This window comes from Natator depressus, chromosome 28 (genome assembly GCF_965152275.1).
Source record: "Natator depressus isolate rNatDep1 chromosome 28, rNatDep2.hap1, whole genome shotgun sequence".
NCBI classification, from domain to species: Eukaryota; Metazoa; Chordata; order Testudines; family Cheloniidae; genus Natator; species Natator depressus.
In genome coordinates, this window is record NC_134261.1 from 13,524,711 (window position 1) to 13,646,606 (window position 121,896).

The 121,896-nt window shown below is 49.7% G+C and overlaps 4 protein-coding genes and 5 non-coding genes across 12 annotated transcripts; 6 read left to right on the forward strand and 3 right to left on the reverse strand.

Annotated features, from left to right (window-relative positions):
* The first annotated feature begins 1,068 nt into the window (after positions 1-1,068).
* On the forward strand, positions 1,069-5,938 carry LOC141978907 (uncharacterized). Its single transcript, XM_074941272.1, has 4 exons — positions 1,069-1,235; positions 1,437-1,553; positions 2,090-2,203; positions 3,690-5,938. Exons 1-4 carry the CDS (start codon positions 1,163-1,165, stop codon positions 5,141-5,143), a joined length of 1,758 nt encoding a protein of 585 aa, XP_074797373.1. The 5' UTR covers positions 1,069-1,162; the 3' UTR covers positions 5,144-5,938.
* A 17,220-nt stretch (positions 5,939-23,158) lies between these two features.
* LOC141978932 (E3 ubiquitin-protein ligase TRIM11-like) lies at positions 23,159-79,830 on the forward strand. Its single transcript, XM_074941328.1, has 6 exons — positions 23,159-23,415; positions 31,047-31,162; positions 33,304-33,363; positions 34,300-34,481; positions 66,916-67,046; positions 79,180-79,830. The coding sequence occupies exons 2-5, from the start codon at positions 31,138-31,140 to the stop codon at positions 66,991-66,993; spliced, it is 345 nt and encodes a 114-aa protein (XP_074797429.1). The 5' UTR covers positions 23,159-23,415; positions 31,047-31,137; the 3' UTR covers positions 66,994-67,046; positions 79,180-79,830.
* On the reverse strand, positions 36,195-64,264 carry LOC141978916 (uncharacterized). Of its 4 annotated transcripts, none has more exons than XM_074941296.1 (7): positions 64,096-64,264; positions 56,687-56,744; positions 54,689-54,815; positions 44,798-44,911; positions 43,357-44,457; positions 38,539-38,756; positions 36,195-37,018 (listed from the first exon to the last, which is right to left on the reverse strand). In XM_074941296.1, exons 2-6 carry the CDS (start codon positions 56,708-56,710, stop codon positions 38,545-38,547), a joined length of 1,578 nt encoding a protein of 525 aa, XP_074797397.1. In that variant the 5' UTR covers positions 56,711-56,744; positions 64,096-64,264; the 3' UTR covers positions 36,195-37,018; positions 38,539-38,544. The 4 variants fall into 4 exon arrangements, with proteins under 4 accessions (XP_074797397.1, XP_074797398.1, XP_074797395.1 ...); XM_074941294.1 differs by having other exon boundaries at positions 36,197-37,018; positions 43,357-44,460; positions 64,096-64,263; XM_074941297.1 differs by lacking the exon at positions 64,096-64,264 and having other exon boundaries at positions 36,196-37,018; positions 43,357-44,460; positions 56,687-56,741.
* TRNAG-UCC (transfer RNA glycine (anticodon UCC)) lies at positions 67,483-67,554 on the forward strand. The gene has a single exon. It is a non-coding gene; the product is annotated as a tRNA-Gly (tRNA).
* On the forward strand, positions 69,259-69,330 carry TRNAG-UCC (transfer RNA glycine (anticodon UCC)). The gene has a single exon. It is a non-coding gene; the product is annotated as a tRNA-Gly (tRNA).
* Positions 71,989-72,070, forward strand: TRNAS-GCU (transfer RNA serine (anticodon GCU)). Its single transcript has one exon. It is a non-coding gene; the product is annotated as a tRNA-Ser (tRNA).
* A 4,144-nt stretch (positions 79,831-83,974) lies between the features above and the next one.
* TRNAG-UCC (transfer RNA glycine (anticodon UCC)) lies at positions 83,975-84,046 on the reverse strand. The gene has a single exon. It is a non-coding gene; the product is annotated as a tRNA-Gly (tRNA).
* Positions 84,047-93,912: 9,866 nt separating this feature from the next.
* TRNAC-GCA (transfer RNA cysteine (anticodon GCA)) lies at positions 93,913-93,984 on the forward strand. Its single transcript has one exon. It is a non-coding gene; the product is annotated as a tRNA-Cys (tRNA).
* Positions 93,985-101,743: 7,759 nt separating this feature from the next.
* LOC141978900 (uncharacterized) lies at positions 101,744-120,041 on the reverse strand. The gene is made up of 5 exons (XM_074941251.1): positions 119,992-120,041; positions 118,647-118,729; positions 116,811-116,937; positions 107,331-107,444; positions 101,744-106,933 (listed from the first exon to the last, which is right to left on the reverse strand). Exons 2-5 carry the CDS (start codon positions 118,710-118,712, stop codon positions 105,288-105,290), a joined length of 1,953 nt encoding a protein of 650 aa, XP_074797352.1. The 5' UTR covers positions 118,713-118,729; positions 119,992-120,041; the 3' UTR covers positions 101,744-105,287.
* Positions 120,042-121,896: the final 1,855 nt, after the last annotated feature.

Consider the following 121,896-nt stretch of genomic DNA (forward strand, 5'->3'; position numbering starts at 1 on the left):
TATCCGCCATGAATTTATCTAGTTCTTTTTTGTACCCTGTTATAGTCTTGGCTTTCACAACATCCTCTGGCAAGGAGTTCCCCAGGTTGACTGTGCAGTGTGTGAAGAAATACTTCCTTCTGTTTGTTTTAAAGCTGCTGTCTATTAATTTCATTTGGTGAGCCCTAGTTCTTGTGTTATGAGAAGGAGTAAACACCACTTCCTTATCTACTTTCTCTACACCAGCCATGATTTTATAGACCTCTATCATATCTCCCCTTAGCCATCTCTTTTCCAAGCTGAAAAGTCCCAGTCTTATTAATCTCTCCTTATACGGAAGCCGTTCCATACACCTCATCATTTGTGTTGCCCTTTTCTGAACTTTTCCCAGTTCCAATATATCAGTGTCAGGGGGAATCCTCCAAAGTGGCTCCTTTGATTCTGCTCTTTTCTAGCATTTGTCTCAGAGCCTCTGTCCCTGGGAGGGTTTAAAAGTGCCTCGGTGGGTCCAGTCCTGGCGGGAGGGGCCGGGTCTGTCTTGTAATGAAGGGCTAGAGGCTACAGGAGAAGCGTTTCAGTGGCTGCTGTCGGCATAAGATCCCCACCCCGGCGAAAGGCAGTGGCTGTGTCGGTGGGAGAAGCTCTCCTGAGCAACGTCAATTATACCCGGAGCGTAGGCCAAGCCAAAGTGACTGAGGGTTTTCCCAGTGTGGCAGAGTCTAGAGCGTCCTTCTGCAGGGAAAGACCCTGGAGGGGAATCGGGGTGTCACATGGACTAACGCCCCTTCTGGAACCTCCCCAATTGTCCTTCTCACCCCGACAGGCTGAAGAATCACGTCCACTTTTCGCTTCAGGTCGTCCCGTCTTCCAGGAGACGAGGAAGAGAACGGGCTGTGGTGTAGCCCGCTCAGGTAGGGGATTTTCAGGGAGCTGTGTGTGTGTGTGTGTGGTTTGTAGAGGGGAGGGGCAGGAAATATACAGGGTGAGGCAGGGAGGGGACAGGATGTGATAAATCTGCTGGGACATGTTCACCTTGGGCCTCGTTTTCTGAACAGGCCCATTGGGAGGGGGTGACCATCCACCCATTTCTGAAAGAGGAAAGGCCCCATGGACAGGGCTGGGAAAACTGACCAGATTCTCGGTGCTGGAGCCTGGACCCACTAGCCAGAGGCTACCGTGGAATATGAAGGTGCTGGGATTCCTGTCCCTGTCCCCTGCTTGGAGCTCTGCTTCCCGTATCAGCCTGTGGCTCGCAGGTGTGTGGTAAATGAGAAGACCCTGCTCTCCTCCGTCTGCTGGGAGGGACAAGGCGCTCTCACCTTCTTTACTCCGGAAGCCACCTGGCTCCTCTGAGCAGGGTGGGAGTGGGATTCTGCTTCTCTGGCCCTCCTCCATTGTGACTAGTGGGATTGTGGCCAGGCAGCTGGCACTGAGTGGAGGAACTGATGTTGTTTCAGATACCGGTGACTTTTTGTGTGTATTTCGCCGAGGGGAGGGGGCTCTGCTGGACCCCGCTCAGAGAGCCCTCTACAGGGACGTCATGCAGGAGAACTATGAGACCGTGACCTCGCTGGGTAAGGATTCCTGTCCCCTCATTTATTAAAAGCCGTTGGGTCAGCATTTCTGAATCCGGTCAGGTTTTTCCCTGCTTGGTTAGATTGTAGGAGGGTCACAATGTCCACAGCTCTAGTGCGAGTGCATCTCCATTCCCCTTTCAAGGGAACAGGGGAGTCAGAAACCTAATGGACATGCTAATTCAACCCCATCTCCAGCTTTCAAGGGGCCAGAAGCACGGTATTGTCCTGCCTGTATAATTTCTCCTTTACCTTCCTTCTTGGGACTAGCTCCATCTGTGACGAGGGCTCTAGGTTCTGCAGGCTTGGAAATAGGTGGGAACTTAACACCCGAGCCATGTGTGTTGTGTGTCCATAAGTCCCCCAGAGCACACAGATCTGGAGAACTCCTAGTGAGGTCATAACAACACCCCTGCAGACCCCAAGGGGTCTGAGTTATTCTAATCCCATGTAAGGTCAGGCTAAACTCCGGGAATGTCCCTCGTGACAAATAGTCCACCAAGACTCCATGCAGCTTGATTTCCCTCGCTGCGCAGGATTTCCCATTCCCAAACCTGACCTGATCGCCCGGCTGGAAGGAGGGGAAGAGCCATGGGTCCCAGGTTTCCAGGACTCCAAGAAGAGAGAGCTCCTGAGAGGCACCCACACAGGTGAGGGGTCAGGGAAACTGACACAGAAAGCATCTGGGACTCCCCAAAACGTGCCACGGGCGAGCGCCCTCAGTTCTGCCCCATCTCACCCAGGTCAGGGCTGCAGTCAGAGGTGGCGTATCGTCACGGCAAATATCAGTCTCGGCTTCCCATCCACCCTGTTAGCTATCAGGAATCTTCTCTCTGACTTTACTTCCCTGGAAGTGTTACACCCACATAATCGCCGGTGTTGACAGCGGGAGAGTTTCTCCTATCGACTTAGCTACCGCCGCCCACCGTGGCTGGAGTAAGACCTCGTCTACACTACAGGGTTTTGTTGGCACAAGTGATTCCGACATACAGCCGCCGCTGTAATTAAACCCCTGCGGCAGGTCCACACTCTGATCCTTGTGTCGGCAGAGCGCGTCCACGCTAGCCGCTCTTGCACCGACACAGAGAGCAGTGCACTGTGGGTCGCTATCCCACTGTGCGACTGGCCGCAGGGTGCTTTGGGAAGGGCTTGCAATGGCTCATGGGACAGGTAGCGTGTCACACGATGAAGGTTTCATCCTACTACACTAGAACCTCAGAGTCATGGAGACCTCGGGAACGGGGGTTGTCCCTAACTCTGAAATGTTTGTCACCCTGAACAAGATGTTATGGGATGCTCCTCAGGGCAGACGGCTCGGAGCAGGGGCTCACAGCTGTGCCTGTGAACCTCAGCGTCTTCACCTCCTACCTGTAAGTGGCTGCCCCATGTGTGGTGAATAGGGGGTAGGGGTGGGGACAGGCAGCCCAGATGTGCCTACCTTTAAGATGCAATGCAGGCAAAGTACTGGATTTTCTGGGCTGTTTTTTTGTTTTTTGTTTTGTCTCCGCTGCTGCCTGATTGCGGACTTCCAGTTCCACATGGTGTCCGGCTGACTGGTCAGTCTGTAACTCCGGTGTTCGTATCTACTGTAGATTTTGCCAGCCGCTTTTCAACTGAAGTGTGGGTGTGGGGGGCAGGGGAGCAGTGGAGAGTGTGTGACAGGGAGTGTGTGTGTGGGAGGAGAGACAGAGACACTCTGTGTGTGTGTCTGTGTGTGTCGGGGAAGTGTGTGTGTTCCTCCCCTCCCGCCGCAACCCTTCCGGGAGCTTTGAAAGGGGCGGGGACGCATGTCTGCGTAGCTGGATGCCGGGCAGCGGAGTTCAAACCAGTGAGCCGAGCGGTCACAGCGGGCATCACGGGAGACTTCCTGAAGGCCCGTTACGGCGACATAACGAACGTACTGTCTGCACTGATGCTGTGTCTCTCTATCTTTGCCGCAAAAAGCCCTATGCCTCTCGTCGAGGTGTGTGTGTGTGTGCGGGGCGGTTTGTCACCAAAACGGGAGAGTTTGGCTGCCAGAAGTAGCGTTGTAGTGTGTACCCCTCCATTGTTTTGTCAACAAGAGCTGCCTTTTGCCGGCAAAACTGGAGAGCACAGACAATGACTCCTGTCTGGATTGTCTCTCTCTCCCGGCAGGTGATGAGCGTGGGAGGGAGAACAAGGAGGAGAATCAACAGCAGAAAGATCCTGGGAAAGTGCAACCACAGGGGACGTTTTTGAGAAGAGCTGCAGGGAGTTTTTCCCAGTGCTTGAAACAGGGAAAAGCCTGGGGAAATCAGGGCAGGGCAGGGAGGCAGCTGGAAAACCATCCAAGGAAGAAGCCAGATGAATGCATTCCATGTGAGGGAGGATGCGTGGATCCCAAGGAAACCACAGCTCAGCAGACAAATCACAAAGAAGAAAAACCCTACAAATGTCTTGACTGCGGGAAAAGATTCAGTGTGAGAACAAGCCTCACTACGCATTGGAAAATCCATACAGGAGATAAACCCTACAAATGTTTGGACTGTGGGAAAAGTTTCCATCAGAGCTCACACCTTATTACACATCAAAGACTGCACATGGGAGAAAGACCCTATAGATGCCTTGAGTGTGGGAAAAGTTTTAATGAAAGTTCATCTCTTACTAAACATGGGAGAATCCACACAGGAGAAAGACCCTACAAATGCCTTGAGTGTGGGAAAAGATTCAGTTTCAAATCAGCCCTTAATGCGCACCAGAGAACCCACACGGGAGAGAAACCCTATAAATGTTTGGTCTGTGGGAAAACCTTCAGTGAGAGCTCACATCTTATTAACCATGGAAGAATGCACACGGGAGAGAAACCCCATAAATGCTTGGAATGTGGGAAAAGCTTTCGTAAGAGGTCGTCCCTTATTACACATCAGAGACTGCACACAGGAGAGAGACCATATAAATGCCTGGAGTGTGGGAAAGATTTTAGTGAGCGATCAGTCCTTCTTACACACAAGAGAACCCACACAGGAGAGAAACCCTATAAATGCTTGGACTGTGGGAAAAGCTTCAGTCAAAGGTCACATCTTATTAACCATGGGAGAATCCACACTGGAGAGAAACCCTTTAAATGCTTGGAATGCGAGAAAAGCTTTAGTCAGAAATCATCCCTTATTACACATCAGAGACTGCACACAGGAGAGAGACCATATAGATGCCTTGAGTGTGGGAAAGGATTCAATGAGCGATCATCCCTTCTTACACACAAGAGAACCCACATGGGAGAGAATCCCTATAAATGCCTTGAGTGTGGGAAAAGTTTCATTCAGCCATCCAACCTTATTACGCATCAGAGAATGCACACAGGTGACAAACCCCATAAATGCTTGGAGTGTGGGAAAAGCTTCAGTCACAACTCATACCTTACTAGACACCAGAAAATCCATACAGGAGAAAGACCATATAAATGCTTGGACTGTGGAAGAAGTTTTGCTCACAATTCAGGCCTTATTGTGCATCAGAGAATCCACACTGCAGAGAAGCCCTATCTATGCTTGGAGTGTGGGAAAAACTTCAGCCACAAATCAAACCTTACTAGACATCAGACAATCCACCTGGGAGGAACGACCATATAAATGCCTAGACTGTGGGAAACGTTTCATTTAGACATCAACCCTTGTTACACGCCAGAGAATACTCACTGGAGAGAGACCCCACAAGTGCTTGGACTGTGGGAAAAGTTTCATTCAGATCTCACACCTTATTAGACACCAGAGAATTCAGGGCCGTCCTTAGGCATACGTAGGGAACCTGAAAATTTGGGGCACCCCTGGGTCTTAGTGTCCACCCATCTGCCTCTTCCTATCCCTGTTCTGACCCTCCCTGCAGGCACCCACCACAGCTGGCTGCTGCAGCCTGGTGAGTCTTCCTCCGGAGGGGATCTAGTAACTTAAAAGTGAAAAAGCCTCCAGCTGCCAGACCTATTAGCACAACACTGAAACTGTTAAAGACCCACTCAAGGGGTAATGAAGCCATTTAACAGGCATTTGCCAACCCCCAGGTATATACTGTCAGTTTCTGAATTTACTGACCAAAACAGTTGTGCATGACTGTAATATTTACTCAGAACATGTCAGTCTACAGGACCTTAGTTTAAAATTTGCCTTAAAAATATTTCATTAGTGTGTTGGTGAAGTTTATAAAATCACATCTCTAAAAAATCCTTGCATAGATTTTGAGATGCACAATCTGAGTATTCATCTTTAGCCTTAAATGCTTGGATCTTCAGACATACAGTTTTTTAAATAAATCCTTCAAAAGACCCCCCTTATCTAAAATATGCATGCGAGTCCGGGCTGCCGTTGGGCATAGGGCATAACTGCATAGGGCATAGCTGCAGGGCCCCATAAATCCTAAGAAGAAAAGGAGTACTTGTGGCACCTTAGAGACTAACCAATTTATAGGTTGGGCATATGGCATAAAATAGGGCATAACTGCATAGGGCCCCATAATAGGGCATAGGGCATAAAAATAGGGCATAACTGCATAGGGCCCCATAAATCCTAAGAAGAAAAGGAGGACTTGTGGCACCTTAGAGACTAACCAATTTATTTGAGCATAAGCTTTCGTGAGCTACAGCTCACTTCATCAGATGCATAAAGTGGAAGTGAGCTGTAGCTCACGAAAGCTTATGCTCAAATAAATTGGTTAGTCTCTAAGGTGCCACAAGTCCTCCTTTTCTTTTTGCGATTACAGACTAACACGGCTGTTACTCTGAAACCTGTCATAAATCCTAAGGGCAGCCCTGAGAGAATTCATACTGGAGATAAACCTGATAAATCCTCCACTGTAGGAAAAGTTTCATTGAGAGAACAAACCTTATTAGACGTCACAGAGTCCACAAAGGCTATAAACTTCGTAAATGCCTCAACTGTGGGAAAAGCTTCAGTAAGAGCTCAGAGCTTACCAAACATCAGAGAATCCTCAAGGGTGAGAGACCCTAGGAACACCTTGACTAGATTCAGTCTGAGTTCACACATCAGTGATCCACACAACAGAGAGACCGTGAATGGGCAAAGCTTCTAGGCTGCTCCCGTAGTACCGGGCATCAGCAAATCCACACGGGGAAGAAAGCTCTCAGATGTCCTCAGGGTGGAAAATGGTCCAAGTGGAGCTAACACGGAATTGGACATCGGAGACTCCTCCACACAGTAGGGAGGTTCTCTCAGTGCCTTACTAGGGCTGGCCATAGTAATAAATCCATTTCCTACTTCCCCCACACACCAGGGGCATTTGGCTCCCAAGGATCCAGCTGCCCATCTCTGGGGTGAGGATACAGCTGTCGCTGAGCAGTGACCCTCTGGCTCTGCCTGGTTTCAGCAAGCCCCAGGCAGAGGAGGGGAAGCCCCGATCAGGCCCTCCTCCCTGCACCAGCCCTGGCTGCTGAGCTGATGGGCCACAGGTGGGGTAAGGGAGAGAGAGAAACTCCTCCATATGCTCCCTCTGCCTTGCTGAACTTCCCACCCCTCTCCCTGCCCTTCCCAGACAGGCTCCCCCTTCCATGGAAATTAGGAGAAGGACACTTGGGCCAGGCCTGACCTTCACTCTATAGACACCTGTCTCACTCCCCTCCCTGTCTTCCACCAGTCCCTGGGCTGGGCTCCCCCATGTACCTGGAGCTATTTCATGCAGATTAAGTGTCCCTGGGGGCTGGCAACTCCTCCCCTCCCCAAATCGCCCAGGGTGCTGGGTTCTGGGGGATCAGATACTGAGGGACCAGGAGGATGGGTTTTGTGGAGGAAACTGGGGATTGAAGAGTTGGGGCGGCTAGAACTAGGAAGCAGGGGGAACTGGGTGCTGGGGCTATCGAGTGTTTGGGGACTGTGGGATAAGAAGAGAGGGAGAGCACGGGGTATAGAGAAGTACCGCTTCTTAACATTCATTCCCTCGGTACCTTTGTGATGGGTTTCCCCAGGGTACAGCCTGGAACTGGGGTCCCGCTGAGCCCTCTGGCATACCAGTCTGGGCTCCCTTACTCCCTAAGAAAGAGAGATTTTAAATCATTATAAGTAGTGAGCGTATAGATCAAAGCAGATTACCGTAAGAAATAAAACAAAACACAACCTAAGCCCTATAAACTCGGCAGGATTTGAATCACGCAGTGTCTCGCCCTGTTAGCAGACAGAGGCAGGAATTCTGTCCTGCCTGGGACCCCCTTCCCCAGTTCAGTCTTTGTTCCTGACGTGTTTTCCGGTGTCGAGTTGTAGGGGGAGAGAGGCCCAGTGGTGATGTCACTTCCCCCTTTTATAGCTTCTTGCAGGTGGCGCGAACTTCTTTGTTTCAAGCCAAGCCCCCAGCAGGAGTCTGTGGAAAAGTACAAGCAACAAGATGGAGGCCAGTATCCCATGATCTAGTCACATGCCCTTGCAAGCTTCCATGAGTTCTAGCAGCCATTACTCATACCCTGACTGAAGTGTCCACAGGAAAGATCATCAGGTCAGGATAAGCTTTTCCCATGGCCCGTTGTTTTTGCCGATGGGCCATTCCACTAGAATAGGCCTTTCACAATGTGCTGGCTAGACGGGAGGTAGAGTATTCTGTGTTACCCAGGAGCAAACACATTTGAAATACAGATGCATAGTCAGCATTTATAACTCCAGATACAACAATGATACAAGTATGCTCAAATAAATTGGTTAGTCTCTAAGGTGCCACAAGTCCTCCTTTTCTTTTTACGACCTTCTCCCTGGCCCCTCCGCAATCAGAAAGCGCCGCTGAGTGGGACTGACTCCCACAGGACCTTTTGTGGGAGGCCCAGAGATCCCACCTCTGTCTCCTCAGCATCAGCCTCGGAAGTTCTCTCTCTGGTAGGAAATGTGGTCGGGATTAGCCAGCGCATCCTTGTGACCCTCCAGCAGATTTCCTCGTGTAAACTGACCCTGACAGTATCTTATCTGTCCTGATCCCCCCATTAGCAGAGTGATTGCTAGTCCCTGAGTTCCCCTTTGGGGCCAGATTGTCTCATTCCCAGATATTCTCACATTGCTCCAGGCCATTTATTGTTTGTACATTTTCTGCCTTATAGGCCAGAATTAACTAGATGCTAAAATAGCGGGAGCTGGGCCAGTAAAAAGTGGCGTTTTACCTCCTGTGCTCTTTGAAGGTGATGGGGTGAGTCTGAGGGATGCTTAGGAACCACAGTTTGATTTCTCTGATCCTTAGTCAGACTCCTGAAGGTTGGAGAAGAAAGTGTCACAGATCTGGGAGCGGGCAGGGGAATCCTAATAGACCTCAAGGCACAGTGTGACCTGTCCGACCTTATAGCCCCTGTTTCCCTCTATTGGCAAAATGGTTTCTGGGCTTCTTCCAGGCGAGTCCAGATATACTTATTTTTTGTCTTTCTTTCTCTTTCTTTTATTATAATGATGCAAAAACTTTTGTAACTAATACAACCAAATAATGAGGCCAGAAGTAAAGCAGGTTTAGCCACTTCAGAAGAAAATGGGTACATTTATTTTCCTGATTTTGAATCTTAAAAGACTCTCTGAGATTTCCCTTTATGAATGTGAAAGTGTTTTATAGCCCACCCTGCATTGTGGGTTTTCTCTCTTTGTGAAGGCCGTTTGGTCACATACTTCGATATTCACTTAGTGTGACAGGAGGTAGCTCAGACTTAGTGAGGACCTCACGAGACAAGTGATCATTTGCCACAATAGCCTGTTTAAATTTTATTTTAACCTTTGTCTAACCCTTTGTCGTGAGATTTTTTGTGTTGTTTGAACACTGACAATGATCAATATCTCTCAGCACAAACTCTCAGGGTGAGACACTCCGAGAGGCCGAGACTGAAACAGGGAAGGAGGTTACTGCCCGAATGATCCCTGCAGTGATGTGAGATACCCTCAGGAGAGGGAGAGGGCGGGAGATGGGGGAACAGAGCTGGGAAGCTCCTGCGTTTGCGATCAGACTGAGCCGAGGCTGAGAACTGTGAACTTCCTGCATCAGAGCCAGAGACAGACAGGAACTGGCCTGTGAGTGTCGTGTGAAGCTGCCCCTGAGCTCCAAAGGGCCATGAACGACACCCCAAGAAGAATGATGCGGGGAGGGGGCAGCGTCTCCCTATTATGAGATGACAAGTTTGGGCACAGGCAGGACGGGAGCCGGGGATGTCAGCAGACCTGGCCAGCCTTCAACCCAGGCTGACCCCCATCATTGAGGCCAGAGGGAGAGAAGGAGACTGACAGCTCAGCTGGTCACCCCTTCCCCATCTATCACAGTGTCCTGTGTGGGGACGACAGAGACTGTCTCTGCCCCACTCACCCCACAGTCATCCCTCCAACCAGAGCTCTTTGGGTTCCCTGCTCTCGGGGTGTTTGCTTTTGTGCCTGGCTCCCAGTGTCTCTCATGGCTCCTCGGCCCTTCTCTACCCATTTACAAACGTTGCTGGTTCATGCAGGCGTTGGGCGCGGCCAGGTGCTGGACTGGGGGTGAAAAGTCCCGTGTTGGGCTGGGCTGGGGCTGGGGAAAGGAGTCTGCCTTTGTTCGGCCTTTGAAATAATAAAGTAGAATTTAGTTTCTCCCACTCCCAGTGTCCTGTGTTTTGCATTACATGCCTACCCACTCCAGAGCTAAGGTTAAAGGTAAAAGCAATGCAAACATGGTCTGGGATGGAAATACACAGCGAGGTCACCCAAACAACCGCATCCCTGCATGCATCTGATGAAGTGGGCTTTAGCCCACAAAAGCTTAGGCTCAAATAAGTTTGTTAGTCTCTAAGGGGCCACAAGCAGTTCTCGTTCTTTTTGCTGATCCCTGTCATAGGCTCCTCAAACTTCCCATAGAGATAAAACTCACTCAACTTTTGTGCCCCCTGCCCTGAGCCCAGTCCAAACCAGGAAGAGTCTGACTGGGTTCACAGGGTCATTCACCTCTCCCTCACCCTGGTGCAAACCAGATGTAATCCCACTGGAACCCCTTGTTCTGTCTACACCCGTGCGAAGTTGTAGGGAGAGGAGAATCAGACCTGTTAGCGGGAAATATACTCACACACATAGAGAGAGACTCTGACCCCGAGCTCAAGACCCCTGTCCTCACAACCTTACCGTCTGCCTGATTGCAGGTCGGGCACGTTGAAATCAATGGGGCCATTCGCAGTAGTATGAGGAAAGGCGTGTACAATTTGGCAGGGTTGGGAATTGAGAGCGCTAGGCTGGGGAGTTTCTCTCTGATGATCTTCGGCCTGTTCCTCCGACCACAGCTTTCCCCGTTTAATTCTTGTCTGACTACACAGGAATTGTTTCTATTGATCCCGGGATTATTTTTAATACCGTAGCGGCTAGAGGCTGCTCCCATGCTCGGGGCAGGGTGTCGTGTTATACATACCCAGCGTGAGAGACAGCTCCTAAGGGAACGAGCGTCAAGGCTGAATCTACAAAACAAACCAAGTCAGGATTCTGCAGGCGTCGGGAACATCTCTGCGCACTTTTAAACCAGGGTTTCAACTTCCGATGTGTGTGAAAAAAACAGATTTTTCTTTCCCCAAATTACAGCCCTTCCAAGAGTGCAGAACACAGCCCGCGGGAGTGACAAAATTGGCCTCTCCAGCGAGGGTGACCGGATGTCCCGATTTTATAGGGACAGTCCCCGTAATTGGGGCTTTTTCTTACATAGAGGCCTATTACCCCCCAGCCCCTGTCTGGATTTTTCACACTTGCTATCTGCTCACCCTGTCTCTAGCCGCAGTCACCTGAGGATCGGAGAGCTTGGAGGATTCCCCTCTGCACAGTCCCCTGGTTCATCTCTCTGACCCTGGAGGACTCCCATCGACACCATCTCCTGGTTCCTCTCTGATGCTGGAGGACTCCCATCTACACAGCTTTCCTCCTGGGTCATCTCTATGAGGGTGGAGAACTCCCATCTGCCCAGCCTCCTGGCCCCCCACATCTAGGACCCCTGGAAGCTCCTTCCCCCTCTTCTCCATATGCTCTGTGGCTATTAAAGTTCCTTTTAACTCCTACATATGTCAGTGCGGCGTTCAAAAGAATTCTTCATCTTCCTTCCTTTTCAATTTCCCAGCTGCCCTTGTTGAGGGCAGAGTCCTGGGATTTGCTGCCCCACTTGGTGGGGTCACCCCAGCACCTGCGGGGACCTCACCAGCTTGGGGTTTTGGGGTTTACTAGGAGGAGCCTGTGGGCTCTCTCGGGTGCTGCACGGGACCCTGGGCACCCGGGATTCCCCAGTGAGCTCTGCAGCGTGAGACACCCCGCACCGGGACTAGGGGGGGTTTCTCTGCCTCATTGTAGGATCCTAGTGTAGACAAGGCTCAGGGTAGTTTCACCCGCGACAGCCACACGATCGCCGGGATGGCCGCGAGCCAGGGCCCCAAAAACAACGAGGAGTCCGGTGGCACCTTAAAGACGAACAGATTTATTTGGGCCTGAGCTTTCGTGGGTAAACCCCCCCCCCCCCCGCCACTTCTTCAGCTGCAACAAAGCCACCCACACCCTATTTTGGGGACCACGGCAGGTGTCTCCTCACCCCATTTGTGGGAACTTTGACCCCCCCCGTCCCTCCTGGGGGTTCCCCCCCTCCCAGTGCCTCCCCCTTTCTGACCCCCAGCTCCTGCACCCCCTCCCGGAGCCTGCCCTTTGCCCCGTGTTTTACCCCCCTCGGGACACGCTTTGGCCCCTGCACAACCCCCCCACCCGGGGATTGCAAGGAGCTGATCCGGGGCTGAGCCTGCTCCGGGAGTCCGTGCAAAGGAGCCAATCCGGAGGGGAACCGGATTGCGTCTGATCTCACGTGGGTCAGCTCAGCGGCTTCCTCCTCCGCCCTCCGACGACCAGCCAGCCCGGCCCCCCACCGCACCCGGCTGGGAGGGGAGCCGGGGACCCCCCCCTGCAGCCCCCCAGGTCTGGGGGCGGGGAGAGCACCCCAGGAGCGGCCGGAGGGGCAGTGGTGAGGCTGGGAGGAGGGACTGATGGGGGGCAAATGGCCGGGGGGGGGGCCCGGTCACAGTTCTGCCTCCAGATCTGATGGGGCGGGGGGGGGGGGGCAGATAAATATCTGGGCAGGGGGCCGCGCAGGTGGGAGCTTGTGCAGAGGGACCAAAATCTCTTTACTCCGGTGGTTTGCAAAGTTTTGTCCTGGTGACCAGCCTCTGAGTGCGCCCCCCCCCTTATAAATTAAAATATAAAACACTTTTTTATATGTTTAACACCATTATAAATGCTGGAGGCAAAGGGGGGCTTGGTGTGGAAGCTGACAGCTTGGGACCCCCCCTCCCCCCCCGCTCCCCATGTCATAATCTAATGACCCCCTGAGGGGTCCTGCCCCCCAGTTTGAGAACCCCTGATTTACTCGCTATATGTGGGTGAGGGGCTGCTAATTCTCACCCACCCCCTGGGAGGTTCAGACACCAAAAGGCACCAAACCCACAACAGAATCTTTTAAAAAATCCACATCATTTTTGGGATTATTTTCCTGATTTTTGGCGGCTGACTCAGGAGTTTTGACCCCTCCAGGCTGCTACGTTTTCCCCAAAGACTCTGGGGCTGTGACTCTCCCAGGCCCCCCCTGAGCTCGGGAAAGCCAGATTTACCCTGTGCAGGGAACCCAGGGAGAAGTCTCCAGGGTGAAGCTCCTTGCAGGGTAAAGACCCTGTCCCTCCAGGCGGTGGGTGCAATTTCTGCCTAGCCCGAACTACCCAGTGTTGGGGAGGGGGGGTCGGATACACGCGTCTCCTGCCCTCAGTGCAGACAGGCTGCGCCACAGAGAAACCTCAGGCCGGCCAGAGAGCTGGGAACTTCCCGGGGAGCCCCAGCTCCAGTGGAAGTCAAATTGAGAAGCCCCTTCTGTTTACAGGACGACATTTCTTCGTGCTTGAACGTCTGCACCGAGACTGGGATTGCCCTGAAATCCGCTGTGCCTCATGGCGGCAAGGGATGGGGCCGTGACCACATTAGAGGTCATTTGACAAAGGGGTTCCTAAAATCTAGCTCCCCCCCCCAAAAAAAGTTTTTCTTAAAGTTGAGGGATTATCTGACAGATTTTTGCGCGCACTTGGAGCATCAAGTCATGGCTCCGATCAGACCCCGAAGGGTCTGGCTGCTCCTCACCCCCACTCCGGCCTGACGCCCATTAGCATGTAGGAGAAACAGTATTTAAAATGTTCTATTCCATAAAGAGTTAAGCTCTCCAGAGCAGCTGGAGCCTGGTGCTCCTGCGCTGAATGGATGACGCTGTGCAGAGTATCCCAGTGGCTTGCTACCCCCCCAGCTTTCCTGCGACCTGGGTGGCTGACGGGAATGTGCTGTGGCCTGTAAACCAGAGCAGCACCGTGGCGCTGTACGTCGAGAACCTGCTCTCGGCAGAATTCCGGAAGGCCAGAATTTTCGGCCTGTTGCCGCGACCTGCCTCTGTCCAAGGGGGCTTTTCATGTTGGAGAAAGAGGATACAAACTTACTCAAAATCGTTCAGTCCAAAACTGACTGGGAAGAGTTAAAGGGATCTCCCAGAGCTGGACGACTGGGCGACACAGTGGCAGATGATACCCAGTGTTAATAAGTGTAAAGTAATGCACGTTGGAGAAAATAATCCCAACTATACATACAAAATGATGGGGTCTAAATGAGCTGTTACCACCCAAGAAAGAGATCTTCGGCTGTCTCTTCATTACCACTTTTGTAGGTCAAGGCTGTGAAAAAACACCCCCCCCCCCCCCCGTTAGGATATAGATATTCAGGCCTGTCTGTAAAGGCCTATATTTTAAGTATTTAGGTGTATGTTTATCATTTAGCGAGTTATAGAGGTATAAAAGAATCAAAATCGCTGTCTGCTGGTGTAAGGGCCTTCTCTCACTGTGACAGTCTGAGGCCCTGTTCTTGGGCTAAGGCCTTTGGCTAAGCAGCAGGGGCAGCCATAAGCTGGGAAGCAAATGGTCACATCCTCACATCCCAAACCAGTCACATTGAAATAAGGTGCTATTGGGCTGTTAGGAATACAGTCCTGTCCTGATAATGCCTATCGCCTCCAGAGAAAGATGGTTAAAGAAAATTTAGTTTAATAGCATCCTTTCTGGCAAAAAATCACTTCTCAATAGTTGTGGTTATAAAACCCTAATTTCTGTATGTTTTATCTGTATGGCCCCCACTTTTCTATTGTTAATCTGTCTGGTTCTCTAATTGTTTCTGTCTGCTGTATAATTAATTTTGCGAGGTGTAAGTTAATTAGGGTAGTGGAATATAATTGGTTAAGGTATAGCTAAAAATATTACTATATAAATTAGGGGCAAACAGAAAGTAAGTTATAATTCAAAAATAAAAAAAACCCTTAAATTTAAGCTTGCTAAAAGTTCACCCCAATAAATGTCAGATTGTTTGCACCTTCAAACTTTGGGTATTGTTGCTCTCTGTTCATGCAAAAAGAACCAAAAAAAGTAAAAGGGTAAAAAAATAAGCCCTCTAACACCCCCGTGACCGACATAAGTTTCAGCAGCAAAAGTGCCAGTGTGGACAGCCCTCTGTCGGCAGGAGAGGCTCTTCTGATGGCAAAGAGCAGCTACACGGGAGATCTTGCTGCGGTACAGCTGGGCCAGCGTACGGTCCGCAGTGCCTTAGGGTCATCCTGGATAGTTCTCCGAAAACATCTGCTCGAGGTGCAGAGACAATCAAAAAAGTGAACAGAATGTTGGGAATCCTTAGGAAAGGGATAGATAACAAGACGGAAACTATCCTATCGCCTCTCTATAAATCCATGGCACGCCCACATCCTGAATACTGCGTGCAGTTCTGGTCACCCCATCTCAAAAAGATATATTGGAATTGGAAAAGGTACAGAGAAGAGCAACAGACATGATAAGGGGTATGGAACAGCTTCTGTGTGAACACAGGTTTAAAAAACAGGGACCGGGGAGTATAGAAAAGAGACGACTAAGGGGGATGTGATAGAAGTCTATGAAATCCTGCGTGGTATGGAGAAAGTGAATAGGGAAGTGTTATTTACCCCTTCACATAACACAAGAAGGGGAGGGGGGGTTTCACCCAATGAAATAAATAGGCGGCAGGTTGAAAACAAACGAAAGGAAGTATTTCTTCAGAGAATGCACAGTCAACCCATGCTACTTCTCGGGAAGGCCGAAAGTATAACTGGGTCCAAAACAGAATTAGATAATTTCATGGAGGATAGATCCATCAGTGGCTATGAGCCAAGATGGTCAGGGATACAGCCCCATGCTCTGGGTGTCCCTAAACCTCCAGAAGCCAAAAGCATCTGACACGGGCCGCTGTCAGAAGACAGGACACTGGGCTATTGGTCTGACCCAATGTGGTTGTTCTTATGCTCTTCTACAAATAATATTTCTCAAGCTGGTTGTGACGTTTGGTGGCTGTTGGTTCAGCAGCTTTGAGAGGCCTGAATGAAAGAGGAAATACAAGTGCAAGGCGTCCCATTAATTTGTATCTGGCCTCTTTAGAAAGACCGTGTGTGTGTTCCTCTGTCATAATAAAAACATTATGCTGTCAGATAATAGTGGCAATGCCATTGTAAATGTGACGGAATGAAATCTCATCTCGAGTATCCTTTTATTCCCTCCAGACACTCCGCCATCGGAAATGGAGAGGGACTGTTGGAAGAGGCTGTTGTCGTATACAAAGGGTGAGGGTTCAGGTGGTGTTATATTTAAATTAAGAGAAAATTCACCCCATGAAAACATCTTTGTTAAAGTAGCGTGAACACACAACTCAAACACACACTGATCATCAGAAACGTTGTCACTGACCAGCCCCCAAACACCTCCTCTCAGCCCATATGATTCCCCGATTAAGTTTTATTAAAGATCTCTGTGTGTATGTTTTAATTAAAACCCAGTTATGTCAGTAAAGTATTCCAGGATAGTTAAAGCCGAACCCAATAATCATCCCCAGCAGCACTGGTTCGGTTTTGGTGGCTTTCTAGGGAGGGGTCTATTATTAGGCTGGAATATGAAGGAATTCCAAAGTGTGTCCCCCACAGACACGGCCAGTGATCACATGGGCACCAAAAGTTTCAGTGGCATGTTGGAGCGCTTTCCCTTCACCCCCCCTCTCCTGGTTCTTGCCACACAGACAGAAAGCAGAAGTCCAAAGTGCAGGCAATGTGATGTTTATTGGGGTTAGTTCCAATGAAGCATATCCACACATAAGAACGGCCATACTGGGTCAGACCAAAGGTCCATCGAGCCCAGTATCCTGTCCTCTGACAGTGGCCAATGGCAGGTGCCCCAAAGGGAATGAACAGACAGGTTATCATCAAGTGATCCATCCCCTGTCACCCAATCCCAGCTTCTGGTAAACAGAGGCTAGGGACACCATCCCTGCCCATCCTGGCTAATAGCCATTGATGGACCTATCTTCCATGAATCTATCTAGCTCCCTTTTGAACCCCGTTATAGTCTTGGCCTTCACAACACCCTCTGGCAAGGAGTTCCGGAGGTTGACAGTGCATTGCATGAAAAAATACTTTCTTGTGTTTGTTTTAAACCTGCTACCTATTGATTTCATTTGGTGGCCCCTTGTTTTTGTATTATGAGAAGGAGTAAATAACGCTTCCTTATTTACTTTCTCCACACCAGTCATGATTTTATAGACCTCTATCATTATCCCCCCTCTTTTCCAAGCTGAAAAGTACCAGTCTTATTAATCTCTCCTCATACGGAAGCCGTTCTATAACCCTGATCATTTTTGTTGCCCGTTTCTGAAGCTTTCACTTCACCCCCCTCCTCTGGTTCTTGTGACACAGAGAGAAAGCAGAAGTCCAAAGTGCAGGCAATGTGATGTTTATTGCGGTTAGTCCCAAGCAAGCATATCCATGGCTCTACACGCCGGCCGAGCTTTTTCCCCGGTGTTCCCTTCCCAGCTCTGGGACGCCGCAGAGCCTTTGTCTATGTCCCTATTCCCACCTCCTCCTCCTTAGCAGGCCCAAATATACCTGCGGTGCACGCCCCAGTCTCACCCCTTACAACTTATGGTCATGTTCCATTCTGGGGGGGTCATGAGTCTGGGGTCTTCATCCCACCTCTTTTGTACCCCATGGGAGGGGTAAGGAGTGAGGTTGTGTTCTGGCCAAGGCCAGGTTTTTCTTTGTGGCTTTTAGTGTTTCTTATGCCTCCCCCCCCCCAACCCCCCTCGTCCCCCTCCAAATTCAAATTCTCACAGAAACATCTTCCCGAACATGTCGATAAAGTAACAAGTCAGACACACCCTGTCTAACAATAAACACGTCCTGCCTTGAGGAGATCCCAAGCTGAAGTCAGACAAACAATCCTGACACCAGCCTCATTGCTCGGTGCATGCTCACGACAAGGAACAGAAATGTTCTTACTCTCCAGCTTCCAGACACCCTTAACTCTGCCCTGGGGTTCTGGGAGGCTTTCACGGGCCTGTTGTGTATTAAATCAAGAGGACGGAGTGGAGTGAGGGTTCTTCTCCAGCATCCTCCCTTCCTCTTGGGCTAGGCTCTTTCCCTTCATGCGGCTCACTTCTCTCGGGCCGGGCGAGGGGCTACCTCACAGAATATTGACCTTACTCTCTGCTCTGGAGCGGCTCCTCCCCAGTGCCGTGTCTTCCCCTCTTCTCCCAGGACAAGGAAGGAAGGACCAGCTGGGGGAGGGAGATCCCTAGGGGGTTTAAATCGGTGACCAGCCGCCTCCTCAACTCCCCTACCTGCAGATTCAGTCTCTTTCCTCCATGTCTCTACTGTTCTGTGTCTGGGTGTGAAACAGAGGAATCAGTCAGGTGCCCGGGAGCTCCCCGGGATCCAGGAGTGTCCCGGCCAGAACAGGGCTGCTGGGGAGTGTGAGAAATGGTCCCAGCCTCCCCCAGGGCTGGGCTCTGCCCCTAACACTCAGCTTTTCTCTCCCCTCCAGCGAACGTGACTCTGGATCCAGACACGGCCCATCCCATCCTCGTCGTGTCTGAGGATGGGAAAAGTGTGAGACGAGCAGACGCGTTGCAGGACCTGCCGGACACGCCGGAGAGATTCGACACATGTCACTGCGTGCTGGGCTCGGAGGGGTTCACCTCGGGGCGACGTTACTGGGAGGTGGAGGTGGGGAATGGGAAATACTGGGCTGTGGGGGTGGCCAGAGAGTCTGTGAGGAGGAAGGGACGGATCAGCCCTAGCCCTGAGGAGGGGATCTGGGCTATGGGGATAAACGGGGTTAAGGGGCATTGTAAAGTGTACCATTTTTTCTCCTCCCCTGGCACCCGTTTGATCTCGTGGGATAACATAAAGAGGATAGGGGTTTCTCTAGATTACGAAGCGGGGCAGGTGGCATTTCTGGATGCTGATTGGAAGTTCCTCTTGTTCTCTTTCCCTCCGGCCTCTTACAATGGGGAGAGGATCCACCCTTTCTTCTGGGTGCGGGGATCCCAGCTCGGACTGTGTCCTTGAGACAAGGGGCTGGGGAGATGGGGAGTGTCCCCCTGGGAATGATAAAATGGGCTTCTCTAGCCTCCAAGATCCCAACCCCTGCGTCCCTGGAGGACTCCCATCTCTCCGAGCCCCTGGACCGCTCCTCTCCCCGAAGCGGCAGAGTCTCAGCGTGCCCATAAAGAGCCAGCTGGGGCCTGGCCAGAGAATCTCCTTGCAGCAGGTGTCCCCCGGCCCATGTCTCACTGCGCTGGGTGGCTCTGGAGGGCTCTAGCGGGGCTGCCCAGGCTTGGAACCAGCACCCCAGTAGGTCCAGTGCCGCCCAGGAGCGGTCAGACCCGGCACGGGGACCCCCTTAATTCTTTGGGCCACGGAGCCCCTGGCTGGGTGACTTCTGCGGGGGGAGGATTTTGGGGGTAGGAGGCTGAGTTTTGTCGGGGGCTGCCGGTGGGGCAGCTGCTGGGTTTCTGTGATGGGGTTTTCTGAGGAGCTGAAGGGAATTAGGCACCCAGATCCCTTTGTAATTCCCTCCCTGCGGCTCTGTTGGAAATCCCAGCTGTGCAGTGTAAGCTCTTCTCCGAGTTCAGAGCAATCTGGGTAAAGATAAAGATCCCAGCTGTGCAGTGTAAGCTCTTCTCCGAGTTCAGAGCAATCTGGGTAAAGATAAAGATCGCTCCATAAGACGTCCGTGGGTTTTATGTCGTTGGCGGCTGGCTCTTTAAACTCCCGCTCGCTCACGTAACCCTCCTTGCCAAAGCGGGTAGGCTTCATGGGGCTGGATGGCCACGGTTTAATGGATACCTTTTCAGTGGCAACGGGCCCTTGTGCCTACCTACTAACCGCCCAGCGGGATCTCCAGAGGGAAGAGTGGGCCTGATTCTTAGTTACACAAACGCCTCTGACGCCACTCGGGCAGCGCAAAGGGGCCTTTACTACATTACTAGGTGTGTCACCGTAGCATGTCGGAGTCCAAGTTACGGACCGGGACCCGCTGTACAAACGCAGAAAGAAAAGATGTCCCTGCACCTGGCAGCTTCCAGTGCAAGGCAAGCGACCAGAGCTGGAGACAGACAGACAGACAGAGGGGGAAGTGCAAGGGGACAAGGAGACGGCACTGCTCAGCCGGACAGGCTGGGATCTCAGAACACCATCGGCCTTTCTGCCGGCCAGTTTCCTGTGGCGAAGAAGAGGATTAGGAGTGAGGAGGGAGCTTTGTGCATCTCTGGGAAGCTGCTCCCAAGCATGAGGGGCCGTGTGGGGGAAAGCAGGAACGTGCTTGTTTGAAAATGCGGCAAGTGGGTGATGGAGGCTGGGATCGTGGGCTGATAGCCGGTGGGGGCTGACCTTTTGGTAACGAATGGGGATAGTAGGTGGCGGGAGGCACCATTCATGCCGGGCCTTGGAAGTGAAGAGAAGCGGCGTACGTTTGATGTGCCCTGCCTTACTCCGCTCTTTTTTCTCCACCCGAGGGGTCTTCCACGCGACTCCTCCGAGCTGCCGGTCTTCCACCAGGACCTCCTCTGGACCTGGAAGCTGCTCTTGGCGACCAGGTCCATGGCGGCTGCTGAGGGGCAGACCGAGTGGTGCCCCTGCTCCGCAGTCCCCAGCTTGGTGTGCATGTGATGGAGTTATCCCTCAGTGCACCGGGGGCTGGTCCTGGGAGGTACCGCCAGGATCGCAGACCTAGGTGATGACTGGGGGGGTGCCTTGATGCTCGGCCGGTGCATGGGGCTCTTCACCCTTCGTGTGCCCTGGAGGTGAGGTCAGCTTTATCACCCACCTCTCAGACCTTTCCTGAGTGGGTCCTATGGGAGGGATGCTCCCTGCCAGCCCCGGCCCTCTGGACCATGCCATCGGGCCCCTGTTCCCCGGTTCCCCCCATCAGCTTCTGGCTCTGCATAACCCAGCTGGCTGCATGACCTGCCGCCGTTCCACTTCTGAAACATTGCCTAGGAAACCGCTGTACACACTCGCGCTGCATCCCCCTTCACTTCCTCACCTCGTGTCCCGGCCTGACACCAAGTGACGGAGCCTGCTGCCAACTGTGCAGGGCGAGGAGCCCCGGTGGGCCAGTCTGTCTTCCACTCGGGTCCTGCGGCCTGCCTGGGATAGTCCTTGGCATCGCCTTCATGAAGCCGTGAGCACGGACATGTACCTGGTGTGGTTCACCCCCCTCCCCGAAAACTTGGGGCGTAAGGAAGACCCTGATGCACATCTGTCTGGAGTGCGCCCGGCTGCAGCCCCCTGGACGCCTTTAAGGGTTCTCTGCTTGGTGTCCCCCTCTGGATCCCTGCTTTTGACCCTCTGACCCTCACTCCTATCCCTGTTTTCTCCGTTTGTTGCCCTCCGAATTCTTTTGATGCGTGGGTCCAGTGGCTCTTCCCCTTAGGCCAGGGAAAAGGGGGGAGCTTTTGATGTGGGTGGGCTTGTGCCTGCCCATCCCTGGCAATTCAATACAACTGTATGTCTAACAAAATGGGCTTAAATAGTGATATTGGGCCAGGCTTTCGCCTGCTTTAAGTCGGCAAAGCTTCATTGGGTCTAGGCTAATTTACCCCTCCCTGAAAATCAGGCCTCTCTAACTGGCACAGAGACAAGATTTGAACAGGGAGTCTCCAGCCTTCAGGGGGTGTGCGTTGGCCACTGTACTAGAGGAGATCCTTGCTGGGGTTTCTCTCAATCTCTCTTGTAGAAGTGATTCCACTGCATTTCAATAAATATTAATTGGGCCAGAGAACAAGCAAGAATCATTGTGTAGTCCAGAATACTCCCCTCTCCCCCCCCCGGACCAGTGGTCAGGGTGTTTTAAGGATGGGGAAACTGAGGTAAGCAGCTTGCTCTCAATATATACAGTAGCAGACCCAGGAATCGAACCCAGCAGCTCGCACTCCACGTGCCCGGGTCTCTCTGCTAGATAGTTCTGGAGACAGCATGCTGTCCGTCACTGCTGAAAAGATTTACACACACACTGGACAGAAAGGGTCTTGTTTACTATGGTGTAAACGGGAAGTAAAGCCGCTGAAGTTAGCCTCCTTGTTCCAGACTCTGAGAGCGGAAGCCAACCCAGCGTTTCTCAAATGCGGCCGCATGCGACCACCAGGGCCTCTTCTTGCGGCCGCAGCCTCCTGGGCTGCGTTTGGGGGCTGGGGGTGTTGGCAAAGCAGGGGCTGCCTGCAGGGGTTGGTCGCTACCCCCTTCCAAAGCCACAGACCCCGTAGGAGCAGACAACCAGTGGCCTCGCTCAGCAACTGGCTGTGCGGCGGTGGGCTCCGTCCCTCAGCCGCAGGGTTTTGGGCGCCATCCCTGGACTCATCACCTCCATCTCCCCTGCCTCCTTACCCACCTCCTCATCCAGGGCCTGACTTGTCCCCCAGCAGGCCAGGGCTGAGCAAGTCTGCTGTGAAACGTGATATTAACAAATACGTTCACAGGAGCAGACTTACTAACGAGCAATCAAAATAAAATAAAATAAAAATCACACCATCTTAGTTTTGTTTCTATTCTGTTTCGGTCCAATAAAGAATAGAGACCCCTGTACATTGTTATTATGGAGTCTGCAAAAAAACCCAACCCTACATAAATAAATTACAGTGACATGGACATGTATATATGTGCGTATTTATTTGTTTTTCCTAAAGTTAATGATGTATTTTAGGACAAACTCTCAGCCCGGCCACCAGCAAGAGCGGCCGCCAAAAATTATGCTGTGAGACCCCCATGACCCACGAAAGGGAGCGAGAGCGAGACCTTGCCCCGCAGAGAGTAGCCCCTATAAGGGCTTGGGCTGGCCAGAGCTCCTAGCCATGGGGCAGACCCAGGCGGCAGAGACAAAGAAGCATTACAGAGGGCTAAAGGAAGAGAGAAATCCCAGCTGGCCTTGGCCTGCCGTCGCCCGAGGGGAGTTGCCCTCCGGTTCCCACAGCCAGAGACTCCGAATCACACGCCACCGCCTTTAAGGAAAGACGAATCCTCAATTCCGGGAGACTCCCGGCCAGTCCTGGAGGGCTGGCAACCCCAGCAGGCGTGGGGGCCTGGGGGGGCAGCGTGAGGGGGGGGCTGCTGGGATGGACCCCAGCCAGGACCCCCAAAGCTCCTCACCCCATTTGTGGGAATTTTGACCCCCCCACTGCCCCGCCCCCTTCCGGGGTGGGGGGGCCCCCAGCGCCTCCCCCTTTCTGACCCCCGCACCCTTTGCCCCGCTCCGCCCCGTGTTTCACCCCCCCCCCCGCTCGGGACAGGCTTAGGCCCCTGCACAAACACTCCGCCCCCGGGAAGTGCAGGGCGCGGCTGCGGGGGGGTCAGCAGCTGGGGACTGAGCCTGCTCCCTGGCGCAGATCGGGAGCAGAGACGTTGTTTGCTCCACGGTCATCGCCCCTGCGAGCAGCCAGCCCTGCCCCAGCCCCAGCCCCAGCCCCACAGCTCCCGGCGGGGAGGGGAGCTGCGGACCGCCCTGCAGCCCCCCGGCGCTGGGGCGGGGAGGGGGAGAACCCCAGGAGCAGAGGTGAGGCGGGGAGGTGCCTGTGGGGAGGGTCAGATTGGGGGGGGGGGTTGGCGTGGGCGATGGGGAGGAGCAGATGTGGGGGGCGGGCAGGGGCAGGACTTGGGTCTCCAGCAGATCTGCAGGCAGAACTGATGCGGTGGGGGCGAGGATTGATTTGAGGGTTGGGGCCGGATAAGTGGCTGGGCAGGGGGCCCAGCAGATGTGGGGTGGGGGGCGGGAGCTTGTGCAGAGAGACCAAAATCACTTTACTGGCTACATGTGGGTGAGGGGCTCTGCTAGTTCTCACCCACCCCCTGGGGGTGGCGGGGGAGGGGAGGGTCAGGTATCAAAAGACACCAAACCCACAAGAGCATCTTTAAAGAATATTTTTGTGGTTAATGTCCCTGCTTTGAGGGATCGTTTCCCTGATTTTTGGCAGCTGACTCAGGAGTTTTGACCCCTCCAGGTGGCTACATTTTCCCCAAAGACTCTGGGGCTGTGACTCTCCCAGGCCCCCCCCCCGAGCTCGGGAAAGCCAGATTTACCCTGTGCAGGGAACCCGGGGAGAAGTCTCCAGGGTGAAGCTCCTTGCACCCTGGGTCTGGTGTATTTCACAGACCCTGTCCCTCTAGACAGTGGGCGCAATTTCTGCCTAGCCCGAACCACCCAGTGCTGGGGAGGGGGGGTCGGATACACGCGTCTCCTGCCCTCAGTGCAGACAGGCTGCGCCACAGAGAAACCTCAGGCCGGCCAGAGAGCTGGGAACTTCCCGGGGAGCCCCAGCTCCAGTGGAAGTCAGATTGAGAAGCCCCTTCTGTTTACAGGACGACATTTCTTCGTGCTTGAACGTCTGCACCGAGACTGGGATTGCCCTGAAATCCGCTGTGCCTCCTTTGACAAAGGGGTTCTTAAAATATGGCCCCTCCCCCTGAAAAGTTTTTCTTAAAGTTGAGGGCTTTTCTGACAAATTTTTGCACACGCTTGGGGAATCAAGTCCTGGCTCTGATTGGCCCCCAAAGGATCTCGCTGGCATTCGTCCCCACTCGTGCTGACTCTGTGCACGTGGGAGCGGGAGCTAGCCTCTGGCGGCCAGGGGGTGCAGCTGGCATACAGGGGCTGCTCCGAGCCCTGCTGCTCAACGCTGGGGCGCTGCCCAGGCCAGAGAGGGTCGCTGCTGCTGAGGGCATTAGGGTCCTGGAGCAGAGATTGGATGCTTTTAAAAGTGAGGGGGCCCTGGCTTCCAGCCCCCGCTCGTTCCAGCACCTCTGCTCAGGCCAAACTGGCTGCTGTTCATAGAATCATAGAATCATAGAATATCAGGGTTGGAAGGGACCTCAGGAGGTCATCTAGTCCAACCCCCTGCCCAGAGCAGGACCAATCCCCAATCAAACCATCCCAGCCAGGGCTTTGTCACGCCTGACCTTAAAAACTTCTAAGGAAGGAGATTCCACCACCTCCCTAGGGAACCCATTCCAGTGTTTCACCACCCTCCTAGGGAAATAGTTTTTCCTAATATCCAACCTAAACCTCCCCCACTGCAACTTGAGACCATTACTCCTTGTTCTGTCATCTGCCACCACTGAGAACAGTCTAGATCCAGCCTCTTTGGAACCCCCTTTCAGGTAGTTGAAAGCAGCTATCAAATCCCCCCTCATTCTTCTCTTCCGCAGACTAAACAATCCCAGTTCCCTCAGCCTCTCCTCATAGCTCACGTGTTCCAGTCCCCTAATCATTTTTGTTGCCCTCCGCTGGACTCTCTCCAATTTATCCACATCCTTCTTGTCGTGTGGGGCCCAAAACTGGACACAGTACTCCAGATGAGGCCTCACCAATGTCGAATAGAGGGGAACGATCACGTCCCTCGATCTGCTGGCAATGCCCCTACATATACATCCCAAAATGCCATTCGCGTTCTTGGCAACAAGGGCACACTGCTGACTCATATCCAGCTTCTCGTCCACTGTAACCCCTAGGTCCTTTTCTGCAGAACGGCTGCCGAGCCATTCGGTCCCTAGTCTGTAGCGGTGCATGGGATTCTTCCATCCTAAGTGCAGGACTCTGCACTTGTCCTTGTTGAACCTCATCAGATTTCTTTTGGCCCAATCCTCTAATTTGTCTAGGGCCCTCTGTATCCTATCCCTACCCTACCTCTCCTCCCAGTTTAGTGTCATCTGCAAAAGTAGTCAAAAGGCTGAGTTTGCAGGCAACACAGGGATCAGGTGGGGAGAGGGTGTGTGGGAAACACCAGGAGTCTCTGAAACTGTTCTGTGAAGAGCATCAAAGTTCTGTCTGTCTGGTTTGCAGTCTGTCTCGGGCTCACAGAGCTCACACAGTGGTTCCCATAGAGAAGGCTGCCTGGGAGTGTACAAAGTAGGGAATTGCTGTCAAGTTCAACGAGTTGTAAGTCTGGATTTTAAATACAGTGTAATTTCGCCTGGCACAGCAGTAACTGCATCATTCAGCTCAGTAAAGCCTGTGTTGTAGGGGAGAGGTGATAAAACGTAAATGATCTGGCAGTGTGGCGTGCAAGACAAAAAATGAAATCTTTCCAGATACCTGAGGTGGGAAACTTATCTGAGGAGCTGAATCCTTTTCAAAACCAGCTCCCGCTGGTGAAATATGGGAACTGGTTACAGAACAGAAGCTGTTAAAGGATCAGTGAGGTTTAAGTTATGAGAGCTGCAGGCCGGAAGATGTGGGAGCGTTGCCTTCAGACTGGAGAAGGGGGAGTTACAACGCTGTTATTTACACAATACATGAAAAGGCCGCTTTTACAGATCCAGACTAACCCGGCGACCCCTCTGATGCTTTCTAGCCCTTGTGGCTTTCACTGTGGTTGTGTCATTTCTTGCATTGTTGGATCATTTGATTCTATTTTTCCCCCCTCTGGCATCTCTGTCAGTGTAATGCGGAGTCCTGCGGCTCTGGATCTCCCTTCCCAGAGGCCACTGATAACACAACATCCTAACCATGTCCGACATGGAAACATCCCTCGTCAGAGATATTGGGGGTAAAGGACAAAGGTGGGACAGGATCCTCTCCCAAGTAACCACAGGGTACAGTTGAGTGTCAGAAATCTCAGGGTTTGCAAAGAAGTTCTCCCTCCTACACAGGAAGAAACCCCAGGCTGCCTTCATGTTCCCGACCAGCTCTTTTCCTATAAAAGGAGGGGCAGAAAATTGTCTGAATTTCAGTTCCTGGAGGAATAAGAGTGACTCCTGCTGGAAAAGCTGGACAAGGAGATTGGGGATATTTTTGTTCCGTATCTTCACAAACTCAGTGAGTTGATCAGTGAGATAGAAGGGAAGTATCTGGGGGGAGCCGGGGCCGTTATAGTGGGGACATAGGAGAGATGAGAGAGAACATGGGGGGAAATCAAATCGGTATCTTAGATGTCTGTACACGAATGCAGGAAGTATGGGGAATAAGCAGAACTAGAAATGCTAGTAAATAAACACAACTATGACCTAGTTGGCATCACAGAGACCTGGTGGGATAATACACGTGACTGGAATATTGGTATAGAAGGGTACAGCTTGCTCAGAAAGGACAGGCAGGGAAAAAAGGGAGGAGGTTTTGCCTTATATATCGAAGACGTATACACTTGGACTGAGGTTGAGATGGAACTAGGAGATAGACTTGTGAAAGTTTCTGGCTAAAGATAAAAGGGGTAAAAAACAAGGGTGATGTCATGGTAGGGGTCTACTACAGACCACCTAACCAGGAAGAGGAGGTGGACGAGGCTCTTTTTAAATAACTAACAAAATCATCCAAAGCACAGGACTTGGTGGTGATGGGGGACTTCAACTACCCAGATGTCTGTTGGGAAAATAACACAGGAGGGCACAGATTATCCAATAAATTCTTGGAATGTATTGGCAAAAAAAAATTATTTCAGAACGTGGAGAAAGCTACTAGGGGAGAGGCTGTTCTAGATTTTATTTTGACAAATAGGGAGGAACTGGTTGAGAATTTGAAAGTGGAAGGCAGCTTGGGTGGAAGTGATCATGAAATGGTCGAGTTCATGATTCTAAAGAATGGTAGGAGGGGACAAGAGAACAATAAAGACAACAAGGAGTCCTTGTGGCACCTCAGAGTGAAAATACAGGAGCAGGTATAAATACATGAAAGGATGGGGGGTTGCTTTACCAAGTGTGAGGTCAGTCTCACAAGTTAAATCAATTAACAGCAGGATACCCAGGGAGGAAAAATAACTTTTGAAGTGGTAAGAGAGTGGCCCATTACAGACAGTTGACAAGAAGGTGTGAGTAATAGTAGGGAGAAATTAGTATTGGGGAAATTAAGTTTAGGTTTTGTAATGACGCAACCATTGAGTTTACTAATACTAATTTACTCTTAAAAAGAGTCCTACAAAAAGTGCAAACTAGGTCAAATTACAAAAGATGAATATAAACAACTAACACAAGTTTGTAGGGACAAAATTCGAAAGGCCAAGGCACAAAACAAGATTAAACTAGCTAGAGACATAAAGGGTAACAAGAAAACATTCTGCAAATACATTAGAAGCAAGAGGAAGACCAAGGACAGGGTAGGCCCGTTATTCAATGAAGTGGGAGGGAAACAATAACAGAAAATGTGGAAATGGCAGAGGTGCTTAATGACTTCTTTGTTTCAGTTTTTACCAAAAAGATTAGTAGCAATTGGATGTCTAACATAGTGAATGCCAGTGAAAATGAGGTAGGATTAGAGGCTAAAATAGGGAAAGAACAAATTAAAAATTACTTAGACAAGTTTGATGTCTTCAAGTCACCAGGGCCCAATGAAATACATCCAACAATACTCAATGAGCTGACTAAGGAGGTATCTAAGCCAAAGTCTTGGAAAAGTCAAAGACGGGAGAGATTCCAGAGGACTGGAAAAGGGCAAATCTAGTGCCAAGCTATAAGGGAAATAAGGACAACCCAGGACAGTCAGCTTAATGTCTTTATCTGACTCCACCTCGAGGCCTAATATTCCCCAAATGGCGAAGTACAAGTATCCATAAGGGGGAAAACACATCTTCTCTCTTCCTGGGCTTCTTAACGCAGGCCTCTCAGTGATTGTTGCTCACGTTTTCTACCACATGTGGCAGGGAGGGTGTCCCCGTCCAGTGCGGGGTGAGTTCACCCTGTCCCTCAAGCGGTCCTTTCCCTTGAGGTGGTGAGGCCTAAGGACTAAAATCAACAGGGTAACCCTGGTATGCAGGGGAGTGAGGCCTAGCGGCCAGAGTCAACGGGCTTGACCCTGATTCACGGGGCAGCCCGGCCAGAGTCAATGAAGTTGCCCTCAGTCGCAGTAAGGCCTACTGGCGAGAGTCAATGGGTCCCCACTTGTGGGAAGGGTGGCGGATAGGCTAGGGGGGCCTGGCCCAGTGCCTAACAGTGACGACGTGTCCCGCCACTGAGTCAGCGAGGCTCCCACCGAAACACTTCCTACTGGACTATAGCTAGTCCCCCATCAGGGCCACTTCCTACCTTATCTTTTGGAGCTGTAGTTGAGGTGTTGTCAGGGTCTCCGGGCTTTTCGGTGCATGTGTTTCCTGGTGACTTTGATCCCTCTTGGACATCCACCGGCACTTGGGCATCAGTCTGGGTCTCCGACTTTCACGGTCAGGAGTTTCAGCTGCTCTTGGGCTGGAGCCAGCAATGAGCATCCTTCCTCCTTGGTGGCCAGCCCAGACTGAGTTGGGCTGCTTCCTTTTATACGAGTGCTACATCTGGAGTATGCCCAGCCCACAGTGAGGGGTTAACCCTTCCCCGACGAGTGCAGGGTGAGTTCACCCTGTCATACCAACCTAATAGCTTTCTTTGACAGGGTAACAAGCCTTGTGTATAGGGGGAAAGCAGTAGGTGTGGTATATCTTGACTCTAGTAAGGCTTTTGATCCTGTCTCGCGTGACCTTCTCATAAACAAACTAGGGAAACACAACCTGGCTGGCACTACTATAAGGTGGGTGCATAACCGGTTGGAAAACCATTCCTAGAGAGTCGTTATCAGTGGTTCACAGTCAGGCTGGAAGGGCATAATGAGTGGGGTCCCTCAGGGATCAGTTCTGGGTCCGGTTCTGTTCAATATCTTCATCAATTATTTAGATAATCACATAGAGAGTACACTTATAAAGTTTGCGGACGATACCAAGCTGGGAGGGGTTGCAAGTGCTTTGGAGGAGAGGATTAAAATACAAAATGATCTGGACAAACTGTAGAAATGGTCTGAAGTAAATAGGATGAAATTCAATAAGGACAAATGCAAAGTACTCCATTTAGGAAGGAACAATCAGTTGCACACATACAAAATGAGCAATGACTGCCTAGGAAGGAGTACTGCGGAAAGGAATCTGGAGGTCATAGTGGATCACAAGCTAAATATGAGTCAACACTGTAACAGTGTTGCAATATTGCAAAAAAAAGCAAATACCATTCTGGGATGTATTAGCAGGAGTGTTGCAAGCAAGACATGAGGAGTAATTCTTCCGCTTTACTCTGCGCTGATTAGGCCTCAACTGGAGTATTGTGTCCAGTTCTGGGCACCACATTTCAGGAATGATGTGGACAAATTGGAGAAAGTCCAGAGAAGAGCAACAAAAATTATTAAAGGTCTAGAAAACATGACCTATGAGGGAAGAATGAAAAAACTGGGTTTGTTTAGTCTGGAGAAGAGAAGACTGACAGGGGACATAACAGATTTCAAGCACATAAAAGATTGTTACAAGGAGGAGGGAGGTAAATTATTCTCCTTAACCTCTGAGAATAGGACAAGAAGCAATGGGCTTAACATTGCAGCAAGGGCGGTTTAGGTTGGACATTAGGAAAAACTTCCCAACTGTCAGGGTGGTTAAGGACTGGAATAAATCGCCTAGGGAGGTTGTGGAATCTCCATCATTGGAGATTTTTAAGAGCAGGTTAGAAAACACCTGTTGGGGATGGTCTAGATAATACTTAGTCCTACCATGAGTGCAGGGGACTGGCCTAGATGACCTCTCGAGGTCCCTTCCAGTCCTATGATTCTATATTTGCAATATCTCTTCCCTGGAATATGAAATGTGTGTCAGGTAGGGCTGAAATTCTCTCTCTCTCCTCTAGGATGTTAGATGCACCCCGAGCAGATACATGGGTCTCCCTCACACCCCCTCACATTTCACAATGCTAGGGAAGAGCTTGGAGAGGATGTTAGCACCACATCTCTCCGGGGCTCTACAGCCAAATATGTGGGGAAGGTCACATTTTTGATACATATCCTGAAGTTCTCACCTTTTATGGACGACTCTGGAATTATCCATTCAGTGGGAAAGATCGACCTAAAGTATTTCCTAGAGATATTACATCCCTGCGGTCTTTAGTGAGCAGATTTTTACAACACTTAACATGGGAACCTCCTGTCCCTGAGAGCCTGGAGGTCAAGGAGTGAATTAGCTATGGAGACTCAATTCCCCTTTTATCCCCAGAGCTGGTCTCTCCAGGCCAGAGTTGAAGAATATGATTGGGATCTCTGGGGCGGAAGGTTGCACTGCCCTGGCCTTTGTTTCACCTGCTCTGAAGCTGGGAGAAGGAGAGGAATTCTAACTCCAGGCCCATTACAGCAGCAACTTGCTAGCAAGAACTTATAATGAGTCACTAAATGAAATATAACTATGTGAAATTGTTTCTGTACAGTTGTGAGAGGGGGAAGTTCCAGCAGCCAGTGGAGATTTCTCCTGAACTGGAAGTGAGACTCGGTGATTTCTCCCTGAAAACTGATGCTCTAATGGAGACTCTGAGGAAATTCGAAGGTATCTAGGAGGGAAAATTGGGATAAACCTGTGAGACTGTGGAAGGAGAATGGCTCTGGCCACTTGGTTCATAATTAGATGATGCATCTATTTAATTGTTGGGTGAGAATGCCACACACTTGGGGACCAAAACACTCAGCTTTATGAATTCAAACCTTTATATGTCCCAAAAGCATGCCTTGCAATTACAATTACTATTAAAATAAGGAATGACAAAGAAGTACTGGCCAGTTACCATCTCCTGGGGCATAGGCGGATTTCTCCAATGATGCTCTGACTACCCCTTACAATGTCCAACATATTATACACATGAAAATTATATATGTATTAGTTCTTTTCCAATCACCTTTGAGTGTTCGGAATATTAAATATATATTATGTAACTCATACAATACACATGCATGAACTTTTTAAGGCCAAGGCTTTTGCTTTCCAACATATTTTCATGTTGTTGTTCTCTTTTCTGATTGGTTGATTATCACTGATTATGCATAGGCCAATTTGACCCTTTTCTGTACAGGGGGGTTGTTGTGACTTTGCTAACTGCTCCTGGGCAGTACATTTTGGGGGTCTGTTGTCTTTCAGCACATTGTGTGGTCAAAACATCTCTTTGGGCCACATAGCAATTTATGAACACATCACTTAATAACAAGGTAATTTAAAGCAACAGTTCCTTATGTCAAGCAAACTCCTAAGTAGGCCAAAGCCAAGCAAGTCAGCATAATCACACAGTCTCGGTCTGTCCAAACGGGAGCAGAAGAAATGACCCTTGTACCACTTCCCAATACTTAATGTAATAAATAGTGGAAAGCAGAGAACGAGGTAGCTGGGGCCCAGGCACCAAGATGTCTCGCATCAATTCATGACTTACCAAAGATCACAACATTCAGGCCCAAATTTCGCAAAATGGCCTAGTTTTGGCCACTGGAGTTTCTTTCCCAACTTGAGAACTCCAGGGCCCATGCTCCAGAGCTGTGTAGCGTCCTCAGCTGCAGGTGAAGTCAGTGGGAGCTGCAGGTGCCCATCCCCTCTGAGAACCAGACCACAGGGTCCTCAAGGTTGGCACCCAAAATTAAAGGCCACGCGTTCCATCTGGATCCAGTCCATCGCTATGATCCAGTCCCTGCATTGCAGGTGGGGTGGAAGAGGGAGGGGGTGGACGATGGATAGAGGGAGGTGGGCAGCGTCAAGCTGGGCCTCTGGTACGCGCACGCTGGCCCAGGCAGACGGGGGTCACTGTAATAGGGATGTAACTCTGGCTGGCTTCTGCACGTCCTTAGCCCGTGCCGATCTCTGCACCGGGCCGTGCAGCCACTGAAGAGCGGAGGCATGAATGGGATCCCCTCTCTCCTGTAGCTGGTACAAGCCCAGTGAGCCAGCCTGCCCCCTGCCTCAGTTTCCCCATGGATAAAATGATTCTATTATTGTTCATATTTCTGCCTATGGTGGATGAGGGCCCCGTCATGCCGCTCTCTGTAGAGACGCTGAGTAAACAGAGCCAACAGCTCACAATCAGAGCCAGGATTTCGCAAGCTCTGAACAGCCCGTTAGTGTCAAAGGGCCCTAAGTGGGTAAAGTTCCTGTTATGACAAAAAATCTTTGCATGATCTGGGTCTAGTTTATGACAAAAGGCAGCAAGTGAAAAAAACAAACCAGCTGGAGTCTGAAGGGGCGGGGGCGGAGGAGGGAAAAGTAACTCTCTCTCTCTTGCAGATTGTATATCCTGCGATGGTCGTGAGGCTTCGTGGCTCTTGATTGCATGGGAGATGCCTGAATGGTCCCTCAATGGCTATTAGCCAGGATGGGCAGGGATGGTGTCCCTGGCCTCTATTTGCCGGAAGCTGGGAGTGGGTGACAGGGGATGGATCACTTGGTGATTCCCTGTTCTGTTCATTCCCTCTGGGGCACCTGGCATTGGCCACTGTCAGAAGACAGGACACTGGGCTTTGGTCTGACCCAGTATGGCCATCCTTATGAGAGGGAAGAGAAGGCTTCAGATTAATTTATATTAAATACCTGAGTGTGTCTCTGTGTCTGTTTCTCTGTCATGATTAACGCACAGTTCTATGAGTTCAGAGTGGGGATGCTGTTATAAATAGGACAGCCTGAAATCCCCCCTCTTTTCTCCTTTCCCCCTCCAGACATTCTGCCGCCTAAACTGGAGACAAAAAGAGGGGAACCCCCAGGAGCACACAGACAAGGTGAGTTTGCCGGTGGAGATTGTCTTTCAGCCATGAGAAAACTCCAGCGAAAACGTCTTCATGAGCGGGTAGCTGAAGTTACCAACTAAGCCGATGCCGACCGTCACACACAGCCCGGAATAGAAATACAGTGAGGAGATTCCCCACGCTCAAGTCACAGGCGCGGGCAATCCCGACGCCAGCCTGGGTGCTCAGCCATGCCCGTGCTGATGGACAGAAACGCTCTTTCCGGCCCAGCACTCAAGCACCCCCTCCTTTACCCCAGCGGACTGGCTGTCCCCCATGGCTCTTCTCCAACATCCGGCCTTTCCTCCAGGCAGGGCTCCGCCTCAGGGCCCCGGACAGAGGCAGCTGCCCGGATCCAGGACTGTCCCAGACAGAGCAGGGCTGCTGGGGACTGTGAGAAATGGTCCCAACCTCCTTCCGCCCCCACCCCACCCCTGGGCTGCGCTCTGCCCAGGGGTGCCAGAACGGGGGGGCGTCCAAGGGGCCGTGACCCTCCCGCCTTTGAAAGTGGATGGGCCTGGCTTTCCAGCCCCCCTGCCGGCCCCTCCTCAGGCTGGAAGCGGGAGCCTGGCCCGGGGAAGAGCCGCCCCGGCAGCTGTGGGGGGCCATGGGCTCTCCACCTGCCTGGAGTGGGGGGGCCTGAGAGCAGCCCCCCCGCCCCACCCAGGTCCCCCTCCCAGGGCAGGTGGAGACCCACAGCTCCCCACAGCTGCCCGGGTGGCTCTTATCATGGTGGCTCCCTGGATCCAACTTCTGGCTTGGCCGGGGTGGGGCAGGGCCTTAGGAGGAAGATGAGGAGTGGGGGTGGGGCCACTTAGGGGGCGGGGCCACTTAGGGGGGCGGGGCCTCTTCCTCTCCCCCACATTTTTAGGAAGAACCCGTTGCCTCCGGCTCTGCCCCTAACCCTCTGGTTCTCTCTCCCCCCCCCAGTGAATGTGACCCTGGATCCAGACACGGCTCATCCCGAACTCGTCCTCTCCACGGACAGGAGAAGCGTGAGATGGGGGCGCACACGGCAGGCCCTGCCCGACAGCCCGGAGAGATTTGACTCTGAGCTCTGTGTGCTGGGCCGCGAGGGCTTCACCTCGGGGCGACATTGCTGGGAGGTGGAGGTGAGGGTGCAGGAGGGGGGACACTGGGCGGTGGGGGTGGCCAGAGAGTCTGTGAGGAGGAAGGGATGGCTCAACCTCGACCCCGAGGAGGGGATCTGGGCGGTGGAGCGGGGCTGGTGGGGTCAGTTCCGGGCTCTCACCTCCCCGGCCACCCGCCTGCCCCTGGGCTGGGTCCCCAGCAGGATCCGGGTTTGTCTGGACTGCGAACGGGGCCAGCTGACGTTTTTCGATGCTGTTAGCGAGGCCCCGATCTTCACTTTCCCGCCGGGCTCCGTGCTGGGGGAGAGAATCCGCCCCTGGCTCTGGGTGTGGAGAGCCTGGCTCCGGCTGTGCCCCGTGGGGGACCCAAAAGCCAGCCTGCCCAGCCTCCGGTGCCCTAGTCTCTATGCCTGCGGAGGCCTGCTCTCTCCCTGTGGTCTCTGCGACCCTGCAGGCTCCCTGGAGTCGCTGGACTTTGAAACCAGGGAAAGCAGGGAGTGACGCAGGTAGAGCAGCCACTCGCATTGCCCCACGGTTTTCTGTCGCCTCTTTTCTCACTATTCTCCGTGGTCCAGGATGACTCTGACCCTGGGCTTCTCTCGCTAGCTATCATCCCAGTCTCTGGGACCCTGGAGGGCTCCCATCTACCCAGCCCCCCCGGCACTTCATCCCTGTGACCCCTGAAAGCTCCTGCCCCTTCCCTCCCTGCAGCACCAGGGATTGGAAGAGCGGGGAGAACCCCCGGAGCTGCCCTGAGAGACAGACACATCGGTGCTGGAACGAGGGGGGCTGGGGGTGCGGCAGCATCCCCTGGCTTGAAATGGTTTCCATCATATACAGGGTTGACTGTTCTGTTCAATGGCTTTTTCCGCCCCTCCCTCCCCTATACAAAGTGTTCCCGCACCCCTGGGAAGATGTGGGGGCTGGCCAGGGACACAGGATTAATTAATTAGTATTTGGAGGGTTGGCGGGGGGGAAGCTGGAAGCTCTGCAGCAGCTGGGAGTGTCTTGTGCAAATCTGTGTCATTAGATCTCACGCAGGGGGTCTCCCAGCCAGAACCTCTCCTGCAGGGGCCAAAGTCACCTTCCCCTGTCACTCCGGGACAGCTGGCCACACTGTGAAATTGTCACACACAAACACACACACACACGTGGGATGGGCAGGGGTGCAGAGAGACCAAAAACCATCATATAATCTTTTAGAAAAAAATCATCATTCTGGGTCAGTCTCTTTTTTTTGCAAACTCCTGAGGTTTGCAGGGACAGGGCGGGTTTAACCAGAGGGCCTAGGAGAAGCGAGACGAAAATGTGAATTAAAATAAAACAAGAAGAAAGGGAGAGCCTGGGAGAGATGGTGGCAAATTAGAAATGAAAAGCGTGAAAGGAAAATATGTCTGGCAGGGGAACCAGCCTGGGAGCAGAAAGAGGGGAGGAGATAAAATCGGGAAAGAATGGAGAAGCCAATGATCTGTGTCAGGGAGGAGAGAGGCCAGTGGGAGAGACCTAGAAAAATAAACAGGGATGGGAAGTGAGGGCTAGGAAAACACCGAGAAGAAAAGAGAACATGAGAGAGGGAGAGATTTATGAAATGTTCCTGAAAGTGAGACTGTCACGCAGTAATTCCCTCTGTTATTCCTGCACGTCTGTGCTACTGTGATGCCATTAAGAGGACTGTCCTCAGTGGCTGGGGATCTCCTTTCCCCTACGCTTTTTACTCTCCAGCTTTCCAGTTACTTACTGTCAATAAAACATTACAAACAATTCTCCTCGTCTCTTCCCATTTCATGTCCCAGCTGCGCTTGCTGGGGGCAGAGGCCTGGGCTTGGCTGCCTGACTTGGTTGGGTTCTTTGCAACCTCAGAGTTGAAGCAGCGTAGACATAATTGTTCTTTTAACCAGGATTTTTATTCCCTCCCCCCGCACCCCCCCAGAGTTCAAGCCGATGGGGTGAGTTCTCCTCTTCCTGGCTGTGGGGGGAGAATCAACAAGTCTTTTGTCCACTGAGGCTTGTCTGGTGTCTATGGGCTGCCTTTTGATGGAGAGGAGATGACACCTCTGGTGATACACCAGTATGTCACACTTAATGATGCCTCCCTCCTGATGGGTTTACAGTTGCAAAACAAATATTTGTACAGGTTTCAGAGTAACAGCCGTGTTAGTCTGTATCAGCAAAAAGAAAAGGAGGACTTGTGGCACCTTAGAGACTAACCAATTTATTTGAGCGTAAGCTTTCGTGAGCTACAGCTCACTTCAGGATAGGTTGTAGAGCCCCTCCTCCTACTGTTGCAATGGTCCTCGGTGAAGCATGCATCATGGCTGCTGGGCTACGGTAGCTCCCGAAGGCAGGGTTGGGAGCAGCCGGGGTTGCATTCCAGGGTGACGCCGCTTGCAAAGCACCAAGTGGTGGAGATTTCAGGCAGCCATCGTTACAAGGGCAAGGCAGAGTACCGTCTCTTGGTGCCTCTCAGGCTGCAGCCTTCTGCTCGCTCCCACAACTTCTGGTCTTGACAACAGGTGAGGCACCTCTCTCACAGCAGGGACTGCCCAGGTGGTGAGGAACTAAAATACACATTATTTTTGCAGTTCCCAGCATGCAGTGACTAGGAGTCAGGTCTCAAAAGTCCTGAGGATGCCTTAAAAATCATGAATCATTTAAGAAATGCTACATACTATTTCTTTCCTACTTTTTGAGCCTTTCAGATCATGTTTCCTTCATGACCTAGAAGGCTAAAATCTGATATTTAACACACACAAAAAAGACATGCAAGATTCTAGTATGGTCTAGAATTTCAGATCCTAGGCTGAGATTTCCAGCCTGACAATTATGAAAAAAATGTTTTATCTTTGTTTCTAACCTGAGTACATTTAATCTGGAATCACGGCAAGATAATAAACATAGAGCCGCACTTTATTCTCCCCTGTTTATGAACTCATCTTTGGTGTCTTGGCCGCTGAGCCTTGCCATTGGCCAAATGAAAGGAATGCAGGGACTAGGCTGTTGTGTAGACTGAACTAGCCTGGTCCACGCTACCCTGGGTTCAGGTCTGGCTCCTATTGGGAGGTTCTATGGGGTATAACGGGGTGGACCTAACATAGCTCTCCAAGTCCACTGATTATACTCATCCCCAGGGTATCACTGGTCCAGCACTGGATGTGAAATCTCTGACCCACACCCCTAGCCTACAGAGTTCACAGCTGCTCTGAGTTCTGTATTTCACCAATCAAGGGAGTTACGAAGAGACAACGGAGTTTATAATTCCCATGAAGCCTGAACTGTTTGCTGTACGGCAGGTCCAGCTCCTTTAGCCTGGTGAGCACCAGGGTTATCGTCTGAGCGAGCACGGCACATTTACAAGCTCCACCAGCCCAGCCAGCCCCTTTGAGGGAGCCCTAATCCCCACCAGCCCATCCAGGAATTTCATAATAGTAGTGAAAAGAAAAGGAGGACTTGTGGCACCTTAGAGACTAACCAATTTATTTGAGCATGAGCTTTCGTGAGCTACAGCTCACTTCATCGGATGCGTACTGCGGAAGTGAAGAAACAGATTGATAGAGCCAGAAGAGTTCCCAGAAGGCACCCACCACAGTAGTAGTGATCCCTACCAGCCCAGCCCGGCTTTTCATGGGAGCCGTGATACCCCAGCAAGTCATTTCTTTGTGAGCTGGGATTCCCACAAGCAAAGCCAGGCCTTTCGCAGGAGCCGTGATCCCCACCAGACCAGCCAGGTACTTTGTGGGAGCTCTGATTTCCAAGAGCCAAGGAGGTCATCTAGTGCAACCCCCTGCTCAAAGCAGGACCAATCCCCAATTTTTGCCCCAGATCCCTAAATGGCCCCCCTCCAGGATTGAACCCTGGGTTTAGTAGGCCAATGCTCAAACCACTGAGCTCTCCCTGCCCCCTGTTATCCCACCACTGAAGCCAGGCTTTGTGCGAGCTGGGGATCCGCAACAGCCCTGCCACAGATGTCACAAGAGCCGTGATCCTCACCGCCCCAGCCAGGCATTTCATGGAAGCTACCATCCCCAGCGTCTTCTGCAGCATGGGGTGTGAGTCACTTGCCACGATTATCTGGGCATACCTCTCATCAGCATTTCCCTGCTGCTGCACGGGCATCAGCCCCTGGTGCCCCTGGGTCCCTCCTGTTCTCTGGCTGGGGCACAGAATGGCTCAGGCTCCCGGGGTATCCCTGTGGTTGATGGGTTACCGTGCGGTGCTGGGTGATGTCGGTGGCCTGTGCTACACCTGAGGTCAGACCCAGATGATCTGCTGCTCCCTTGTGGCCGGAAACCCCGACGACTGTAAGGGAAGAGGAGGGAGAAGCAAGAGGCTGGCAGCTTGAGAGGTGATGGGGAGGGAAGGGAGACCAGCAGGGTGGTTCGGGGGAGCAGGGGAGGGGAAGGGAAGGAATCAGCTGGGAAGGGGAGAGGAGAGAAGGGATAATGGTGGGTCCCCAAAAAGTCAAACTTCAGGTGGGTTGGCGGCTTGCCCTCGGGAAAAGTTTGGGGCTGACTGCTCTGCCCATGAGGCTGACCGTGATACGGTAGGTGCCCTGCCTGCCTTCTCCTCTGGGTGCTGGGGGTGGAGTGAGGCCGGTGCCTCCCTCATTCTCAGCAGAAATGACTTTGGCACCTAAGCCGGCTAGTTCCCAGTCTGTGGATCAGAAGCAGAGATCCACTGCTCTCTGGCAGGGGGTTGGGCTTAGTATTTCCCGGTCGCATGACAGGTTTTGTGGATCCCATTCCAAGGTGCCAATTTCTCCCCAGTCGCGGTATAGGAGCCTCAGGGCCGATCTCTCTGGGGGCACAGTTCTCTGTTCGCAACCAGACACAGACCTGAATCAGAATCTCTGTCAGCTACATGAGGCAGAGTTTCTGGTAAAAAAAAAAATAGCTATTTTTCTCCAGCTATCTGGTGTTCAGCACGGGTTTCATTGTATGCTCCTTTGCAGCACCTACTAAGGGTTAGTTCAACAAAAACACTGCTTCTATTTCCTCCATATTTGCATAGTTAGGGACAACATTTCACCAATCAAAATATTAGCTAGGAGATATCTTCAGGCGTAACCTCCAGTGGGGCCTGGCTTATAACTTCAATGGGAACCAAATGCATGAGCATATTACAAAACTCCAAGCCACATCTGGTGGTACTTTCTTCTCAGGTCACCTGAGATAATATAGGCCTAATGAACTGAACAATGCTGTGACCGCATGCAGTTCCTTCAGTAAGTTGTAGAATTTGGAGTGGGTTGTTCAGCATTTCATAGCGGAGAATTAAAAACACAAATAGAAAAGGAGGACTTGTGGCACCTTAGAGACTAACCAATTTATTTGAGCATAAGCTTTCGTGAGCTACAGCTCACTTCATCGGATGCATACTGTGGAAATTGCAGAAGACATTATATACACAGAGACCATGAAACAATACCTCCTCCCACCCCACTCTCCTGCTGGTAATAGCTTATCTAAAGTGATCACTCTCCTTACAATGTGCATGATAATCAAGTTGAGCCATTTCCAGCACAAATCCAGGTTTTCTCACCCTCCGCCCCGCCCCCCCCGCCCCCCCCCCAAACTCACTCTCCTGCTGGTAATAGCTTATCCAAAGTGACCACTCTCCTTACAATGTGTATGATAATCAAGGTGGGCCATTTCCAGCACAAATCCAGGTTTTTTCACCACCCCCCCAAAAAAAACCCCCCCAACACACACAAACTCACTCTCCAACAACGCTTCCTCAGCTCTCGTCCCCTAACGCCCCTACTCTACTTGCACTATATTGATGACATCTTCAGCATCTGGACCCATGGAAAAGAAGCCCTTGAGGAATTCCACCATGATTTCAACAATTTCCATCCCACCATCAACCTCAGCCTGGTCCAGTCCACACAAGAGATCCACTTCCTGGACACTACGGTGCTAATAAACAATGGTCACATAAACACCACCCTATACCGGAAACCTACTGACCGCCATTCCTACCTACATGCCTCCAGCTTTCACCCTGACCACACCACAGGATCCATCGTCTACAGCCAAGCTCTGCGATACAACCGCATTTGCTCCAACCCCTCAGACAGAGACAAACACCTACAAGATCTCTATCAAGCATTCTTACAACTACACTACCCACCTGCGGAAGTGAAGAAACAGATTGACAGAGCCAGAAGAGTTCCCAGAAGTCACCTACTACAGGACAGGCCTAACAAAGAAAATAACAGAACGCCACTAGCCGTCACCTTCAGCCCCCAACTAAAACCCCTCCAACGCATTATTAAGGATCTACAACCTATCCTGAAGGATGACCCAACACTCTCACAAATCTTGGGAGAAAGGCCAGTCCTTGCCTACAGACAGCCCCCCAACCTGAAGCAAATACTCACCAGCAACCACACACCACACACCAGAACCACTAACCCAGGAACCTATCCTTGCAACAAAGCCCGTTGCCAACTGTGCCCACATATCTATTCAGGGGACACCATCACAGGGCCTAATAACATCAGCCACACTATCAGAGGCTCGTTCACCTGCACATCCACCAATGTGATATATGCCATCATGTGCCAGCAATGCCCCTCTGCCATGTACATTGGTCAAACTGGACAGTCGCTACATAGAAGAATAAATGGACACAAATCAGATGTCAAGAATTATAACATTCATAAACCAGTCGGAGAACACTTCAATCTCTCTGGTCACGCAATTACAGACATGAAGGTCGCTATCTTACAACAAAAAAACTTCAAATCCAGACTCCAGCGAGAAACTGCTGAATTGGAATTCATTTGCAAATTGGATACTATTAATTTAGGCTTAAATAGAGACTGGGAGTGGCTAAGTCATCATGCAAGGTAGCCTATTCCCCCTTGTTTTTTCCTAACCCCCCCCCCCCCCGACGTTCTGGTTAAACTTGGATTTATGCTGGAAATGGCCCACCTTGATTATCATACACATTGTAAGGAGAGTGGTCACTTTGGATAAGCTATTACCAGCAGGAGAGTGAGTTTGGGGGCGGGGGGGCGGAGGGTGAGAAAACCTGGATTTGTGCTGGAAATGGCCCAACTTGATTATCATCCACATCGTAAGGAGAGTGATCACTTTAGATAAGCTATTACCAGCAGGAGAGTGGGGTGGGAGGAGGTATTGTTTCATGGTCTCTGTGTATATAATGTCTTCTGCAGTTTCCACAGTATGCATCTGATGAAGTGAGCTGTAGCTCACGAAAGCTCATGCTCAAATAAATTGGTTAGTCTCTAAGGTGCCACAAGTCCTCCTGTCCTTTTTGTGGATACAGACTAACACGGCTGCTACTCTGAAAAACACAAATGTTTCCTTGGTAGCATGTCCTATTGGAGTATTCTCCTGTGTTGACCGAACTGCATTAGAATTCCCTCCATGTCATCATGGAGGGGTGGTGGAAAAGCAAGAATAAAATAAATGACTATTTTTACCAGATAGCCATTTGTCTCAAAGTCCCCAATAAATCTGAGCTGCATTCCCTCAAACAAAAGTAAACTAGTGTCCCATTATGTAACCAAATGGTCTTTAGGAAAGCGAGAAAAATCCACAACACTGAGAGGAATAAGACACTTTCAGTTTTATATAAAATAAAATTCCAGAGCAGATTATATCTGATGGCTCACAATCAGGACAATGGGTTCACAGTGTTCTTCTCTGATATGTTCAAATGTGCTTTGTTCAGTACTCTTTCCATATTGTCGAGTCATGTTATTTAGTAAAATTTTAGCATTATCATAGTGTGTGTGTGTGGGGGAACAGCCAAATTTCTAATCTGCAAACAATCCATACTCAGCAGGAAAAAGCCCAGAAGCTGCTTTGCAAAAGGATGGAGACTGGCATTTAAACTCATTATGATCAATCTATGTTTTGGATACATTCAGATTCCTCTCCCGGGTCTGGGACACTTTCCTCTCCAGTTCTGATGAGTCTGATTTAGGATCAAGGAAATCAAAGAGTGACTCCCAGGCAAAGTGAGCTGAGAACACTTCATCACGTGACCCTTTGGGAGGTGGAGAGTGTGAAGGTGGAAAAGATAAATTCTACATGGCTCGGACAGAGAGTAACTCTGATGGGATGAAGGGGAATCAGAGAATCCCCCCCGACTCACCCCATCTCCTTCAGCATCACAGAAGCTGAATTAACACTTTTCCCCACCCAGGCTCCTTGTTATAGTTACATATATTTTAAATGAGGATAAGAGTACCAGACATAACTGCTATTCATCCCAACTCAGAGCAATGTGAGAACAACTGGGAACGAGACGATTGGTCCCCAAAGAGGGGACTCGGTGACTTTAACAATTGCTTTGCAGTGGGAGGAGTATAAAGGTGATGCTTAAAGTTTGTTGAGATTAGTAAAATGACAGAGGTTAGGTCAGGTCATGAGGAAATGTTTCCTATAACCTGGGCATCTAGACATGGGTCAAGTCTTTCCTGCAAGAATAGTTGAGCTAGCTAATGCCTCTAAAATCACGGTGGAAATGAATATTTTACCTCAGTGTGGCTAGCTGAGATAACCCCAGTTTCCCCCATCTGTGTCTGAAGGACATTCCTGACAGGCAGGACATACAATCCCTTCATTGGTAGAAAGGACCTTGGGCTTCACCCAAAAGAAGGCCTAGCTGCAAAAAGCAGAAGTTGGCAACTCCCCTGGGGGACCTACAGGACCACGGTGAAGCAAATGGTGCAAACAGCCTTGAAGGTGACTATATGGGAATTAGCAAAAGTATTAAAGAAACAAACAAAAAAAAATCTTTTGAGAGCCATAGACAAGGTCTTAATTATGCTTATTGCACTGGCAGATTCTCTGGTGATAAGTAAGGGCTGAGCTCTGAGGGAAGCTTTTCCCGCACTCACAGCATTCATAGGGTCTCTCACCTGTGTGGATCCTCTGATGCGTAATCAGGGCTGAGTTACGTGCGAAGTTTTTCCCACACTCACGGCATTCATAGGGTCTCTCTCCGCTGTGGATTCTCTGATGTTGAATCAGGGCTGAGCTGTCAGTGAAGGTTTTCCCGCACTCACGGCATTCATAAGGTCTCTCCCCTCTGTGGATTCTCCGATGTGCAATAAGCGCTGAGCTCTGAGTAAAGCTTTTCCCGCACTCACCGCATTCGTAGGGTCTCTCCCCTGTGTGGATCCTCTGATGCGTAACAAGGACTGATCTCTTAGTGAAGCTTTTTCCACACTCACTGCATTTATAGGGTCTTTCTCCTGTGTGGACTCTCTGGTGTATAAGAAGGTCTGAGCTTTCAGTGAAGGTTTTCCCACATTCACCGCATTCGTACGGTCTCTCCCCCGCGTGGATTCTTTGATGTCTTATAAGGGCTGAGCTCCGAGGGAAGTTTTTCCCGCATTCACAGCATTCATAGGGTCTCTCTCCCCTGTGAATTCTCTCGTGTATAGTAAGGTTTGAGCTCTGAGTGAAGCTTTTCCCGCACTCACTGCATTCATACGGTCTCTCCCCTGTGTGGATTCTCTGATGCGTAATAAGGGCTGAGCTGTTAGTGAAGTTTTTTCCGCACTCACAGCATCCGTAGGGTCTCTCCCCTGTGTGGATTCTCTGATGTATCATAAGAGCTGAACTCTGAGCAAAGCGTTTCCCACACTCACAGCATTCATAGGGTCTTTCTCCCATGTGAATTCTCTCATGGTTAATAAGGTCTGAGCATCGTCTGAAGTTTTCCCCACACTCCGTGCCTGTGTTTTTTCTCTCTCCTTTGAGGATCTTCTGCCGGGCTGTGGTTTCCTTGATGTGTTTATGTGTTCCCCGGCAATTAATCGATTTACCCACTTTCTCCCCTGGCTGGTTTCCCTGCTGCCTCTCTGGCCTCTGCTGATGCTCATAAGCTTTTCCCCGCTCAGAACTCCTGGGCACTTTCCCTTTGGATCTTCGTGATAATACCCTGTGCAGTTCCTTTTGTTCAGTATCTTCCTCTTCAGGATTCTGCTCCACACTCCCACTCACCGTCCCCTCACCTGCTGGGAGAGAGAAGGAAACCTCAGAAACAGGAACGGAAAAGAGAGAGCAAACCAAAGTCTGTGCTGGAGAGACAGGAAACATCAGGACCTGAATTTCCCCAAACTCTCCCCCACAGGGAGTCAGGAGACGATCAATTCTGCCTCCACATCCCACCCAAAAACTCACGGGAGAAGGGAGGTCAGGGAGGGAGCTACTGCCAGGTGTCAGTCACGAGTGGTATTGGCTGTGAGCATATGACACCTGCTGAACCCGGAGAGCTCACAAGGACTTTGTAGGGAATCCCAGCTGTTTCCTTCAGGCACAGGCCGTTTTTGAGTTTGTTTAATGATTGCTCACCAGGGTAGGTGCATCTCAGGATCTCTCTTTCCTCCGAGCCCTGGAGGTCCGGGACCCACGGCTCTTCCACTCGTTCCAGCTGGGAGCTCACATCAGGTCTGGACACTGGAAACCCTGCTCAGGAAGATCAGGTGAATTCATTTGTCACCAAAAACAAAACAAAAAAAGTTTCATTATTTTAATCCCAGCCCATTTTAAAGCAGTAAAATCCAGGGCAGCCCCCCCCAGGTGCTCAGAGGCACCAACGTCCCTTGCTCCCAGGGGGTGCTTGACCCCCCACTCCATCCCTTCCCACCCCCTCCCCTGCCTCTTCCTGTCCCTGCTCCTCCCTCTCCTGCCCAGCGCCTCCTGCACGCCGCTGAATAGAGTCGGCACCTATGGTCACACACTTTTTATGGGGGATTTAACTACCTCCACCTCTGTCAGGAACACACAACAGACAGACACTCAACATCAAAGGGGCTCCTAGAACACAGAGACGGTAACTCCATGTCCTGGAAAGCGAAGGCTCTGGCCAGAATTGAAGGTCCCCTGCAAATGCTTCTTGCTGACCTTAGAGGCCCAGAGAGAAGGCGAGAGATAGGGAAGCCGGGACTGGAGGAATAGGAGGGAGCAGGGATGACACTGAATGCAGGCTGTCAGGAGCAGTAGATGTCAGGAGAGCACATTTTGAGGCATTAGCGAATCTAGCAAGTCAGGTGTGATGGGGGTGGGGGGTTATGAACATCCCCCAGTGTGGGGAAGCCTGAGAAATTTAGGACCAACAGACTCTAATTCCTCTAGGAAAGGAGAATGTGAAAAATAAGAATTGGCCCATGTGACTTCAGGAGGGATGGACTCAAAGATCCAAGGAGCCTGCTGGGAGGAGAGTTTGTGGCTGCTGCAGATGGGAAGGGACTCTCTGTGTCTCAAGAAGTCTCACTACCAACCTATGACATCGCCCGGGACACACACTCACTTGGGCCAGGGAAGGGGTCGTGTTGTGGCTGGGAGGAACACAGGGACTCAGAGATGGTGGCTGGGGTCACAGTGGGTGGGGGAGAGGTGTTTGCATGTGGTGGGGACGGGGGCAGGCACTGAGTCACGGAGAGAGAAGAGGAGTGAAAATAATAATTTTTGGGGAAAATCTGTACAACCAAGTGAAAATGGAATGTAATACGGATGGAGTGCCGGCTCCAAATTAATAGGGCCTCAGCAGGGATAGTACGTAAACTCACTGGGATTACCCCACCACTCCTGATCCCCCAACGCTCCCCTCCCCTATGTCTCATCCCCTCCCACTTCTATGTAGTCCCATTTCTCCAGACCCCCTTTAATGAGATGGTGCAGCTCTGTAATATTGGTGAACACGGGGATATTGGGGTGTTTACTGTCGGAATAATGTGGTTTAGTTTAATGGGGCTGTGACAAAGTGGGGATTTTTTGTAATATTTTTATGAATCCTGCTTGTGCCTCATTTCCCCCTATGTGCTGCATTGCTCCCTAGTGGTTAGAAAAGGGCTGTTTGCTCTCAGGGCAGGTGAAGAGACATAGACATGGGTGTTGCCAAGCTGTCTGTTCCTTAGGTTCCATATCAATGGAGCTTTTAAGAATACACTGGCAGATCCAATTGCCCAGACACTGACACAGAGCAAACCAAGAGCAAGAAGGATATGGATTTCCCCCTCTTAGCAGGGAGGCTGTTACCTAACACACTCCTGGATTCACACCTGACACACTAGTGTAAAAATCTTTGTACAAAGTACGCCTTGGGAAGTATCATTTTGAAAATCATAATCTGCTGGTTTTTATTGGCCTGATAAAAGGTGTGTGGCAACTTTATATGTGAAGTTGTCAGATTTCCCTGTAGGAAAGTTATTACCACACGGTCCAAAAGCCACAGCCCTGCCCAAACTGAGGTTGGCAAACTGGTCTTTCCTAAACAAAGGAATGTGTGCCCTGCTTCGTTTGCATTTAAGCAGTAAACAGAGTCATCAAGCAGGAAGGGATACAAAGGAAGCTCAGATAGGTGAGGAAAAAGCAAGGGGAGCATCCTTCCACAGAGGCTTTTTGTCTTCTGGTAGCCAGCTGGAAACATTTTTCAAGTGGCGGGACTGAAACAAGAACCTGAGTTCTTCCTGCACTTAGGACGGAAGAATCCCATGCACGACTACAGGCTGGGGACCGACTGGCTCGGCAGCAGTTCTGCAGAAAAGGACCTGGGGATTACAGTGGACGAGAAGCTGGATAGAAGTCAGCAGTGTGCCCTTGTTGCCAAGAAGGCCAATGGCATTTTGGGCTGTATAAGTAGGGGCATTGCCAGCAGATCGAGGGACGTGATCATTCCCCTCTATTCGACATCGGTGAGGCCTCATCTGGAGTACTGTGTCCAGTTTTCGTCCCGTCCCCCCCCCCACTACAGAAGGGATGTGGACAAATTGGAGAGAGTCCAGCGGAGGGCAACGAAACTGATTAGGGGGCTGGGGCACATGACTTACGAGGAGAGGCTGAGGGAGCTGGGATTGTTTAGTCTGCAGAAGAGAAGAGTGAGGGGGGATTTGATAGCTGCTTTCAACTACCTGAGAGGTGGTTCCAGAGAGGATGGTTCTAGACTATTCTCAGTGGTAGAAGAGGACAGGACAAGGAGTAATGGTCTCAAGTTGCAGTGGGGGAGATTTAGGTTGGATATTAGGAAACACTATTTCACTAGGAGGGTGGTGAAATACTGGAATGGGTTCCCTAGGGAGGTGGTGGAATCTCCTTCCTTAGAAGTTTTTAAGGTGAGGCTTGACAAAGCTCTGGCTGGGATGATTAGTCGGGGATTGGTCCTGCTTTGAGCAGGGGGTTGGACTAGATGACCTCCTGAGGTCCCTTCCAACCCTGATATTCTATGATTCTGTGAACCGTTCTTGGTAACCTATTCCAGTACTTAATGACTCTTACAGTTGGAAAGCTTTTCCTACTAGCCAACCCAACCCTCCCTTACTGCAGATCAAGCCAATTACTCCTTGTCCTAACCCAGTGGACGTGGAGACGAATTGATCACTCTCCCCCTTTATAACAGTTTTTAACATAGTTGAGAACCATTATCAGGTCTTTTTTCAAGATTAAACATGCCCAGTACTTTCAACCTTTCCTCATAGGTCACATATGCGGTAGCTTTGTAGGTGTTTGCTTCTGAATGGATATGAGCAGGGCAAGACTGCGTTGGTCAAGGTCGGAGAAACCGATGTTGCAGTAACTGAGGCAGGAGATGATAAGTGCCCTGAAGAAGATTTTCAGCTCTGTGGATGGGTAGGACAGGCCATAGTTTAGGAACATTCAGCAGAAAGAAAATCCAAGATGTGGACCAGGAGTAGGCAACCTACACGTGCTAAAGGTGGCAGGCGAGCTGATTTCAGTGGCACTCACACTGCCCGGCTCCTGGACACCGGTCTGGGGCGGGGGGGGCTCTGCATTTTAGTTTAATTTTAAATGAAGCTTCTTAAACATTTTAAAAACCGTATTTACTTTACATACAGCAATAGTTTAGTTATACATTATAGACTTATAGAAAGAGACCTTCTAAAAACGTTAACATGTATGACTGGCACGCGAAACCTTAAATTAGAGTGACCGTCACAGAACCTGGCAAGAACAGGAGGCAGGGCCGTCCTTAGGCATATGCAGCATACGCAGCTGCCGGCAGCCGAAAATTTGGGGCACCCCTCGGTCTTAGTGTCCACCCATCTGCCTCTTCCTATCCCTGTTCTGACCCTCCCTGCAGGCACCCACCACAGCTGGCTGCTGCAGCCTGGTGAGCCTTCCTCTGGAGGGGATCTAGTAACTTAAAAGTGAAAAGAAAAGGAGGACTTGTGGCACCTTAGAGACTAACCAATTTATTTGAGCATAAGCTTTCGTGAGCTAAAACCCACTTCATCGGATGCATACTGTGGAAAATACAGAAGATGTTTTTATACACACAAACCATGAAAAACTGGGTGCTTATCACTACAAAGGGTTTTCTCTCTCCCCACCCCACTCTCCTGCTGGTAATAGCTTATTTAAAGTGATCACTCTCCTCAGACCTTCTTGTTAAACCCTGGATTTGTGCTGGAAATAGCCCACCTTGATTATCATACACATTGTAAGGAGAGTGATCACTTTAAATAAGCTATTACCAGCATGAGAGTGGGGTGGGGAAAGAGAAAACCCTTTGTAGTGATAAACACCCATTTTTTCATGGTCTGTGTGTATAAAAACATCTTCTGTATTTTCCACAGTATGCATCCGATGAAGTGAGCTGTAGCTCACGAAAGCTTATGCTCAAATAAATTGGTTAGTCTCTAAGGTGCCACAAGTCCTCCTTTTCTTTTTGCGAATACAGACTAACACGGCTGTTACTCTGAAACCTGTTAAAAATGAAAAAGCCTCCAGCCTGCCAGACCTATTAGCACAACATTGAAACTGTTAAAGAGCCATTCAAGTGGTAAAGAAGGCATTTGCCAACCCCCAGGTATATACTGTCAGTTTCTGAATTTACTGTCCAAAACAATTGTACATGACTGTAATATTTACTCAGAACATGTTAGTCTACAGGACCTTAGTTTAAAATTTGCTTTAAAAATATTTCATTAGTGTGTTGGTGAAGATTATAAAATCACATCTCTAAAAAATCCTTGCATAGATATTTAGATGCACAAGCTGAGTATTCATCTTTAGCCTAAAATGCTTGAATCTTCAGCCATATAGTTTTTTAAATAAATCCTTCAAAAGACCCCCTCCTATCTAAAATACGCATGCAAGCCCGGGTTACCATCAGGAATAGGGGCACCAGTTTAATAATACTGCATTGCGCCCCATAAATCCTAAGGACAGCCCTGAGAACAGGGCTGGTATTGCAAAAACTCACACATTCCTGACCAGTGCTAGGCACAGACACTGGAGCGAACACATTCCCCGAAGGTAGTGAGTGACCGCTCCTACAGATAAGGTCGGGGTAACAGTGTGATGGATAGAGATGCTTTGATTGACCCAACATGTACAAGGTACGGGGTGGTAGCTAACCGCGTCAGAGGGGCAATGCGTAACTTGTTTGTATTGATGTATAAAATGAAAGCTCAAAGGGAGTATCTCTGTCTAGCCTAAGGAGGAACAGAAAGTCCCACCGTTCACTGAGCTGGTCCATTGTTACGGGGATACATGAATTAATGGTCCGGTAGAGTCTGCGGGATACTGGTACCATGCTTCGTTGACAATAAACCTGGCTGAACGCCTTCGCTACAAACCGGGTCTGTGGTCATTGGGCAGTTCATTGCACAGAGCTGGGATGGCTCACAGCCAGAACACACAATCAGCCAATATCTGACAACAGACAGAGCCTGGTAGATCCCGCAGAAAGTTGGAGGGGTGTATAAGGGATGCTCCTAAGGGCACACTGAAGGAGAGTTTAGACAGGTGGGGGGGGACCGGGAGGAGACAAGAGACAACAACATTTCAATGGTCAGAGGTGTCAGAGGAGGCTGACAGGCCAAAGAGGATGAGGATGGAGGGCGGGTTCTGAGCTGTGCCTAGGGAGAGGGCATTAGAGAGTTTGGCAAAGGCAGCCTCAGTAGCGTGCCCCAAATCCCTGCCCTCGTGCATCTGTCCCTTCCCAACTCCACCAGACCCTCCCTGCTCCCTAAAGCAACCCCTCACCAACCCCTTCCCTCTCCCCTCCTCACAATCCCGTGTTCCCCACTCCCCAGTAACCCAGATCTTCTACGCAATCCTCCCCCACCAACAGCACCACTGCTGGGCCCTCATTTTCCTCATTCCCAGTCTCCTGCTCCCCCAGCCCAACCCATCCCATTGCCAGTTCCCAGATGCACCTGTCCCCGACTCCCTCCCTCCTCCTTCCTTCCTCCCACTGCTCTCAGCCCTCCCCGCTTTGCGGCACCCTACGAGCACCAGCTCCCCATCATCTTCCCCCTGCTCCCTGCTCTCCCTTCTCCCCAGGACTCTTGGAGAGGAACCTCACATGGTCTCCTGTCAGCAGATGGTCCCACCTGGCTGTCACACCCTCCCCACCTCTGGGAAGTTAATACAGTGGCAGGCCAGCTCTACTGGAGTTAAGGTTCAGTATTACTTTCTCTTTACAGGTCGACTATTTTAATTTCTCTAAAATTCACATGATTACTCCGATAGTCTTGAGATATACCCAACATCATGGGGGTTGGGGGCAGGGTTATTGGTCCAAAAAAAGGGGTTGATTGCATCAAGAGGTTCCTGAGAGACAGCCCCCCTCAAAGCAGCCGGTTACAAAAAAATCATTTCCCTCTTATAACATCTTCTTGCACCTGCCTGGGGCTCAGATTATGGTTCTAATGGTCTCCTGACTAATCTCCAAAAACAACGAGGACTCCTTGTGGCACCTTAGAGACTAAATTTATTTGGGCATAAGCTTTCGTGGGCTAAAACCCACTTCATCAGATGCATGGAGTGGAAAATACAATAGAGAGGTATAAATACACAGCATATGAAAAGATGGGAGTTGCCTTACCAAGTGGGGGGTCAGTGCTAATGAGCCAATTCAATTAAGGTGGAAGTGGGCTATTCTCAACAGTTGACAAGAAGGAGTGGCAATCACCTTTGTAGTGCTAATGAGGCCAATGTAATCAAGGTGGCCCATATCAAACAGTTAACAAGAAGGTGTGAGTATCAGCAAGGGGAAATTTGTTTTTGTAGTCATCCACTCCCAGTCTTTATTCAGGCCTAATTTGATGGTGTCCAGTTTGCAAATTAATTCCAGTTCTGCAGTTTCTCGTGGGAGTCTGTTTTTGAAGTTTTTTTGTTGAAGAATTGCCTCTTTTAAGTCTGTTATTGAGTGACCAGGGAGATTGAAGTGCTCTCCTACCGGTTTTTGAATGTTATAATTCCTTATGTCAGATTTGTGTCCATTTATTCTTTTGCGTAGAGACTATCCGGTTTGGCCAATGTACATGGCAGAGGGGCATTGCTGGCACATAAGGGGATATATCTGCCACGTACATTGGCCAAACCGGACAGTCTCTACACAAAAGAATAAATGGACACAAAGTGCTGGTCTCAGGCTAAAGGGATTTCTAGCCGGTGTATGGAAGCTTGATGAACTGCTGGTACTATCTAACAGGGTGAGACACTGTTTGATTCAAATCCTGTGTTGTCTATTAGGCTTAGCTTGTGTTTTGCTAAGTAACCTACTTTGATCTAAAAAAGAACAGGAGGACTTGTGGCACCTTAGAGACTAACCAATTTATTTGAGCATAAGCTTTCGTGAGCTACAGCTCACTTCATCGGATGCATACTGTGGAAAGTACAGAAGATCTTTTTATATACACATAAAGCATGAAAAAATACCTCCTCCCACCCCACTCTCCTGCTGGTAATAGCTTATCTAAAGTGATCACACTGCATTTAGCCGTATGGAGTGGAAATCTAGATCACTTTAGATAAGCTATTACCAGCAGGAGAGTGGGGTGGGAGGAGGTATTTTTTCATGCTTTATGTGTATATAAAAAGATCTTCTACACTTTCCACAGTATGCATCCGATGAAGTGAGCTGTAGCTCACGAAAGCTCATGCTCAAATAAATTGGTTAGTCTCTAAGGTGCCACAAGTCCTCCTTTTCTTTTTGCGAATACAGACTAACACGGCTGCTACTCTGAAACCTACTTTGATCTGTTTGCTATCAGTTATAATCACTTAAAATCTACCTTTCTGTAGTTAATAAATGTATTGTATATTTTACCTAAAACACTGTGTGTTGTCTGAAGTGCAAAGGGAAAAATCTCAGCTCAGGAAAAAGAGCCGGTGCACGTCCACTTTCCTTTGTAGAAGTGGAGGACTGGGTAATAAATTCATACTGGTCAGGTTTTTGACCAGGGCAGGACAGTATAGCTCCGGGGTCCTAGGCTGGGGAGCTGAGTATATTTTGGCTGGAGCCTCTCGGTGGTTGGTTCGTGCAGTGGCTGACAGAGCATTCAGTGAACACAGGTGGTCCCTGCCTGTGGATATTGGTGTAAGTGCAAGCTTGGAGGGCTTTGCAGTTTGTCACAACCTCACAGGGCAAGAGGGAACCCAGATTGGTGTGACAGAGGGCTCAGCTGTACCCCAGTTCTAGGCAGCACTCCGGGGGTATTGATTCTGTGTGTGTTGCTAATAAATAGATGTTTAGAGCATAATTGTCTAAGGTTCTTTCAAGGGGAAAAGGTTCTGCAGACCCGTAGAGCCCCAAACCCCCTGGGTACTTAAATTGACCAGGTTTTCCCTGAGCCCCATGGGTAAAGGTAGGTGCTTTATACCTCGAGCCCTCAGTAGGGAAAGGATGGGAGTACCTAAATTGACCGGGTCATGCCTTGAGCCCTCGATAGGGTATAGGCTACTTTTTTTTTGCGGGTAACGAGAAGGTTCCCAACAGTCTGCTCTCACAGTAATTGGTTGCCTCAGGAGGACAAGCTGTGGCCACTGGACTTGAGCCCTACCACTGTTAACTTTCACACAGTGTGTGTTGCGGATTTTTCTTGCATCCTGCATTCTTGGAAGCTTTGCCCTGATACCAAACATTTCTGAGCTAAGAGCAATATTTTGAACTGTTCTAACATTCACACGTAGAGTTTGGCCTGCTCGCTACTGAAAAGTTTTGCCAACATTGCTCTGGTCAGTTAGTTGTGTGAAAAAAAAAAAAAGAAAAATCACATCCCTACTGGACATAGCAATGCCATCAAAGCTCGAGTGTACAGACATTATACAGCGAAAAAAGTCCATTAAAAACCAAGGAAATGAAATGCCCACAAATGACATTAAAGCAAAGTTATGGTGGCCCAGTGCTGCCTCGTGCCCTTCCAGCACGTGGATGGTAGCTAAACTTAACATGAGGAAATGAAGGACTGAAATGAAGAGTTTATGTACCTGCCACCCCTACAAAGCGCTTTTAATTTTGTCCTCGCCCCCTAGCTCTGGAGGTGGCAATACCCCCTGGAAATAGATCTGGAAGGGTGGCGCAAAGACTAACAAAATACCAATGGAAGTGGCCAACTTTCCATCTGTTGAAGTCTTCAAATCAAGACTGGATGCCTTTTGGGAAGATGACTTAGTCCAACACAAGATACTCATCTCCGTACTGCAGTAACTGGATGAATTTCTATGGCCTGCGTTATGCAGGATGTAAAACTAGTGGCCTGATAGTCCCTCCTGGCCTTAAAGTCTTTGAAACTATAATAGATACGAGGAAGGACTATGAGAACATGCTGTGGTTTGTGTTTTCCACAGACTGGAATCCCAGCATTTCTCCGCATGCCCTCCGGCTGTGTGCACTGGGTCAGGTGTAGCTGTAATCGGACGGTGGAGGGATTAGTTGGAGCAGCTTGGCAGAGCTGTGACAGTGATATGCGGAGAGGTGCATGTGAACCCTAAGGGACTGAGTCTGCCCCATTTCAGTGCTCAGTGTGGTAGGTTGTGACAGTGAGGGTGCACAAGGATGAGTTCTTGCCACAGGGATCAGCAGCAGCCTGGTGACGTCCATGCTAGTGATCTCCAGGCTCAGTGAAGGTGATGTCCCACAAGGAATTCTCAGCCCCAGGGTCCTGGGGTGGTAACATTTTATACGTCTCAGATGGTTTGTGTGGCTCGGTGTTTGAGTGTTGGCCAGGTGCAGGCAGCTTCTGTTCTTTATGCCAGACGTGAATCCAAGTTTTCCCTCAGCAAAGAGAAAACGTTGGACTCAGTGCTGTTCTGCTCCTGGGCTCTGTTCCCAGAGTGTTCTGGGGCAGGGCAGGGCACAGCGCTGGGGTGTCTGTCACTGGCATGTTGGGGTGATGCTGAAACAGGGCAGAGTTAAGGTTGCATTGTAGGGGTGGGGTGAAACTTAACTCTTCATTTCCCCCTTCTAAGAACTGAGGGGACGGGAACCCTTACCCAGTGAGGTCACAGTCTCATAGTTCTCCTGCATGACGTCTCTGTAGAGGGCTCTCTGAGCGGGGTCCAGCAGAGCCCACTCTTCTCTGGTGAAATACACAGCCACCTCCTCGAAGGTCACCGGCCCCTGAAAGAGCAAGAGTCCAACACTCAGAACCTGCTGCCCCACTGACAACCCCATGACTCACCGGGGAGGAAGGTCAATCACACGGGAGCTCAGGGAGACAGGCAGGCAGCAGAATCCCACTGTAACCCTGTACCCCATATTCTTCATAGGGATATTAGTATGATATAATTATATCATAGTTATGATGCATTTTATGCAAGCCCCTGTCCCAGGCTCAGCCCAGAGCCCTCTCCCACACTCCAAACCCCTCGGCCCCACCCCCCAGCCCAGAGCCCACACCCCAGTGCCCTGCCTCAGCCCGGTGAAAGTGAGTTAAGGGTGGGGGAGAGCGAGCGACGGGGGGAGGGGGAGGTGTCTCGGAAAAGGGGCAGGGCATGGCCTTGGGGAAAGGGGAGGGGAAAGAGTGTTTGGGTTTGTGTGATTAGACAGTCAGCAACCCTAGCTGTTGCTCCTTGAATATTTTCTCTTTGAGGAACTGTCGCCTCTCCTAAACACCTTTTTCCCTCCGATTTTCTACACATGGGGCCTTACCTACCAGATCTCTCTGTGCATTGAACTCTGCTTTTTGGAAGTCCATTGGCCTTATTCTCCTGCTTTCACTCAGGTCCTTTCCTTACAGTCATGACGTCTACCATTTCATGCTCACTTTCACCCAAATTGCCTTCCACCTTCAGATTCCTGCCTAGGGCCCGACCAAAGTCACCGTCCATTTTGGTCAATTTCGCCGTCATAGGATTTTAAAAATCGTCAGTGTCATGATTTCAGATATTTAAATCTGAAGTGTCACGGTGGTGTAACTGTCAGGGTCCTGACCCCAAAAGAGTTGGGGGGGGGTCACAATGTTATTGTAGGGGGGTCATGGAATTGCCACCCTGATTTCTACGCTGCTGCTGACGGCGACGCTGCCTTCAGAGCTGGGTGGCCGGAGAGCGGTGGCTGCTGGCCGGGAGCCCGGCTCTGAAGGCAGCTGCCAGCCGCAGCGCAGAAGTAAGGACGGCGTGGGATGGTTTTGCCACCCTTCGTTCCGCCCTGCTGCCCTCAGAACTGGGCCCTCTCTGAAGGCAGCGGCGCGGAAGTGAGGGTGGCGTGGCGAGGTGGGGAGAAAGCCTGCCTGCACGTAACTGCACCGGGGTGTGTCCTTACCTGTGTGTATGCTGGAGAAAGTTCAGCCCTGAGCGGGCTTTGCAGCGTGTCTCAGCAGTCCAGTGTAAAAGGGAGCCCAGGCTGGTGGGTCAGGGGAGCTCAGTGGTACCCCAGGTCCACGTGGCACCCCCGGGGGGGAACCCGTCACACTCACTCACCCCCACCTTGCTCAGAGCACCCAGGAGGCATCGGGGTGAGGGGAGAAAGAGAGAGACCCTCACCCCTCCCAGCAGAGAGAGGGGGCAGGGGTCTTCACATTCATCACTCCCCTAATAGCCAGAGGCTGATATACAGGAGATGGAGACCCCCAGCCATGGGAAGGGACAGCCCCCAGTAGGAATCCCAACACTTCCCCCAATACCAGCAGCTGGCTATGTGGGGGGGTGTGGTGGCATCTCCCCCAGGCCGCACTGGTGGGTGCCCCCTTCATATGTCATAGCAGCCTCTGACTAGCAGGGTCATGCTCCAGCATGGGATTGTCATACAGGTTTCTAGCCCTGCCCAGGAGCTTTGCTTCCTGTTCCATGATAGTGCCATTTCCTCCCTCAATGCCCCTGGGTCTGCCCCTAGAATCTAGACCCCCAAGTCCCAGAAGGTTTGCCACACCCTGTCCCCCTCCCTCTCTCTCCCACCTCCAGACCAAACCCGCAGAAGCTCCCACCTCCGAGCTGGTTGCTGCCCCTCTCCCTCCAGCAGGGACCCACCAGCAACTGCCCCATAATCCCTACCTGAACGGGCTCCATGGCAGCCATTGCCCTTCCCTGTCCCACGGGAGGCTGGGATGAACTGAAAGAAAACATGGATGTTATTCTGCAGCCTGCCCGGGCAATAAGGGCAACTGGAGAGATTTCAGAACAGGCTTTAATTCATTTAGTTCAATCTCATGAGGTTCAACAAGGACAAGGGCAGAGTCCTGCACTTAGGACGGAAGTATCCCATGCACCGCTACAGACTAGGGACCGAATGGCTCGGCGGCAGTTCTGCAGAAAAGGACCTAGGGATTACAGTGGACGAGAAGCTGGATATGAGTCAACAGTGTGCCCTTGTTGCCAAGAAGGCCAATGGCATATTGGGCTGTATTAGTAAGACCGTTGCCAGCAGATCGAGGGATGTGATTATTCCCCTCTATTCGGCACTGGTGAGGACACACCTGGAGTATTGCGTCCAGTTTTGGTCCCCCCACTACAGAAGGGATTGTGGACAAATTGGAGAGAGTCCAGCGGCGGGCAACAAAAATGATTAGGGAGCTGGGGCACATGACTTATGAGGAGAGGCTGAGGGAACTGGGATTGTTTAGTCTGCAGAAGAGAAGAATGAGTGGGGATTTGATAGCAGCTTTCAACTACCTGAAGGGGGATCCCAAAGAGGATGGAGCTCAGCTGTTCTCAGTGGTGGCAGATGACAGAATGAGGAGTAATGGTCTCAAGTTGCAGTGGGGGAGGTCTAGGTTGGGAAACACTATTTCACTAGGAGGGTGGTGAAGCACTGGAATGGGTTCCCTAGGGAGGTGGTGGAATCTCCTTCCTTAGAGGTTTTTAAGGCCCGGCTTGACAAAGCCCTGGCTGGGATGATTTAGTTGGTGTTGGTTCTGCTTTGAGCAGGGGGTGGGACTAGATGACCTCCTGAGGTCCCTTCCAACCATGACCTTCTATGATTTCATAGCACGATTCCCCCCAGGTTCTTTCCCCGAAGACAGACGTTCTAGACTCTGCCACACAAACAACTGAAATATCCAAAACACACGTAGAAATGAGGGAGGGGGGAACTAATTACCCAAACATCTGTTGGGAAACGTAATATGAACAAACACAAAATATTCAGTGAGTCTGTGGAATGTACTGGTGACAAATTTGTTTCAGAAGATGGAAGTCGTAACAAGGGGGACAGCTACTTTAGACTGGATTCTGTCGAGCAAGGGGAAATTGGTTATGAATAGGGGCCTACCAAATTCATGGCCGTGAAAAACACATCACAGACCGTGACATCTAGTCTCCCCCGTGAAATCTGGGGTTTTGTGAGCTTTTACCCTGTACTATACAGATTTCACCAGCATTTCTCAAATGTGGGGAGTCACAAGGTTATTGTAGGGGGGTCGCAGGATTGCCACCCTTACTTCTGCGCTGCCTTCAGAGCTGGGCGGCCGGAGAGTGGCAGCTGCTGAGCCAGAGAGGGCCCAGTTCTGAGGGCAGCAGGGTGCAACGAAGGGTGGCAAAACCATCCCACGCCGTCCTTACTTCTGCGCTGCGGCTGGCAGCTGCCTTCAGAGCCGGGCGCCCGGCCAGCAGCCACCGCTCTCTGGCTGACCAGCTCTGAAGGCAGCGTCGCCGTCAGCAGCAGCGCAGAAATCAGGGTGGCCATTCCATGACCCCCCTACAATAACATTGTGACCCCCCCCCCCAAACTCTTTTGGGGTCAGGACCCTGACAGTTACACCACCGTGACACTTCAGATTTAAATATCTGAAATCATGACACTGACGATTTTTAAAATCCTATGACGGCGAAATTGACCAAAATGGACGGTGACTTTGGTCGGGCCCTAGGCAGGAATCTGAAGGTGGAAGGCAATTTGGGTGAAAGTGAGCATGAAATGGTAGACGTCATGACTGTAAGGAAAGGACCTGAGTGAAAGCAGGAGAATAAGGCCAATGGACTTCCAAAAAGCAGAGTTCAATGCACAGAGAGATCTGGTAGGTAAGGCCCCATGTGTAGAAAATCGGAGGGAAAAAGGTGTTTAGGAGAGGCGACAGTTCCTCAAAGAGAAAATATTCAAGGAGCAACAGCTAGGGTTGCTGACTGTCTAATCACACAAACCCAAACACCCTTGCCCTGCCCCCTTCCCCAAGGCCATGCCCTGCCCCTTTTCCGAGACACCTCCCCCGCCACTCCAGACCCCCCTCCCTCTGTCGCTCGCTCTCCCCCACCCTTAACTCACTTTCACCAGGCTGAGGCAGGGCACTGGGGTGCGGGCTCTGGACTGGGGGGTGGTTTGGAGTGTGGGAGAGAGCTCCAGGCTGAACCTGGGGCAGTGGGTTGGGGTGCAGGAGGGGGTTCAGGGTGTGGGCTCTGGGAGGGAGTTTGGGTGCATGAGGGGGCTAGGGCAGGGGGTGGGGGTGCAGGAGGGAGTTCTGGGTGCAGGCTCTGGCCTGGTGGCACTTACCTCAGGCAGCTCCCGGAAGTGGCGGCATGTCCGGCAGCGGCTCCTAGGCAGCTCTGCGCACTTCCCCTGCCTGCAAGCACTGGCCCCACAGCTCCCATTGGCCGCGGTTCCCTGTTCCCGGCCAATGGGAGCTGCGGAGTCGGCACTCGGAGCGGGGTCAGCGCGCAGAGACCCCCTGGCCATGCCTCCTCCTAGGAGCTGCTGGTGGACATGCTGGCCGCTTCCGGGAGCGGCGTGGAGCCAGGGCAGGTAGGGAGCCTGCCTTAGCCCCGCTGGACTTTTATCAGCTTAAAATGTCCCACATTGGCTTCAGTAGCCTCTGGGAGATAAAGCCCGATGCTGGGAGGCTCCCGGCCAAACTGGGAGAGTTGGCAACCCTAGCAACAGCAAACTATCCTGATGTGAAGGAAAGATAGGCAGAATAGTGAGAGGCCTATGTAGATCCATGAAGAAATGAAAAGCAGAAGCAGGCAGGGACAAAATCAGAAAGAGTTACACCGAGAATTTTCCCCATCGACCTAGCTACCCCCTCTCAGGGAGGTGGAGAACCAATGCTCGCAGGTGCCGGCTTCCAGCTTTCCCCAGGAGTGCTCAACCCCCACTCAGCCTCAGGCCCTGACCTCACCCCACCCCTTCCCCCAAACCCCCACCCCTGCCCTGCATCTTCCCATCCCCACCCCGCCTCTTCCCCACCCAGTTCCACTCCCTCCCCCGAGCATACCCCATGCCCCGCTCTCCCTCCCAGTGCCTCCTGCATGCTGCCGAACAGCTGACTTGAGGCAGGCGGAGATGCTGGGAGGGAGGGGGAGGAGCTGATGGGCAGGGCCGCCGGCGGGTGGGAGGCAGTGGGACTGCCCGTGGGTGCTAAGCACCCGTTAATTTTTTTTCATGGGTGCCCCGAGCACCCACAGATTCGGTGCCTATGCCAGTGGAAGAATCCCTCCCATCATCATAGATAGCGTCTTCACTGAAACATTATAGCCGTCCTGCTGTCAGGGTGTAGCAGTGTCGCCGTAACTTAAGAACATAAGAACGGCCAGACTGGGTCAGACCAAAGGTCCATCTTTCCCAGTGTCCTGTGAACAGAACAGGGAACCATCCGGTGACCCATCCCCTGTCGCTCATTCCCAGCTTCTGGCAAACCGAGGCGAGGGACACCTTCCCTGCTCATCCCAGCTAGTAACCATTGATGGATCGATCCTCCATGAATTTATCTAGCTCTTTTTTTTAACCCTGTTATAGTCTTGGGCTTCACAATATCCTCTAACAGTTCGTATGTAGACATACCGCTAGAAAGGGACATAAAAGGCAATAAGATAAGGGTTCTCAGAGCAAGAGAACAGTAAAAGAAAGTTGAGGTCCTCTACTTAGTAGGGAAGGAGAGCGAATAATAGAGGGCATCAAGGAGACTGAGGTGTTTAATGCCAATTGTTTAGCCTTCACTAAAAAGATGAATTATAACCAGACACTTTAAACAATTATAAACAATGAGGGCGAGGGAACAGAAACCAGACTAGAGAAAGAACTGATTGAAAAATATTTAGGGAAGTTAGATGTATTTCAAGCCAGCAGGGCCTGATGAAATTCATCCTAGGGTATTTAAGGAACTAGCTGAAGCAATCTCAAAACCATGAGCAATTATCTTCAGGAACTTATGGAGGACAGGTGAGGTCCCAAAGGACCTATGTATCTATCTTCAAAAAGGGGAAGAAAGAGGCTGTGGAGAAATAAAGACCATCAAGCCTTACTTCAATACCTGGAATGATACTGGAACAAATCAATTTGTAAGCACTTAAATGACAGTCGGATAACAAATTATAATCAGCATAATGACAGGTTTCAGAGTAGCAGCCGTGTTAGTCTGTATCCACAAAAAGAAAAGGAGTATTTGTGGCACCTTAGAGACTCACAAGTACTCCTTTTCTATAATCAGCATGTATTTGTCAAGAGCAAATCATGCCAAAGCAACCATTTTTCCTTCTCTGACAGGTTGATTGATCTCATGGATGAGAGGGAAGCTGCAGATGTGATATATCTTGATTTTAGTAAAGTCTTCTGATAGAGTCCCACATGACATTCTAATAAGTATACTAGGAAAATGTGGTCTAGAATGAAATTACGATAAGATAGATAAGATAAGAAGTATTTCTTCACACAAGGCACAGTCAACCTGTGGAACTCCTTGCCAGAGGATGGTGTGAAGACCAAGACCACAACAGGGTTCAAAAAAGAACTAAATAAGTTCATGGAGGATGGTCCAGCAATGGCTATTAGCCAAGGTGGACAGGGATGGTGTCCCTAGCCTCTGTTTGCCAGACGCTGGGAACAAGCGACAGGGGATGGATCACTGGATGATTCCCTGTTCTGTTCATTCCCTCTGGGGCACCTGGCACTGGCCACTGTCGGAAGACAGGATACTGGGCTAGATGGACCATTGGTCTGACCCAGTGTGGCCGTTCTTATGTTCAGGTGGGTGCACCATTTGTTGGAAGACCATACTCACAGAGTAATTATTGATGGTTCACTGTCAAACCAGGAGGTCAAATCTAGTGGGGCTCCACACGGGTCAGTGCTGGGTCTAGTACCATTCAAAATTTTCATGAATGACTTGGACAATGGACCGGATGCTTATACAACTTGGGGCTAACACCAAGCTGGGAGGGGTTGGGAGTTCTTTGGGAGACAGGATTAGAATTCAAAACGATGCTGACACATTGGAGAACTGGTCTGAAATCAACATGATGCAATGCAGTAAAGAGAAGTGGAAACTGCTACAAACACACAACTACATAAGGGGGAACAACTGACGAGGCTGAAAAGGCTCTGGGGGTTAATTTGTGGATCACAGATTAACTCTAAGTCGAACATGTGACTGTTGCAAAAAAGGCTACTTCAGTACTGGAATAGGTTACCAAGGGAGGCCATGAAATCCTCACCATTGGAAGTTTTTAAGAGCAGGTTGGACACACGCATGCAGGGATGATCTAGGTTTCCTTGATCCTGCCTCAGGGCTGGACTAGATGACCTCTCGAGGCTCATGCCAGCCCTACATTTCTATGATTCTACCCTGGGAAAATGCTTGGTCACTTTATTACAGAACAGATCCAACCCTTCTCACCAGGACTGTAAACTTGAGGGTTGTATCCTATGACTGGAGAATTGCTAATATAGTCCCTATTTTAAAGAAAGGGGTGAGGGGGAGGGAAAGTGATCCAGGACAATTCAGGCCTGTGAGTTTGACCTCAACTGTATGCAAGGCCTTGGAACAAATTTTGAGAGAGAAAGTAGATAAGGACATAGAGTAAGTGGGATAAAATACAACATGGTTTTACGAAAGATCGATCGTGCCAGACCAAACTGATCTCCTTCTTGGAGAAGATAACTGATCTTTTAGACAAAGGAAATGCAGTTGAACTAATCTACCTGGATATCAGAAGGCATTTGCGGCAGTTCCACATGGGAAAGCATTCGTTGAATTGTAGATGTGGATTAATATGAGCATTGAAAGGTGGATAAGGACCTGCTTAAAGGGGAGATTATAAGGGGTCACAGTGAACGGTGAGTTGTCAGGCCAGAGGGAGGTTACTGGTGGAGTTCCTCAGGGAATCGGTCTTGGGACCCGTCTTATTTAACATTTTTATTAATGACCTTGGCCAGAAGTGCCAACTTACTGAGTTCCCGGCGGGGTGCTCGACTCTTGCTCCATCCCAGGCCCAGGCCCCACTCCACCCCTTCCCACAAGGCCCCATTTCACCTGCCTCTTCCTGCCCCAGCTGACGGGGGGGGGGGGGCAGGCCAGCCCCAGAGCATCCACGGAGTCAGAGCCTATGACCTTGGCACAAAAAGTGGGAGTGCGTTAACAGAACTTGCAGATGACACAAAGCTGGGAGATTGCCAAGACAGAGGAGGACTGGAATATCATGCAAGAAGACCTGGATGACCTTGAAAACTAGAAATGAGATGAAATTTAATAGTGAAAAGTGCAAGGTCACGCGCGTAGGGACTAACAACAAGAGCTTTTTGTTATAAGCCGGGGACTTTTCAGAGGGAAGCAACAGAGGAGGAGAAAGACCTGATTGTACGGGTTGATCACAGGGTGACTATGAGCCACCAATGTGAGGCAGGCAGGAAAAAGGCTAATGCAGTCGTAGGATTCATCAGGCGAGGAATTGCCAGTAAAGACAGGGACGCGTTAGTACCATTATTAAGGCTACGATTTTGTCGTGAATATTTTTAGTAAACATCATGACCAAGTCACAAGCAATTAACAAAAATTCACTCAAGCTGTGACCTGTCCCGTCCCCCCCACCTGCAATGGCTGGGAGCTGAGGGGACCCACCACCCTGCGGGGCTGGGAACTGGGGTGGGGGGCCGCCACCCTGCAGGCTGGGAGAGGTCCCCCCCAGCACCCATGGCGGCTGGGATGCTGCAGGGGTCCCCCACTGCTGGCAGTGGCTGGTCAGATGTGGGGCCCCCCAATGTCACCGAGGTCTCAGGGATGGAGAGCCACTTGCGGGGAACCCGCCCCCCCACGAGCCTCAACATTTGTACCGCGGACACCTGCGTCCCTGTGCGGACACGTTGCTGACCCCTGAATAGGGGAGAAAAAGCCCCCCCGGATCTGAAGGGATTTTATCTCCACATTAAATCAGGGCGCGAAGGGCTTGCCTAGGAATGGTCCATACACACCCAGGCCCGAAGCCCAGCTCTGTGTCCAGCTTGTCTCTCCCCCCAAAAGAAGCTGGTCCAATAAAAGGGGTCCCCTCCCGTACCCTCCCTCTCCAACCAGCAGCACTGGTTCCTCCACCACCTCCGGCTTATTTGTCATCCCTTCCCTTCCTGCCACCTCCCTCCGTTTTGCTCCTGACCGGAGCTGGACCCCCGGGGGCTGTGAGGTCTGAGGACCCCCCCAGCTCTTTGCAAAGAGAGACACTTCCCTGCCTGTCACCAGCATTTCCCCCAGGTCCCTCTCACTCACCTGCAGTCTCTGGCTCAGGGGCTGGTCCCAGCTGGAGAAAGTCGCCCCCTCACCCCCCGGCTGGGCAGGGAGGGGTTAATGGCTCCCCCCCGCACAGACCCCCGCGGGAGCAGCGTCTTGCATTGCACAGCCCGGGAGCTGCCCCCGGGTTTCTGTTCTTTGTTCCCCCGGCTTCCGCCCTGGCTGGTTCCTGCCAGCCCCGGCTGCTCCAGCCCCTTCCTGGGCAGAGCCCCGCGACTCCACCCCGGGCGGCGGCCGCGCTCCGTGTGGACGGGACCGAGCCCCGTTCTCCGCCCCTGCCAGCCCCGCGGCCGCCGCCGCACTGGAGACTCGGTGAGGGGGTGGGGCTGGGCAGGGGAGGGCTATGGGGGTGTCACTGTGAAGGGAGGGGCTGTGAGGAGACAGTTCTGGGGTGACGCTGTGAGGGGGAGGGTTCTGGGGTGTCTCTGTGGGGGGAGGGGCTAGGAGGGGGAGGGTTCTGGGGTGTCTCTATGGGGGGAGGGGCTGTTGGGAGGAGGGTCCATGGGGGTGTCAGTGTGAGGTGAGGGGAGGGGAGGGGAGGGGCTGTGAGGGGGAGAGTTATGGGGTGTCTCTGTGAAGGGGTGGGGCTGTGGAGGGGAGGGTTATGGGGGTGTCATTGTGAAGGGAGGGGCTGTGAGGAGACAGTTATGGGGTGATGCTGTGAGGGGGAGGGTTATGGGCTGTCTCTGTGAGGGAGAGGGGCTGTGAGGGGGAGGCTTATGTGGTGTCAGTGTGAGGGGAGGGGCTGTGTGGGGGCAGGGTCCATGAGGGTATGACTGTGAAGGGAGGGGCTGTGAGGGGGAGGCTCCATGGGGTGTCTCTGTGAGGGGGAGGATTATGGGGTGTCTCTGTGGGGGGAGGGGCTGTTGGGAGGAGGGTCCATGGGGGTGTCAGTGTGAGGGGAGGGGCTGTGAGGGGGAGAGTTATGGGGTGTCTTTGTGGAGGGGAGGGCTATGGGGGTGTCACTGTGAAGGGAGGGGCTGTGAGGAGACAGTTATGGGGTGACGCTGTGAGGGGGAGGGTTATGGGCTGTCTCTGTGAGGGGGAGGGGCTGTGAAGGGGAGGGTTCTGGGGTGTCTCTGTGAGGGGGAGGCTTATGTGGTGTCAGTGTGGGAGGAGGGGCTGTGTGGGGGCAGGGTCCATGAGGGTATGACTGTGAAGGGAGGGGCTGTGAGGGGGAGGCTCCATGGGGTGTCTCTGTGAGGGGGAGGGGCTGTGAGGAGCAGGGTTATGGGCTTTTAGGGCACTGCAGAGCCCAGCATGGAGCTGCCACCCCTACAGGGTCCCCCGTAGTCACAAAGGGGTGTTGTGAGGTCACTGCCCCGTCCGGCCTGGGGTGGGGCAGGGCCCCCGGAACAGCCCTGTGGCGAGACTCAGCCCTTGTGGGGACTCACTGGCTGTGGAAAAGCACTTCCAGGAACTGGGATTCCCAGCTGCAGGCAAGTGTCCGGCAGAAGAAGGAGTAGATGCTTTAGGAAAGTCTGGGTGCATTGGATCGGGGGTGGGGGGAGGGTTTTCAGCAATCAGTCTGCAGTATGGCCAACCCCAAACGTTCAAAACTCACAAGATTGGCTTTAAAATCATGAGATGACATCAAAATAATCGCTTTGGGGGGGTCTTTTTATTTGTCTTCTGCTTGCTGAGCTGTTAGCGTGCCCTGGGGTCCTGTTTGGTAGCTTTCTCCACAGCCAGGAGGGCTCGAAACTTACTTTTTCTTGGAGACTGAATGCTGAAATCATCACAGAGCCAGGTGACTCTAGGAGCTGGGGCTTTACGGAAAACAATCATTCTCCTGAAACTCGTGGCAAACTCCTGAGAGTTGGCAGTGCTGAGTCTTTATTCTCGGGGATTCCCCAGAGCACTGCTCAGACAAGGCTGAAGTAGGGAGCAAAACCGCTGCCTTTCCCAAGGGTTGGCTCGGTGGCTCGGTGAGCAGCAGGGTGTCCCCAGGACCAGTCCAAGCCTGCAGGCCCCAGGAGGCAGGGAAGTCGCCTGGCTCAGGCTGGGAACGCTGGCCCCCAGAGGACTGGCCTGGCTCCCTTCTCAGCAGCAAAGAAGTCAATTCCCCCCACCCCGATAAGTCAGCCTGGAGCTAAGGGCAGAGCTGGGGGTGTCTCCTTTCACTCCCGCTGGGGAGTGCGGGGTCCCGGGGGCCTTTTGGAACTGAATTGGGGACACCAGCCTGACAGAACTGAGAGCTCAGGTTCCGACTAATCTTTTTAATAATACGATCAAATCCTTCCATCCCAGTGTCACCATCAATAGAACTGTGTCCGCCTTGTAGCTTACCAAGGGTGAAACCTAACAGCTCTTGGAATCCAGGAGAGGGGAGATGAAGCACTTGTCAGAGTCACTGCACATAGAGGAATCCTGTTGTGTTACAATCCTTGTGTCCTGGAAAAAACAAAGTGGAGTCCTTGTGGCACCTTAGAGACTAACAAATGTATTTGGGCATAAGCTTTCGTGGGCTAAAACCCACTTCTTGAACCCACCACGAAAGCTTATGCCCAAATACATTTGTTAGTCTCTAAGGTGCCACAGGGACTCCTCGTTGTTCTTGCTGATACAGACTAACACGGCTGCCCCTCTGAAACTTGTGCCCTGGCGCCGTGTGGCCATTTCCTTTCCCTCCCTTCGGAGAAAAGTTTTGTTATTTTGCACAGAAACTTTATTTCCTCAGGAGAGACCCAGGAGCGGGAGCTGCCTGCATGTACCACACACCCACTAGCAAGTGATGGATGAACACGTGTCATGGAGATGAGGTGGCCGTCCCTGTTAAAAATCATCTCTCTTCTTCAGCTCAGTGACAGCCTGCATCGTCCCCGATCCCGGCAGAGCCCCAGGCCTGGAATCAGCAACACACCCCTCTGGAGGTAGCAGGAACGAACACAAACATTTGCTTTAAAAGGCGCTGGCTCCTTCCTTCTCAGGTAAGATTTGTCATGATGGGAATTTATCTCCACGCCCAGGTCCCTTCTCCCAGACGAGGGATGGGCGTGGGGCCCCCGCCCCATCTTTCAGTCACTGTGGGAACCTGTCTGCTCAGAACTGACAGGTGGCTGCCTGTCCATCCATCCTGCTCAGTAATGACAGGTTTCAGAGTAACAGCCGTGTTACTCTGTATTCGCAAAAAGAAAAGGAGGACTTGTGGCACCTTAGAGACTAACCAATTTATTTGAGCATAAGCTTTCGTGAGTTACAGCATCCGATGAAGTGAGCTGTAGCTCACGAAAGCTTATGCTCAAATAAATTGGTGAGTCTCTAAGGTGCCACAAGTCCTCCTTTTCTTCCTGCTCATTAAATTTGCAGGAGTGAGTCATTTTGCTGGGACATGTGACACCTGGGAGAACACTTTTTTTGTCAGAGGCATTGGTGGTATAGTGGTGAGCATAGCTGCCTTCCAAGCAGTTGACCCGGGTTTGATTCCCGGCCAATGCAGGGGTGTGTTTTTGCCTTCTCTGGGATTGCTTTAATGTCCGTCACATTGTGTGATAATCATATTGTCAGTGGAATGAGAGAATTCCTGTCCCAGATCCCAGCAGGTCACTGAACACACAGCGGGGGAGGCAGGGGATGGGACTATGTAGTGAGCTGCAGGAGTCACCCTTGTGTCATTGAGAAAGTCAGAAACCAGAGGAACGTGCATCTGTAGCTCCTTGTCTTGGGCAACCAAAAGTGCAAATATAAAGTTTAGTGACAGTTTTTGCTGCTACAGATTCTTTTGTGTTCCCGTAATAATACCACAAACCAAAGTTCAGCAGCAATGTGGACACAGGCCCTTCCCTCAGCCTGAATCATCCCTTGTCGCCGCAGAGCCCGAGGACCGGAATGAGCAACATCAAACCCTGCTGTACATAGCGGGCATAAACACAAACATTTACTTTAAAAGGAGCTGTCTCCGCTAAGGGTTGTCATTCTGGTCATTTAACTTTGTTTCCCTTCTCTGAGGGGAGGGGTGGGGTTGGCGACACTGTTATGCTTATAAGAAGCACACGGGATCTTTTTCAGGGGAAAAGGCAATATGCCGTGTTTATTGAAGATCCAACAATCAGCATATGCATTTAATTACACCCCCCCACACACACACACACTGTCCCACCAGTCAATGTTATAGTTACCAGTACAGAGTTGGGATCAATCCAGTGGCCAGCTAGGTTGATCACGGGTAGGGAGGAGTCGGGTTCTGTCGGTCGTGATACGATGCTCCGGGGAAGTCTTGGCAGGATGAACCCAAAGTTTCATGGCAAGGCACCCTGTTTATATAGTGATTTTCCTTCACTGGGGCCGATGAGTTTTGCATCGTCATGCTGTAATTAATTGTTGTTTGACGAGTGCTTGTTTTTTTAAATTGAACTTTTCATTCTTTATTTTGTTCTTTTATCAAGTCTCTCAGGGAGTTATCCCATGCTGGTTTTGATCACTGCTATCTTGTCCCCATTGATAGGTGCCTGTCTCATCTTTAGAGTCGTTAATCTGCCCTCTTCTGACATCTCAGGAGGGGGTGTGTTGTAGCCTCCTGGCGCTCTTGGGGTCTGGCTCCGGTTCCTCCCTCGTACATCTGGTTCAGCTGTGGCCTTCACACTTACCTCGTAACACACATTCCTCATTCACACACACAACAGAATTGATTTACACAGAACATTTTGAACAGGAACATCAAATTGCAGTGCAAAGGAAAACCAATCACTGCATTCTTTTACTTATTTTAAAATGCTAAACCTACAGCAAAGTGGTGACCTTAAAAGGTCTGTTACTGCCTTGAAATCAGCCCAGACACAGATTCCCGCGGATGTACCTTTACCAAATGGCCCATTAGGCCATTCCTTACTGCTATTCAAAAAGGGTGGCTGGCAGGATATGATTAAATCATACACCAATACATTTCATACATGCTACATTATTATTTTTGTTATTTTTTATTTTTTTAAGCTTTATTTTAAATTATGCAGAATACCAACATAAAATCCCACTCCTACAACACCTCACCCCGGGACGTAGCACACCTCTCCCCATCTTTCAGTCACTGTGGGAACCTGTCTCTGCTCAGAACTGACAGGTTGCTGCGTGTCCACCCATCTGCTGTGCAGGAATGAATCATTTTAGGAGTACATGTGACACCTGGGACAGCTGCTTTTTGCAGTTGCATTGGTGGTATAGTGGTGAGCATAGCTGCCTTCCAAGCAGTTGACCCGGGTTCGATTCCCGGCCAATGCAGGGATGTGTTTTTGCCTTCCCTGGAATTGGTTTAATGCCAGTCACGTTCCCTATGTCCCAGATCCCAGCAGGTCTCTGAACACACAGCAGGGGATGAGACTGTGCAGTGAGCTGCAGGAGTCATCCTTGTGTCACTGGAGAAAGTCAGAAACCGCAGGAACATGCATCTAGAGCTCCTTGTCTTGGTTGCACCGTACTCAGGGGACAAAGTGCAAATGTAAAGTTTTGTGACAGGTTTTGCTGCTACCGATTCTTTTGTTTTCCAGTAACGATATCATACTGGAAGACAGGATACTGGGCTAGATGGACCTTCGTCTGACCCATTAGGGCCATTCTTATGTTCTTAAAAATGGTACAAATAATCGTATCCTTCTAGAATGTAACTTTAGCTTGTACTCACCTTAGCAGTGCCACTTAAAAAAAATTACCTAAACACAAAACTTTAGACACTCTGCAGATGAAGGTCGCTTATTTTCAAATTCTATTTTTAGTTATAGCTGTAAAGTAACTTAAAATTCGTATGAAAGTAAATGCAGTTCCAAGTATGATACTAATACCAATGATGGGGTGAATGGTTAGTGAGTCACGTACAGGATTGTGATCGGTAAACCTAAGTGCCAAAATAATTAGAAAACTAAATTCCCTTTCTTAATAAAGTAGAAAAAACCTTAATCGCATATGTTAGAATTAAGTAAATATGTTTTTTAGTGGAGTGAAAAACAATTGACTAAAATAGAGGTGTTAATGGCAGAAACACTGAGTGTTTCCATTAGAGAAAGTAAGCAGATTTTATTTATTTTTATTTATCTCTACTAAAAATAGCATACAACGTATCAAACGTGTGTTTCTGAGATCTACGGTAAAGCTCCAGGACTGATACTTCAAGGTTTGGGATTGGGAATATCTTGCTGTATTAGCTCCTGATTGCTCTAAATTGACATAGAAATTTAAAATGTGGCTTTAACTGGAGTTTGTATAGATTGTTCTTTCTTTATATAACAATTAGATACAGTGCTTCTGTCAGCTAATTCCTAAGTAGTTATCTGCAACAAAACCCTAGAGTTTTCAGGTGCCTAAGTAGCCCCTGGAATCACAGTTAAAGTCGCCCCCCCACGCTCCAAAATCGGAAACGGTGCCCCGTGAGCCAGGAGTGGCCAGAGGGCTGTGGGAGGCCGTGGGCTCTGGCAAGATGCAGCCCCGTGTGACAGAACAAAGCTCGCCCGGAGCCACAGGCCAAGTGCCAGGCGTTGCAAGCCACAGAGGTCAGGGTGGCAATGCACCATAGACCAGGCCACCTTTACTTCCACGCGGCTGTGGGCGGTGGCGTTGCCTTCAGAGCTGGGCACCCAGCCAGCCCCGGCTGCGATCGGGCTGCCTGCCAGGGCTTAGTTTGTGCCGAGGCTGAACTCTGGCACCTCTTTCAATACAAATGAAGCACTGAGGGGGAGGCAGTGGGGTCTGGAGGTGCTGGGGGTGGGGCACTGATAGGGGTCAGGGGTGAGGTCAGTGTAACTTCCCTTACTCAGAGTGTGGCTCATTCCCACCCCAGAGCGAAGTCAGTTATACTGACGTACCCAGGAGCATTGACAAGGTCTTGGTCAGTGTATAACAAAAGAGAGCTTTTCATAAACGGGAAAGGGAACGACGCATTAGTTTGGGAAAATGCGACAGTCACATTCAAAAGCTTGCAACCGTAGGCAAAAACCCCACCCCACAGGGCATTGGGCAGTGTCCTTTGCCTCAGTTTCCCACCTGGCAGTGGGAAAGTCTGACAAACGCCCATTTAACACACCTCACCCCTGTCCCTCCATGGCACCCCACTGGCAATTGGCTGTACTTTGTCCGTGCAGACCCAGCGTTCAGAGGTGTGTTCGCAGGGCTTCACCTCCCACCTCAGAAGTCTCTGGGGTTGCTGTGCAGACCTGCCGTGCTCTGAGGTTCCCCTGCTTAACCCAGGTGTTCAGTGATTTCAGCTCTTCGCGATTGCACTGGGCAGCCGGGAACCTCGCTGCCAGTACAGCTGCTGCCTGGGCTTTCCTCGCACCCCTGTCCTGACGCCAGGTCTGGGACAGAACCCCGAGAGGCGCGTATCAGTAATTCCGCTCTGCTAATCACTGAACAGAAACAACAACTCTCTCTGGAGGGTAATTAGCTTTGCCTTCAAACCCTGAACAGGGAAAGGTCAGAGCATATCTTCAGGCACAAGCCACCTCAGCAAACAGAAACACCTGCCATCCCCCCACCTTTTCCCTGGCATTTAGCATCCCTCTCCCCCTGTTCAGCGAGTCAGGCTCAGTTAGGGCGACCCCCTCAATCAGTTGTCTGCAGTCCAGTAAAAGAGAGAACCTCACCCCCCTAGCCCCTCCATCAGGGCAGGGTAAGGAATCTCTGCCGCCCTTTACTCATGCAATAAGGATAACAACATCTCAGTGATTTGTAACCCAGCGCCAGACAAAACTGGCCCTTTTGGCAAAGCAGCTCCACCGTGCTGCGTAGCTGCGGGTCTGTGCAAACATGGTTTGTTCCTGATGTCTTTCCCCCAGCTCCTCACTGGATGGGAGAGGGGAGCTCATTCAGATCCTGCTTCCACTAACAGATTTAAAAACTCCTTATTGTCCCTACCTCCCCTGGAGTTTCTGTTTGCTACTGAGCAGCTCAGATGAGGTGGCCGAGTGGTTAAGGTGATGAACTGCTAATCCATTGTGCTCTGCATGCATGGGTTTGAATCCCATCCTCCTTAGATGCATTTATTCTTCTCCCTTCCCGTCCAAACACCATCTCCTATTTGGTACAAGGACAGACCATGTTGCTTCTTGCAAACAAAAATCTTCCCAAGGTGTCAGACTGGCCTGCTGGATCCCTGCTTGAAATAAAACCAATTGAAACACAAGATTTCTAAAAGAGGTCGGGAGTCTACTTTTTATCTCAAAAGGTAACATACTCAGAACTTCCCCCAAACATCCTGGGACTTCCCCTAAAATTATTAAAATGCCCCAGTCCACAGTGAGCCCATGACAGTGAAACACAGCCAGAGTGTCTCGGCCAAACTATTCTAAAGCAGGCAAGTGAAACGTTTGTCTCTGCATTTCCCCTTGGAGAGGTTTGTTTGCCTGGGAAAACAAAATCCCCCAAATGGAAAATTCTCTGCTGTTCTGTTCTGGCCCTTTGATTTGAATGTATCATTGTTCTTCTCTTCTGGTTTCTGAATTAGTTCAGGTTTTGGTTGGCAAAAAAAAAAAAAATCAGTTTTCAATTTCTAAGCCCAAAGGGGGAAATATGATGTTGAAAATATCTGTATTATACACATACATCTCACCCCTCGGGAATTAAGAAATGAAATGCTTCAGCTCCAGTTATGGAGAGAAAAGAGAAGGTGTGTGTGTGGGGGGGGGGAAGGTGAGCAGAGCTTCCTATTTAATATGGAAATTTCCAACATGCTGTAAAATCCACAAGGCGATTCACACACAAAAACCTAGCAAGAAAAGCTCCCCGAAGGAATCAGAATCACCTGCTGCTGGGGGGGGACGACGTGGGGGCTGTGGGTCGGGATTGAGGGGCAGTGTACAGAGGAGGGGGCTGTGGGTTGGGACTGAGGGGCACTGGGAATAGGGGGGTTCTGGGTGTATGTGTTTTCCCTCTGTGCCACCCCAGCCATGCCCAGACAGCTGGCACAGCAAACCTTGAGCTAACCGCCCAATGACCACAAAATCCGTTAAGGAATGAAGGCACCCAGCCAGGTTTATTGTCAACAAAGCACGGTACTAGGATCCCACAGACTCTACCAGACCACTAAGACATATATACCCATAACAATGGACCAGCTCAGCGAACGGCGGGACTTTCTGTTCCTCCCTCGGCCAGACAGAGACAATCCCTCTGAGATACATCTTTACACCCTGATACAAACAAGTTGGAGACCCATGCTAGATCTCAGAGCTCTCAAGTTTGTTAAGGCTCAAAAGTTCAAGATGGTCACCTTATGGCTGATCATTCCAGCATTGGAACAGGGAGGCTGGTTTTCAGCCTTCGACCTCCGGGATGCCAATTTTCACATCTCAACCCTACCGGCTCACAGACAATTTCTCGGATTCACTCTGGGACCAGACCACTACCAATACAGAGTGCTCACCTTCGGGCTAGCAGCAGCCCTGAGAGTATTTTCCAAGGTTCTCTCAGGGGTAGCTGCTCATTTACACTCTCAAGGGACAATGATTTACCCATACCTGGACGATTGTCCCCTCAGAGCCCGATCTCTCCGGGAGGCTCACCAAGTCACTGGCACGATGATACATTTGTTTATGGAACTGGGTCTACCCTTCCTAGCAGGATGCGATTAATGGCCCTGCACACTTGCGTTAACCCAGCCCCAACAGTTCACTTCCCGACTCCAAACTGATTCGCAACCGCCCGGCAGACATCTGGAGTCACCAGCTTCCACACTGCTCCACAGAGAGGACAGCTCTCATTTGGCTGTCCTTGCGCCTCAGTGCTGGGGCAAGCTCCGCACACAGTTCCAGGAAGGTGGATTTCCTCATCCAAAAGTTCTGTAGCCAATACTCTTCATCCCAGACCTGCATGACGATACGATCCCACCACTCAGTGCTTGTTTCACTAGCCCAGAAGCCATGGTCCACCATGTGCAGCTCTTCCAGGAATGCCAAAAGTAATCTAACGTTGCTCCTATCCACAGCAGACAGCACGTCCGGCATGAGTTAGGAACTTCACAATTAACTGCACTGCCATTCAGGATGTCTTAATGACAGTTCGCAGAGCACTGGAGAGCATTGCGGGATCCGGCCTTTCACACAGAGATGACAGGGCCAACAGCAAACAAGGGCCATTGAAAAATCCCGTGAAACAAAGTTCTGGGGGGAAGCCAGTTGTCATGGTACATATAGGTACCAATGACATACGCAGGGATAGGAGAGAGGTCCTAGCCAAATTTAGGCTTTTAAGTAAGACCAGGACCCCCATGGTTGCATTCTCTGAAATATTCGTTGAGGTGACGCAGGTCCAGGATGGGCCGCAGTCCCCCTTTGGCTTTCGGGATTAGGAAATATCAGGAGCAAAACCCCTTCCCTCTCAAATCCTGAGGGACCTCCTCCACTGCCTCCACACGCAGAAGGGCTTCCACCCCCTGGACAAGAAGTTGCTCATGAGAAGGGTCCCTGAAGAGGGATGGGGTTGTGGGGGGGTGGAACAAAAACTGCAAGTGTACCCCGACAGTCACAGTGCTGCGTACCCAGAGGTCCAATGTTATGTGGGACCACGCAGTGTGTAAAGAAAACAGGTGGTCCAAAAACAAAAGGAGGGAAGGATCCTGGATAAAGTCTGGCACATCCTCAAAAGGCCCATCTGGACCGTCCAGGGTATCTACTCGAGCTCGACTGACAGGCTGAGGTAGAAAACAGGGGTTGGTGATGCTTATAGCCCTTCCCTGCCTCTGGGCCCCCCAAAAACCTTTGAGGCTGAGGTGATCTAAAATGATTCCTGGAGTCTGGAGGTGTGCTGGCTGCTGAGAGCTGCCGGGAGGGAGGCCTTAGCCACTGTCTTGCCCTCCTCCAGAGAACTCCTGCCTCCATTCCTGCAGCAGGGAGTCTCTGAATTGGACCAAGTTGCACAAATTAAAGTCAGACCTCCCGAGCAAGGCCTGCTGGTTCGAGATACAGAGTTGGAGGCTGCCCATAGAATAAACTTTCCTCCGGAGCGAATCCAGTCTCTTGGCCTCCTTATTTTTCGGGGTGGCGCTGGGCTGTCCCTGCCTATCCCTCTCATTGGCCACCAACACCACCCTTGACCCGGGAGGGGGAGGGGGTCTGCCAAAGGGCCTTCAGTGGCCCCAGCACAGCCTCATTAACCAGGAGGAGCACTCTGGAGGGAGCCATGCTACTGATTAGGCTGCGGGTGGACTCCTTTAGTTCCTCCACCTGCAGCCCCAGGTTCCTGGCAACCCACTGCAGGAGCTGCTGATGAACCCTGAAATTCTCTGGTGGGAGTGGGTTCGAGTGACCTGCCACGACCTCATCTGGGGACGACGATGCTGAGGAAGCCAGCACCATTGGAGGGACTGGTACTTCCTCCTCAGTCTGACCCGCCTCCATCTGGCCCATTTCGGCACCCTCGATGCTGGGGTCAGTGCCGTAATCAGTATCCGGGGCCGGGCGGGGTAGGGCCATGGACCACATCTCGGACACGACCGAGTACGATCGCTGGGAAGGGGCCCCTGGTGCATGGGGAAACCCCCATAGGTTCCAATACTGCCAATGCACAGGCCAGTAACCCAGTGGCCAAGGAGAGGCTGCAACACCAGTGCCGAAGTCTGGTGCATGCATCAGGTACTGATACCTTTTCTGTAGCACAAAGAATTCCACCTCAGACTCCTCACCTGCATACCATGGGGGAGCTGTGCCCATCTCTGCCTCCAGACCGACCTGGGGGCTTGGTGACCAATGCCAGATCAGGGACCAATGCAGCTGGGCCATGCAGCGTTTATCCTGGAAAGGTGCCAGTCTGGCGGTTCCTCCCCCACTCTGAACGCTAGGGTACAGATGTGGGGACCTGCATGAAAACCTCCTAAGCTTATCTTTACCAGCTTAGGTCAAAACTTCCCCAAGGTACAAAATATTCCACCCTTTGTCCTTGGATTGGCTGCTACCACCACCAAACAAATACTGGTTACTGAGGAAGAGCTGTTTGGAAACATCTTTCCCCCCGAATACTTCCCAAAACCTTGCACCCCACTTCCTGGACAAGGTTTGGTAAAAAGCCTCACCAATTTGCCTAGGTAACTACAGTCCCAGACCCTTGGATCTTAAGAACAATGAACAATCCTCCCAACACTTGCACCCCCCCCCCTTTTCTGGGAAATGTGGGATAAAAAGCCTCACCAATTTGCATCGGTGACCACAGACCCAAACCCTTGGATCTGAGAACAATGAAAAAGCATTCAGTTTTCTTACAAGAAGACTTTTAATAGAAATAGGAGTAAATAGAAGTAAAGAAATCCCCTCTGTAAAATCAGGATGGTAGATACCTTACAGGGTAATTAGATTCAAAACATAGAGAATCCCTCTAGGCAAAACCTTAAGTTACAAAAAAGATACACAGACAGATATAGTTATTCTATTCAGCACAATTCTTTTCTCAGCCATTTAAAGAAATCATAATCTAACACATACCTAGCTAGATTACTTACTAAAAGTTCTAAGACTCCATTCCTGGTCTATCCCCGGCAAAAACAGCATATAGACAGACGGAGACCCTTTGTTTCTCTCCCTCCTCCCAGCTTTTGAAAATATCTTGTCTCCTCATTGGTCATTTTGGTCAGGTGCCAGCGAGGTTACCTTTAGCTTCTTAACCCTTTACAGGTGAGAGGAGTTTTCCTCTGGCCAGGAGGGATTTTAAAGGGGTTTACCCTTCCCTTTATATTTATGACACGCCCCCCAAATCTCAGCTAGGGTGAAACACTGGCTGGGATTTCTTCCTGGAGCTCTAGGAAAAACAGAGTTAATAAGACACATGCCTCTCTAAATATACTACCAAGTACATAAAGACTAACAATATTTTCCACATCTCAAGGACGATTTTAACCAGTTGATTCTGGGAAACTTTCACGGGAGAGTGCATCAGCCACTTTGTTAGAAGCTCCTGAGATGTGTTGGATGTCGAAATCAAAATCTTGGAGAGCTAAACTCCACCGAAGAAGTTTTTTGTTATTTTTTTTGACGGTGTGAAGCCACTTCAGTGCAGCATGGTCGGTTTGCAGGTGGAAACGCCGTCCCCAAACATAGGGGCGTAGCTTTTCCAGAGCGTAGACAATGGTGTAACATTCTTTTTCACCAACTGACCAGTTGCTTTCCCTCTCAGACAGTTTTTTGCTGAGAAACACTACAGGGTGGAATTCTTGATCAGGTCCTTTCTGCATTAAAACTGCTCCCACACCACGCTCGGGCGCATCTCTCCATTCTTTGCACACTTCTGTCCCCAGTAGCCATGGCCAGTCTGGCCCCTTGGGGAGTGGGTGATATCGGGAGGGACATCAGGTCCTTTTCAGCCTAGAAGACTTCCAGAGTCAAGGGGGCCATCAGATGCAAGACACCATAACCGCTCCTGGGAGTCGGAGGTGGGTCCTGGATTAGGCTCAGTGTCCTTGTCGCAGACGCTGGAGGCCAACCATGGCTCCGAGGAGGACGAGTGGCTAGGCATGGATTTCACCAGGTCAGATACTCCCCGTGTGTCCTGCTCTGGCACCAAAGAGCACCCTTTTCCAGCGCCAACATCTTGTGCCTCTTCCTCGGCACCGGGGATGTAAAACGATGATGGGAAGAACAGGATGTCAGAGACACGCTATGCACTGCGGCCGAAGTGCTCGATGCTGATTCGGAGTGGGACGGCTCCGAGGACTGCCTCCATCAGTAGAGCCTTCACGCAAATGTCTCTCTCTTTCTGAGTCCTTGGTTTAAAGCCTCTGCAGATCTTCCACTTCTCCTTAACTTCAGCCTCCCCAAGGCATTTCAGACAGGCCGAATGTGGGTCGCTCACTGGCATAGGAGAAGCACGGTTTAAAACCTGGATCCCAAGGCAGGCCCAGTCCTTGGGATGACATCCCTCTAAGCTCCGGACAGCTATTTACACTCTATACGCTAAACTGGGAACTAAATGCACTAATTACAACTATCTATAACAAAACAGAGTCCAAACCATTAGTCTGGGAAACCCTTGCAAGAGCAAGAAGACATCCCAGCAACCATCACAGGTGATAAGAAGGTACTGAGGGGGGGCGCGGGGCCAGCGGCACCCCATATATTGGTGTATATGTATGAGGCTCCAGGGGGTGCTAGGGCTGACCCTATGGACACTACTAAGGGAAAAATCTCTGTGCACATGGCATGCACATGCCTAGCATGGAATCAACATGAGCAGGCACTTGAAGAAGACCTGGTTAATATCTAGAGGGAAGCCATGGCCTCTCCTCCTAGTATTAATAAAACTGGGGTGGGAGGACCTTCATTAACACAAACTTAAGATTGGCTGGTGGGATGTCACCCTTTTGCAGAATCTTAACGTCAGCAAAACTCCGACTTCTGAAACCTAGGAACTGCACTGTTCAGTTTGCTTATTTTCAGCAATGCCCCAGGATGTCATTTACACACACAGTGGCGGTGTAGCTGTGGTGGTCTCAGGATATTAGAGAGACAAGATGGGCAAGGTAATATCAAGTTGGTTCACCTTGTCTCTCTGTTAACACCCATACATTTACTCTGCCAGCCCCACAATGTCTGAGACGTGCAAGCTTTTCACCTCCATTTACAACCCTTCAAACCAGACCCCCCAGCCTCAGCTTGGCCTGACCTGGCACAACTCCTGGGCTAAGTTCCCTCTAAGCTGCCGTGGCTGGGGAGAGGACCATCACACCTGGCCCCAGCCCCGGAGCAGCCACAACCGGGGAGAGGCGCTTCTCCCCCAGCCCCAGAGCTGCCATGTGTGGGGAGAGGTGCTCTCCCCCAGCCCCAGGCTGCTACAGCGAGAGAGGACTGGGGGGGGGTCCTCTCTTCCTGCCGCAGCCCTGGGGTAGCCTGCACCCCCAAAGCCCTCATCCCCGGGCCCACCCCAGAGCCCACATCCCCAGCCAGGGCCCTCACACTGTAGGCCAAAAGCGTAATGGGGAGAAATTGTCTCGAGTAAACTGTGCTCCATTTTTCTTAATTTGTTAGCTTTGAATTAGTAAGAAGAAATTGTTTGGGTTTTATTCTTTGCTTTACATGTTAATGATTGTTTTTAGAAGGATAGATATGTTATGGCTGCAATTCTTGCTTCTGAAATTATTTACTGTTGTGTGTGTGAGTGAAGAATGTCTGGCATGCTAACAGAGAAGAGACAAGAGGTGCCAGCACTGATGGGCCAGATGGTCGAGAGGGGAGTGGAGAAGTCGAGAGGCACTAACCTTATTGTCAGAATCACCCGCATGGCAGATTGATGACCCTAAAGCAAAGGCATACACCCCAAGGACAAGATAAAAAGTGGAGCCAGAGGGACGAGATAAGAAACACCTGCGGATACTCCCAGTAGCAACCCAAAATAATGCTGATTGGGAGCAACCTTGGCTATCTTATGATTAACAGCTCTGGTGTGACACAGCAAGGTCTATAGACTTGTATGGGAACTTACTACTATAAAAGGAGGATGTATTTGCCCTAGGACTTTGGGTTTGTTCCTCATCAACATCAGAGCTTCAGACACGTCTGACAGAGATCCAGCTCCAGCTCCTCCCCTCCCTCGTGTGCAATTTCAGCTGGCCAATGGAACTGACGGAGAAATGCTATGGACTGGTAACTATAAGATCCAGCTGCAGAACCTTTTGTTGTGTGTGTATAAATGGAACCATATGCTGATTTTAATGCTTAAACTGTCCTCTCAATAAATGCGGTGTATTGACTAATCCCCTTGAAAAAGATTGCGTGTGCTCCTTATAAGCATAACACCACCCTCATACCCCAACCCTCTACCCTAGCCCTGAGCCCCATCCCACACTCTGAACCCCTTGGCCCCACCCCTGCCACACACCACTTCCATATTGGGGCACATAACAAAATTAATTCCGCACATGGATGTAAACAATTAGAGGGAACACTGCTCCTGGGCAAACCAGACAGGGGCCCAGACTGGGCCTCACCAGAACAGTGACTGCAGAGCAAGAACCCAAACACCTCCATTTCAGTGACTTCTCCCTACTTAGCCACACATCTCTCATACACACTCCCAAAAGCCTGGGTAGGGGGGATTTATTTTCCCTTGTGAAGCTCTGAGCCCCCGCCTCCCCCTGATGTAGCTGGAGCTGAGAGAGGTGGCACCCTGTGAAAACCAAAGGGTCAATTTGGAGGGAAATGATGAAGTTATGAGGTGGACTGGCTCCAACCAGAATCTCTATGGTTCCAGCCCATATTGCTTATTAAAAGAAATATGACTCAATATCTCATTTATACACTTTATTAAAAAGAACTAATCAAATCAAGAATACACATCGCAGGCTAATCTACTACAAACCCAACTCAACTAAATAAGGGTTAAACCATACAAGTAGAAAGTTGAGGTCAAATCAGTCCATCAATGAATTAATTGCATTGGAATCAACTCATCAATTTGCCAAATCATCAGATTAATACAACAGAAAACCAACCCTTATAAATCTTAAAACAGAAATGCAAAGAGGTGGTGTGACACATGACTGGAAAGAGTTAAGCATCCTGCAGGATAAATGACCCAAATTCAACCTTTAGGGACGTATTGGTAGATAATATTTGTTTTTGTGTGTTTACATTTATATTCTTAAAGGTTAGAGTTCCTGTCTATGCTGTATTCTGCTAATTCAGAGATCGAAAGGACAACTTAACATTTAAATGATCTGTAAATATTGTGATATCACTGTATTGATCTCTCTTTGACGTATGTAGCAAATCATCTGTGAATGGTGGAAAACAGGCAATTTCAATGTCCCCAAGGGTGCGTTTGCAGTATGGAAAGAAAGTCCCTGCTCGCAGCTTTCTGAACAGATCTTTGTTCTTACAGATGTGCGCGTCATACATCATCCCAGACCATCCCATGTTTATGTCAATAAAATGCCTCCGGTGATCCACCAGCTCTTGCAACACCATAGAAAAGTTTCCCTTTCTGTTTACGTACTTTGTGGCAACGTGTTCTGGTGCCAAGAGAGGGATATGCAGGCCATCTATCGCCCCACCACAGTTAGGGAACCCCATTGCGGCAAAGCAATTCAGTATGTCTTGCACATTGCCCAGAGTCACTATTCCTCCTAGCAGAAGGCGATTAATGGCCCTGCCTACTTGGATCGCAGCAACCTCCATGGTGGATTTACCCACTCCAAACTGATTCCCCAGTGATTAGCAGCAGTCTGGAGTTGCAAGCTTCCACACAGCAATCGCCACTCGCTTCTCCATTATCAGAGCAGGTCTCATTTTCATGCACTTCAGAGCCGGGGAGAGCTCCACACAGAGTTCCTGGAAAGTGGCCTTGAGCATACGAAAGTCCTGCAGTCACTGCTCGTAATCCCATACCTGCATAATGACGTGATCCCACCCGTCAGTGCTTGTTTCTCGGGACCGGAACAGCAATAGGCCATGTTCCGCTGCTGGGCAACTGCCGACAGCAACTGGGAATTGTTTCGTTCCATGGTTTCCAGCGGTGCTGCTTGAAGGACATTGTCATGTCCTTCGCGGCAGTTCCTCTCACAGCTCTGGAAACATCCTGCAGGATACAGCACGTGTGGTGTTTGCAACGCTCACCACAATAGTGCACAGGTGAGTGGAGTCCATGCTTCTCTGGAGATGGCCTACCCAAGGCTATGCCAGCCTTTTGGGAAAAAAAGGCGCAAAATACCGTGGGCTGCAGATGAAATCAGGGGCGGGAGCAAACTGCATCATGGGATGTTGAAGCCATGTTCCCAGTCACCCCGTGAGAATGTTTTGGTCCCATGAAGAAAAGGCGGACTTGTGGCACCTTCGCGACGAACCAATTTATTTGCGCGTGAGCTTTCGGGAGCTACGGCTCAGGTCAGCGGGTGCACCCCCTGGGAAGCACAGACGATGTTTGTTTCTGTGCGGCATCGCAAGCCCCCCCCCCCCCCGCCGCCGCCCCTGGGGCGGGCTGCGCCGCTCCCTGCGGGCGCTGCGCGTGAGGACGCGCTCCACCGACACGACAACCAGCCTCCCAGCTGCGGCGGTCGGATGGCGCGTTACGTCTCTCGTAAGGCCGCGGCTCTGCCAAGGGGCGGGGGACTCAAGCCCGCACCACGGGGCGCCGCCAGCCCCAGACCGCGGGGCCGCAGACAGCGCGCGGGAGGCCCCCGCTGCCGGAGACACGCGGGCGCGGCCGTTAACGGATATAATGGGGGGGGGCGGGGCCGTTAACGGATGTAACGGTCGAGGGCGGAACGCGGCGCTGTGAATGGGGGCGGGGACTGCCATACGCGGTACCGGGGGGGAGGGGAAGGGAGGGTCCGCGGGGGGGCAGGGGCGGGTCAGGCTCCGCGGGGGGGTCCCCGGGCCCGGCTCTCTCCACTGACGCAGGACGAGAGGCGGGGAAACGGCCCCCCCCACCCCGGCGCCAGCTGCGCATGCCCGGAAACTGTGGCGCGCCGGGCCTGCTGGGAGATGGAGTCTCCGCCGGCTCGCGGCGGGCGCGGCGCATGCGCAGCGCTCAGCGACGGCTGGCGCGGGGCGGCCGGGGAGGGGCGGGTTCGGCCCCTCCCCCTAGTGACGCTGCTGAGGCCGCGAACCCCCGGAGCAACGGCCCCTCCGCTCCGCCCCCTGCTCCACCCCTGTCCCCAGGGCCCCGCCCCCCGCCCCTCCCCTCCGCCAAGGCCCCGCCCCCCACTCCTTCCCTGGCCCCGCCCCCTGCTCCTTCCCTGGCCCCGCCCCCTGCTCCTCCCCTCCACCAAGGCCCCGCCCCCCGCTCCTTCCCTGGCCCCCCGCTCCACCCCTTTCCCCATGGCCCCGCCCCTCCTCCTCCCCTTTCCCCGTGCCCTGCCCCCTGCTCCACCCCTTTCCTCAGGGCCCCGCCCCCTGCTCCTCCCCTCTGCCAAAGCCTGCTCCGTCCCTAGCCCCGCCCTCTGTTTTTCCCTGTGGCCCCGCCCCATGCTCCGCCCCTTTCCCCAGGGCCCCGCCCCCTGCTCCACCCCTTTCCCTGTGGCCCCGCCCCCCGGCCAGAAGCTGGGAGCTGGGCTCTGGTAAGAGCCGCCCCGGGAGTCTGGGCCACTCTGGGGCGCCCCGGACCCTGCACCTGCCCCGGGCGCTGCGCCCTGGGGGGCGGGACACGGGCCGGGGGCTGCTGGGACCCGGGGTGGTCAGGGAGGCAACCCCCGGGCAGCTTAGTTTGCGTAAGAGCCTTTGGGGAGGGACCTTGTCCAAGGGTTTCTGAAAATCTGAGTCCCCTGGGTCCCCTCGGTCCCCAGCTTGTCGACCCCCCCTCCCCAGAGAATTCCAGCCGCCTGGTGAGGCTGATTTCCCCTTCCTAAAGCCACGCTGACGGTTCCCAACAAATTCTGTTCATCTCTGTGTCTGGCCATATTGTTCTTTATGAGAGTTTCAGACAGTTTGCCCGGCCCGGAAGTCAGGCTTACAGGCTTGTCATGGCCGGGGTCACCTCTGGAGCCCTTCTTAAAAATGGGCGTCACATTAGCTCTCCTCCAGTCATCTGGTGCAGAAGCGGGTTTAAATGATAGGTTACAGACTACCGTTAGTAGTTCTGCAATTTCACGGCTGGTCCTGGTGGCTTATTGCTGTTTAATTTATCAATTTGTTCCAAAATCTCTAAAGATACCTCAGTCTGGGACAGTTCCTCAGATCTGTCACCCAAAACGAATGGCTCAGGTTTGGGACTCTCCCTCACATCCTCAGCCGTGAAGACCAATGCAAAGAATTCACTTAGTTTCTCCGCAATGGCCTTGTCGTCCTTGAGTGCTCCTTTAGCTTCTCGATCGGCCCGTGGCCCCACTGGTTGTCCCTTACGTAGGAGTAACTGCTACCAGTAGCAAATTCCTACAAGGAAGGAATAATGTAAAATAATGTGGTTATAACACAGTGTGACTGAAATGAAGCCAATTTCAAACAAGGGGGACAAAATGCAGTACTGCATTGGCTGGGAATCGAACCCAGGTCAACTGCTTGGAAGGCAGCTATGCTCACCACTATACCACCAATGCACTTCAAAAGAGTGTGTCACAAAGGTGTCAACTGTGCAAGCAAAGCAGTGACACAGCCACAGAGCGAATGAGGAGGGTGGGGTTGAGTGGGGGGCAGCATCTCAGGTCTGGGCAGAGACGGGGTCCCCCACTGACTGAACAAGGGGGAGAGGGGAGCTATATCCCAGCAGGAGTTGGACCCAGCTCCACTCCTCCCCTAAGACATGGGAAATGAAGATTAATTTATCTGACTCAAGAAGGAAGGTGGCTGCTCCTTTTAAGAGCAAATCTTTGTGTTCCTTCCTGCTCGGCACAGAGGGGTTTGATCATGCGGCTGCCAATCTTGGGGAGAACGAACAGTAGCGGCCACTGAACCGAAGGAGGGAGATGATTGTTTCACAAGGACGGACGCCTCATTCTATGGGTGTTTGGTACATGCAGGCAGCCCCTGTTCCTGCATCTTTCCTGGCGAAATAAAGTTTCCCTGCCAACTCCCAAAACTTGTTACAGAAAGGTGGGGAAAGGAGATGGCCACACGATGGCGCCAGGACACAAGGAATGAAACACAACACTTGTCTTCTGTACACAGTCACTCTTGAAAAGTGACTGATCTCCACTCACTTGTATGTGAAGCGATGTTCAGTTTCGCCCTGGGCAAACTACAAGGCTGAAGCAATTTCATGGATTGTGACACTGGGATTGAAGGATTATTTAGTGTTAGAAGAAATTGTAAACAAACAAAACAAAACAAAAAACAGTTCATCTACACTTGAGCTGCCTGTTATGAAAGGCCGGTTTCCCCAATTCAGTTCCAGATGCTCTTTGAGGATTGCCCCGGGGTTCCCTGCATGCCCCAGCAGGAGTGAAAGCAGAAACCCCTGCTCTGCCCTTAGCTCCATGCTGATTTTTCACAGTGGGTGGAATTGGCTTTTTTGTGGCCTGTTCTCTGAGCACCAGAACTACCATCCTCTTCCCAGCCCAACCCAGGCTGCTTCCCTGCCCCAGCCTCTGCCCCGCTGGGGGCACTGCATGCTTCAGGTACATAAGGAACCAGCGGAAGCAATCTTGGACCCATGAGTGGTTATCTTCGAGAACTCATGGTAGAGCACAGGTAAGTCTCAAAGGACTGGAGAATGGGAAACATTGTTCCCTTTTTTAAAGAGTGACAGATACTAAGAGGACCGTGGGAATTAAAGACCCGTCAAGCTAATCATTGACACTGGCAAAGAGAATGGAAGAAATGGTTAAACTATCCATTGAGACTTGTAGGGTTATAAATTAAAGCTAGCAAAGATTTGTCAAGAAGAAATCATGCCAAACCAACCTAATTTCCTCCCTTGACAAGGTTACCAGCCTAGTGGGCAGGCAGGAAGCAGTAGACGTGATATATCTTGATTTTGGGGAGGGTTTTTGCAGTCCCACCTGATGGTCCATAAGCAAAGTTGGAAAATGTGGTCTAGATGAAATGACAGCAGGGAGGGTGCACAACGGCTTGAAAGGCTGCACTCAAAGAGCAACTAGCAATGGTTCACTGTCAAACTGGAAGGACACTTCCAGGAGGGTCCAGTGGGTCCTGCAGTGCTGGGGGTGGGAGGGGAGGGAGGGGAGCGTGGCTGCTGGTGGAGTCGGCACCTACCCCCCTGTCTCTTCCCGACAGTGTCCATGTGAAACATTCCAGCCCTGGCTGGTGACAAGGGGCGGAGGGGAGCTCCAGCCGCAGGTCGGTACGTTTGAATGAGCTGGGAAATCAGACACTTGTGTGAACTGAATAGGAAATGGAATTGGAACCCCAAGCTAGTAAATAATCATACAATTAGCTGGTCGTCTTCTCCTCGTGAAATGCTGTTGCAAATCAGCTGCAGCCTGGCATGGGGCATTGCATTCAATATGCCAGACCATTCGCGTTCGCTCCGGGTTAGGGCATTGGAATTCTGATGTCAGGCCATGTTGATTCTGAACTTTCACCAATTTTATTATTGATGCCTTGAAAAGGAAACTTTCCTGAGGTGTCTCCTGCCCCGGGGACTCCGCAGAAGGAGCAGAAATGCCAGTCTTGGGAAGACGCTTTTCCCCCTTTTGCTGAAGGTTCTCCCCACACACGCACACTCTCCCCTGACCTACACTGCAGGGTTATGTCAAGTGTTATGGGTTAAGGCCTAGTGGCCAGAGTCTATAGAATTGCCCTGATCCACAGAGCAATAGGGCCCCATGGACCAAGTCAATGGGGACACCCTTCTCTGCAGGGCAGCAAGGCCAAGCAGCCAGAGTGGATAAGGCTACTCTGATTTGATGGGCAGCAAGGCCTAGTGGCCTGAAGGGGGGGGCCACCACCCCGGGGTGGGGTGGCCAGTGTAGGGGGTCCCAGCCCAGGGCCCTGGTGGCCCCGAGTGAGTTCACCACCGAGTCAGCGGGCATCCAAGTGCAAGACACCGACTATGCTTGGGACTATGGGTAGTCCCTCCCTTGGGCTACTTCCTACCCTGGCTCCTGTCTCTTCGGTCTGGGTGACTTCGGGGTTCCCAGGTTCCACTGCCTGGACTGGTGCCGGTGGCTCCGAAGTCCCTGAGGTGTTCGCAGGTATCCAGGCATCTGCCGGGGTCTCAGCACCGCTGGCTTTCGTGGGGCTCCTGCTGCTCCGAGAGAGACAGGCACCAGCAGCAGACATCCTTCCTCACTGGTGGTCAGCCCAGACTGAGCTGGGCTGCTCCCTTTTCTGCTTGTACTGCACTTGGTGCATGCCCAGTGGGGGCGTGGGGGCGTGGCTTCCTCAGCCCACAATGAGGAGTTAACCCCTTCCTGTCCAGGGCGGGGTGAGGGCACCCCATCAGACTCCCACTGACATCAGCGTCCCATTACGCAGACTTAATAACACTACCTCCCCGAGCAGCATAGACCCAAGGCCAATGTACTTAGCTTAATCCAGTGTTAGTGTAAACACTGCATTACTTAGGTTGAGCGATATTGTCCTCCAGCACTTGTCCAACAGTGTCCCACACTGACCACTCTGGGCACCATTGTGATTTCCACAGCCCAGGGGTCACGTAGACCAGAAAACCCCTCCTACACACACACACACACACGGCGAGACGCAGAACCAGCAGCATGGACAGCAAGGAGGAGAAGGAGAAAGGGGGACAGGCAACCAGCTTCACAGTGAGCCAGGAGCTATTTCTGACTCCAGTGCATTCCAGCCAGTTGCAGAATCATGCAACCAGGCTATTCCCCCTCCTCGTTTCTCCAACCCCGGGAGGGCTATACTCACCATGGCTGGTGCTGTGACTGGCACCCTGTACAAGCAACCCCAAGCAGAAGAGAGAATGTAGTGCTTAAAAATTCAGGGGAGAAAGGGGAGTAAGTTCAGCCTCTGAAATTTTGCTTTCTGCAGTGAATACACCGACAATGAAACCTCTGCGTGTTTTATCTGCAGTTGCTGCCATTGCAGCCTTTGGGGTCTCCCCCCTCCACACCCATGCAACGCCTGAGCCAGAGAAGGAGGAGAAAAAAGAGGACTTGGGATGACGTTCCAGGAGATCCTGCAAGTCAGTGCTCCATGAGACAGTGCACACAGGGTGAACATCATAGCCAGCCTGCAAAAGGATAGAGTGGAGAGGAGCCAGGTGCAGGAAAAGGAGAGGGAGCTGCACCAGGACATAATGGGGCTTCTCAGGCCTCTAACACAGATTCTGAAGACCCTGGTGGATCTGCAGGTTCATAGCTCACCTCCCTTTGCAGCCCATTCAAACTCAGGATCAGGACCTCAACTTTCCACATGGACATTAAAGAGAATCACAGCTTCACATAGGCTGACCTGTGAAAGCCACAGGTGGTGTATGTGTAGATGAAATAGACATGAATGTTCCTTCCCCTTCATAAGTTCTGTTCTCTTAATTTATTATGTTTTTAATGTATTCGTTTTAAAATCCCACAGGTTTTTTGAACTCATTTTGTTACAGAATAAAATTCTATTATTTTGAACATAATTCATCTTTATTACTTCGCAACATATGCTGGCTGGTGATCAGGAGTTTGTAAGCGACCAATTGTCGGTTATCGCTCAGTTTCACACAACTTGATGTTAATGCGGCTATTTGGCTATCAATGTCATATTGCCACATATAAAGCAATCACCACATGATTCATACCGGGCTGCAAAAGAGCAGTGCCGGGTAAAGCACACGACAACAACACACACTACTTTGGCTCACTATTAAAATGGTCTTGCAAAGCCTCCCTGAGCTGTACAGCTCTGCCTGGAGCACTTGTATCTGGCTGCTCAGATTCAGCAAACTGCCACTCCATTTCTGTCCTCCACCCCATGGAGACTTTTCCTCCTTTGCTTCGGAGATGTTATGCAGGACACGGCAGGCAGCTATAGCCGCTGGGATACTTTTCTCACTGAGGTCCAATCTTGTGAGTCAGCAACGCCAGTGCCCCTTCGAATGACCAAATTCACATTCAGCTGTCATTCTGCACCTGCTGAGCCAGCAGTGGAAGTGTTCCTTGGTGCTGTCGAGGTGGCCGGTTTATGGCTTCCTGAGCCGTGGGAGCAAGGGGTAGGCTGGCTCACTCAGGATCGCTACTGGCATTTCAACTTCGACAGTGGTAATCCACCGAGTGGTATAGTCACAGCTCATGGCTTTCTGAAGAGTTCTGTTTTCTTAAAGATGTGAGCGTCAAGGACTTCCCCTGACCAGGCCACACTGAGGTCAAAGAAACTTTCACCAGGAAAAAGAGAGAGAGAGAGAGAGAGAGAGAGAGAGCTGGGGCTGCTGGTCTCGCTGTTCACATGGAATTCCTTATTCCAGACTAAGAGGGGATTTTTGATCATTTAATCCCCTCCCAAAGCAATATAATCTAAACAGAAAACAGGCCATTCTTCTCCAGGAAAGAGTGTCTCCATGGGGAGCCCTACTGGGGTAAATACAGCAGGGGAAATGTATCTGGTATAGAGAAGTCCTTTGAGAGGTGGAAAGGCAGAGGCAAGGAGGAAAGACACCTGGGGTGTGGGAGTAGATAGTGAGAGGTGAAGAGAAATAATAATTTAAACATGATACTGTCTTTCTCAGTGCAGCTCACCTCATGTATGCAGAGGTGAGGCTAGATGCTGGCTCCGTGGTGGAATGATCAGTGCTCCGGACTCTGAATCCAACAATGTGCGTTCAAACGGTGGTAGGACCTCGATGTGCTTTGCTTCTCTCCCCCGCCTTCCCCCCTTAGGCCTCATTTCATTGTATTAATACTTTTGCGACCAGGGTCTCAGGAGGGCTACGCTGAGGTGGCTCAATTGGAGCAAACTGCAAAGAATGGGGCAGACAATCCCCAAAGCTGGTGGTTATTCTGATACTCAGATTTACCAAGACACGAACAAAACAACTTCCATAATGTCTTACTGGTTACCCAGAAGCCAAAACACAGTTCCCTTAAAGCAACCCAGCCTTGGGCTTTCTCCCAGACAGCTAAGTGAGGACGACTGAAAATCTTGTTCATCATATAAAAAGTTCTACCAATCCCAAAGGATCGGACACATTACCCACCAGGTTAATGAATATTTCAGATCTTACCCAAATATACACTTACAGCCAATTCTTAATAACTAAACTAAGATTTATTACAAAAAGAAAAGAGTGTATTCGCTGAAAGATCATTATACAGACAGACAGAAATAGAGTCCTTAGGTCAGTTTCACAGTAGAGCTGGTCAGCTTCAGAATTTCAAAGAGTCCTTTCCAGAATCAGTTCTTCAGGTTATAGTCCAATGTCCAAATATTCAATATCAGGGCAATCCAGATGAGGCTGGAGACCTCAGTCTTATGATTCAAACTTCCCCTGAATAAAGCTTAAGCAGATCTGAGATGAAAGGATCAGGTCCCAAGAGTATAGAGATTTTTGGCCGCTTCTTGACAGCACCGGTCCTTGAGTGAACAATAGGGTTTTGAAGTAGACCTATTTCCTAAACATCATAGGTAATTAGCTACATGGATTAACATAAGGCAATTGACTATCTCTGCCATTTGCAGGTGGTTTACCACAAACTTAAAAGAGAAATTAAGACAGTGACATTAGTACATTTAAATGTTAAGATCTTCTTTTGATCTCTGAATTAACAGAATACAGCATAGACAGGAACTCTAAGACAAAAAACCACAATCATTAACTGCTGATATGTCTCTAAAGGTTGAATCTGCGTCAATTAGCCTGCAAGTTGCTTATCCCTTTCTGGCCCACCGTCACAACATTGTTTTCTCTTTTAGTTGTCTTTCAGTCCCTTCACTCCCCCGCTGGTTAATTCCATTATTCTTGTAACATAAAAGGAACATGAAGAGAAGCGCAAACTGACCCCAACTCGTATTCCCTCCCTCCCCACCATGTAGGCATATAGCACATGGAGGGGGGTTAATGGCTAAAGTGGAGTCTTTTGCTGGAGTGAAGGGAGAGTATTTTGCAGTTTAATTTTAATCAAGTGATAAACCCCCCCATCCTACCCCCCTGACTCAGATCTTCCTGCTGCTCAGCCCTGAGCCAGGTCTCAGTGTTGCAAATTATTGAACATCTGGAAAAGAAAACACAGTAGCCCACAACTCCAGCTCTTGTGACTATTTTCTCTCACAGGGATTTCATGAACAAAGGCAGTCCCTGTACAGCAGGTGATGACTATCTCTCTGTTTTCTCTGCTGTTCATGGTGGGGAGTTTCCCCATTTCTAACATTTCTTGAAGGGAGAGGAAGGGCAGAGAGAAGGGGTGTGTTCTCTCTGTTTCTTTCCTCTCTGTTCTTTCCTTCCCTTCCAGGCTCCCGCCGGGCATTGCAGGTTGTGCTATGGGTTGGGCTCCCTGCCCTAGGGTTAGGGTTCCTATGGGTAGGCCACTTGGAGTTTGGGTTAGGGTTTCTATGGACCCCAGGACTCTGGAGCCTTTGGAGCAGAAGGACCCCATGAGCTCAGCATGAGTCCAGGGACTGAGTAGGCAGGGAGGAGTCTGAGCAGCTGTTCTGGGAATGCAGGTGAGAAATGACTCCCCCCTCTCTAGATTCTCCCTGTGGGGCTCTGGGGAGCAGGGAGGGTTGTGTGATAAATTCCATCCAACATCCCTCTTTGATCTAAGACAAGGGACGTCTCCAGCGGGACCTTTCCCACCACCCAGGAGACCCCAGCCTGGGACTAAAGGCAGCTCTGGGCTTTGCCTCTCGCCCTTTCGGGGAATCATGTTCAGGTTTTAAAAAGAGCTAAAGAAGCCATAACACCGTTCACACCCCCTCCCCAGGTCTGAATGAATGCCATATTCCCCTTCTCGAAATAAAAACATGTTCTTTCAAACCCAGGTGAGTGGAGTTAATTCAGTTCTCAGCCTCAGTCCTTCACCCACATTCCTTAGGGCATTGCACCACCATGTGGGTGTTTCGTTTCCCACCTCAATTTCACACAGAGGAATAATTTCCTTTGCACAGATCCATGAACAGCAAAACCTCCCTGTGTCTCTTGTCTGAGCCCGGATATTGAATTCTATTGAAACCTTCACTCCTGCAATGGCAGTGCTCAGACAGAGGGGACGTGGCCACCTGCATACCCGACAGTGAGATATTGGCTCGGCTCTTTCTTCATGCTGCTGCTGTCATTCCATGGAATGTCAGGGATGGAATAAAACTAATTCATTCTTGCTACAAGAGAGGAAAAAACTGGGGGGCCTTAATTGTTACGGTTTGATTAAATAAAGTTTAGGGTTTAATTAATATAGAAAAAATAATTACTGATTCCTCTAAATAATACTATAAACTTGAAATTAGAACAGAGATAAATCTTGTCAGTAACGGCTAATTTCCCAAGTGATCCTCACATTATTAATTTCCACTCCACCCTCATAGGAGGTCTGGGCATCGCCAGTTTTACTGCTCTGCATCCACCTTCCCATTAGAAATGTTATGTTGGTTATTCCCAGTTTTGAAAAATTGTAAACTGCAGAATTTGAATAGCGAACCTGCTCTCCTTGCTGCACCTGCTAAACATTGCTCGTCAGCAGCTTCTCCACTTGCAGAGTGACCACAGTCTGAGGAGCCCAATTAGAGTCAACTAAATTACCTGCATGTCAAACTGAACCCCCTGCACTCAATCTGCTCTGTGGGATCTTTTCTCCCAGCATGGAGCAGAGTGTGTGGGTGGGCAGTTTGTGGGTGAATGGTTCCTATTTTCTCTCTACATTCACACAGATCTGAGACTGTGTGCTCCTGGGCATGACTTGGAAATGTCTTGTTCTGGAAACTTCAAAGTGAAAACCCCTTCCCAAAATCAATCCCTCTCAGTGAGCTGTGAGGACAGGAACCTTTAGGGTGAAAAAAACTCTGGGAATGAGGAGGAGAATATCACACTTCATTAAAGATTTGACTATGTTAAAATTAATAGGGAATATTTTGGGGGGGGAGGGGGACAAATTCAAGACAAACTCAGCCACTGCTTGTCAGAAATAGAATTCAAACCCACTTCTGCACAGGAAGTCTCTAATTTAGATACACTACCACGTGCTGCTCAACCATCTTAAAAGCTAGGAGAAATGAGGGCAGTGTGGCACCTAACCAATGTGGAATCTGATTCCTCCATGGGGTGAAGGCTATCCTTCTTCTATCCTTGCTAAACAGCCCTCTTCCTTGGATTACCCTTGCTGGGGATCAGGATAGGGGAAAACTAGTGTCTGCGGACTAATTTAAGACTGTATTTTGATTTTAGAGGCAGATGAGATCTCTATGGACATCTGGTCTGACCAGCTGCATAACAAAGTCCAGGGAATTTGACCCAGCGAGTCCTACCTCCACCCCAACATCTGAAGGTTGAACTAGGACAGATCATTCAGAAAGTCATTGTGTTTGGATATAAAGACTTTACAGGTTAGGAGGGGAAACTGGCCCTTATTTCAAGTTTCATCCCGTAATTTCTACATCTAAGCATAGAACCACAGCGTTACCAGGGCCTGCAAGGGTCATCTAGTCTAACCCCCAGCCAAGATGCAGGATTTTTTGTGGTTTAACCATCCAAGACTGATGGCTCTCCAGCCTCCTTTTAAAACATGCTGATGAAGGAGCTTCCATGAACTAGACAGTCAGTTCCATTGTCCTACTGTTCTTACACTTAGGAAGTCTTTCCTGACATTTAATCTAAATCTGCTATGCTGTCGTTTGAACCCATTGCCACTTGTCCTGCCCTCGGTGGCAAGAGAGAACAACTTTTCTCCATCTTTTTTATAGCAGCCTTTCAAGTATTTAAAGACCACTATCATATCCTCCCTGAATCTCCTCTTTTGCAAACTAAACATACCCCGTTCCTTCAGCCTTTGCTCGGAAAACTCAGCTCGGCATTGGCTGTGAATTAAGCCCAGGCCTGCTGGATGGGAGACAAGAATTGGCCCACTGAACCAGAATTGTGCAAAATATAAAAAAGGGACCTGTGCGTTATGGGCCCTGCTCACTGCCCGTGCCTCAGTCTGCTGCAGGGCACAGGGGTGTGGCTGACACTCCCGGGAGCTCTGTGTTTCTCAACCAGAGTCTGGGAGCTCTGTGTTTCAGGTCAGAATGCCAGTATCTGGGAGTTCCTTATTTAATGCTATGGGGAGTAATGGGTCCTATTTACATGTGCCCTGTGCCTTTAAGGGTTTGGAGCAATGCTGGAGAGGTTAAATTGCCCAGAGCTGGAGAGCAGGGTGTGGTCCCAGAGAAGTAGTAATTGTGGTCTGGTGAGACCGAGCAGGTGTGGGGGTTGTGCGAGGTGTGGTGTTTACATGCACGTATAATGTTTAATAAACCCCCATTTTTAAACCACCCATGGCTGGGAATATAAGAGGAACTCTTTGAACTAGGGTGTGTCCTTCATAATCCTCAAGATGACTGGCTCCAATATGATGCTGTCACAGGGAGTATAGCTCAGTGGTAGAGCATTTGACTGCAGATCAAGAGGTCCCTGGTTCAAATCCAGGTGCTCCCTGAGGAGTTGTTTTTTATTTTTAATATAAATATATTTATATTGCGTTACCTAGGGAGGTGGTAGAATCTCCTTCCTTAGAGGTTTTTAAGGTCAGGCTTGACAAAGCCCTGGCTGGGATGATTTAACTGGGAATTGGTCCTGCTTCGAGCAGGGGGTTGGACTAGATGACCTTCTGGGGTCCCTTCCAACCCTGATATTCTATGATTCTATGATATTTTCATATCCATCTCTAGTATGTTCAGCAGTTCCACTGAATGGCGCGGGGACTGGGGCTTGTATAATGTCTAAAAGCCTAGCAAACCTGTCGATCAGCTGAAATCAGATCCAATCCTCTAAGTGTGACACACTGTACCCCCAAGTAACAGCCTGAGGGACCTGGCTCTCTCTGGAAGGTCTATGGTGATTCTTAAAAGAGCCTTTGGGAGGCAGGAGTTATCCCCATGGAAATCTCTTCACTTCTTTCTCAGGACCACCTTCTTGGGCCTGGCTTTAGCCTGGCTCTCGCCTGACTTGGTTTTAGGTGGGATGTTGACCACCTTCTGGGTTTGGCAGCTTTGACCTTTTGGGGGCTTTTCTCTGCCATTTTGGTCCCTGCTGCAGCCACCACTTTCTTAGGGCTATTCCTGGCCCGGGGCATGGTGGCCTTTCTGGGGATCCTGGCAGCTCTGACCAGCTTCCTGGTGGCTATTTTCCTGCTCAAAGCCACTGGATTCTTCTCATGCCTTGTCCTTGGGGCCCAGATGCTGCTGGCTGAGCATGAAGGAGCCAAGATTCTTATTAAAATAAATATGGCTCAATATCTCTTTTATACACTTTATTAAAATGAACTAATCCAATCAAGAATACACATCAAAGGCTAATCTACTACAAACCCAACTCAACTAAATTAGTATTAAACCATACAACTAGAAAGTTGACGTCAAATCAGTCAATCAATGAATTAATTGCATTGGAATCAACTCATCAATTTGTCAAATCATCAGATTAATACAGCAGAAAACCAACCCTTATAAATTTTAAAACAGAAATGCAAAGAGGTGGTGTGACACATGGCTGGAAAGGGTTAAGCATCCTGCAGGATAAATGATCCAAATTCAACCTTTAGGGACATACTGGTATATAATGTTTCTGTTTTTGTGTGTTTACATATATATTCTTAGAGGTTAGAGTTCCTATCTATGCTGTATTCTGCTAATTCAGAGATCAAAAGGAGAACTTAAGATTTAAATGAACTGTAAATATCGTGATATCCCCGTATTAATCTCTCTTTGATGTATGTAGCAAATCACCTGTGAATGGTGAAAACAGGTGTCATAAATATAAAGGGGAGGGTAACCACCTTTCTGTATACAGTGCTATAAAATCCCTCCTGGCCAGAGGCAAAACCCTTTCACCTGTAAAGGGTTAAGAAGCTAAGGTAACCTCGCTGGCACCCGACCAAAATGACTAATGAGGAGACAAGATACTTTCAAATCTGGAGGGGGGGGGGAACAAAGGGTTCGTCTGTCTGTGTGATGCTTTTGCTGGGAACAGATCAGGAATGCAGCCTTACAACTGTTAGTTAGTAAGTAATCTAGCTAGAAATGCGTTAGATTTCCTTTTGTTTAATGGCTGGTAAAATAAGCTGTGCTGGATGGAATGTATATTCCTGCTTTTGTGTCTTTTTGTAACTTAAGGTTTTGCCTAGAGGGATTCTCTAAGTTTTGAATCTGATTTCCCTGTAAGGTATTTACCATCCTGATTTTACAGATGTGATTCTTTTACCTTTTCTTTAATTAAAATTCTTCTTTTAAGAACCTGATTGATTTTTCATTGTTCTTAAGATCCAAGGGTTTGGGTCTGTGTTCACCTGTACAAATTGGTGAGGATTTTTATCAAGCCTTCCCCAGGAAAGGGGGTGTAGGTTTTGGGGGGATATTTTGGGGGACGACGTCTCCAAGTGGGGTCTTTCCCTGTTCTTTGTTAAAACGCTTGGTGGTGGCAGCATATGGTTCAAGGACAAGGCAAAGTTTGTACCTTGGGGAAATTTTTAACCTAAGCTGGTAAGAATAAGCTTAGGGGGTCTTTCATGCAGGTCCCCACAGCTGTACCCTTGAGTTCAGAATGGGGAAGGAACCTTGACATGGTGGCAGAGTGGTGGGATCATTTTGAGATCATTGTGAACCAGAAGCACAGCAGGATTTTAAAGGGTTTTGTAAAAGGTGATTGCAGCTGTAGATTCTGTCTCTCTGCCTGGGGGACAGAGCAGCAGGTATAACAAAAGGATTTTTCTGTAGGCTCAGAATAGCTATCAGAGAAACATAGGTATCAGGTTACAGTACAGCAAAATTTTACCCATCCTGGTTTAGGGTTTTCACCATTTGAACTTGTATACAGCCACGAGGTTAACAGGCCATTACAGTTGGTGAAGCAGCAATGGGAGGGGTTTACACCTTCTCCAGGAACTAACATTCTAGACTTTGTAACCAACCTACAAAACACCCTCCAAACCTCTTTAGACCTTGGTAAAGAAAACCTAAAGGATGCCCCAAAAGAGCAAAAAGCCTAGTATGATAAACATGCCAGAGAGCGTTCCTTCAAAGTAGGGGACCAGGTCATGGTCTTAAAGGCGCTCCAGGCCCATAAAATGGAAGCATCATGGGAAGGGCCATTCACGGTCCAGGAGCGCCTGGGAGCTGTTAATTATCTCATAGCATTCCCCACCTCCAACCAAAAGCCTAAAGTATACCATATTAATTCTCTAAAGCCCTTTTATTCCAGAGAATTAAAGGTTTGTCAGCTTACAGCCCAGGGAGGAGATGACGCTGAGTGGTCTGAAAGTGTCTATTATGAAGGGAAAAGTGATGGTGGCATGGAAGAGGTGAACCTCTCCATGACCCTTTGGCGTATGCAGTGACAGCAGATCCAGGAGTTGTGCACTAGCTACGCGCTGACGTTCTCAGCCACCCCAGGACTGACTGAACAGGCATACCACTCCATTGACACAGGTAATGCTCACCCAATTAAAGTCCAACCTTACCGGGTGTCTCCTCAAGCTAAAACTGCTATAGAACGGGAGATCCAGGATATGCTACAGATGGGGGTAATCCGGCCCTCTGGCAGTGCATGGCCATCTCCAGTGGTTCTAGTTCCCAAACCAGATGGGGAGATACGTGTTTGCGTGGACTACCGTCAGCTAAATGCTGTAACTCGCCCCGACAACTATCCAATGCCACGCACAGATGAACTATTGGAGAAACTGGGATGGGCCCAGTTCGTCTCTACCTTGGATTTAACTAAGGGGTACTGGCAGGTACCGCTAGATGAATCTGTCAAGGAAAGGTCAGCTTCACCACACATCTCGGGCTGTATGAATTTAATGTGCTCCCTTTCGGGCTGAGGAATGCACCTGCCACCTTCCAAAAACTTGTAGATGGTCTCCTAGCGGGATTGGGAGAATATGCAGTTGCCTACCTAGACGATGTGGCCATATTTTTGGATTCCTGGGCAGAACACCTGGAACATCTACAAAAAGACTTCGAGTGCATAAGGGAGGGAAGACTAACTGTTAAGGCTCAGAAGTGTCAAATAGGCCTAAACAGAGTGACTTACCTTGGACACCAGGTGGGTCAAGGAACTATCAACCCCCTACAGGCCAAAGTGGATGCTATCCAAAAGTGGCCTGTCCCAAAGTCAAAGAAACAGGTCCAATCCTTCTTAGGCTTGGCCGGATATTACAGGCGATTTGGACCGCAATACAGCCAAATCGCTGCCCCACTGACAGACCTAACCAAAAAGAAACAGCCAAATGCAGTTCAGTGGACTGAAGAGTGTCAGAAGGCCTTTAACCAGCTTAAAGTGACGCTTATGTCTGACCCTGTGCTAAGGGCCTCAGACTTTGACAAACCGTTCCTAGTAACGACAGATGTGTCCGAGCGTGGTGTGGAAGCAGTCTTAATGCAGGAAGGACCAGATCAAGAATTCCACCCTGTAGTGTTTCTCAGCAAGAAGCTGTCTGAGAGGGAAAGCCACTGGTCAATCAGTGAAAAGGAATGTTATGCCATTGTCTATGCTCTGGAAAGGCTATGCCCATGTTTGGGGACGGCGTTTCCACCTGCAAACCGACCATGCTGCGCTACAGTGTCTTCATACTGCCAAGGGAAATAACAAAAAACTAATTCGGTGGAGTTTAGCTCTCCAGGATTTTGATTTTGACATACAACACATTTCAGGAGCTTCTAATAAAGTGGCTGGTGCCCTCTCCCGTGAAAGTTTCCCAGAATCAACTGGTTAAAATCATCCTTGAGATGTGGAAAATAGTTAGTCTTTATACAGTTCGTAGTATATTTAGAGGTGCATGTGCCTTATTAACTCTGTTTTCTCCTAGAGCTCCAGGAAGAAATCACAGCCCGTGTTTCAGCCTATCTGTGATTTGGGGGTATGTGTCATAAATATAAAGGGAAGGGTAAACACCTTTCTGTGTACAGAACTATAAAATCCCTCCTAGCCAGAAGCAAAACCCTTTCACCTAAAAAGGGTTAAGAAGCTAAGATAACCTTGCTGGTACCTGACCAAAATGACAAATGAGGAGACAAGATACTTTCAAATCTGGAGGAGGGGTGTGACGCAGCAGGGAGGGGGAGTGGTGACCTGGGAATGTGGCAGGGGTGTTTCACTGGGGATGGGAGACCTGAGAGCCTGTACCCTGAAACAGGAGGGGGGGGGAGGTAACACCTCTGCCCGGGAAACTGGACAAAGGCTGCAGGAGGGAGCCTGCTGGGGGGTTTTTTTTGGTTTCAGTTTTGTGCTGGGTGGTGGAACGCAGGGAACCCCAGGGCTGGGGTCTAGTGAAACTCCCAGTGAAACTCCCCTGCCACATTCCCAGGTCACCACTCCCTCTCCCTGCTGTGTCACATCTCCCCACTCCTTGCTGCATCACAGGGGGAAACAAAGGGTTCGTCTGTCTGTGTGATGCTTTTGCCGGGAACAGATCAGGAATGCAGCCTTACAACTGTTAGTTAGTAAGTAATCTAGCTAGAAATGTGTTAGATTTCCTTTTGTTTAATGGCTGGTAAAATAAGCTGTGCTGGATGGAATGTATATTCCTGCTTTTGTGTCTTTTTGTAACTTAAGGTTTTGCCTAGAGGGATTCTCTATGTTTTGAATCTGATTTCCCTGTAAGGTATTTACCATCCTGATTTTACAGACGTGATTCTTTTACCTTTTAATTAAAATTCTTCTTTTAAGAACCTGATTGATTTTTCATTGTTCTTAAGATCCAAGGGTTTGGGTCTGTGTTCACCTGTACAAATTGGTGAGGATTTTTATCAAGCCTTCCCCAGGAAAGGGGGTGTAGGTTTCGGGGGGATATTTTGGGGGAAGACGTCTCCAAGTGGGCTCTTTCCCTGTTCTTTGTTAAAATGCTTGGTGGTGGCAGCATACGGTTCAAGGACAAGGCAAAGTTTGTACCTTGGGGAAGTTTTTAACCTAAGCTGGTAAGAATAAGCTTAGGGGGTCTTTCATGCAGGTCCCCACATCTGTACCCTAGAGTTCAGAGTAGGGAAGGAACCTTGACAACAGGCAATTGCCTTATGTTAATCCATGTAGCTAAGTACTGGTGATGCTTCAAAAACAGGTCTACTTCAAAGTCTTGATGATTGCCTATTGTTCACCTAAGGACTCCAAGCTGTCAAGAGAAGGCCCTGGAACAGTATAAAAGTCTCTTGGGTCCTGATCCTTTTTATCTCAGATCTGCTTAATGCTTTATGCAGGGGAAGCTTAAGTCGTAGGACTGAGATCTCCAGTCCTACCTGGACCACCCTGGATACGAACTGGACTGAATCTACGGACTAATTCTAAGAACTCTTTGTAACTACAAAGCTCACCATCTCTACTATGAAACTGATCTCAGAACTGTATTCGTGTCTGTATCTATATTGATCTTTTAAGCAATACTCTTTTCTTTTTTAATAAATTTTAGTTTAGTTAGTAAGAATTGGCGGTAAGCGTGTATTTGGGTAAGACAAAATATTAATTTACTTGGGAGGTAATGTATCCAATCCTTTTGGATTGGTAGAACTTTCTGATATGATGAATAAGATTTTCAGTAATCCTCATCATATTTGACTTGAGTGCCTGGTGGACGCTTAAGGCTGAGTTGCTTTAAGGGAACTGTGTTTTGGCTTCTGTGTTACCAATAAGATATTGTAAGTGCTGTTTTGTGCTGGCTTGGTGAATCTAAGTTTTGGAATATCCACCAGTTTTGGGGATTGTCTGCCCCATTCTTTGGAGTTTGCCCTGACTGAGTGACCTCAGCGTGGCTCCCCTCAGACCCTGGTCATAGGTGATTGTGCAGTTATATATACTACCCAGAGAACTTTACCCAAGCAATGCAATCCAGATTTAGCCAGTTGAATTTTTCAATACTGAAACCAAATTAGTGCTTACATCTAAGCCGCAACCTCAAAGCCATGCAAAGCTTCCTCCTTAGCTTTTGTATTATGTGGCTAATTCTCTTCTCACTCTTACTCTCTCCCTGTCCCCCTACCCCCGCAGGCCTTGCTGACACGTTAATAAGTGGAGGTTTAAAAAGCTCTCATTGAACAATTCATATCTGACAGCTTAGCTTTTTTTTAACGCTTTCACAGATAAGGAACATTCACTGATTTCTGAGGACAGTCTTAGGGCTATTTAGATTTGGGGAACTATCTTTGTAGAATCTTCCCCATGTGGATTTTACTGGTGCTCATACAAAAACGTACGGACTGAACCACACGTTACGCTCCAATATAACAGAAAGGCTGGAATGTCTTCCAGCAAATAAAAACAAAGACAAAAAATAGAAAAAGGAACAGTACATTACTAGAATGTCCAAGGAGTGGAGTAGAGATGTAGCTGCAGTGAAGGAACCAGGCAGTGGCATAGCTGAACCAGCACACCAAGCTAGTGTGCCTTTTTTTTTTTTTTTTTTTTTAGGTACAGGCAGACTGGTCAAGGCTGTGATAGCCTGTTGATGATGTGAATTCCTTCCCCAGAGTGGATCAGTCTTGGGGTCAGGGTACATCAGTCTCTGTTAGACAGCTGTTTGACCTCAAAGGTGAAGAGCTTCCACCTTTATCTTGATCTTTACAATTGATGATTCCCGCTTACCCCACTTTACAGTGATTCCCTGAGATTTCCAGGCAAACCAAGTGTGAAAACTCCTTGGAAACAATGTGTCCTGAGCCACTTGAAATGAGGAACACTTTGGGCCAAAGTCACTTTGCTAAAGTCTCACTTCACCTAGAAGTTTTCTTACTCATTGTAGAAAACCACATGCAACATGGATGTGAGGACCCCATATATATCAAATGAAAAACAAAAGTTTTGAAGAAGTTTCCATAACCTAGTCTGAGGGTTAAATGGACGGGCTCTAATAGCTGGCCTCCTCAAACTGAAAAGGGCCTTGGCACCCATGAAAAAACAATAAAAAAACTTAAACAGAAAATCTGCTATCTTGTACCCATCACCATTTTAAATTAAGACACCTCCTGACGGATGGCATAACATCTTTGGTTTGCAAACAGGGAACACATCAGCTGTTACAGTATAACTGGGTAAAAGGTTACACAACATGTCTCCTTATGTAATTTTTTCCTGAACAGAAACATTATTTTCAAAGCTTATCAAAAAATTCCATTTGAAATAATTAAAGTCTATACTAGGTCTTTATTTTGATATACACTATTTCTCCTACATACTGTCATACACCAACCCCTTTTGAGTGAGGTTTTACTTTAGAACTCCTTAATCCAAAGAGGGTAAATTACATCAACTAAACTTTACAGGATTAGTCACCTTTCATATACTACTTGGGGGGAGGTAGGGGACAGAAACATAAGAATGGCCATGTTGGGTTAGACCATTGGTTCATCTAGCGCAGTATCCTGTCTTCTGACAGTGGCCAATGCCAGATGCTTCAGGGGGAACGAACAGGTCAATTAGCGAGTGATCCATCCTGTGTCACTCTTTCCTAGCATCTGGCAGTCAGAGGCTTAGCCATCTTGGCTAGTAGTCATTCATGGACCTATACTACATAAACTTATCTAATTCTTTTCTGAAACAAGAAAACTTTCAGTGTTACAAAGTAATTCAGTTATCACATAATCACTCTTTTATTCTGCAATAAACTTTTATGTTTAATTCCATTTTCACTGGAAACAACATATTTGAAGGCTTCACAATTTTATCATGTGTGTTGGTTTTCTCTTAATCACATTTTCCACCAAGTGAGCTTTGTGTAAAGTTGTGTTCTGTACTAACATAAGTGCCTTCTATTTCTGGGAGCTCATTTCTCTCTGGGTCTTCGGTCATAAGTGTTGGTGGAAGTCATCTCAAATGTGTTCTCATCATGAGAAAAAAGCACTTGTATTCTATTTTCACAATTTCTAATCTTTCAGAGTAGCAGGAGGTGGAGAAGTGATTCAAATTCATAAAACATATGAGCAAAACTGAGAGAGAGATCCATAGAATCAGGACTCAATCCTGCAGACTGAGCTTGGGAGTCTGATATTCATTCCCTCATTGGTTATCATCACTTGCACAGCATGGAAGTGCTTCTTCTCCAACAAGACAGCCAGACTGGGATCCATAGGGAAGGACTGTTCTCTGAAGGCATCAACTGTTTCTTTCTTTAGCTCATAAAACTTTGGATCCAAATGGTAAAGGACAACTCCCCCATATCTTACCACAGCATCGTTTGAACCATAATCATTGCCACTGAACTAGGAGGTAGTGTTCTATATATAAATAGTTTACCTGGGCCTAAAGTTACCCTAGTTTCCATCTCTGGGGTAAAAATCAACCACTGGGTGCTTATTATTTCTACTTGAGCTCTAGGCTAATTCTGGACATGCTCAGAGTAACTTTACTTCTCTAGAGTCGAATCCTTTATCACATCACAGAAAATCTCAGTAGTCACAGAGTGAGGAATCACTTCCCCAACCAAGCATGCCCAGTTTATTTATTAATCTGGTGGCACAGAAATGGGTCTGGTTCACAAGCCGTGTAAGTTACCAAAGGTGGGGTATCTATTAAAAATAGAGCGACTGCTGCAGTTCTCTCACACTCACAATGGATTTTATTTTATACACATTTGCAGCATCTATAAGGTGTAAACTAGCAAAAATGCCACTTCCATTTTCTACATCTCTGCTTAGGTAGGAACTGTGTTCTGAAATAATACGCACTGTGCACTCGATTACAAAAGAGAGCTCTTTAGAAGTAACTTCCTGGTAGGCCTGGGCCACAATTGCCTTGCGACCCAAATATATGGGCATTTTGCTGACTTACGAGTCACTTACTGTGGAATATTGTGCTTGAAACATGAGACAATATTGATCCAAATTATACGATCACAGTGTTGTTCAATTCCGTTCCTAAGTTAGATGTACAATTTTAAAATGCAACTGTTTCTCTGGTAGCACATCCAATAGCTTTGAGTATTCGTTCCTGACGACTGAACTGGTCTTGGACTTCCTCCATCTCAGAATGGAGGCGTGGAAAAAAGACAAGCACAAAAAGAAATTATTGTTTTAGTAAATGGACATTTGTCTCAAACTCCACCAAAAAACTGAACTTCATCCTATCATAAAAAACTAATATTCAGTTATGTTATCAAATGCCCTCAGGAAAGAGAGAAAAACCCACAACACACAAGCGAATAAGACAGTTTCAGTATCATATAAAATGAAATTCCAGAGCATTTCACGTCTCATGATGCCAAATTAGAACAGATTTTCCTATTATGCTGTCCTCTGATCCAGTCAAACCTTCTTCACTCAGCACCACCTCATTACTATTCAGTCATGTTAGTTACAAAGGTTTTAGCATCATCATAATGGGGAAAATCAGCTAATCTTCCCATCTGGAAACAATCCCAGTTCAGCTGGAAAAATCCAAAAACCAATTTTGCCAATACACAGAAATAGGGATTAAAGCACAGAAAGGTTAATCTGTCTGGGATCCATTCAAATTCCCCCTCTAGGCCTGTGACACTCATTTCCAGCCTTAATGAGTCTGATTTAGGATCAAAGCATGGTACCTAAGCACAGAGAGCTGAGAACACTGCTTCATGTGACACTTTGGGAGCTGGAGGGATAGAACATGGGGAGGAGACGCTATTGTGGCTCACTCAGAAGCCAATGCTGTCGGAGTGGCAAGAGATTCATGATGGTGATTTGAAAGGCATTACTCTGACTCACACCATCTCCTTGGATATCCCAGACGCTGAAATGATCCTTTTTTTCTACCTTTCCTCCTGCCTTTTTATTGCATCTCACTATATTCTAAATCAGAAAAGTGGTAGAAAAACTACCTGCTATTCAGCACAACCATGAGCAATGTCAGAACAACTGGGAATGAGAGTCTCATCCCAACCAGGAAATCTGATGACTAACATTCACTTTGCAATGTGATGCTCAGGGTTTCTCCAGACTAGGAAGAGTGATGGAGATCAGGTCAGCACAATGGGAAAGCTAATAACCGCTGCACCTGGATTATGTCTGCCTTGAAAAGATAGTTGTGATTGAGCAACTTAGGCCATGTCTACATTAGAGTCCTTACAGCAGCACAGCTGTACTGATGCAGCCGTGCTGGTGTAAGATCTCTTCTGAAGTCGCTCTATGCTGGTGGGAGAGAGCTCTCCTGTCGACATAATTAAACCACCCCCAACGAGCGGCCGTTGCTATGTCGGCAGGAGAAGCTCTTCCACTGACATAGCGCTGTGCACGCTGCCAATTATGCCGGCAAAACTTATGTTACGCAGGGTGTGTGTTTTTTTCACATCCCTGAGCGACGTAAGTTTTGCCGATATAAGTGGTAATGTAAACATGGCCTACTCAATGTACAGTTCTAGTGGACACAAGGCACAGATAGTTTTTATCTCACTGTAGCTAGATGAGGTCAACCCTATCTCTCCCAACTCGGACTGATGGACATTTCTGCCAGGAGGGGGACACACTCCCATAACTCATAAGGCTAAAGAGTTGAAAGAAAGGATCACAGGATTCACCCCAAAGTAAGGTGAACTTCAAAAGGTAGAAGGCGCTGAGAGACTACAGTAAAGGAAATGGTGCAATCAACCTTAAAGATCACTGTGTGGGAATAAGCCAATGCATTACAAAAACAACACAAAACAAAACAAAAAAAACCCCACAACAAAACAGAAACAAAAACTCTTTGGGCAGCCCTACTGAATACAAGTAGTGTTATTCTCCTGTGTTGATTCTCTGATGTGTGATAATCTGTGAACTACGACTGAAGCCTTTCCCACACACAGGGCAAGATTAGGGTTTCTCTCCTGTGTGGATTTTTTGATGTGAGACAAGCTCTGACCTCTGACTGAAGCTTTCCCCACACTCAGGGCAGCTATAGGGTGTCTTCCCTGTGTGGATTCTGCGATGCGTGGTAAGGTTTGAGCTCTGATTGAAGCTTTTCCCACACTCATGGCAAGTGTAGGGTTTCTCTCCCGTGTGGATTCTCTGATGTGTGATAAGGTTTGAGTGCCAACTGAAGCTTTTCCCACACTCAGGACAAGTGTAGGGTGCCTCTCCTACATGGCATCTCTGATGTGTGATCATTTGTGAACTATCACTGAAGCTTTTCCCACACACAGGGCATGAATAGGGTCTCTCTCCAGTGTGGATTCTCCGATGTGTGACAAGCTGTGAGCTATAAATGAAGTCTTTCCCACACTCAGGGCATCTGTAGGGTCTCTCTCCAGTGTGGACTCTCTGGTGCTTATTAAGCTCTGAGCGCTGAACGAAGCTTTTCCCACACTCATGGCAAGTATAGGGTTTCTCACCTGTGTGGATTCTATGATGAACGTTAAGGCTGAAGCTCCGAGTGAAGCTTTTCCCACACTCAGGACATGTGTATGGTCTCTCTCCAGTGTGGATTCTCTGATGTGTGACAAGCTGTGAGCTATAAATGAAGTCTTTCCCACACTCAGTACATCTGTAGGGTCCCTCTCCAGTGTGGATTCTCTGGTGCTTATTAAGCAATGAGCTCTGAATGAAGCTTTTCCCACACTCACAGCAAGTGTAGGGTCTTTCTCCTGTGTGGATTTTCCTATGTATGATAAGATGTGAGCTCCACCTGAAGCTTTTCCCACACTCCTGGCAAGTATAGGGTTTCTTCCCTGTGTGGATTCTCTGATGTGAGACAAGCTGTGAGTTAGAAGTGAAGCCTTTCCCGCACTCAGGGCATGAGTAGGGTCTCTCTCCTGTGTGGATTCTCCGATGTGTGACAAGGTGTGAGCTAGAAGTGAAGCCTTTTCCACACTCAGGGCATGAGTAGGGTCTCTCTCCTGTGTGGATTCTCTGATGTGTGACAAGCTGTGAGCTATAAATGAAGTCTTTCCCACACTCAGTACATCTGTAGGGTCTCGCTCCCGTGTGGATTCTCTGGTGCTTTTTAAGCAAATAGCTCCGAATGAAGCTTTTCCCACACTCACAGCAAATGTAGGGCCTTTCTCCTGTGTGGATTCTCCTATGTATCCTAAGCTCTGAGCTCCAACTAAAGCTTTTCCCACACTCATGGCAAGTGTAGGGTTTCTCCCCTGTGTGGATTCTCTGATGTGTGACAAGGTTTGAGCTGCGACTGAAGCTTTTCCCACACTCGGGGCACGTGTATGGTCTCTCTCCAGTGTGGATTCTCCGATGTCTGATAAGGAGTGAGTTATGTTTGAAGGTTTTCCCACACTCCAGGCAGATGTAGGGTGTTCCTCCGGTGTTGATTCTCTCATGTCTAATAAGGTCTGAGCCTCTACTGAACTTTTCTTCTGGTCTGTGCTGACTCTCACAGGCATTTGCCTGCGCACAAGTCGAGGAAACATTCCCTTTCGATCTTTCCGATAACATCTCATATGCTTCTGCTTGCTCAGCATCGTCTTGTTGAGGATTCTCCTCCACATTCACCATCCCATCACCTGCTAGGATAGAGAGAGAAACCAGGTCACTTGCTTTGCCAGAGAAAAAGGGAACCTCAGAGGAATGGAAGAAACGGGGGGACAAACAAAAGTAAGTGATGGAGACATCAAACAAAGAAAGAGCTGAATCTCCCCCAAACCTTTCTCCAAAGGAGAGACGAGGGGATCAGTTCTGGGTCTAAATCTCAACCAAACACACAGGGAGAACGTAGACTGGGGAGGGAGCTACTGTCAGGCGTGAGTCAGGACAGGTAGGAAGCCGTAAGTGAAGTCTGCCATGAGGATGCCACATCTCCTGAAAACAATCCTGAACTGAGAAAGCTCACAAGGGCTTTGCAGGAACCCCAAATATTTCCTTAATTCAGGGACAGATTTTGAGTTGGTTTAACTGATTCCTCACCTGTGCAGGCATCTCTCAGCATCTCTTTTTCCTCAGAGTCCTGGAGGTCTGGGACCCATGGCTCCTCCCCTCGTTCTAGGCAGGAGATCACATTAGGTTTGGAAACTGGAAATCCTGCACAAGTGACAGAAAACAAGCAAGATCAACTGAATTTGTGGAGTACTTGTGTTACATTCTGCAATCCAGACCACTGAAACGTTGCCTCACCACCTGCCCTGTAAACCTGGGTGCCTCACAATGCTTTGCTGTTGTAGTTCCCAACCTGGGCCGCTGACAAACAGCCTACCAGCATGGAAGTCACACCTTGAGTGTTTGTGGAAGGCTACAGCCCTGCCCCAGCACCTTGTCAGCAACATTCCTGTCCCACTCCGGCTTCCACCAACCTCGGTTACTATGTGCAGGGTGGCCTCAACACACTCCCAGTCCCAAATGTTCCCCAAAACGTGTGTTCTGCACTGGCCAGCCCTCTCCTGCACAGTTCACATTTGAGAGGTCCGTTGCCCCTCAAGGGACCAATATTCAAGAATTTGCTACTTTAACTGGAGTTAACAGTTCAGTTTAAACACAGCACTGGATTAGTTTTGATTAAAAAAAGTTTATTTAACTACAAAGAGAGAGATTTTAAGTGAATACAAGTATTAAAAGTCAGAAATGGTTACAAGAGAAATAAAAATAAAATGCTTTCTAAAACTTAACAAGCACAACTTTGTTCAAGGTAAAATCCTTAGCACATGTTCCCAGGGTTGACCAATTGTCAGGTCAGGATCTCCACCAGGGTCAAAGGGCTGGTTCCTTTGTCTTCTTCCTTTCTCTCTTTCACCTAAGTGCCTTGGGGTGGTTTTGCCCCTCACTTTTATAGTGCAGTCACCCTTTGAAGTGGATTCTACTCAGGATTGCCCCTCAAAGCAAAGTTTATTCAAACAGCAAAGAAGATGACATGGAGTCTAGCAGTGAAGATGGAGCCAGGCTCATTCATCTCTCCTGTGTATGCTGAATGCAAATTTGCCTTGGCTCCAGCCATTTCCCCCTCTTGCTGTCTCAAGGACCCTATTATTTATATGCAAATTGACGTAAACACACATTCCCTTGTTTAGGTTAGACTGGGTTAACAACTTTTGCCTAGTCACGGCTGTGTGGGTTGAACAGCTACTATCATCATCGTACAGGGGGAGTTCATAACTTTGCATACAATGTTGTTACATACATTTCACTGAATTATTGACCAGTAAGTTATTGGTTTTCAAGTGATACCTCACAAGGCATATTTTGTACAAAGGCTATTACAGTGGTGTGTAGGGTGTGATTACAGGGGTGCTTTCAGTCACATCTTGTCACAAAGATTCCCCGGCTCATTTTAAGGGGTAACATTCCCAGGCCAGTTTCCTTTGCTCAAAGCAGCAGGATAGTGAGTATTATCAATCATGTTTGCTGGGAAGGTGCTGAATTATTATGAATGACTGTGATTGATATGAATGCAGTAAGGCTGAAGACATCAGAATTTGCTAAAGGATTCTGGGAGCAGGGTTCTCTTAGCATCAGATGGTATGCTGAAATTGCACCTGAATGCTGACACAACTATGGATTATGAATGGTTACATCCAGGGTGTGTGTGTTAGTTAGCTGGAACCTTGGTCATGGTCAGTTGATGGCCAACTCACTAAGTAAATGCGCAGAAAACACCTGAACGGTGAGCATGGTACTAACTGACCTGGATCAAGATGACCCTTTAGGATGGCACCACCCTAACAGCTCAAGGGAATGATTGATAAGAAAGAATATGCCAACTGATCTTTGGTCTCTGTCCCTCTTTGCCCCGTTCCAAAAATATTAATTAGGAAAATAATAATGAAATGCCAACAGGGCATATTTTGGGGGCATGTGACTCCTTTGAGAGCGAGTGGTATAAGTACTAAGAATATCATAGGTATAGTAGCAGTTCCCAATTAATATCTGAAGAGGCCTGAGACGCTGTAGAATGGTCAAGATAGCCAAAACCTTGCTACGAAGGACGTTTGGACCAGAGGGCCTCAGAGTAGCCAACACCCTGCTTCGGGGGACATTTGACAGACCAAGTGCCTGAGAAGAGAAGAAAAGAAGTCTCCAACCAGGACTGTTAGCTATACCTGCTTTGTTTACCAACCGGAATACTGTGCAGGGCCAACATAGTTACAGAGAGTTTATGCTGTGGGAATTGAGGCTTATCAAGACAACGCACTTTATAACCTTTTACTGCTTGTGTAATTCTCTCTCAAATAAATTGCTGTGCATTGAGAAAATTCTATCCAAATTCTCACTGGTACCGGTAACGATCTGCCCAGCCATGGGCCATTAAAAATCTCTTTCAACAATGTTTATGACGGTAGTGCCCAAGAGCCAACAAAGAACAGGGCCCCATTGTACAACGCACTGTAGAAACACAGTAGTAGACAGTCTCTGTTCTGAAAAATATACAATCTAACAAGACAGACACGTGGTGGGGGAAGGGACAGAACACACGAGCAGAGTGAACAATGTGATAGGCACAGTGACAGGTACGATGAACATGGGCGTGTTGTGAGACAGGCGTATTTAATGTTATCAACATTATCTGTGGGTGCGAGCCAGCCCTTGAAACCATGAAAACTTCAGAGACTGTTATACTGAGATGGGTTGGAGGACAGCAGCCTGCTGAATATCACAGATCTTTGTATCAATGTATGTAGCCTATGTACTTATGTGTTCCCAGCTCACTGGGGGGGTGTGGTGTGGGTGATTAATGCCCAATCCGAAGGCTGGGTATGTAGCTATCCAGCTTTTGAGGCTCTTCCCCCTGCAGAAAAGGGCAGTGACTAATTGTACTTGTTTCAACAGAGTAAGGAACAAAGACAGATTTGGGGGCATAAAAAACTGAGTAGGAGCTGTCTGAAGGGGGGGGAGGAGGGTGTCTCCTTGGGCTACACACTGACTTAACCTGATAACCAAGAGGTGAACCTGAGACAAAGGTTTGAAAGACTTTAGAATCTATAGGGGTATGACACACTGGGCTACAATTCAGACTAGTGGGGGCTGTGTCACCCTTGCCCTGTAACCTGGGGGACCCTTTACAACGCCTTGCTGCTGTATTCTCCAGCCTGGACTGCTCAGAAAACAGCCTCCAGCAGGTAAGTCACTCCCAGCTAGAATGTGTGCGTGCTGCACCCAGCCAGCCACATGTTGGCTCTCACCAGCTTTGGTTATGTTGCAGGGTGACTCGAACAGTCCCCATCTCAGATCTTCCCCCGGAAAAAGTATGTCCTGTACTGCCCAGACCGCTCCTGGACAGCACAAATATATTAAATCCATTATTACCTTAAGGGAATAATATGTCATCTTATTATTTTAAATAGAAACACAGACACTCCACTTTAAATACACTAGATTAGATAAAATAGTATAACAAGTTTACTCACTATAAAGAGATTTTAAATGAGTATAAATAATAAGGCATAAAGTCAGGTTACAAGAAAAATACATATTATAAGCAAAAAGAAAAGGAGGACGTGTGGCACCTTAGAGACTAACAAATTTATTTGAGCATAAGCTTTCGTGAGCTACAGCTCATCCGGTGAAGTGAGCTATAGCTCACAAAAGCTTATGCTCAAATAAATTTGTTAGTTTTTTAAAGTAAATGCTAGTAACCTTATAATATGTTTCAGAATAGCAGCCATGTTAGTCTGTATCCGCAAAAAGAAAAGGAGGATGTGTGTCACCTTAGAGACTAACAAATTTATTTGAGCATAAGCTTTTGTGAGCTATAGCTCACTTCACCGGATGAGCTGTAGCTCACGAAAGCTTATGCTCAAATAAATTTGTTAGTCTCTAAGGTGCCACACGTCCTCCTTTTCTTTTTGCGGATACAGACTAACATGGCTGCTATTCTGAAACATATTATAAGGTTACTAGCATTTACTTTAAAAAACTATCTTAGTTACAAAGCAAACTCTCTCACCACGTTTTAACAAAACTCTCAGGTCAGAACCCCTAACCCAGCATCCAACAGCTTTTTCTTTTTATCTTCTAAGTTGCAGGGAGGTGGGCAGGGAGAAGGGAAGGTGCGCTGGGGTTCTTGTCGTTCCTTTTTATAGTTTTGGTCTTCCTCTTGAAAAACGTTTGTAGCTGAGAACCAGGAGACAGAGTCCATGTGGAAGGATATTCCCTGTTTTTTTCCCCCACCTCTTTGAACTTCCTTTGTTTTCCCCTCCTGCTTGATGACTCTGTATACTGCTTAAATGCAAATTAAGGAAAACACACATTCCTTTATTCAGGAGTGACCTGTTTGCCAACTTCTGTTTGGCGTGGGGTTGGAACAATCTAATAAACTTCACATACAATGTTGCCACACACATTTTATCAGGATAATACTGACCAGCAAATTAAGAGACTTTTCAAATGATCCCTTACAAAGCATACTTTGTACAAAGATTATTACAAGGGTGTGTGGGGTGGGAATACAGGGATATACTCTGTCATATGGGGACTCTCATGAGGGTCCTCTGGTAAGGCTAACTTTACATGTAGAGCCTTGTCTTACAAGGTTTCTTCATAAGATTCAATTGCTGGCCCGATGGCAGGGAGCCACAGATTGGTACCGTGGCCCAGCTTTTAAACAGTCCTTAGCAGCTACCCTTTCAGCGCGCTAGACCCCAGAGTGTCTCACTGTTCCACAAGGGTAGGCCACATGGCCTCCACACCTCAAAGACTGAGCCTCTGGCTCCAGCACTACTCCTGTTTCATCCGTGAGCTTAGTCCAGCAAGTCTGACTCCTGTTTAGAGACTGATCCCTGAAAAGGGGAACAATGCACCTCAGCAAGTATTTGCATTGACACTAGGCAGCCTTTCAAAACAGTGGTAGGGTATATTAGGCCTTGTCTACACTACACAGTTTTGTCAGCAAAAAAAGACAGCTTTTGTCAATAAAACAGCGCAGGTGTAAGCACTGCAATGCGACTTTTGGCAACAAAAGTGTCCTGTTTTGACTACAAAATAAAACCACCACGACGAGACATAGGACTCTTTGAGGCAAAGTTTTAGCGAGAAAGTGTCATTGTAGACACTGCGCTTGGTTTTGTTGCTGTAAATGGTCTCCAGGAGATATCCCACAATGCCCATTCTGACTGCTCTGGTCAGCAGTTCCAACTCCGCTGCCGTGAAGCCAGGTAAACCACCATAAACCCCTCCTCATTTAAAGGCCAGGGCATTTTTGAAATTCCACTTCTTTGCTCGGCCTGGAGAGCTCACATTGCATCTTCCCAGCTGACCATGGCGGCTCCACATGGCAAACACTCTCCCGCTTGGACCAGTATGGAGCTGTTGGATGTGCTCAGTATATGGGGAGAGGAGGCTGTCCAATACCCGCTGCGCTCCAGCCATAGGAATTTGGATAGCTACGGGCACACTTCTCTTGGCGTGTGTGAAAATAGCTAATGATTGGGACACAGTACCGTGCAGAGTGAAGATAAAGGAGCAGAGGAAGGTGTACCAGAAGGCAAGAGGCAAACTTTCACTCTGGTGCTGCACCGTAGACCTGCTGGTTGTATAAGGAGCTGGACGCTATCCTTGGCTGCAACCCCACCTCCACCACCAACAGTCCCATGGATACTTTGGCATGGCTGGACGCAGCAGCAAGTGGACCTAACCCTGACGACAAAGTCATGGATAAGGAAGTGGAGTTAGCAGATGATGTTTAGCCCACAGCTAGGTCGCCATGTTGGGTGGCGAGTCGGGAACTCTGCTCCATTCTTGAGGCCTCTAGCCAGTCCCAGGACTCCCACTCCAGTGAGCAAGAAGCAGGAGCGGAGACCCCTGGTAGGTGATTTTTGAGTTGATGCTGCACGGTTATGACAGCCAACTTTCCTTTGCTTTGTGTAGTGTGGAAGTGGGTGAGGGGATAGAAATGTACAAGACTGTGTTTCTGCGTGCTTGCTATGTTACAAGAGGTGTATTTTACTGTAATGATTTGATGCTGTGTGTGAACTAACAAACAATCATACTTCTGTGTAATTCTTCTGCTTCTGCAGGTGTGACAGAGGATGTGGAAAAAGCTAATGTACTCAATGTTTTTTTTGCCTCTGTCTTCACGAATAAGATCAGCTCCCAGACTGCTGCACTGGGCAGCACAGCATGGGGAGGAGGTGACCAGCCCACTGTGGAGAAAGAAGTGGTTCAGGACTATTTAGAAAAGCTGGACGAGCACAAGTCCATGGGGCCAGATGCGCTGCATCCGAGAGTGCTAAAGGAACTGGCGGATGTGATTGCAGAGCCATTGGCCATTATCTCTGAAAACTCATGGCGATCAGGGGAGGTCCTGGACAACTGGAGAAAGGCAAACATAGTGCCCATCTTTAAAAAAGGGAAGAAGGAGAATCCAGGAAACTACGGACTGGTCAGCCTCACCTCAGTCCCTGGAAAAAATCATGGAGTAGGTCCTCAAGGAATCAATTCTGAAGCACTTAGAGGAGAGGAAAGTGATCTGGAACAGTCAGCATGGATTCACCAAGGGCAAGTCATGCCTGACTAACCTAATTGCCTTCTTTGATGAGATAACTGGCTCTGTGGATATGGGGAAAGCAGTGGACGTGCTGTATCTTGACTTAAGCAAAGCTTTTGATATGGTCTCCCACAGTATTCTTGCCAGCAAGTTAAAGAAGTATGGATTGAATGAATGGACTATAAGGAGGATAGAAAGTTGGCTAGATTGTCGGGCTCAACGGGTAGTGACCAACGGCTCGATGTCTAGTTGTCAGCCGGTATCAAGCAGAGTGCCCCAGGGGTCAGTCCTGTGGCCTTTTTTGTTCAACATATTTATCAATGATCTGGATGATGGGATGGATTGCACCCTCAGCAAGTTTGCAGATGACACTAAGCTGATGAGGTTCAACAAGGACAAGTGCAGAGTCCTGCAGTTAGGACAGAAGAATCCCATGCATCGCTACAGGTTGGGGACGGACTGGCTAAGCAGCAGTTCTGCAGAAAAGGACCTGGGGATTACAGTGGACGAGAAGCTGGATACGAGACAGCAGTATGCCCTTGTTTCCAAGAAGGCCAACGGCATATTGGGCTGTATTAGTAGAAGCATTGCCAGGAGATTGAGGGAAGTGATTATTCCCCTCTATTCGACACTGGGGAGACCACACCTGGAGTATTCTGTACAGTTTTGGTCTCCTCACTAGAGAAGGAATGTGGACAAATTGGAGAGAGTCCAGCAGAGGGCAACAAAAATGACTAGGGGGCTGGGGCTCATGACTTACGAGGAGAGGCTGAGGGAACTGGGGTTATTTAGTCTGCAGAAGAGTGAGGGGGGATTTGATAGCAGCCTTCAACTACCTGAAGTGGGGTTCCAAAGAGGATGGAGCTAGGCTGTTCTCAGTGGTGGCAGATAACAGAACAGGGAGCAATGGTCTCAAGTTGCAGTGGGGGAGGTCTAGGTTGGATATTAGGAAACACTTTCACTAGAAGGGTGGTGAAGTACTGGAATCGGTTCCCTAGGGAGGTGGTAGAATCTCCATCCTTAGAGGTTTTTAAGGCCCGGCTTGGCAAAGCCCTGGCTGGGATGATTTAGTTGGTGTTGGTCCTGCTTTGAGCAGGGGACTGGATTAGAGGACCTCCTGAGGTCTCTTCCAACCCTAATATTCTATGAAAGTCCCTCTAATGAGGGGACTGGACTTGACATGACTCACAGCCATCTTGTGTATGGACTTAGCACAACCCACAGCCAGCTTGTAGGCTCAGCCACCATAAGTTGGAAGCAAAACTATAGAGTCAGGGGAATTTGGCCTTGTCAGACAGACAAAGTATTAGCTGCAGCCCTACTAATTGGAGATAAATAGATACTCACAAACTCATGAGAATGGGGAGAGAATGGATGTGTTAGCCTTGAGTTTCTGCAGTTTCTGTCTGATAATAAAAAGTAAGAAGTTTTGCTGTTGCTAAAGAAATTTTAAATAGTTAGAAAGTGTACTTTCAATAGGCAGAGTGTCCAGGTCTACTGCTGGTTAAGCAATTCTACCCTGACAGTGTATTCCACTAACAAAGCATAAAGATAAGTAGACCTTGAGAAGTTTTAACTAACTTTGAAAAACACAAAAGCTAATGCGTAGGCGGTCTTAGGCACGTGAACCCCTGTATAGTGAAAATGATTGGATAGTGTTTTGCATAGCTGTGTCTTAAATAAATTAATTGGTTAAAGAAGAGAAATCCTCATTTTAACTATATAATGAGGGTCAGAAGACATGCTCATTGTAACTAAACGCCGAGATACAGCTCAAGGCCAAAGGTACCAGGACTTTTACCCCTACACGACTATCTTGCGCAGAAGCCAGAGCCCCGGACGAGAGCAAATCCTGACTGGCCACAGGGAGACGTCCAGCTATCTTTGCTGGGAGTGGTGAGCATTAGATGCTTGGTGTATATTCTGTTGAATTGTTGCTAATAAATACATGCACATGTTTAAGGATCTAACTGTGTAAAGCTTTCACTGTGAAAAGGCCCTGCATACCTGTAGCACCCTGAGTATACTAGGAAGGGATAATGGCTCTGAGCCCAGGGAGGAGTAAAGTTGGGCCCCTTGTCCCTGCGTACCGACAAGGACGGGTCGCAGCTGGGAGCTTTAAATTGTGCAGGTTACACCCTGACTAAACAAAGAAAATGCCTCACCACAGACGAGGGGACAGCAGAAGCTCTGACTTGGAACATGTGGCAGTGAAAGGGAACTGAAGACGCAGGCAAAACCACAAGGCGATGCAAGGGCGCACACGTGAACCCACAGACACTACTACTGTAAAAAGTTCCAGCTCTGGGAGCATGGTGCATGCAGATTAGCCTCAGTGGAATTCAATAGGGATCATCACGCAAAGAAGAACCTGCTTTAATCAACACACACGGCACTGACGAAACTCTGTAGTGTAGACGTAGCCATAGTTAGGTCAGCCTAGCCCTCACTTTAGACACAGCTAGGTGTACGGAACAGTTCTCAGCTGGCCACTTTCAGCCATAGCACTTGTAGTGTAGACATGCCTTTAGTTCCAAGAGAGCTCTCTGTGTGAACTCCATGACAGCTATGTAACAAAAACACCCCATGTGTCCTGGTCTTTACACTCTGATTATAGTAATATCAAGCACAGAGGGAAACTGAGGTATGTGCTGGAATCAAAGAAATATTACTAAAATTCCCACATCCAGTGGTCATAGCCCTCAGAGAGAAAGTAAAGGGTAGGGGGCTGGACTTCAATGCATCCAATAAGGATAAATTAAATATGTTTTTAAATTATTTGTTGTGCCATTGGTCATTTAAAATTTGTATACGTCTAAAAATGATACTGGGATGGGACATAAGCCAAGCGGGGTGGGGGCAGGACACAGAAACCAGTCTACACATGTATGAGTAGTAAAGGTATAGAGTTATCACTACAGAGATTCTTTAGAGAACCCACAGCTTCCAATAACCAACGGGACAGGAAGGCTTACCCAGCGAGGCCACAGACTCATAGTTCTCCTGCATGACATCTCTGTAGAGGGCTCTCTGAGCGGGGTCCAGCAGAGCCCACTCTTCCTTGGTGAAATACACAGCCACCTCCTTAAAGGTCACCGGCCCCTGAAAGAGCAAGAGCCCCCCACTTAGTACTTTAGTACAACCCCAGAATTCATGGGAGAGCAGGAACAGGCAAATGGAAGCTCGGGGAGCGACATGGTAGCACAGTCCCACTCCCACCCTAAGAAGCCAGGAGACACCAGGTTGAGGGGAGAAAAAGAGAGCCCCTCACACTGGCCAGTGCGGGGAGGGGTCTTCATGCTCATCACACACTTACTAGCCAGAGACTGATACAGGAAATGGAGTCCCCAGCAGGGTCAGGGACAACCTCCTGGCGGGAATCCCAATATCCACCCCCCCCCAAACTGTATATAAACAAACACCTGGAAGAAAGAGTAAGTCAACAGGAAAAAATGTCAGAAACTGGGAATTGTAGAATGTTAATTAGGCAAAGCAAAGAAAAAAAAAATGGAGAAATCTATGGCCAGCGGAATTACAGAAATAAGAAGGAGGGTTGTTGGTTTATTTAGTATATTAATAACAAAAAACTCCTAACAATGATGTTATTGGTCCATTACTAGACAGAAAGAGCAGAATCATCAATAATAATAATAATAATAATAATACAGAAGAAGTAAAAATGTTCAGTGACTATTTCTCTTTTGGATTTGGGGAAAACAAGCAAATGATGTTGTGGTATGTTTATGACGACAACAACATTCTTTTCATTTAAATCATAACTCTTGAGGACGTTAAATAGAAACCACTAACGTCAGACATTTTTAAAAACAGCAGTTCCAGATATCTTCCATTCAAGAGTTTTAAGAAAGCAGGCTGAGGAGCTCTCTGGACCATTAATGCTGCTTCAAAAAAATAGCTCTTGGAACACTGTGGAAACTCCAGAAGACTGGAAGAAAGCTAAAAAGTTGCCCCTATATTTAAAAAAATTGTAAAAGGGATGACCAAGATAATAGGCTTGACATCGAACCAGGGCAAGATAATATGGGGGGGGGGGGAAGGAAGGAGGGGCAAAATATTAATAAAGAATTAAAAGAGGTAATATAATTCATTCCAATCAACATAAATTTAGGGAAAACAGATCCTCACAAACTAATTGGATTTTTGGTTTCTTTGAAGGAGATCAGAAGTCTGGCGGATAAAGCAAGAGCATTCATGTAAAATACTTTGATTTCTCTACGGTATTTGACTTGGTACAGCAGGATACTTAAACGACAACAACAATACAAAATTAACGTGACATACACTAACTAGATTCAAAACCAGCTGATACATTTCAAAATGTAACTCTAAATGGTCACGTGGGCGTGTTTCTATTGGGGTCCCACGGGGATCAGTTATTGGCCTGTTGCTATTTAACTTGCTTATCAATGACTTGGAAGAGAACACAATATCACTGATGAAGTTTGCAGATGACGCAAAGTTTGAGAGAGTGGTAAATAATGAAGTGTGTCAGCTGGTTCGGGCTGTAGCACTGGGAGCCTGGGAAGTTTTTGCAGCCCCGGCATGGGGGTTATTTCCTGTTCCACAAACAGGGGAAAGTTCCACACCCAAACCCAAGGATTCTGCTCCTTCAGTGTGGGGCCTAATCCGAACTCATTCTGGCAGGTTTGTCCCAAGTTTGTCCCCTCCCTTTCCCCACTCTGCGTATTTCCTGCCCTCTCCCACCTCTAGCAGCTCCCACCCTCCTGTACATTTACTGACCATCTCCCTCCAGCTACAGCCCACCAACCATGTCCGTGATAATCCCATACCTCAGATAACTCTGCTGCAGCCATTGCCTTTCCTGTGCAACAGTGGGACGATCCGGAGCAAAACATTGACGTTATTCTGTAGTCTGTCGGGGCAAAAAGAGCAATTGGAGAGTTTTCAGAAGGAGCTTTTGTCCATTTCACACACAGAGTCCCCCCCACCAGACTTTTCCCCTGGAAACTGACATTCTAGGCTCTGTCACACAGCAAAACAGTGACGTTATTGGAGGTAGGTCTTCCCACCAGGATTAAACCCCCACAGGCCTGGTCTACACTACAAAGACCTGGTCTACACTGCATTGCAAGTGTAGCTGCATTGCATGCCCTGAGTTGCACGTCTCTGCACTTAAATTAGTCTCCCACCAGTGTAAACGGTCCATTATGCCAACAGGGTAACACCAGCTCCCCAGGCAATGTTGAGCCAGGGTCAATGTACTGAGGTCAACACAGTGTAAGTGTGAACACGGCATGCATCCAGTGACGTGAGCTGTAGCTCGCGAAAGCTTACGCTCAAATAAATCGGTTAGTCTCCAAGGTGCCACAAGTCCTCCTGTCCTTTTTGCGGATACAGACGAACACGGCTGCTCCTCTGACACCCGCAAACACCGCGTTACCCTACCAGTTCTCCAGCAGCTACCCCACAGCGGCTCAGGGCAACAACTCCCCACCTAAACCACGAGAAACCGCGGCAGACAAAATGGGTGGGAAAACACCCCAAATCTGAGGCGATTTTAAATTGACAGTGGAGAGAACATGGGGAAAAATCTGGGGAGGAGCGAGAATTAGTCAAGAACCTGAGAGAAAACAGGGAGTTTACATGGATTTCCTCTCCACGTCGCACAGGCAGAGAAAGGGGCACGCTTGAGAAGATCGTTGCCAGTTTTGGGGGGGGGGGAGCAGAGGAGATTTCACCCCCCCCCATCCCTGTCCTGGGGAGACGCTGAAACCCGCCATGTCGCGCTCTCCCCCCGTCTCTGTCCCCGCCCCCGGCTCGCCGAGGGCGAACCCCGCCCGGCCCAGGCTCCTCCCCGCGGAACCCCCGCTCGCTCGCCGGGCAGAGCCTGGCAGGAGCCGCGGCCCGGGGCGGCTGGAGGGGGCCAGTTCCGGCCCCGGGGCCAGTCTCTCCCCTGGGCTGCCACGAAGCTCTCTCCATGGCAACGGCGGGGGGCACGCGGGGCCGTTAACGGATATAACGGATACGCCGGGGGAGAAAGGAGGACCGTTAACGGACATAATTGGGGGCGGGGGCTGGAAGCGGGGCCGTTAACGGATATAACGGAGGGGGGGGGAGAACACGGGGCCATCTGCGAGACGTGGGGGGGCGGGGCTCGGCCCCCCGCGCACTCACCCGCTGTCGGTCCCGGCTCCCTCCGCGGACGCAGGACGAGGGGCGGGGAAACGGCCCCCTCCCCCCGGCGCGAGCTGCGCATGCCCGGAAACTGCGGCGCGCCGGGCCTGCTGGGAGATGGAGTCTCCGCCGGCTCGCGGCGGGCGCGGCGCATGCGCGGTGCGGAGCGACGACTGGCGCGGCGGGTTCGGCCCCTCCCGCTAGTGACGCTGCTGAGCCCGCGAACCCCAGGAGCGACTGCCCCCCGCCCCGCCCCCTGCTCCACCTCTTTCCCCGTGGCCCCGCCCCCTGCTCCTTCCCTGGCCCCGCCCCCTGCTCCTCCCCTTTCCCCGTGGCCCCGCCCCCTGCCCCCCTTCCCGTGGCCCCGCCCCCTCCTCTTTCCCTGGCCCCGCCCCCTGCTCCTCCCCTTTCCCGAAACCTACGCCCCCTGCTCCTTCCCTGGCCCCGCCTCCTGCTCCTCCCCTTTCCCGTGGCCCCGCCCCCGGCCAGAAGCTGGGAGCTGGGCTCTGGTAAGAGCCGCCCGGGGAGTCTGGGCCACTCTGGGGCGCCCCGGACCCTGCACCTGCCCCGGGCGCTGCGCCCTGGGGGGCGGGACACGGGCCGGGGGCTGCTGGGACCCGGGGTGGTCAGGGAGGCAACCCCCGGGCAGCTTAGTTTGCGTAAGAGCCTTTGGGGAGGGACCTTGTCCAAGGGTTTCTGAAAATCTGAGTCCCCTGGGTCCCCTCGGTCCCCAGCTTGTCGACCCCCCTCCCCAGAGAATTCCAGCCGCCTGGTGAGGCTGATTTCCCCTTCCTAAAGCCACGCTGACGGTTCCCAACAAATTCTGTTCATCTCTGTGTCTGGCCATATTGTTCTTTATGTGTGCTGCGGACCTGTGGGAAGTCTCATGGGAGACTTCAGTCACCCTGACATCTACTGGGAGAGCGATACAGCGGTGCACAGACAATCCAGGAAGTTTTTGGAAAGTGTAGGGGACAATTTCCTGGTGCAAGTGCTGGAGGAACCAACTACGGGCAGAGCTCTTCTTGACCTGCTGCTCACAAACCGGGAAGAATTAGTAGGGGAAGCTCAAGTGGATGGGAACCTGGGAGGCAGTGACTATGAGATGGTCGAGTTCAGGATCCTGACACAGGGAAGAAAGGAGAGAAGCAGAATACGGACCCTGAACTTCAGAAAAGCAGACTTTGACTCCCTCAGGGGACTGATGGGCAGGATCCCCTGGGAGAATAACATGAGGGGGACAGGAGTCCAGGAGAGCTGGCTGTATTTGAAAGAATCCTTATTGAGGTTACAGGGACAAACCATCCCGCTGTGTAGAAAGAATAGTAAATATGGCAGGCGACCAGCTTGGCTTAACAATGAAATCCTTGCTGATCTTGAACACAAAAAAGAAGCTTACAAGAAGTGGAAGATTGGACAAATGATCAGGGAAGAGTATAAAAATATTGCTCGGGCATGCAGGAGTGAAATCAGGAAGGCCAAATCACACCTGGAGTTGCAGCTAGCAAGAGATGTCAAGAGTAACAAGAAGGGTTTCTTCAGATATGTTAGCAACAAGAAGAAAGTCAAGGAAAGTGTGGGCCCCTTATTGAATGAGGGAGGCAACCTAGTGACAGAGGATGTGGAAAAAGCTAATGTATTCAATGCTTTTTTTGCCTCTGTCTTCACGAACAAGGTCAGCTCCCAGACTACTGCACTGGGCAGCACAGCATGGAGAGGAGGTGACCAGCCCTCTGTGGAGAAAGAAGTGGTTCGGGACTATTTAGAAAAGCTGGACGAGCACAAGTCCATGGGGCCGGATGCGCTGCATCCGAGAGTGCTAAAGGAGTTGGCGGATGTGATTGCAGAGCCATGGGCCATTATCTTTGAAAACTCATGGCGAGCCGGGGAAATCCCGGACGACTG

Coding starts and splice junctions, on each gene's coding strand:
- LOC141978916 (XM_074941297.1), bottom strand. CDS start 56,710: ATGGCTGCCATGGAGCCCGTTCAG. Junction 44,912..54,688: donor TGAGACTGTGACCTCACTGG/GTAAGGGTTCCC, acceptor CTTCCTGAGCAG/GGTTTCCAGTGTCCAGACCT. Junction 38,757..43,356: donor GCATCAGAGGATCCACACAG/GTGAGAGACCCT, acceptor CTTCCCTTACAG/TCGTCGGGGTTTCCGGCCAC.
- LOC141978900 (XM_074941251.1), bottom strand. CDS start 118,712: ATGTTTTGCTCCGGATCGTCCCACTGTTGCACAGGAAAGGCAATGGCT. Junction 116,938..118,646: donor CTGCAGCAGAGTTATCTGAG/GTATGGGATTAT, acceptor TTGCTCTTTCAG/GGGCCGGTGACCTTTAAGGA. Junction 107,445..116,810: donor TGAGTCTGTGGCCTCGCTGG/GTAAGCCTTCCT, acceptor TCACTTGTGCAG/GATTTCCAGTTTCCAAACCT.
- LOC141978907 (XM_074941272.1), top strand. CDS start 1,163: ATGAAGGTGCTGGGATTCCTGTCCCTGTCCCCTGCTTGGAGCTCTGCT. Junction 1,236..1,436: donor TATCAGCCTGTGGCTCGCAG/GTGTGTGGTAAA, acceptor ATGTTGTTTCAG/ATACCGGTGACTTTTTGTGT. Junction 1,554..2,089: donor TGAGACCGTGACCTCGCTGG/GTAAGGATTCCT, acceptor CTCGCTGCGCAG/GATTTCCCATTCCCAAACCT.
- LOC141978932 (XM_074941328.1), top strand. CDS start 31,138: ATGGAGACTCTGAGGAAATTCGAAG. Junction 31,163..33,303: donor GACTCTGAGGAAATTCGAAG/GTATCTAGGAGG, acceptor TTCCCCCTCCAG/ACATTCTGCCGCCTAAACTG. Junction 34,482..66,915: donor GACATTGCTGGGAGGTGGAG/GTGAGGGTGCAG, acceptor TCTCTTCTTCAG/CTCAGTGACAGCCTGCATCG.